At 42.9% G+C, this 110,681-nt stretch overlaps 2 protein-coding genes across 2 annotated transcripts; one reads left to right on the top strand and one right to left on the bottom strand.

Annotated features, from left to right (window-relative positions):
* Positions 1–24,769: 24,769 nt before the first annotated feature.
* LOC146027650 (uncharacterized) lies at positions 24,770–29,860 on the bottom strand. Its single transcript, XM_083158275.1, has 2 exons — positions 29,716–29,860; positions 24,770–26,935 (listed from the first exon to the last, which is right to left on the bottom strand). Exon 2 carries the CDS (start codon positions 26,812–26,814, stop codon positions 25,444–25,446), a length of 1,371 nt encoding a protein of 456 aa, XP_083014401.1. The 5' UTR covers positions 26,815–26,935; positions 29,716–29,860; the 3' UTR covers positions 24,770–25,443.
* A 29,712-nt stretch (positions 29,861–59,572) lies between these two features.
* Positions 59,573–110,322, top strand: SMC2 (structural maintenance of chromosomes 2). The gene is made up of 25 exons (XM_083179603.1): positions 59,573–59,795; positions 63,199–63,383; positions 71,770–71,919; positions 72,009–72,131; positions 72,363–72,401; positions 72,703–72,813; positions 77,189–77,233; positions 77,467–77,700; positions 79,673–79,822; positions 79,927–80,160; positions 81,880–82,039; positions 82,150–82,267; positions 83,727–83,865; positions 83,954–84,073; positions 84,385–84,589; positions 85,454–85,589; positions 88,059–88,183; positions 89,211–89,404; positions 90,155–90,298; positions 90,410–90,604; positions 95,528–95,728; positions 96,414–96,530; positions 96,945–97,105; positions 102,697–102,844; positions 109,821–110,322. The coding sequence occupies exons 2-25, from the start codon at positions 63,216–63,218 to the stop codon at positions 110,010–110,012; spliced, it is 3,609 nt and encodes a 1,202-aa protein (XP_083035729.1). The 5' UTR covers positions 59,573–59,795; positions 63,199–63,215; the 3' UTR covers positions 110,013–110,322.
* The last annotated feature ends 359 nt before the right edge of the window (positions 110,323–110,681 follow it).

Below are 110,681 nucleotides of genomic sequence, written 5' to 3'. Positions count from 1 at the left end.
TGCATATTTTTGGAAATAACCATTCTTTTTAGGTATATATTGTTTTGAAAATAGTGATTATAACTATAAGAAAATACTATTTTTTACAAATAGAGAGATTAGCTATACATTTTTAAGGCATATTGATAATAATAATAAAAGTATAAAAAAAAAAAAATATATTAATGAAATTATAAAAAATTATTATTATAAAAAATGATAAAATTATAAAAAATGATATAAAGAGAGCTGAGAACAGGTGATGATGGAGAAGATTCAAACAAGGTAGGTGTAATCAGAATAAATAGATATTAATATATTGTCATTGTATTATTGAATTCAACTCGACACTTTCGTTTAGGCCATCTGGATGTATCGAGTTGAATTTAAGCATCCAATAAACTTCACGCTTGCATAACTTATTAAACCTATCTCCTCCTCTTTGTGTTTTTTCTATATGTTCGAGGCCGACTATTGTTAGGGATGATGGGTCATGATTATGATTTTTTAAAAAATGTCTGGATACACTGTGTGAAGGGTTTTGGTTTATTATGTTTCTTCTGTGTTCCATGAAGCGAACATGAAGGGGTCTGATTGTTCGTCCAATATATGGAAGATGGCATCCACATTTGAGTAAATATATTATATAGTTAGAGTTACAGTTGATGAATGACTTAATATTATATATTTCGTCAGTAGTGGGTAATGGAATCATATTAGTTCGTCTGGGTATGTGTTGGCACATGGTACATCGGTTTTTACCGCATTTGAAGAAGCCTTTTGGTTTTTGTGTCAGCCAACTTGTACCTTTTGTTTCTATTACGGTTTCATTAGAATTATTCAGATGGCTAGGTGCAAGTAAAGTTTTAAGAGACCTATTCTTTCTATATACAACCGTGGGGCGTTCAGGGAGAATTTCACTAAGAATTTTATCTTGTTTAAGTATTCGATAATTCTGAACTATGATTTTCTTTATTGTAGGGGCCTGATTGTTATATTTACAGATAAAGTTGATATCTTCAATCTGATCCGAATTTTTATTTTTGTTTTGGGTACTTTTTGATGAGTAGATCCTGCCTATTCATTTTGAGTACCTCATCATATGCTGAATCTATTAATGAATTTGGGTAGCCTCTGCTTGTAAATGATTGTTTTAGATCGGTAGCTTGGTCCTTAAAAGTAATATCGCTGGTGCAGTTGCGTTTAAGACGCATAAATTGGCTTTTAGGTATATTCCTTTTCCATGGAGGGTGGTGAGCACTGGTATAATGTAGATAGGAATTAGTGTTAACTGGTTTTAAATAATTTTGAGATATAATGTGATCAACATTAGATTGAAGAGTCAGATCCAGAAAATTAATAGAGTGAGTGTCAAAAGTGTGAGTGAAGGTTAAATTATACGAATTGTGATTAATATGGTTAACAAATTGAGTGGCAGAGTGAAGGTCCCCATCCCAAATAATAAAGAGATCATCTATGTAACGGCCATAGAAGACCAGGCTCTCGCCCCAGCCGCCGCCCCACACATGGGTGTCCTCGACCTCCCCCATGTATAGGTTGGCATAGCTGGGCGCGAACCTGGTCCCCATGGCCGTCCCATTCACCTGAAGAAAAAACTGATCGGAAAATAAAAAATAATTGTGGGTGAGTATGAAATTGATTGAATCAATTATGAAGGACCTATGTTTGCAGCTGAGGTCAACATCTGCTCGTGAGAGTCTTCTTTCAATTGCTTGACATCCTAGGTCGTGCGGGATGTTGGTATACAGAGCACTGACATCTAGGGTCATGAATGCGTATGATGGTTTCCAAACGATGTTTTGGATTTTAGTTAAGAGATCAGTAGTGTCTCTGATGTATGACCTCAGCTGCAAAACATAAGGTTGTAAAAAGTGATCGACATAAAAAGAAAGATTGGAGGTAAGGGAATTAATGCCAGAAATAATAGGACGTCCAGGTGGTGAGGTAAGTGACTTGTGTATTTTGGGAAGGAAATAGAAGGTGGGGGTGGTGGGAAATTTCGAAAATAGAAAAGTGAATTCTTCTCTGGAAATGATATCTTCCTCCAATGCTGTGTTAAGAAGAGATTTGAGGTCAGCTTGGTAGGTGGTAGTGGGGTCATGAGTAATGATGTTATAAAATTCGCTATCTTTGAGCTGTCTTTCAGCTTCTTTGATATAATCTACTTTATTCATGACCACCACTCCACCTCCCTTGTCTGCCTCCTTAATTATTAATTCTTTATTTTGGGAAAGGTGTTGTAAGGCTATTTTTTCTTGTCTAGTTAGATTTGAAGTACAGTGATGTTTATTGGGCTTGGAGCAAAGCTCCTTAAAGTCTTCTAGGGTAATCTTATAGAAAGATTCTATACTGCTGCTTTTGGCGGAAATGGGAAAGAATTCGGATTTATTTTTAAAAATATTTTGGGATGTTTGAAAATCAAAGATTTTTTTATAAGGTTGGGTGTTTTCAGTATTATTTGTCTCCCACAGGTCTTCTAATATGGTTAGCAATGCATTGTCAGTAGAGTCAAGGATGATAGGGATAGATCGTTCATTTGTTTTGTCCAAATGTTTTTTGGCAAAAAATCTTTTACGGCATAATGTGCGGATGTATCTGTTGAGATCAACAAATAGATCAAAAATATTTGGGCCAGTTGTGGGGGAAAATTTTAAACCCTTGGCTAGTACTGACAATTCATTGCTATTGAGTTGTTTATCGGATATATTATAGACATATTTTTTAGCATCCATTAAAATCTTATTTTTGTTGGAATTTATCTGTAGTTTCTTTTGTACGAATTTGCCCCCTCGTCTTCCTCGGGGCTTAGTTCTCTTCTTCTTTTTGGGGTCTCTTTTTGTTGGCATGTTGGTAAGTTCCAACGGGTGTTTTTGGGTCTCGCTCCTAAAAAATGTTGTGATTCATCATTCCTATTGATTAAAGGTTTCTCTTTATATAAATTATCTCGTCTCTCGTCTAATATACTGTTCTCATTTGGCAACGAGTCTAATGGTTGGTATCTATTCGTTAGTGGGATTCTATAGTTCTCATTGGTACTTTTTCGTCTGTATTGATCCCTATTATATGATGGGATCCGGCCTCTCTTTGGGTATTGTTGTGTATTGGGATTGTTTTTCCTGTTTCTTGAATATGATCTATTGTTTGAGTATGACCTATTTTTATTTTTATTATTGTTATTCCTATATGATCTAACTTGATCATTTGCATAATCATATGAGTCTCTCTGAAACTTTTTTTGTTTGGTCATTAAAGTTTCTTTTTCGTATTTAATAACTCTCTCATTGATAATTCTATCTTTTTCACTAAAACCATCCTCATTTTTATGAGTCTCCATTGATTTTTTCAAAGATTCTATTTCTTTCTCTATGGCATAAACTTTATCCATTCTATACCTGACAATTAATTTCATGAGTGACAATGAGCAAGTGTCAAGCAATTGATCCCATTCTTTTTGATATATGGTGTCATCCTGGAAAATGGAGGGTTTGAACAACCTCAAACCCCTTGGGATCATTTGTTTGTCAATATATTGCTGTAGGTTGTTACTATCTAACCAATTACGGGTCTCTGCTTTAAGGAGATCCTCTAATTTGTAGAAATTTTTTTGCCACTCTGATTTGTCAGGCACAGAATTGTTTATATTACCTTCAGAAAATTGTGACATGTATGTCTGTCTTCTGGTTTGGCGGTCTGAAAAATTAGTAAAACAGCTCATAGTTGCTGCACTGATCGTATATGACAAGTTGGAGGAAAAAAGAAGGTGTGGTGATCAGTGCGCTACTATCTGCAGCTGGTACTGAGACTTGTCAGGTCTCGAAACAAATGAGTAGGAAAAAAAGGGGAGGTGTACCAGCGCTGGCTGAAATTAATTTTTATAAACAATATAAAAAATAATGATATAATAGAACGGTATCCTTTACAATATTTATTATCAATAAAACATGCTAAAATAGCTGTACCAATAATAGGTAATATGTAGATAAAACAGGGGGTTACAATAAAATCATAATAGAGGACATTCAATCGGCATCATGATAGATTGTGGGCATTTGAAGTATGAATATATTACCACACAGACGTCACAGATGGTAGTCCCATATAGCAGCAGATATCCAGGTGGCCAAAGGCAGTCCCAAAACACAGAGTCCAGTGGTGGAATTAGGTTCCTCTGGTGGGAGAGATGGTAAACCTGGAGGAAGAATGGAGTATCCAGTCGCTGCCTCGGATGATGACACTTGCTCATTGTCACTCATGAAATTAATTGTCAGGTATAGAATGGATAAAGTTTATGCCATAGAGAAAGAAATAGAATCTTTGAAAAAATCAATGGAGACTCATAAAAATGAGGATGGTTTTAGTGAAAAAGATAGAATTATCAATGAGAGAGTTATTAAATACGAAAAAGAAACTTTAATGACCAAACAAAAAAAGTTTCAGAGAGACTCATATGATTATGCAAATGATCAAGTTAGATCATATAGGAATAACAATAATAAAAATAAAAATAGGTCATACTCAAACAATAGATCATATTCAAGAAACAGGAAAAACAATCCCAATACACAACAATACCCAAAGAGAGGCCGGATCCCATCATATAATAGGGATCAATACAGACGAAAAAGTACCAATGAGAACTATAGAATCCCACTAACGAATAGATACCAACCATTAGACTCGTTGCCAAATGAGAACAGTATATTAGACGAGAGACGAGATAATTTATATAAAGAGAAACCTTTAATCAATAGGAATGATGAATCACAACATTTTTTAGGAGCGAGACCCAAAAACACCCGTTGGAACTTACCAACATGCCAACAAAAAGAGACCCCAAAAAGAAGAAGAGAACTAAGCCCCGAGGAAGACGAGGGGGCAAATTCGTACAAAAGAAACTACAGATAAATTCCAACAAAAATAAGATTTTAATGGATGCTAAAAAATATGTCTATAATATATCCGATAAACAACTCAATAGCAATGAATTGTCAGTACTAGCCAAGGGTTTAAAATTTTCCCCCACAACTGGCCCAAATATTTTTGATCTATTTGTTGATCTCAACAGATACATCCGCACATTATGCCGTAAAAGATTTTTTGCCAAAAAACATTTGGACAAAACAAATGAACGATCTATCCCTATCATCCTTGACTCTACTGACAATGCATTGCTAACCATATTAGAAGACCTGTGGGAGACAAATAATACTGAAAACACCCAACCTTATAAAAAAATCTTTGATTTTCAAACATCCCAAAATATTTTTAAAAATAAATCCGAATTCTTTCCCATTTCCGCCAAAAGCAGCAGTATAGAATCTTTCTATAAGATTACCCTAGAAGACTTTAAGGAGCTTTGCTCCAAGCCCAATAAACATCACTGTACTTCAAATCTAACTAGACAAGAAAAAATAGCCTTACAACACCTTTCCCAAAATAAAGAATTAATAATTAAGGAGGCAGACAAGGGAGGTGGAGTGGTGGTCATGAATAAAGTAGATTATATCAAAGAAGCTGAAAGACAGCTCAAAGATAGCGAATTTTATAACATCATTACTCATGACCCCACTACCACCTACCAAGCTGACCTCAAATCTCTTCTTAACACAGCATTGGAGGAAGATATCATTTCCAGAGAAGAATTCACTTTTCTATTTTCGAAATTTCCCACCACCCCCACCTTCTATTTCCTTCCCAAAATACACAAGTCACTTACCTCACCACCTGGACGTCCTATTATTTCTGGCATTAATTCCCTTACCTCCAATCTTTCTTTTTATGTCGATCACTTTTTACAACCTTATGTTTTGCAGCTGAGGTCATACATCAGAGACACTACTGATCTCTTAACTAAAATCCAAAACATCGTTTGGAAACCATCATACGCATTCATGACCCTAGATGTCAGTGCTCTGTATACCAACATCCCGCACGACCTAGGATGTCAAGCAATTGAAAGAAGACTCTCACGAGCAGATGTTGACCTCAGCTGCAAACATAGGTCCTTCATAATTGATTCAATCAATTTCATACTCACCCACAATTATTTTTTATTTCCCGATCAGTTTTTTCTTCAGGTGAATGGGACGGCCATGGGGACCAGGTTCGCGCCCAGCTATGCCAACCTATACATGGGGGAGGTCGAGGACACCCATGTGTGGGGCGGCGGCTGGGGCGAGAGCCTGGTCTTCTATGGCCGTTACATAGATGATCTCTTTATTATTTGGGATGGGGACCTTCACTCTGCCACTCAATTTGTTAACCATATTAATCACAATTCGTATAATTTAACCTTCACTCACACTTTTGACACTCACTCTATTAATTTTCTGGATCTGACTCTTCAATCTAATGTTGATCACATTATATCTCAAAATTATTTAAAACCAGTTAACACTAATTCCTATCTACATTATACCAGTGCTCACCACCCTCCATGGAAAAGGAATATACCTAAAAGCCAATTTATGCGTCTTAAACGCAACTGCACCAGCGATATTACTTTTAAGGACCAAGCTACCGATCTAAAACAATCATTTACAAGCAGAGGCTACCCAAATTCATTAATAGATTCAGCATATGATGAGGTACTCAAAATGAATAGGCAGGATCTACTCATCAAAAAAGTACCCAAAAACAAAAATAAAAATTCGGATCAGATTGAAGATATCAACTTTATCTGTAAATATAACAATCAGGCCCCTACAATAAAGAAAATCATAGTTCAGAATTATCGAATACTTAAACAAGATAAAATTCTTAGTGAAATTCTCCCTGAACGCCCCACGGTTGTATATAGAAAGAATAGGTCTCTTAAAACTTTACTTGCACCTAGCCATCTGAATAATTCTAATGAAACCGTAATAGAAACAAAAGGTACAAGTTGGCTGACACAAAAACCAAAAGGCTTCTTCAAATGCGGTAAAAACCGATGTACCATGTGCCAACACATACCCAGACGAACTAATATGATTCCATTACCCACTACTGACGAAATATATAATATTAAGTCATTCATCAACTGTAACTCTAACTATATAATATATTTACTCAAATGTGGATGCCATCTTCCATATATTGGACGAACAATCAGACCCCTTCATGTTCGCTTCATGGAACACAGAAGAAACATAATAAACCAAAACCCTTCACACAGTGTATCCAGACATTTTTTAAAAAATCATAATCATGACCCATCATCCCTAACAATAGTCGGCCTCGAACATATAGAAAAAACACAAAGAGGAGGAGATAGGTTTAATAAGTTATGCAAGCGTGAAGTTTATTGGATGCTTAAATTCAACTCGATACATCCAGATGGCCTAAACGAAAGTGTCGAGTTGAATTCAATAATACAATGACAATATATTAATATCTATTTATTCTGATTACACCTACCTTGTTTGAATCTTCTCCATCATCACCTGTTCTCAGCTCTCTTTATATCATTTTTTATAATTTTATCATTTTTTATAATAATAATTTTTTATAATTTCATTAATATATTTTTTTTTTTTTATACTTTTATTATTATTATCAATATGCCTTAAAAATGTATAGCTAATCTCTCTATTTGTAAAAAATAGTATTTTCTTATAGTTATAATCACTATTTTCAAAACAATATATACCTAAAAAGAATGGTTATTTCCAAAAATATGCAATTACCCCCTCCCCTCTCCACCCCCCCTCCCCCCTCCCCCCTTCCCCCCCCCCCACCTTCTTCCTATCCCTCTCTTTTTCTAAAATACGGTATAAATAATGGTCTCGCATAAGTTACAATCACGCTGCTTAGTTGACAGCATAATGTATTGTTATCATAGGATTATCTCTATTCTTGGGTAAAATAACGCTCTGATGGTCATTTGTGACTCTGATATAAGCATTGGTTTCTCACAACTCCACTAACGCTGTTGAGATGATAGCGCAATGTAGTGTCACCATAGCACTGTGCTAAACATACTGGCTCTCAGTCCCATATGACTCTCTTTCTGAATGAAACAAACCCACGTGATCGGCATATAACAACAATACACATTTCCACACTATCCACGTGGCTATAACAAACTAAGAAAATGATTGGCTGCCCAGCTGATACAGCCCCTTCATTCATGAATTACGTGAACACAAGAAGTATACTCACGTGATCGGCTGCGTCACCGATCACGTGACTCACTCTGACTGGTTAAAACTAACATGTGATCAGATACATCACGTCAGTCTCCTGGCGGACATAAACATTAGGAGTCCGCTCACGTGACCAATCACATCATCGGTCACGTGACAAGCCCCTATTGGTCTGCAACAAGCACGTGATCAGTTACATCACGCAGCTTTCTCTATCCTCGTTACGATCCAGCTGATTTAAGCTTGTTTTTCGCTTTCTGTCTATATCTACATACAATTAATAAAACTAGAAAGTATAGATTAGTATGACTGATACATTATTAAATGGCATAATATGTGTATATATACTTTTTTATCCACCTCACTTCCGAATCATGTGACCATTATGGATCACATGACCCGGGAATCCCTGGTATAATGTTTTCTAAAGTATCATTTCTACATGAATTATTATATGTATTTATTTTATGGCAACTAACTAGTTAAATCTGCCTTCTGGTCAAAGGTCAAATTATTTATTTTTATGAACGGTATCCTAAATTCTTATGCATATTGTACAGCTGTTCCCAATTTGGTAATTACCAGCAGGGTATTTAAACAGCCTAGCAGGGTGACACAAATATACCTGCTCCTGAAGAAGCTGGGTGTTTGACCCAGGGAAACGCGTTGAGCCACCCACTGTTGGACATCCCCTTTGATTGCATCACTATTGGGCTCAAATCCTACCACAGCTGACCACGCACCGTGCACCTGCACCACCCCATCCGGACTCATCATCCGAGGCAGCGACTGGATACTCCATTCTTCCTCCAGGTTTACCATCTCTCCCACCAGAGGAACCTAATTCCACCACTGGACTCTGTGTTTTGGGACTGCCTTTGGCCACCTGGATATCTGCTGCTATATGGGACTACCATCTGTGACGTCTGTGTGGTAATATATTCATACTTCAAATGCCCACAATCTATCATGATGCCGATTGAATGTCCTCTATTATGATTTTATTGTAACCCCCTGTTTTATCTACATATTACCTATTATTGGTACAGCTATTTTAGCATGTTTTATTGATAATAAATATTGTAAAGGATACCGTTCTATTATATCATTATTTTTTATATTGTTTATAAAAATTAATTTCAGCCAGCGCTGGTACACCTCCCCTTTTTTTCCTACTCATTTGTTTCGAGACCTGACAAGTCTCAGTACCAGCTGCAGATAGTAGCGCACTGATCACCACACCTTCTTTTTTCCTCCAACTTGTCATATACGATCAGTGCAGCAACTATGAGCTGTTTTACTAATTTTTCAGACCGCCAAACCAGAAGACAGACATACATGTCACAATTTTCTGAAGGTAATATAAACAATTCTGTGCCTGACAAATCAGAGTGGCAAAAAAATTTCTACAAATTAGAGGATCTCCTTAAAGCAGAGACCCGTAATTGGTTAGATAGTAACAACCTACAGCAATATATTGACAAACAAATGATCCCAAGGGGTTTGAGGTTGTTCAAACCCTCCATTTTCCAGGATGACACCATATATCAAAAAGAATGGGATCAATTGCTTGACACTTGCTCATTGTCACTCATGAAATTAATTGTCAGGTATAGAATGGATAAAGTTTATGCCATAGAGAAAGAAATAGAATCTTTGAAAAAATCAATGGAGACTCATAAAAATGAGGATGGTTTTAGTGAAAAAGATAGAATTATCAATGAGAGAGTTATTAAATACGAAAAAGAAACTTTAATGACCAAACAAAAAAAGTTTCAGAGAGACTCATATGATTATGCAAATGATCAAGTTAGATCATATAGGAATAACAATAATAAAAATAAAAATAGGTCATACTCAAACAATAGATCATATTCAAGAAACAGGAAAAACAATCCCAATACACAACAATACCCAAAGAGAGGCCGGATCCCATCATATAATAGGGATCAATACAGACGAAAAAGTACCAATGAGAACTATAGAATCCCACTAACGAATAGATACCAACCATTAGACTCGTTGCCAAATGAGAACAGTATATTAGACGAGAGACGAGATAATTTATATAAAGAGAAACCTTTAATCAATAGGAATGATGAATCACAACATTTTTTAGGAGCGAGACCCAAAAACACCCGTTGGAACTTACCAACATGCCAACAAAAAGAGACCCCAAAAAGAAGAAGAGAACTAAGCCCCGAGGAAGACGAGGGGGCAAATTCGTACAAAAGAAACTACAGATAAATTCCAACAAAAATAAGATTTTAATGGATGCTAAAAAATATGTCTATAATATATCCGATAAACAACTCAATAGCAATGAATTGTCAGTACTAGCCAAGGGTTTAAAATTTTCCCCCACAACTGGCCCAAATATTTTTGATCTATTTGTTGATCTCAACAGATACATCCGCACATTATGCCGTAAAAGATTTTTTGCCAAAAAACATTTGGACAAAACAAATGAACGATCTATCCCTATCATCCTTGACTCTACTGACAATGCATTGCTAACCATATTAGAAGACCTGTGGGAGACAAATAATACTGAAAACACCCAACCTTATAAAAAAATCTTTGATTTTCAAACATCCCAAAATATTTTTAAAAATAAATCCGAATTCTTTCCCATTTCCGCCAAAAGCAGCAGTATAGAATCTTTCTATAAGATTACCCTAGAAGACTTTAAGGAGCTTTGCTCCAAGCCCAATAAACATCACTGTACTTCAAATCTAACTAGACAAGAAAAAATAGCCTTACAACACCTTTCCCAAAATAAAGAATTAATAATTAAGGAGGCAGACAAGGGAGGTGGAGTGGTGGTCATGAATAAAGTAGATTATATCAAAGAAGCTGAAAGACAGCTCAAAGATAGCGAATTTTATAACATCATTACTCATGACCCCACTACCACCTACCAAGCTGACCTCAAATCTCTTCTTAACACAGCATTGGAGGAAGATATCATTTCCAGAGAAGAATTCACTTTTCTATTTTCGAAATTTCCCACCACCCCCACCTTCTATTTCCTTCCCAAAATACACAAGTCACTTACCTCACCACCTGGACGTCCTATTATTTCTGGCATTAATTCCCTTACCTCCAATCTTTCTTTTTATGTCGATCACTTTTTACAACCTTATGTTTTGCAGCTGAGGTCATACATCAGAGACACTACTGATCTCTTAACTAAAATCCAAAACATCGTTTGGAAACCATCATACGCATTCATGACCCTAGATGTCAGTGCTCTGTATACCAACATCCCGCACGACCTAGGATGTCAAGCAATTGAAAGAAGACTCTCACGAGCAGATGTTGACCTCAGCTGCAAACATAGGTCCTTCATAATTGATTCAATCAATTTCATACTCACCCACAATTATTTTTTATTTTCCGATCAGTTTTTTCTTCAGGTGAATGGGACGGCCATGGGGACCAGGTTCGCGCCCAGCTATGCCAACCTATACATGGGGGAGGTCGAGGACACCCATGTGTGGGGCGGCGGCTGGGGCGAGAGCCTGGTCTTCTATGGCCGTTACATAGATGATCTCTTTATTATTTGGGATGGGGACCTTCACTCTGCCACTCAATTTGTTAACCATATTAATCACAATTCGTATAATTTAACCTTCACTCACACTTTTAACACTCACTCTATTAATTTTCTGGATCTGACTCTTCAATCTAATGTTGATCACATTATATCTCAAAATTATTTAAAACCAGTTAACACTAATTCCTATCTACATTATACCAGTGCTCACCACCCTCCATGGAAAAGGAATATACCTAAAAGCCAATTTATGCGTCTTAAACGCAACTGCACCAGCGATATTACTTTTAAGGACCAAGCTACCGATCTAAAACAATCATTTACAAGCAGAGGCTACCCAAATTCATTAATAGATTCAGCATATGATGAGGTACTCAAAATGAATAGGCAGGATCTACTCATCAAAAAAGTACCCAAAAACAAAAATAAAAATTCGGATCAGATTGAAGATATCAACTTTATCTGTAAATATAACAATCAGGCCCCTACAATAAAGAAAATCATAGTTCAGAATTATCGAATACTTAAACAAGATAAAATTCTTAGTGAAATTCTCCCTGAACGCCCCACGGTTGTATATAGAAAGAATAGGTCTCTTAAAACTTTACTTGCACCTAGCCATCTGAATAATTCTAATGAAACCGTAATAGAAACAAAAGGTACAAGTTGGCTGACACAAAAACCAAAAGGCTTCTTCAAATGCGGTAAAAACCGATGTACCATGTGCCAACACATACCCAGACGAACTAATATGATTCCATTACCCACTACTGACGAAATATATAATATTAAGTCATTCATCAACTGTAACTCTAACTATATAATATATTTACTCAAATGTGGATGCCATCTTCCATATATTGGACGAACAATCAGACCCCTTCATGTTCGCTTCATGGAACACAGAAGAAACATAATAAACCAAAACCCTTCACACAGTGTATCCAGACATTTTTTAAAAAATCATAATCATGACCCATCATCCCTAACAATAGTCGGCCTCGAACATATAGAAAAAACACAAAGAGGAGGAGATAGGTTTAATAAGTTATGCAAGCGTGAAGTTTATTGGATGCTTAAATTCAACTCGATACATCCAGATGGCCTAAACGAAAGTGTCGAGTTGAATTCAATAATACAATGACAATATATTAATATCTATTTATTCTGATTACACCTACCTTGTTTGAATCTTCTCCATCATCACCTGTTCTCAGCTCTCTTTATATCATTTTTTATAATTTTATCATTTTTTATAATAATAATTTTTTATAATTTCATTAATATATTTTTTTTTTTTTATACTTTTATTATTATTATCAATATGCCTTAAAAATGTATAGCTAATCTCTCTATTTGTAAAAAATAGTATTTTCTTATAGTTATAATCACTATTTTCAAAACAATATATACCTAAAAAGAATGGTTATTTCCAAAAATATGCAATTACCCCCTCCCCTCTCCACCCCCCCTCCCCCCTCCCCCCTTCCCCCCCCCCCACCTTCTTCCTATCCCTCTCTTTTTCTAAAATACGGTATAAATAATGGTCTCGCATAAGTTACAATCACGCTGCTTAGTTGACAGCATAATGTATTGTTATCATAGGATTATCTCTATTCTTGGGTAAAATAACGCTCTGATGGTCATTTGTGACTCTGATATAAGCATTGGTTTCTCACAACTCCACTAACGCTGTTGAGATGATAGCGCAATGTAGTGTCACCATAGCACTGTGCTAAACATACTGGCTCTCAGTCCCATATGACTCTCTTTCTGAATGAAACAAACCCACGTGATCGGCATATAACAACAATACACATTTCCACACTATCCACGTGGCTATAACAAACTAAGAAAATGATTGGCTGCCCAGCTGATACAGCCCCTTCATTCATGAATTACGTGAACACAAGAAGTATACTCACGTGATCGGCTGCGTCACCGATCACGTGACTCACTCTGACTGGTTAAAACTAACATGTGATCAGATACATCACGTCAGTCTCCTGGCGGACATAAACATTAGGAGTCCGCTCACGTGACCAATCACATCATCGGTCACGTGACAAGCCCCTATTGGTCTGCAACAAGCACGTGATCAGTTACATCACGCAGCTTTCTCTATCCTCGTTACGATCCAGCTGATTTAAGCTTGTTTTTCGCTTTCTGTCTATATCTACATACAATTAATAAAACTAGAAAGTATAGATTAGTATGACTGATACATTATTAAATGGCATAATATGTGTATATATACTTTTTTATCCACCTCACTTCCGAATCATGTGACCATTATGGATCACATGACCCGGGAATCCCTGGTATAATGTTTTCTAAAGTATCATTTCTACATGAATTATTATATGTATTTATTTTATGGCAACTAACTAGTTAAATCTGCCTTCTGGTCAAAGGTCAAATTATTTATTTTTATGAACGGTATCCTAAATTCTTATGCATATTGTACAGCTGTTCCCAATTTGGTAATTACCAGCAGGGTATTTAAACAGCCTAGCAGGGTGACACAAATATACCTGCTCCTGAAGAAGCTGGGTGTTTGACCCAGGGAAACGCGTTGAGCCACCCACTGTTGGACATCCCCTTTGATTGCATCACTATTGGGCTCAAATCCTACCACAGCTGACCACGCACCGTGCACCTGCACCACCCCATCCGGACTCATCATCCGAGGCAGCGACTGGATACTCCATTCTTCCTCCAGGTTTACCATCTCTCCCACCAGAGGAACCTAATTCCACCACTGGACTCTGTGTTTTGGGACTGCCTTTGGCCACCTGGATATCTGCTGCTATATGGGACTACCATCTGTGACGTCTGTGTGGTAATATATTCATACTTCAAATGCCCACAATCTATCATGATGCCGATTGAATGTCCTCTATTATGATTTTATTGTAACCCCCTGTTTTATCTACATATTACCTATTATTGGTACAGCTATTTTAGCATGTTTTATTGATAATAAATATTGTAAAGGATACCGTTCTATTATATCATTATTTTTTATATTGTTTATAAAAATTAATTTCAGCCAGCGCTGGTACACCTCCCCTTTTTTTCCTACTCATTTGTTTCGAGACCTGACAAGTCTCAGTACCAGCTGCAGATAGTAGCGCACTGATCACCACACCTTCTTTTTTCCTCGAATAGTAGCCTGCATGACTACGCTGTAGACCTGTTTAAAAAACTACTACCACTAGTTTCGTCTGCAGATCTCCTTATAGATCGGATACATAGGTTGCCTAAAGCCAGAGCAGCTCCCGATGGTGCCCCCAGGGATGTGCTGATGAAGATGCACTACTACCACATCAAGGAGGCTATATTGAAAGCTGCCAGACCATCAGCAGAATCGTCAGCCATCCTCGGTGATCTACAGCTCTTTGGTGATCTGTCCACAGCTACACTACTCCGACGACGCTCATTCCAACCTGTTACCTCAGCCCTCAGGAGAGCAAATGTCCCTTATCGCTGGGGGTTCCCCACCAAGCTGTTGGTCTCCCATCAAGGTTCCACTGTACCTATTCTCAACGCAGAAGAGGGATTGAAACTCCTGTCTTCTTGGAACATCCCCAATGCTCCGCCGGGCCCTCCGCCCACCCCTCGACTTCAGCAGGACTGGTCTGTGGTTGGGTGAGGCCTGGTAAGGTGTACTTGAAGTGCATATACATTTGTTTGACTTTGTCTGGTCTACTAACTGTCCCACGCCTATTAATGGGCCCGCTAGACTGCTTTAAGTCCATAGCCTACTAACTGCAGACCAGAAGGCGGACTAAGAATGGTCACTAACTAGACCAGACGATAATGTTATATGGTTTACTATATGTTCTGATGTTCTTTTTTTTTTCTCTTTGAATGTCGATTATACTGTTTTTAAGCATACGGAGTAACTCCCTTCTCTCTTTTCAAGTTATCTAAGTTATATGATACCACCATAGAGTGATGTAGATCTCCCCATGCTTACTTTATAGCGACTCCCGCTAACTAAAAACATTCTCTAAGTAGAGTATCACACAAATTGCATTAACAAGAGTCACCTCACCTATTCGGTGAGATCTGCTCCTTAGCTCCCCAACGGGAAGGTAGGAGAATGGCCGCTACCCCCCCTACTACTACTATACCCAACCATCTAGCTACGATGGTTGGTTTTGGTCCCAAGCGGGATCACTCCCCCTTTTATGTTCCTATTTTATTCTCAATTGTGTTCTTTTATAATTTTGGTTTATGCAACTCATACTTCCTTCTCTTGTCAGGTAGAGACTGTAAAGGTTTTTCTATAAGATGTGCTTATCTTTCCTCCGAGGTAGATTATGGTTAAGATAATATCTATTAATGCTAAGGGGTTGAACTCCCCTCAAAAACGGAAATTAGCCCTAAATTATTTTCACAAACATGGGGCACAGATTGTCGCAATCCAAGAGACGCACTTCCAGAATCGTAACCCCCCCCTCTTTACAGACCATAGATACCCCCATTGCTATACAGCCAACGGCCCAAGTAAGAAAGCGGGAGTAGCACTCCTTATTGCCCAACATTGTCCCTTTGTCCTAACCTCGCAACACGCTGACCCTGAAGGAAGGTATTTGATTTTGACAGGCCTACTGGAGAATATTGAGATAACTCTTGCCTCTTGCTATGTCCCCAACACCAAACAAGTGCCCTTCTGTAAAAAGTTTCTTAGAATTCTTCAAGAACGTACCAAAGGGGCCCTCCTACTGTTAGGAGATTTTAATATGGTTTTGGATCCCACTACTGATAGGTCGAGACCTCTTAGAACTCCCTGCCCGAATAGGCAGCAAGATTTCTCTACAAGATTCAGGCAACTATTAGCAGAGTATGAGCTGTTTGATGTGTGGCGGTCCAAACACCCCTCGGTGCGAGACTACACATTTTACTCGCATGTCCACAGCTCATACTCGAGGATTGACATGGCCCTAGCCGATAAGTGGACACTCCCATCCATTTGTAAAATTGATATTTTGCCAATCAGTTGGTCAGATCACTCCCCTCTATCACTAGTATGGAAAATAGAAAAACGTACAGTTACGCCAGGTCAGTGGAGAATGAACACGCACATGCTAACCAAGCCAGAGGCTCAGCAAGCCATACAAAAATCCCTAGACCTATATCTTGACACTAACAGATATGAGGACACATCCGTTTTTGTGCACTGGTGTGCTTTAAAAGCAGTAGTGAGGGGAACCTCTATACAAATAGCATCTAAGATTAAAAGAGAGATCAAGCAGCGTTATGCTGCAGCTGAAATTGAAGCAGCCAAACTAGAAACGGCCCACAAAGCGGACCCTACAAACAAATCTTTATTTAGCAAACTTCTCACGGCTAGGGATAAGGTTAATACCTTCTCGCTTGTAGAGGTTCAGCATAATTTACATCGTCTCAACCAAAAATATTATACCCTCGGTAATAGAGCTGGGCGCCTCCTGGCCCGAAAACTCCGTGGACGTAGAGCTAAGGAGCGTATCCATGCCATCCATACATCTAAAGGTGCTAAAGTCACGGATCCCACCGAAATTGCCAATGCTTTTGCTGAGTATTACTCACAATTATATAACCTGAAGAACGACCCTGACACCCCACAACCGTCCCAGACTGACATTAATAAATTCCTGAATGGGCTTTCCCTCCCATCTCTTGACCCTGCAACATGTGAGGCAATAGGTTCCCCTTGGACAATAAGTGAGGTAGAATCCGCTATCGACTCCCTCCCATTAGATAAAGCACCTGGCCCAGATGGATTCCCATCTAACTTTTATAGGAAATTTAAAACCACATTAGCCCCATCATTAGCCTCAATCTTTAATGAAGCTTCCAACTCCACCAGTTTCCCTAAGGAAATGCTGGAGGCTCGCATTGTCACCATCCCCAAACCAGGTAAAGCTCCCACGGCCGTACAGAATTATCGACCCATTGCCTTATTAAACGTTGATGTCAAACTATTTGCTAAATTGATCGCCAACCGAATATCCCCCCTTTTGCCCGGCCTGGTCAATCCAGATCAGGTTGGATTCGTACTAGGCAGGCAGGCATCTGACAATACACGCAGAGTTATAGATATTATGGAATACTGCCAGATGCAAAAACAGGCGCTACTAGTTCTATCACTAGATGCTGAGAAAGCATTTGATAGACTACACTGGGTCTATCTACAAACTACCCTGCGCCATTTTGGCTTCACGGGTAAGATACTCCAATCCATTCTAGCCCTATACTCCTCGCCATCAGCTAGAGTGCTTACCAACGGATGTTACTCATCACAGTTTGACATAACAAATGGCACCCGTCAGGGATGCCCCCTCTCTCCCTTGATATTTGCTCTGGCAATTGAGCCTCTGGCTGAGAGTATTAGAACTCAGAATTCAATTCATGGACCTACTATAGGAGGCGTCTCCCACAAAATAAGCTTATTTGCAGACGACGTTCTGCTGTGTCTCCATGACCCAGAATCCTCTCTCCCTCACCTCCACAAAATTCTAGACGACTACTCAAAGATATCATACTACAAGCTTAATACATCTAAGGCGGAGGCTTTTCCCCTTAATGTACAAGAAGCAGTAGTCAGCCGTATGAAAGATATATATAAATACACATGGAAAATTAAATCAATTAAATATTTAGGTATTAACCTGGCTAAAGATAATAATATTTTAGAACTTAATTACGGCCCTTTACTACGGGCTTTCGAAACACTCACAAAGGAATGGATGATGCACGAGGTATCCTGGGTTGGACGCATAGCTGCTGCAAAAATGGTACTTTTACCCAAGCTAATGTACCTCTTCCATACCATCCCTCGCCCCTTCCCCACAGTGCTCTGTAATAAATTTAATAGATTAATTTCATCATATGTATGGAGAGGAGCAAAACCTAAAATAGCAAAAACTACACTGTCCTTTCCTAAAAACGAGGGGGGACTAGCATACCCAGATTTGGAGAAATACCATTCTGCATGTATTCTAAGTCAAGTAAGGGACTGGTTCACACGGGACAAAACTAAAACTTGGGTGAAGATTGAACGAGCTATCACTAACCCTATTGATCTTGCTGACTTGCTTAGACTGCCACCATCTGCGGTTCCATCCAATTTTAGTAAGTATAAAGCAATCCACACCACATTACTGACATGGCATAAACTGGCCTCCTCTAGTAGTGATATACTATTGCCCTCCCCACAATTGTCCCTACATACCATAGCATCCCTGATTCCTGATTTAAATATAGATAATTGGTCTGAGCTAGGATTATTGAGTCTACAAGACGTTTTAGCTGAGGGAATTGTAGTCCCCTTCTCTCATCTTCAAACGCGATTCCACGTCCCAAAACAGGACTTCTACAAGTATCTTCAAATTAGACATTGGCTCCATGACCACCTCACCAAACCACCTGCCCAACTAGCCATATCAAAATTAATACTCTCCTTTTGGGAGTCTCTATCTACAAAAGGTGGTGTCTCTCGCTGGTACCAGTATTTGATCATGGAAAAGTTGGGAAATAAATTCTCTTCTCAGGTTAAATGGGAGACAGACTTACCTGATACATTCTCAGATGAAATATGGAAATCCATTTTCCACTCATGTTTTAAAATTTCAAAGTGTGTAAACCATTCAGAGATGTATTATAAATTGGTACATAGAGCCTACCTAACTCCGGCACGACTAAACAAGTTTTGGCCTAGTGTCTCCTCACAATGCTGGAGGAAATGCGGAATGGTAGGTAACATCCTACATGTTTTCTGGTCATGCCCGGCTCTTCGCCCATTATGGAAAGAGGTCTCCCTCCTTATCAACAAAGTTACGGGTCGAGACATCCCGTTAGACCCGCTTCTGGCTCTCTTCCACTACTCCCCAGGCGCACTGTCTACTAGTGAGAAATACCTTATTGGCCATATTCTGATAGCTACTAAAGCATCTATAGCCCAATATTGGAAGTCATCCGATATCCCGAACCTACAAATGATTGAAAATAAGATCCATAAACATTTCCTTTTCGAGACAGCAGATGTGAGCTACTCCTCCTCTGCAACATCTATACATATTAAATGGTTTAGCTGGAGCACTTACAGGGAAAAATCAGGCCGCCTATACACATGTACCAGTACTAATCCCATAGATCTGTCTGTATTGCACTCCCCAGTTCCCCCTTGAGGATTGACAACTGTTGACGACCATACCAGCTACCTACCCGTGTATGTTGTGAGTTGATTTCTGTAATTTCTTATGCCTGACTTGTACATGTACATTACCTGTATCATAACTGTTTGCATAATCCTATACCTTTCTTTCTTTTTCCCTTTTGTTTTTTGTATACCAAAAACTTGAATAAAAATCGAATGTTAAAAAAAAAAAAGAAATTATATTTAAGAAATGAAAAAAAAAAAACGGTTTAACCTCAATATCCCTGGAACCAATTAACCCATATGGTGTATCAGATTGAAGGCCCAGCGATTTGGGTTCGACTGAGATCAACCTCGAGCTTCAGTGATGCCGAAGGGGGAACTGGCAGCCGTTGAACTGGGTGATGGGTCCCATGTTATCCTATAGGGAAAATGTTCCAGCTTTGCCTGGCAGTATCTCTGGTTCCCAGGGGGCTAGAGACACGGGGCTGGGCTCGTTGGGAAGCCCCATTCCTCAGCTACAAAATGGCTAATGGGTGGTCCTGTGCACCCCCGGACCACCCCCTAGATTCGCCTATGTACTGTATGTATTGGTCTGAGTGCTGTTGGCAGAACAGCATGGTTCTATACACAATGTAGACACAAATGCACTGTGTAGCTAGTATATGGCAACACAGAGGGTAACAGCTTCTTTAGATTAATCCCTTACACATGCCTGCCACATGTAGATATATGATCCTAGAATAGGTTTGGCTTTACATTTTCTTATCTGGAGTTATGCCGCAGGTGACAGGTGTGGTAAAGGTGCAGCCTGATGTAACATACAGTAGGAGGATGTAACCAAAGAGCATATGCTTGACCTTTTGTGCTTTTGTACACGGACAAAGGCTACATCGGTTTGTGCTGGCTACATTGTTTATATATTTTTTTCTTTACATAACTTGTCATCAGGAAGTGTATTGTGGGAATCAGTGTAATATAAAAAGATTACCATTATGTTATCACTTGTGTAGCTGAGAGATACTAAGCTGCCAAAATAACATGGGGTACTCTGCTTGAAGCTGCTCACTGAGAAGATACCGGCCAAGGCATTTATATTTACATTATACAAGAGGACCAATAAAAGGTTATATCTCATACTTGCCGACTGTGTAAAACTCCTCTGCCGTCACCAAGCCCCGCCCCCATGACAGGCACCAGCATCAATTTGCGGGTCCGTGGACGGGGGGGAGGGGCTAAAATGACGCAAAATTACGCAATTCACGTCATATTAGCAAATATGCGGGAGACTTGCCCACCTTCCCGGGGGGCCAGGAGGGGAACCCGATTTGCGGGACCCTCCCAGCCATACCGGGAGGGTAGGCAAGTATGTTATATCTACATTTCTCTTACCTGTACAAGGTATTTATTTTATGGGGCTGGGCCATAGCCCCAAACATTTTAAACTGTTCCAGGTTGAAACAAATAATGTTTATACATGAATATTGTTTTTTTTAGCATATCTTTAAAGTATATTGCATGCTTTGCATTTCTCAATCATGTGCTGTACAGTATGCAGCACTTTGGAAAATCAGTGTTTGTGAATCTTACATCAATTGTTTGTGGAGACACAAAGGGAAAAGGTCAAAAATGGTTATAAAGTGCAGATTCCTGCATTGCACAACGTATCTCTGCCTTATGCCTGCTTTCCCACTGCAGACCCGTTTTAAGTACTGGTATTTTTAAACGGTATTTAAAATGGTATTAGCATTCCCACTGCAGCAGATTACCGTTTAAGTGCTATTCCCATCGCAGTGAACCGTTTAAAAAAGAGTGCCTGTCTTGCATAACCCCCCCCCCCCTCCCTCCCCTGGTACCTTTCCTGGACCCACCCTCCCTCCCCTGGTACTTGCCCTGCACCCCCCCCTCCCTCCCCTGGTACCTGCCCTGCACCCCCTCCCTCCCCTGGTACCTACCCTGCACCCACCACCTCCCCTGGCACTTACCTGCGTGGGGGGATCCGGGCAGCGGGGTCCGGCATCATGGCATGGGCACAGCACTTCAGGTCCCTCCCTGTGGCTGGTGATGGATGCAGGGCAGCGGGGTGGGGTCCATTTGGGATCCGGGCAGTCCCTGGGGCTGATGGTAAATTGTAGTTCCCACTATGCGCATGTGTATTGAGCGCTGTGCATATAAATGAGCCGCTCATTACATATGCACATATGAGAACTAAAAATACATTTCTATGTATGTTAAAAAATAAGCATAAAATATCATATTACAGGTTGAGTATCCCTTATCTAAAATGCCCGGGAGTCGGGACCAGAAGCATTTTGAATAACAGATTATTCTGTATTTTGGAATATTTTTATATTTGAATGAGGTATCTTGCATTTATGATGCATAAACACATCAATGACATGAAATACACACAAATATATTGTATTTGTTCATAAAACAAGGTTTTAAAACATGAAACAAAGTTTGTGTCCTATCTCAGGCACTGAATGTGAATGCCAAGCAATCATTTTCTTGCAGATGTTTAGTGCCAGTTACATATCAGGTCCCGAGTAGTGCCAGTTACAGATGTACCCATTAGGTTTTAAGCAAAAAGAAAAGTACATTTTGGAGACTCTGGTTTTCTGAATAATTTGGATAATGAATACTTAGATAAGGGATACTCAACCTGTACTATCAAATCCCAAGTACTAGTTATCTATTCTACACACCAGATCAACAATGCCAGGGCAAAACAATAGTTTGCGGGGGAGGGGGGGGGGACTATGGCATTGGTAATTTGTTTAAATATTCAGAATATCATTATTCGTGCACTCTCACTATTTGCTACTGACACAAATCTTCATCCAGCACTATACACTGAATTGTATATGTGTATATAATTACATAGATCTGGAAAAACATTAATCAGAAATGAGCTATGTATAAACAATGCATATTTGGGAGTGGATGGTGATTATTGCCACAGATTACTACTATATATGCTTGATATTATATATAGATAATATAAGGTACTTCTGTATTAGTTGGGCGCCCAGTACGTACTCTGCGTAGTGGTGTATTGAGAATACAAATAACGTAAGTTACGTAACTGGAGCTGTGCTAATACATAAAGGATCATATCCCCACTATCCACGTCATTCCACCAGTGTCCAAGTGGGCGTGGAGTTAATTGTAGAAAGTGTGGCGAGAGCAGCGAGCCACCGAGCCCAAAGCGTGGCGAGCGCACACTTTCTAAAATTAACTCCACGCCCACGTGGACACTGGGGGTATGACGTGGATAGCGAGGATAGGATTGTGTTACTGGGTGTTGTGTGTGTGTGTGTGTGTGTAGTGTGCACTATACTTACCATCCACGAGGTCCCCGTCGCCTCCGGCACTCAGATCCCCGCATCACGGCCGCCAATACACTCCTCCCCGGCGCTAGCAATGTACGCTATTAGCGTACAGCCACTGGGGGGAGCAGGGAAACCAAGTGATGCTCCCCCAGCGGTGACTATGCTGAATGGCGGCCATTGCTGCCCCGCCGCCTGAATGTAGCACTTCCGCCCGCCCCGCCGACCGTCCTTCATCCCACCTGCTAGTAAGTTAACCCCCCACCTCCACCCGTCCACAGCACAATCTCCCCATGTTTGTCACATATTTGCCGGGCGCCCGGCAATGGCTACGCTGCCAACGTAGCCAAAGCTACGTTGTCAGCGTAGCGTAAACGGACGCCCCGCTAATACATAAGTACCTAATATAATATATATAGTAATAATAATAATAATAATCTATAGTGCATCATTCTAAATACCTAAATACAGAATAAAAAAAAACACAAGTGTACAGAAACATCTCTATTCAAACACAAATGAGGTATCTTTATTTTCTACTATACTTTACATAAGTTCCATTATCTGTATATGAAAAACCACTGACTTATGCCATAGAATAATCTCACATGTTCTAACTTCATACAACTTTATTAGTTTCAAATTACATTACATTACATTGCTCACATGTGTTAAACAACGGGTAAGCAATAGGTGAATAGATACTGAGCGCATGAACAAGGCATCCATTCTCAGTGCAGAGAGAGAGCTTGGGGACCGCCCAGCATCTTGGATAGTGCTCCCCCCCCCCCCCCCCCCCCCCTGTGACTCCAGAGGCTCCACACATTTCTAGAGGCTTCGCTCCCTTACCGGACACTCACAAAGCGCACATAGGGTCCTGAATCAGGAGGTACTAATGTTACCAGGGTGCCAGATGCACAAAGCTTCAAAAAAGTTATAACATGAAGAGAGATAACACACCAGCCAACCAGCTCCTAACTGCCATGTTACAGGATGGGTTTAAAAAAATGGCAGATCAGAGCTTTTTGGATGGTGCATTATCACTCTGCATTTGATCACTTTCTGAACCTTGGTTCATCTGGTCCCTAGAGCCAACATTCTCCTTTTATTTAATAAAACATTTACTATTAAAATATAGCTTTTATATTAACAGTGGCTGCTCAAGTAAACACAAATATAGAGAAGATTAGCCAGAAACCACAGATTTGCGCAAGTACTGTATGCGCAGCAACAAATGGAGCTGAAATGAAAAACTCTGCCATATTAAATGTTGCATTGTTTTGGTTTGATAATTTAGCTTCACTCTTTTGCGCTATGAAATAGTCATATAGGGATTTAGCTACCCCCACCCTCCCCCCAATTGTGCTGCCAACATAAATTAGTGAGTACAGGTGTGAGATCAAGCCATGAGTAGGCAAGTTCTGCTGTTATTTCCAGCATTCATATGGCAATTGCAAGAGCAGCTCAGACCCTTCTCTCCTAATCGAATTGTGTGTGTGTGTGTGTGTGTGTGTGGGGGGGGGGGGGGTGCATAATGTTCACTTGGAGAATTGGATTGGTCTGATGTGGTCAGCAGCTGATGACACGGGAGAAAGTTATTAGTCATAACTGTCTTCTCTACTTGTCTTTTCTATACACTAAGCAGAAAAACAGGTTAAAGGACAACATTAACAAATGAAAACGTCAAATATCTCATACTATGAAAACAGTTAAAGCAGACTTCCTTTGATGTAAGCTAATTACTAACCTCATTACAAGTAAGCATTTTGTTATCTGGCAGTGCTAGAATGTACCCAGTGGTAATAAGGATACTGATATGTTGATTGGTGGCAAAATAAATATTTTATCTAAAACTCTTATGGGCTCCTAAAACATTTACATGTAAATATATTTCTCAGTGTTATGGCGCGCTTTATCACAGAAGACTAAGTTTTAGTGGTCCCAACATAGCAAGTAAGCGCTTGCTACATGACATAGCACACATTCTTTGGAGTAGAATATACATTTACCTGCCAAAAACAAGAAGCACATAATCTTCACAAAAAAACCACACAAAACATTAGTGTGTAATGCTGCTATTCCGTTTATGTTGCATGGCAAAAGTCAAAATACTGTAGCTGCTTCCCAAAGCTACATTGCAATGAAAATGAATGGTCTTTTCTATGACATGTTGAAATGTTTCACCATATCAGTGCAAAGTTATCAGAAAACATTCATTTACTTATCAAATCAGGCCTTTGTAAACCAAAAAATGATATCATTTGCAAAGGACAGGCCTTAGTGGCCCATTTTAGTTCCCAACTTGGCTTGCTTTTTCATGGCTTGATTATCATTTAATGCAGTCATCTGTATGGATGTTGGTGTATTTGCTGAGTGGTGAAACTGACTTTTTGGTAAGAGGTATTGCAGAGCCATTGTTGTTCTGTCATGACTGAGCTTATCGGACGCTTCAGAATATTTGTGTTTTTTGTCACTTTCAGTAGTAGTCGATGGCACGGTGTATAAACCTTTACTGGTAATGGTCTGGGACAACTGCGGAGTACCTCTTGTTGCAGACTGAATGTTAGAGTCACCTTTGGCAGTGAGATCCCTTTGACCATTTGATGTCTGGATATTTCGTTCACCAAAGTGTACACTTCTGTTTTCTAATGCTGGTTCCACCTCCTGGCCACTGTTCCTTAACATTTGAACAGGATTTGTTCCTTGCCTTTCTTCTGGTTGCTTTGACCTGTCGGCTAAGTGATGGTGATGTTTTGATGGTGTCACAGAGGTTGGCACACCTGGCAGGATTTTCCCACCACATAATTGTGCATTTGTGCTGGCATTATTTCCCTTTGCGGTTTTAATTTGTGCATTATTGTAGCTTTTCACCAACTGCTTGTCACCATTTCCATGTGGGAAAAAATACAAACGTGCAGGGGTTATACCCTCTGCTGTGTCCATCACCAAAGGACTACGCTGACGGGGAATATCCAGAATAGGTTTTCCACTGTTGTGATGGTTAGCTGATTCTTCAGCGTGCCTCTGCTCCATGTCTACTTTGTTCCATCCAGTAGATTCCCAACTGATTGGTTCAGGAGATCCTCGGTTTAGTTCTGGTTTTCCCTGTGACTTTATGTAACGGTGCTCCATGGAAGTAAATGAATCTGTGAAGACATCAGACCCCAGAGCATCTCCTGCGACGTCATCTCCATGCCAGTTATAGGACGTGATTTTCTCAGGGACAGGAGATGCGGAAGAAGAAACAGTGGAGACTGAATATAAACGGACTGGATCATTATCATCCACTGGAATGTCAATGGGTCCAACCTCAAGATTTGCAGGCAAGTTTGTATTCACAGCTGGTTTCAAGAGAGAAATGTCCTCATTGTATGTTCCCCCTTGTTTTTCTCCAAAGTCAGTTTTGTCTGAGTAGTATTTGTTTTTCACCCATATACTGCTTATGCACAAAAAAAGGAGCATGGAAAAATATAGGATACATCCTCCTCCCAAAATTCCAAGTCCAAGAGTACCAAAAGGATTCATATAGCCAATTGAAAGTAGCACAATGGACGCAGCAAGCAAAATAGTTGAGACAATTGCAATAATCCCTATGAAGACGTACTGCATTTGAAACCCAGAGCTCTTTATGTCGTCTGCAGATGCCATTAGTACAGTAAGGTGATCGGTCTTCTCACTGTACAGTACGGTTACTTTATACACAAACCCAGCCAGCAACCTGAGTCACAGCCTGTTTCCCTGCTGTCTCCTCCTCCAATATGTAAATAGTCTGAAACAAACAGTGAGATGGTCAGTACATGCAGAACAAGAAAAACAACTCTGTAATATGCACCTTTCGCTGAAAACGACATTCTTTTTCATTTAATTGCACACTGCTTATACAAATATTGCTATATATATATATATATATATATATATATATATATACACTCTGTAAATGAAACCTGCTTTTATAGACAATAGGTTTTCTTAATATGTATTGAATTTATCTAATCAATAAATATCTATATACTGTACTGTATATTATCAACTAGAGTCATCAATATTGGGTTACACTAACTTAGAAATTTACAAATATTTGTGTACTTGGTGTTAAGTATATTTTATAATAGTTATATACTGTAGTTGCCAGCTACTGCCATTTCAACAATAACGAATTCATACTTCATGTCTTTACTCCATCAATACTAGTACCCTATACTATCAATAGCTGCACAACATTACCAGTAACACCAATAGTTGCTTTGTTATTGGTGGCTGATAATGACTATATCATAAAGTAACCACAGTGTTCCCACCCCTTGCTAGATTTGATAGTTTGCTTTTTAATGCATCAACTAGTTAAGTCTGCCAAAACGTCAGACACAGGGCCCGTTACTTACACAAGAGCTGTTGGGTTTCTGGAACTTGGGTACTCGTATACAGGTTTCCGGGGCTCAGCTGACAATACAGCAGATGTGGTGGGGGAGAGAAGCAACCGCTGCTGGTCTCTATCATGCTGAACAGGTATGCCAGCATGTGTTCAGGGGCGGATCCAAAACAAAATTTACAAGGGGGGGGGGGGGATTATGTTTGCGCAAGCCAAAGGCACTCCTGCTTTAGGGATTTGGGCGGGTTGGATAATTTGGTCAACAGCATGTTGGTCGACAAGCATTAGGTCGAAACCACTAGGTCAACAGGGGAAAGGTCGACATGGATTTAGGTTGACATGGGACAAGGAGAACATGGGGATAGGTCGACATGGGTTTAGGTCCACAGATCATTAGGTCAACACAAGCATTAGGTCAACAGTGTCTAGGTCGACAGTCAAAAGGTCGCCATGGGGTTTTTCACTGTTGTTTGACCCGAATGTCGACACAGTCGACATGGACGCAGTCCATGTTGCTTCACTCGCAATGCTTCGGGCACTGTGCCTCGCTGCGCTCAGCATACTATTTCATTCTCCCGCCAAGCTCTAGTGGATGGTAGGGAATGAAATGCCACCTGTCGGAACATGTCGGCTCAAAAAGCAGTGAAAAACCCCATGTCGACCTAGACACTGACGACCTAATGCTTGTATCAACCTAAACCCGTGTCGACCTAGACCCATGTCGACATTGACCCATGTTGACCCAATGCTTGTCGACCATCATGCTGTAGACCAAATGACCGTATCCCATTTGGGCATGGCTTACAAAATAAGAATGGGTGATGCCTTGGAGAGGCAGAGGGTAACAGGAGAGGGTGATAGGGTGATAAAGACTCAAGCGAAAGCCAACGTGTCAAGCAATGTGTGAGGTGGAGAGATATTGGAAGATGGAGAGGCAGAGGGTGACAGTGAGAGACCGTGGATGATTCCAGGAAATGGGTAGCAGGGGGAAGCAGTGGGTGACACCGGGGAATGGGTTACTGGGAGATGAAGTGGGGTGATGCTAGAGGCAGTGGCTGATGTAGAGGAAGACTGAGAGGCACTAGGTGATGAGAGAGGTGACATGGGGATATAGGAAGAGGCAGTGAGTGACAGGAAAGGCTGATGGGGAAAAGCAGTGTGACACAGTGAGAGGGAGTGGGTGATGGTAGATTCAGTAGGTGGCTGGGGAGGCAGGGGTGACACAGAGGCAGTGTATGAAATGGAGATAGTGGGTAACTGAGGAGGGAGTGAGTTACATGGAGGTAGGGGTAACTCGAGAGACAGAGGGCAAAAGAGAGTCATGGGTGACAGGGAGATAGCTGGTGAGGGTCAGGGGTAACTGGAAAGGCAGTGGGTGACAGGTAGATAGTGGGTGACTGGGGAGGCAGTGGATGAGAGAGGAAGCAGTGATAGAGAAAGGCAGAGGGTGACAGGGAGATATGTGTGTGACTGGAGAAGCAGGGGTGACAGGGAGATAGTGGTGACTAAAGTAGGCAGTGGGTAAATGGGTAGGCAGTGGTGGACAAGAGAGGCAGGGGTCACTGGAAGATAGTGAGTGACATTGAGGACGTGTTTGACATGAAGACAATGGTCAATATGGAGATAGTGGGTGAATGGAGGGCAGGGGTGACAGGGTGATATTGGGTAACTGGGGAGGCTGCAAGTGACATGGAGGTTGGGGTAACAGGTAGAGACAGAGGGTTACATGAAGGCAGTGGGCAAAAGATAGAGACAGTGGTTGATAGGTAGGGCAGCGGGATACAAACAGCGTGACTGGGGAGGCAGTGTGTGACAGAGAGGCAGGTTGACAGAAAAAGACAGAGACGGAGATAGGTGGGTGACTGGGGATGCAGATGACAGAGTGGGTGAAAGAGAGAGAGAGACAGGGGTGATATGAAGAGATATTGGGAGACAGGGAGAGACAGTGGGTGACTGGAGAGGCAGTTGGTTAAAGAGGTAGTGGGTGACCCAAAGATAATGGGTGACTTGGAAGCATTGGTAACAGGTACAGAAAGAGGGTGACAGAGAGAGAGAAGGGTGACTGGGTAGGCAGGGGTCACAGGGAGAGAATGGGTGATATGGAGCACACTGATACCCAGGCTGCTGCCTCCCCAATCACCAAGTGCCTTCCTAGTTATCCACTATAAGTGATGGTGTACCTGCTGCAGGTGATTAGGTAGCTGCAGGGGCCAATGGCTGACTGGAGGTGCAGGCAAAAGGTGCAGGTGGAAACTGCGGTCAGTTGCTGTTGGCAGGTGCAGAGGAAGTTGGTCTGGTACTGATGGCCGTCCACCCACTCACTGCCTCTCATTCCCAAACTGGAACTGATTACCTAAAATGGTGGCGACACCCTTTGTATTGCTACAGTATTTGGAGAAAGAGTGCTATATAAAGACAATTCTAAACATTATTTCAGCAGAACTGTAGGTTTCTATTCTTTGTGACTAAAAAAATGTACCCTCTCCCCCCCTGTACATACATCCAGATAGTTATTTATTTGAAGGTGTATTCTGGTGAAATTCCACACATTTTATATTTTTAAGAATATGTAACTAAATGAGACACAGTGGTGGAGAAGTATTAAAGTGGGTACAGTATAATCTTGTTGTGTGGGTCTGCCTCAGTAAAAACAAAACAAAAAAAACATGTCTATACTGTAGCTGGACTCCTCTTCTCCTACGTTTAGTGCCTCTATTCTGCGATTCCCAAAATAGTATGTACAATTAGCTGCAGGGTAATTGAATGTGGCTGGTGTTCCTTCATGCTGGAGTCTTGTCTTGCTGTGTGTCCAGCGGACACAGCTACAATAGGGATTTGTGGGCTAACCTGTTGCTACTCCAGTGTATGCAAGCTCTGTTTTAGGGGTGCCGGACGGGGTCCCGACAGTCGGGAATCCTGACAGTCATTTACCCGACGTCAGGATCCCGACTGTTAAAACACTGACCCCCATAGAGGAAGAATAGAATAGGTGGCGAGCGTAGCCAGGCTGTCTGAGTCTGGCCAGTCGGGATCCCGACATCGTGCTAATGACTTTCGGGATCCCGACTGTCGGAACTCTATACCACACCCCTGTTTTAGAAAGCCCAGGCACAAACTGGAGGCCACAAACTGCATGATAGTGAAGCCCTTTAGGGTTCTCGAATAAAAACGATGATCACATTAGGCTCCAGTAATGCCACTGATAGGAAGGATGGCACACATAAAAAGTTGACAGACAGAATCTGATTGGTTGCTCTGGGCAACATCCCTATGTTTCACTTTTAGAAGCGTTAGTAAATATATCCTAGAGGGAAAAGGGGGAAATGCATATATATATATGGGAGTAGAGATTAGGGGGTACAACATGTGCACATGAATTTAGAATTTATCCACCTACAAAAACAGTGGAACAATAAGCTGCATACCAAAATTTTTAATATATACAGTATGTGAAATAGGAATGATTTTCACAATCTTTACATAAATGTCATGCCATGGTCCTCACAAGCATGCCTCCACCCAGTGCCTGACTAACCAATAGGCTGATCATGTTCCAGCCTAGGGTGCCAGGATGAAGGGGGGGATGTGTCACACCTTACAGAGGACAGTCGAGGAATAAAACGAAGATAAAAGAGGAGAGTAAGAAGCTCTCCAAATAATTTTCACAAGTGAATTTGTAAAACTGGCTATTTAATATGATCTTATTAAAAGTTTGGTTTTACAAATTCTTTTGAGCGCTGCTTACTATCCTTTTTTATCTGGTATTGTTTTTGTGGGAACGGAATATACTCAGCTAAGCAGCGGCTCTATCTGTTTTACCCAGTTTGTTCTTTCAGTGTTGTCAACATTTGTAAAGCGCTATATAGGAAACTAAATAAATAAATAATAAATACGTGGATAGCGCCCAGGAATAACTTTTAGGGAAAATTATTATTTATTTCATGTATCTTCCTTTTGAGGAATAAAATGAAGACCTGATTTATTCCATGCTTGTTAGCTATCACATGTCCAGATGTACTGTGGGAGGTAAAGTTCTTAAGGTGACTGCCAAATTGATGTGCCAATGTAACTTACTAATGGAACCAGTGCTCGAAGTGGAAATTTTAAAGTGGGGGTATAGGGAAATAAAGGAAGTAGTTATGCACGCGGTGAAGGCGCGTTCCTGAAAAGGGGGTGTGGTCACTTGGAAGAGGGTGTGTCTAAGTGCAGTGTACCACACCATTAACCCCTTATACACATTATGTATGATTCCCTATAAACAAGCTGGCTCCCTGGTTGTGGCGTATAACTGATTATAGTAAGTCTAGCAGGCTCCCCACATAAGGCGGTGCCTTCACCTCTCGGCTGTTGTTAATGAGGCAGGTTATGTTGTCCCTGGAGGTAGCTTGTAGTGTTGGGAGGAGGACACAGATTGGATGTCTCGTGGCCACCACTGTATGAGACAGTGGTGTTTGCTGCACTCTGCCTGGGTCTTATGGGGGCACAGTGTGAGGAGCTGTATACCTGCTCGGTGACTGGCTCTTGCTGGGTGTCTCCGATGCCACGGCCGTCCGGCGTGACACTCTGGAGGGCCACCTCCTGCTGCGGATATCGCACTGTCGCTCTCCTGTTCCCGGCTCTGTCCTCGTGGGGCCTGGCCTCCATACCAGTGTCTCCCCCCCCCCCCTCTTTATAGAGCTGGCGACTCTCTGCAGGGACCGGGCGGACCTCCAGCAGTTGCAGTCACTCACCCTTCCCTGTTGCTCATGCTGCCCGCTCTCCTTTGCTCTGCAGGCCGCCCGGGGTATGTGCTGTAGGAAGCCATGCTTCACACTGCTTGTCCTCTACACACCTGCTGCTCATGCCGACGTCCCTCCTTTACGCCATACACTAGCCAGGGCTAGATATTAGTGTATACCGGCCAAATTCGAGCACTGGAAGGAACCATTACTTTATGTACATTGTTCTACAGCGCCAGCTGGGCAGCCTAAAGCCAAAGTCTCCTTCACATGCCACAAGCATTAGATCCTACATATCAGTTGTATAACCTTTGTTACATGTACATGGGCAGTATGAATGGAGAGTCCCTGAGCGCCCATACACCTGTGTTTAGCAGCATTACATGTGTACTAGCCATGGTCACCAGGAGCCTTTAATCAGGCCCTGCCTCCACCATTTCTGCTCTTCCTCTGCTCTGCAGCCTTAGTATTGTCTATGGCCTGCAGATGCAAATAATCCCAACACCTGCGTACCTCCAAAGTGTTCCAATTTTGATCCCATGAATTCCAAAGTGTTTCACAAAACCGGTCATCGTGGCCCATTGACAGTCCAGGCATTTGGCGTTAACCCTACTTCAGCAAAGGTTGGTGAATCCAGGGACAGATTAACTAATCCTTAAATTAATTATAAAATAGAGTGATAAACCACCAATCAAATCTTATTTTTCAAACAGTCTATAACATGGCAGTTAGGGTCTGATTGGCATGTGCTTTATCACTCTCCATTGTATCACTTAGTACATATGGCCCTGATTGAGGTAATAATTAAGGGACCTTTGCTCATGCATGAATATCCCTAGTAACTGGACTGGGGTAAGGGCATAAGCAGGGCTGGATTTAAGTGTCTAACCACCCCCAGGCACCAAATATTTTGCCCTCCCCCGACCTATTATAGAGGAGAAAAAAAGAGAGAGAAAGGAAGGAAGGAAGGAAGGAAGGAAGGGAGAAAGAACGAGAGGGAGGGAGGGAGGAGCAGCTTTGCAGCAGTCATAGCAGCTGGGGAACAGCCGCCAGCATTCCTCCTGCCTCTGCCAGGTCACTGCTCCACGACACTGACCCCATGAGCCGCCATCCACCCCCCCCCCCTGTCTGTAGTTCTCTTTTTAATCCTAACTCTCCCTCCTCCAGTCCTAACTCCTCGCCCTTCCCAGTCCTGATCACTCCCCCTTCACCCTCACCCCCTGTATCCATCCCTACTAACTCTGTATACATGCTATATACTTCCATTTTACTACCTACAGACATTGCAGGCAGAGCACACTGAATTAGAGCCCTGGAACAGAAGCCACAGGAGGTTTCTGTGCTCACTGATTTTGCCTTATGACACCTGTGTCATAAGGCAAACTCCCCACCTGCAACTGTCCTAAGGTGAGCTTAGGTAGGACAGAAACCTCCTGTGTACTAGGAGGGCATACTTGGCACTTTGATGGCTGTGGGCAGATCAGGGATGCTCCAATGGGCGGACCTGCCTGCATTTTTGTGTGGCACTCCCAGAAGCACTGGGGTACTGCCTACAAATCAGCCAACATATGGCCTGCGATCACAGGCAGTCACTGTGGGGCCGCACTTAGGGCTCTTGCATTCACAGTTCTCCAATAATCACCACAGCTGCAAATTCGCAGCCCTGCGATCAGAGCAGTGCTGAGTCCTGAGACAATGGAGTACCACATACATAAACAGATACAATGTCAAGCCCAAGATTAAAGGGGGTGATTTGGTTGGTTTGCAAAAGTAAACTCCATCTTTAATGTACAAAACCATATCGCACAGCAAGTGGAGCTGATGTATCAAAAAGTCAATAGGTTAAAGGTAGACAGCGCTATGTGCAGCAGCAGGTCCGGACAGCGGCAGCTGAAGGTTTGTATTTTGTGAGGGGGTAGAGGGTAATAGACAGCGCTATGTACAGCTGCAGGTCTGGGCAGCAGAGGCTATTTACCAGCGGCAGGAAGCGCTGCTGAATTTGAAAACATTTTGAAAAGACTGGCTGGACAATGATTGGCTAAGAGCGTCCAGCCAGTCTTTTCAATATGTTTTCAAATTTAGCAGAGCCTCCCGCCCCGCTGGTTGGCAAATAGCGGTTCAAGCTTCAAGCCGCTGCTGCCTGGACCCTGCCACCAGCTGTCCGCCACCTGGGTCTGTAACTTTCACACCAGCCAGCAACTCAGGGTTGAAATCTCGGCACATTTTCCTGGGAATTTGGTCCGGGAACCTTTTACACCAGTGCTACTTGCGAGTTGTTCCTGAGGCCAATCCGGGAATTTTGGCTGGTGTGAAAATTCTTGTATCTTGAGGACCATGATTGGGAATGCCTGTTCTAGACATTGTAGAAACCAAGGAAGGTCGTATGGCCAGGAGCAGCTCAGTAATTTTTTATTTTGCAAAAGATACCATAACATTAAACTGTCATTTCTACTGGATATATTAGTTGTGAAGTCCACTTTAAAGATAACAAAGATAAATTACTTCCATTTGATTGCCACAGAATAGACTGGTGGGGAAACCACACATTGCTGTGCAACTCTGCTGAGAAGTGCCACCATCATTACGTCCACAGTCAATAGGACACATGAAACGGGTCAACATGGTCCTCCCCAGGACTAATAAAGCAATTTTAAGTTTCCAATTTTCAGAATTAGTCAGTAATTATTCACCTTCTGAGGAAAATGTTTTCTTCATCGTCTGATGGCGGCAGCAGCAAGGATAACTACATCTCCCAGCAGTCCCCTCCCCAGAAAAGATGGAGAGATGACTGGAAGCTGCAGAGAACCGGTAAGTATATTTTTTTTACCCATCATTGGGAAGTATTCAATGTTTTTTTTCTCCGTGCAGCGAATCCTGTTTAGGAGTCGCTGCACATTCGCAGGGTTCAGGAGGACTGCAGCATTCGCTGCCAGCCCTCCCTGTCACCCTATTTAATGCCACAGGGGCTCGCTTTCGGCGAACAGTGAACATTGAATAGGGTGAATCACATTTTCAGTGAAAAAGATTCACTGCAAGGCGTGAAAACAGCCCAAATCGCCGAAACGAAATGGTGAATCGGGAGCATTGAATACTGGTCATTGTCATGGTATTTTTCTTTTTTTTTTTAAACCCCACATGTATTTACAAAAAAAAAAAAAAACAGACCAAAAAAAACCCCCACAGGATACCAAGGTAATCCAAAATTTAGCGTTTTGTTAATTAGTTACAAAATCTACAATAATAGTGTAAAATGTGCTTAACTCTGGTGCAGTAAGTAGATATACATCACGGTACACCTTCTAAAGTTGCTACACTGCTTGGAGATTGATGGTGGTTACACTGACATAAGTGGAATTAGGTCCGATCAGGGTTTTAAAAAAAAAAAAATTAGATTGTGGCGCAAACAAATAAACCTGTAAAATCTGACGGAAAATATTTGTACAGGTTTCTTCATGTAATTTAGTCTGACTAAGTATTGTTAAATAACAGGAATTTCTATATTACAACAGAGGATGTATAACAGACAACACAACTTGCTGTGATGGTAAAGTATGTGACAGTCCTACTTCCCTATCCAGGTGAACTGCCTAAAGAGGTCACATACAACACATAAAGGAAGACAATTTAGAATTTCCGTCACCTGACAGTAAGCACGTGCATGCTGCATTTGTAATGGGTAAATCATCACTGCACTATGCAAAATAATATTCCTGCTTTCAGGGAAAACATTCTGCTACTGGAAAGCAGGGTTTCATTTTATAAATGTCACATAAGCTGAATTACAGTTTGTTTTGATCTTTATTGCTTCTTTTGAGTAATTTTTATATTTAATATGTTTATTTATTTACAGTTTCTTATATAGCGCAGCAGATTCCGTTGCACTTTACAATGGTAGACAGTGATAAAACAAACTGGGTAACAACAGACAGGCTTGGAGGTAGGAGAGCCCTGCTGCAAGCTTACAATCTATAGGGATATAGGGGGGAAACACAAGTACAGGCACCAGTAATAGCATAGGAATATTTTTTTTCTGCAGAGCCATTATTATTATTATTATATTTAGTGTTAGAAACGGTTATACAATATACAGTAGTATAAAATAAAAGGACACCTCAATAACAAACCTAGAACAATAGGTTACTGTACATTCTGAAATATGAGAACCAATATATCCAAGGCAACACATACAGTATATACAGTACATTGGTGGATAGGAGGCTAGGTATAATGGTACAAATAAACTACTGTAACTTATAAAACAGTAATTTATTTCTAAATGTCGACCTAAAATGATAAATATGGGGTCAAAACTATTGTCCTTGATGATCTTGTGGTACAGGTCATTGCAGACGAGGGCGCACTTTACAGTAGCACAGAAATGCACAAAAGTGCCCCATAGGGATCTAAACACTTGTGCAAAGTCTGTGAAGGGTGCGAGTTTTGGTGCTGATACAAGCGTTAATATGGCGTAGCAACAACACGGCACAGTTTGAATACAGTAGGTGTCTATATGGGTATCCAGTTGCATACCTCCCAACGGTCCAGATTAGAGGGACAGTCCCACTATCCCTCCCATGGGTGGCGATGTTCTGCTGGCGGGGGACGTAAATCAGAGCAGCGGTGCTCCTGCTTACGGTATCTTTTCAGTGCAGGGAGAAAGATGGGGGCTGCCCAGCTGCTAGGGGATATCTGGGCTACGCCCCCAAAAATTAAAAAAAATGGGGGTCATGGTGATAAGCCATGCCCCTCTGCGGAAGCCACGCCCATCCATCCAGTAGCTCTGCACCCTTTTCGGGAGGCTATACCTTCCCCGCAGCAAGTCCAGATTTAAATTCTTCAAATGTTGGGATGTACTGTATGAGTTTATAGGTTGACAGGGTCTCAAGGTAGACAGTCAAACGATTACCAACAAATAGTCAACATAGATAAAAGGTTTACACATGAAAAGGTTGCTATTTTTCTTTTTCTGTAGTTTCTCATTTTTTACCATGCACATGGGGAGCGAAGCAGGACACTAATTTGGGGTCCATCTGATAAAGTGTACAAATTGACACAAAAAAAACACATGACAACCTTTTCATGCGTCAACCATTTACATGTTGACTTTTTGTCTAGGTCAACCCGGTGCATGACGACCATTTAGACTGTAACAGTCCAGATGTTTCTGCATTCAATATTGTACTGTATGAAGAACTGCATTACTTACCATGTGACCTAATCATTCCAGATACCACCATACAATACAGGGTGACCGTTTTAAAATGTAGAAAGCATCCTAGTTGCACAGTCACAGAATGGGGTGTATTCAATGCTCTGACAACGAGCATTCACTCGCTGTTTCCACCTCGCTGGTTCTTTTCAATGAGATGGAAACAGCGAGTACGGCCATCAAAATGGTGAGGCTCACTGAATTTGCAGCAAACCCCGCCTTTTAAGAAGAGAACGTCAAGGATTTGGCCGGAACATTGAATACAGCTATGGGAAAGGGGGGGATTGGATTGCAAGGATGACTTTTCCCCACAGAAAAAAACATTATCACAGTACAAACCCCCCCTCCCCGACCATGTGTCTCTGCATTCAATGTATCTCAATAAAGAGCATTCAAGAAACCAACACACATTACAGAGAACATCCAAGAAGAGAGAGAGAAAGAGAGAGAGAAAGAGAGAGAGAAAGAGAGAGAGAGAGAGAGAGAGAGAGAGAGAGAGAGAGAGAGAGTAATGCATGCATCCTAGTGAACAAAGAACAACCAAGTTATATACCAAATAAACTGTACAATATAGAGAGTTTGGTCCAGCCCCAGAAATGTTTTTACTGGATTCATCACTACAAATGAGCCCATTTGGAGTTCACCGGTCCTACCCCCCCCCCACCCACACACACACACCTTACAGATCTCCCTGTTTCCCTATACCACCACCCCTTGTACTACAAAACACAAGGGTCTATGCACTTCACATACACATCACTTGTTTAATCCCTTGTCTAAAGCCACCTGTAATCTACCTGGTTAATAAACACTTAGACCTGCTTGAGTTGCCTACTGTTTGGACTAACCGCCACGCATGTACCCACTGTACAGCCCAGCAGTCACTCTGGCTCACTACGCTAATAAGAAAAAGAAAAAAAAAAACACTTGTGCAAAATCTGATAAAAAAGTACAAAAATAATTTGGGTGTGGATCGTTAGGTATATAGTGCCTTGCTGCACACACTATTATATTCTCATACTATAACCCACTGGGAAGGCAAATTATGAACAAGTCGGTTAAAACAAAAAAAATAATAAAAAACTCATGTCGACTTTTCAACATTTTTCTCTGTCGATCTTTTGACCATGTTGACCAAATGCCTGTTGACCTTTTCCATGTGTTGCATACCTTTAAATGTATGCATCATTTTGTTCATAAGTGAAGCACACATTGCCCCCAGATTTGGTTTTACCTCCTCGGATCCATATGCAAAGCCTCTTTTACTAGTTTAGAAAGCTTAACAGCAGACTGTTCCATTGGGATATTAAATCGGCTGGTTAGAATTTATTTTGCAAGTAAGAATGTGCCACCAAATCGCATTTCATTACATTTCTTTCATCATCTCTAGCTGGTTCCAGGAACAGGACAATGAGTTTGGTGTACTTAAATGACATCCACAGTCATCAGATCTCAATCCAGTGAACAACCTTTAGGTGTTGGATTTCATAGTCACAAAAAAATACATGCAGATTGTTGACAGTGAATATGTCAGCAAACTATATGCAGACACAACAATGTCGACATCAGTATGCCATCATAGTTATAACGATATGCATTTTAATGATACTGCTGAGACCGTTCATAATTTACCCAACATTAGAACAACTGTATGTCAGCATACCGACGTCAGCATTGTCTTGTCCTCTGTGAACAAAATGACTTCATCCCATCCACAACATGAATGTGTAGCTGACAAATCTGTAGCAACTATATGGTCCAGTAATGTCACATGGATAAGAATATCTAAAGATTATTTTCCTGCACCTGTTAGCCCTTATAAAGTTACTTTCCACTAATAACATTTAAAAATGACCCACCATACAGTACAGCAGATTCTCCCAGAACAGTTTTTTCTCTTAGTTGGACAGCGGGAATATGCGGAATGCCTTAGACCAGTGGTTCCCAAACGGTGTGCCTAGACACCCTGGGGTGTCTCAGGACACTTGCAGGGGTGCCTTGGGTTGGTGGACCAAGATCAATTCATATTATTAATGGTCAATGTACCAGGCAAAAACCAGTGCTTGTGGCTGCCACTCATAACATATGTGGACAAACAGAAGCAAATCCTGTCCCTCATCACATAACTGTGACATATAAACACAATGCACAATTTAATATTTTTTTTCTGAATTTCTCGATAAGAAGCTTTTGGCATAGGGGTGCCTTGAAAATATTTTGATGCTCTAGGGCAGGGGTTCTCAAACTATTTTGCTTGGGGACCCCATCAGACAATAAAAGTTATTATAGGACCCGAGCAAGTTACCACAGAATGGCCGCCACATTCGTGGTCAGTGAAGTGAGGTGGCTGCTATTGTGACAGGGAGGCAGTGGGTAATGGGGGGGGGGGGGTGCAAAAGGGGGAAGGAAGAGTGAAGCAGGGGGGGGGGGTGCAAAAGGGGGAAGGAAGAGTGAAGCAGAGAGTTAGTTATCCCATGACCCCCCCCCCCCCCTCCACAGACACATTAATCCGTTTGTCATCAACATGGAGTTGTGAACCCATGCTGAGGGGGTCGGGACCCACAGTTTGAGAACCGCTGCTCTAGGATGCCGTGATTCAAAAAAGTTTGGGAACCACTGCCTTAGACATATTTTTTATTTATTAACAGTTTGTTATATAGCGCAGCCAAGTTTTTTGCACTTTACAGTTGGACACACAGATAAACCAAAACTGGGACAAACAGTAATATAGGTAGAAATGCCCTGCTCGCAAGCTTACAATCTATAGGAGAGTGGAACATTAAATCATGGGGAAATTCTATTAGCGAGACGGCACATCTGTGATAAGGAGATATCAGATGGATGGATGCCAGGAGTTATGTGGTGAAATCCCATATAAAACAAGAAGGTAATTTTAAAAGGAGTGTGCAGCAGCAGGTGGTATTGTGTCATGCCTAAACAGAGAGGGGTTCCAGCTGGTCAGCAAATGATGGTGTCTCACGATGTCTTCTTCAAGCTCCTAATATCATGCGCCAGTCTGGACACACACTTGTCAGCATGGAATCGCTGTGGAGAGAAATTGGTGATACAATAAAAGGAGACCTAAGACAGTTGAGGGAGACTATGTGGCAGATGTATTAAGCTTTAACAAGAGATAAATCCAACAGTGATAAGGAGAGATAAATGTCCAGCCAATCACCTGCTAACTGTCATGTTACAGGCTGTGTTTGAAAAAAGTCAGTAAGGAGCTGATTGGCTGGACGTTTATCTCTCCTTATCACCCTTGCATTTATCTCTTGTTAAAGCTTAATACATCTGCCCCAATGAGAGTTAAAAACAAGAGAGTGTGAGAGCAGAAGGTAGAAGTGAGACAGGATGTACCAACCACTTGCGGTAAATCCCGCCACCTATTGTGCCGATACTAATCATATATACACTAACATATACGATGTGTATTGCAAAGGGCAGCTTTCCCAATAAGAGCTGCCCTTTGCAATGCACTCTGGTGCCTGGATTTCCAGGTCTGTGATCTTCCGGTGCCTGGACTTCCGGGTCTGTGCGAATGCTCCCATGGCTCATACTGGGAATGATCAGTTCGGTTTTTTAACACCGTACTGTGGAAAGAAGCCAATAGGCTTCTACAAGGTAACGCCATCTATATCTGGTAGTACCCTCCACATCAGATCTCTGGTGGTGGGGCTTTAGTACATTCCGAAATAGAGTAAAATCTCTTTACATTCTTCTGGGACTGTGTCCAGATTAGTATGGCTTGGATGGGCTGGCTCTGAGACAGAAAAGGAGGAGCCATAGAAAGATAAGAGGGGAGACCACATTGCCCCACCTCTAGACCTCAGGCTAGAAAGTGTCCGCACGATAACAGGTCCTCTAGTCACTGCCCAAGGATAGGCGTAGCGGTAAGGTCATGTAGACTATGTACATACTCAATTCCATTTACACTGAAACATTAAACAGTGTGCTGTAATTTCACCAACCCCAGTATAATATATTATATATTAGTGTTCATTCTGTCACCCGCTATCTTTAAAAACCCAGTGTGGTCTGTATATCAAAAGGGGGTTTAAGGGGAAGGCATGTCTCTATGGGGTTTATTCTAGTTCATTCTTTCTGACAAAATCCTTCTTAGATGGACAAACCATGTGCACTGCAGGGGGGCAGATGTAACATGTGCAGATAGAATTAGATTTGGGTGAGTTATTTTGTTTCTGTGCAGGGAAAATACTGACTGCTTTATTTCACACTGCAATATAGATCTCACTTTGAAGAAAAACCCCACCCAAATCTAATTCTCTCTGCACAAGTTACATCTGCCCCACCCGCAGTGCACATGGTTTTGTCCATCTAAGAAGGATATTGTCAGAAAGAATGAACTAGAATAACCCCCTATGTGATGCACAAAAAGAAAGAAGAATAAAATTTAACCTTTATTATTATATCATTATAAGAATGCGAAATATTATTAAAACCAAACAAACAACATGTAACACTTGGATAGACAGTTTAAAAAGGATATAATTATCCTGACGTGGCAGGGGAGAGCGTTCAATGTATCTGATTAGACAGTCAGTATGTGTTACGATAGGGATAGTGCCACTGTAGACGTATTGGATACAGTGAGATGTTGAGTACTTTGTTGCTGTGTGTTTACTTAAGTGGCAGTCAAGTGGGGATAGAGACTTAGACACGGATGGCGTCCCGGCCGCTCTATTCTCACACTCTATACTGTGGGCACGGTTGGAGGTAGACAAACCTCTTCTGTATCTAAGTGCCCGGACAGGCAGGAGACTGCCTTGCTGCACGGGTGAGATAGCCCGCAGCGTTGGAAGTTACCCAGAGCTGAGTCTCCTACGGCGCTGGCTCACAGCCTGTGTATACGCCTGGGACTCAGAGATATGCGCACTGTGCCGGTCAGGCAGAAGTCTGCCTTGCAGTGCAGGTAAATTATCCCATAACTGCTGTGATCACACTGTTGTGATTCACTCGCGGCGCCGGCTTGCAGCCTGTGTATGTGCCTGAGACCGGGAGGTGCGCGTATGATTACCCTATCTAAACAATCAACGAAAATACATTAATAATACATTGTAACGGTGCCCCTGCTCACGTGGAACGCCGACACGCGTTTTGCACAGAGCTTTTTCAAGGCCAACCGGATGGGCGTCAGGGGGTCATTGATATACCCTGCCTCATGAATATTCATGAGTGGCGGGGGTGTGTGTCCCTGGATGTTTGTTTTTTTGACACGCTAAGTGCCACTATGGAGTTTTATACAGGTAAAGTTGCAACGGGACCAGGCTGTAACTCTAGTTGACTTATATTCAATGCCTTTGTGTTAGCTATGATTTTGTCAATTTATTGCGTCTTCCAAGCGATAATCTGTTGGATTCGCTGGTGTGTAGGGTGCATGATTGTGTGCTCCCTCTCAGGCAGACGTAAAAAAATTCCTGTGTTGTGAAAATGGGAGAAGAAGAAGAAGTATGGTGTGAAATTGTGCACACTGCAATACAAACGTAGAAAATACATGTTTGGTGAAACAAGAAGAAAAATATATATTTCTTGGATATATGACAATAAAATTAAATTTTAAAATTTGTGAAAATATCATGAAAGTTACTTATTCTAAGAAGTGATTTTTAAGAGAAGGGGTGACGTGTTAACATTTGAGATGCATTGGTTGCCGTGACAGACGTGTGTACACACGCGTTCGTGATTTGATATCCATAATGGGATTGCTTAGGGTTCACATGTGGCTAAAAATAAATAAAATAAAATAAGATATAAGTGACAGGTGAAGTGTCACCAGAGATAAAGAAGAAGATGTTAGACGGCTAGCTTAAATATAAGTGACAGGTGAAGTGTCACAGGAGATAAAGAAGAAGATATTGGACGGCTGTTTACAGAGAGAACTGGATTGGACGATGCTGACTTCAAACAGAGGAGTACGCCATCTATCATCGGTAAGTATGTATTCCGCATCATCTTTTTTCAGGATCCTCTTTATGTTGCCTATATTTCAAGGTATGAATATAAATAAATTCAATCAGGGATGATTGCCCAGCATCCCGTAGAGTTCTTCCCCCCTTAATCTTTGCCTGATTCTACTGTGTATGTTTTGATATAGTTAATACAGTGATTCCTGCATCTCAGGATCCAAGAGGAAACAATGTATTATTTAATGACTAAGGACTTTCCCTAAAAGGGGATTATGTTTCCATGGATCATGGTCTGATTTCACTGTTTTGTGTATTTGATGACATGGTGATTCCATCATTTTGGGATCCACAGGAAAACAGTCTATAATCGAATAAATAAGGATTTTAGGAGATATTAAGAATTCCTTTCAGGGAGTGATGCTTGTCCTGAATAGGAGTGGCTGGACAATGTCGCTGGTTGATTTGTTGCATATGTATGTTTCCATAGTGGTGAGGTGTTAGTTTGAGATATTGGGCCTTATTCTGATCGGAGCGGCCAAACGTGCGTACGTTCGCCATTACCGCACGCTAGCCGTACGCGGCCGTTGGGGTTAAGTCCACCCACAAATCAGCCGCTTACGTACGGGCAGAAATACCGTAGAAGGGGAGTGGTGTACAAATGAGCGTACGGCAACGTACGCGGCCGGCCCAGCCCTTACACTCCGACAACTGGCGTACAACTGAGCGTACGGCGCCGTCTACGGCCGTCTCTCCTCCGTCTCCCCACCGACTTCTTGCGGAGATCTGAGCGTACGCCAGTTTGCACGGACGGGTCCCTATTGTTTTCAATGGAAAACTCAGCTTATGTCACCGCTCGTGAGAGTGAGCGTACGTCCGTGCACGCTGGCATACCCTTCACATATATGGACCTGCAAATCTTGCCTCTCAACTACTAATCTGACAATTGATTAATTAATCTATTTGTTATTCAATTATTGTTTTCTATTAACTCAATTGTCTACCTTAATAAAGACCTAATAAATCTACATTTGAACCCACATTACATGTATATTTGTGATGTTCTAATGTGGCATTTTAATCACTATCTATGTGTCCCCATATTGCTGTTACTTTTAAATCAAGTTATGTTGGTGTTTCTGTATCAAGTTATGTTGGTGTTTCTGTATATGTACTAAATTATGTACGTAATTACTTTGTCCAAAATGTGTAACATGTATACCTACCCTGATGTTATGTGTGATGTTTTAATCTAACAACATTAAACATGCATGCATTTTCACTATGGGCGGTATTCAATGTGAATACCTGCGAGGTGCAGCGAATCCTTTTTAGGATTCGCTGCACATTTGCCACGTTCCGGAGCCAGCGGGCTCCGGTATTCAACGTGTCAGGGGCTCGCTGCCCCTGACAGGCGAATATGAGCTCCTGCGGCGATTGCCGCAGGGAGCCTCAGGACGGAGCCAGGCAGAGAGATGGTAGTCTCTCTGCCTAGCCCAGACCTTTGTGGGGGCTTAGGTGTGCTCCCCGGGTGCCAGGCAGCACAGGCTGCCCCCCCCGGCGGTGCCAGCAGGCTCACGTATATTCACTACACACGATCAAAATGATCGTGCAGTGAATATATGAATATGTAATGAGCGGCTCCGCTCTGGCGCCACCTGCTGGATGCTGTGTAAAAAAAAAAAAAAAAAAAAAAAATATATTATTTTTAAAATTAAATATATATTCATGTGCTTACAGCACATGAATAAAAATAGCATGCCCCTCCTCAGAATAAAATTCCTGATTTGTTGACACCAAATGTAAAAAACAAAACACTTTATTTTAAAAGTTCACATTCCACTTCACCATAAAAAGATAGCGATTGCTACTCGGTGAATCATGGTGAAAAAAACCTAGAAATGTATTCGCCATGTGGTCATTGAATAGGGTGATTCACCGTTTTTGACAGAAATTCGCCAAACAGCACAAAATCGCCATAAAAACCTGGCGAATCAGGCTCATTGAATACCGCCCTATGTGTTATTTTACTCAAAAACACACACATTCACACATCAATCATTACCCCTCACCTCAAATTACAAGTATAACTTACAGTACACATCTGTATGTACCTACCCTTACACGCCCTCTAACATATTTATTATTAAAAACACAGGCAATTTCGAACAGTAATCCAACTTTTATTTTATAACAAAAAAAAAAGGGGGGGGGATAAATAAAAAATTAAAGGCGGGCCACCAGAAGCCCAAAAAGGAGCTGGAGGTAGATGAGGGTGAGCATTATTTCCCGCATTATTGCGGCCACCTCCTCCTGCTGCTGTTCAGTGTCTGTAATGAAGGGATAAAACAAAAAATTAATATACACAAATGTTTGTTGTATTTGTACATAATAAAAAGTTCAGAGTTATGTGTGAAGGCCACATACATTTAGAAACTACATTGAAGATGGGTCTGCTGTAAACACAGTACTAAAATAAAATATGTTAACACACACATACTGTACATAGTAAATAACATTAATTCAATTACTCCTTCATCAATGAATGTATGCTGTATCCCAATTGGTACTTTGGTTTTGGGGGACTCTCCTCTAACCTCACAATTAGCCTGTGCTATTTAAGGGTTATGACATTGTTGTGGCTTAAGCACTCCTTACTATTTTAAATTTAGTACATTGCTGGGTACTTGTTTCCTAGCACGGCCACACCGATTAAGATCGGGGTGGTCGTGCTGAAAAAAATCGGTCGATCGCATCGCATGCGATTTGGTCGCATGCGATGCGATCGACCGATCCGACCGATTTTTGACCCGATTTTTTCATTAAATCCAATGTAAATTGGGTCCCTGGGACCCAATTTTACATTGGATTGAATGAAAAAAATTCCAAACCCCCCCAAATTGAAGCGCGTACACAGCGCCCCACGATAGACGGCAACCCGAAGCGTGGCGAGCGCAGCGAGCCCGCGAGGGGCGGCGGTACGCGTCCTCCGACCTTTTCATGCCCTACTATCCACTAGGGCGTGGAGTGAGAATAGAATAGTGTGGCGAGCGCAGCGAGCCACCGAGCCCGAAGCGTGGCGAGCGCAGCGAGCCCCGCGAGGGGACGCGGATACCTTCACAGGTAATCGCGTCCCTTCGCGGGCTTCACAGGTGTCGGCGTCGCCACGGACACCTGTGAAGCCCGCGAAGGGACGCGATTACCTGTGAAGGTATCCGCGTCCCCTCGCGGGGCTCGCTGCGCTCGCCACGCTTCGGGCTCGGTGGCTCGCTGCGCTCGCCACACTATTCTATTCTCACTCCACGCCCTAGTGGATAGTAGGGCATGAAAAGGTCGGAGGACGCGTACCGCCGCCCCTCGCGGGCTCGCTGCGCTCGCCACGCTTCGGGTTGCCGTCTATCGTGGGGCGACGACGGGGACATTTTTAATGTGAAATGGGTCATATTGACCCATTTCACATTTTTTAACATTTTTTACACCATTTCAATGTTAAAATTTTTTTTAACATTGAATCCTATGTAAAAATCGGGTGCATCGCGTCGCATCGCGTCGGGACCAATGTTAATGGTCCCGACCGACGCGATGCCCCCGATATTTTACAGTTCCCGACAAGATTTCAATGTTAAAAATTTTTTTAACATTGAAGTCAATGCAAATATCGGGGGCATCGCGTCGGTCGCGTCGGGACCAATGTTAATGGTCCCGACCGACGCGATGCCCCCGATTTTTGTTTCCTAGCCGGCAAAATGGACCTGATTTCAAAAGAAATCGGGTCCATCGGGCTAATCGTGTCCCTTAATTAAGGGACACGATTAGTTACGATTGTGGCCGTGCTAGGAAACAAGTACCCATTGCTGTACAAATTATAGGCCTACAGCTATGTTTGTAAAGCATGCATCCGCATGGCCTCACACACTATTACCAAAACAATCTCTACATTTAAGTTGCACCAGTGGCAGATTAAGCCTTTGGGGGGCCCGGGGTACTTTAGAGCGGGGGGCCCCCTTGCACTTGTCATTACTGGCCGCCCACTGCATGGGCGAATATTATACTGTCAAAACATAGAGTAAAGGCAGAATAAACTTGGTCAATGGTTACCTGCAGGGGATATATATATATATATATATATATATATATATATATATATATATATATATATATATATATATATATATATATATATATATATATATATATATATATATATATATATAGACAGGGGGTTGGCGGCACTCGGAATAATAATAGACCCCATATATATATATATATATATATATATATATATATATATATATATATATATATATATATATATATATATATATATATATATATATATATATATATACACACACACACACACACACACACCACATGAAAAGCCTGTGTTTGTCCCTCTGCCCCTTACTCTGGAGGAGACCTCACAGTCCTAGTGCTGCCTCTGATTAAAAACCCTCCTATGACTAAGCTGCTGCTGCTGTTCTCCATGGACCTGAGAAGCATGTAATGAGCTCCACCAATCAGAGCTCAGCACAAACTTCTCAGCCTCTGTCCTCTGGTGCAAAGTGTCATGGGACTTAGTCAACTCCCAGAAATGCACTGCACACTTGTGCAATCAGTGTGCCTTGGCTCCCGATGCTCAGCACCATAAATCATTGTCACATTGGCAGATAGGTGAAGCTGCAGCACTACCCCACCCATGCACAAAACATTTAGCTAAAAAAAAAAAAAAAAACATAACTTAAACATGTTATTTGTAAAAAATACATGACAACCACAGGGGGCCCCTAGCTAGAGGGGGGCCCAGGGGCACTGACCCCTTGCGCCTCCATTATAATCCGGCCCTGTGTTGCACATCATGCTGGGAACTGGAGTTACCCAACACCTGGAGCCACATAACTACCACACCACTAATGTCGGATATCTCATTGGATGTACTGTTATGTCAATTATTCAAGGGGTGAGGCATGGCCACACTCAAAAAAACCACCAAGGGGAGCCTTGTTCCTGGAGAAGGACAGGACACACCTCATGGTCGGCCTGCAGTGATATGTTGCAACTAATGTTGATGTTGGATACACATATGTGGTTGTTGTGATTGTTTATGTGTAGAAATGTGTAGGTCAACATTAGACACATTATTTACTTACGGCTACTTGAGCCATCCTGGTTGCCGTTGGTTGGCTGTGCAGTGGTTGTGGGGGTCAGGAGCAAGGTGGATGGTCCTGTAGTTTGGCCCGAGGTAGTGGGTGTGAGTGGGGAGTGGAGAGGTTTGGGGGTGGGTGGTGGAGAGGTGTAGGGGGGTTGGAAATGGGGTGGGGAGGGGGGGGGTGGGGGTTGTGGAGGGGGGGGGTTGTGGAGGGGGTGGGGGTTGTGGAGGGGGTGGGGGTTGTGGAGGGGGAAGGGGATGGGGAAATTGTGTGGGTCCAAACTGCACCCTGGGTCTCCTCTTCTTCCTCCTCCTCTTCTTCCTCCTCCTCCTCTTCCTCCTCCTCCTCCTCCTCTTCTTCCTCCTCCTCTTCTTCCTCTTCTTCCTCCTCCTCTTCCTCCTCCTCCTCGGCTGCCTGGTCCCGGGCTGCCTGCTCCCGGGCTTCAATGCGTGCCCTTGCCCGTGCTGAAATGTTCATGTTGATGGCATAGAAATCGAAGATTGGGTTTCATAAAAAAGGGGGAAAGAAAAATTCACATTAGTCATGCTCATAACCTTCAAAATTATCATTGCTGTGAAATTTCAGACATTTATCATGCAAACTATTTGATATCCTACACCCAAAAACTGATAAACTACTTAAACCCCCCCCTATACACCCCCTATACCCCCATATACACCCATATACCCCCATATACCCCCATATACACCCATATACCCCCATATACACCCATATACACCCATATACCCCCCATATACACCCATATACCCCCATATACCCCCATATACACCCATATACACCCATATACACCCCATATACACCCATATACACCCCATATACACCCATATACCCCCATATACCCCCATATACCCCCATATACACCCATATACCCCCCATATACAACCCCATACTCAGGAACATATTTATAAAAAGTACACAAAACATTGCTAAAAAACGCTGACATACTAGTAATCAAAACTTACATCGGGCAATATGGCGGCGAAGGCTGCTGAGTAAAACCGGCTGCCGCCGGCGCAAGTCTGACCAGCGCCGCTCAACCTGCCCCAGGCTTCTGCGGACGCCGGTCGTAGAGAAGATGAGGCGGCGGGCAGCAGTATACGCCCGCCGCTTGTCGGCATTACTGACATAAGGGCCCCTGGGCCCCAGGTGACGGTCCATCACTTCCACCAGGGCCAAAAGCTCTGACGTGGAAAAGGGCCTAGCTCTTGGACAAGTCATATTGGCAATGGCGCAGTTATTAATTGCAGGTACATATATCACTTTTGGTGCTTGCTGATTGGTCGAAAAAATTGTTTGTTTGGTATTAACTTTATTAATCCCTCTTACATTAACAAACTGGATGCGAATAGAAACTTACGCGGACCGTTCCGATACACACACCACAACCAACAGCATGCATTCAATGAACAGAGAAGTACTGTATTTACAGTGTGCGGAAAATAATACACGCAACCCTCTACTTATAACTACGCTGCTTAAAGGGGGCACGATACACCGATATGCATGGAGAGGAGTACTGTATATACAGTAGGCGGAAAATAATACACGCAACCCTCTACTTATAACTACGCTGCCTAAAGGGCCACAATGCAACATGTTGCTGTATGACAATTGCATAGACATTACATATGCAAGGCAAGCATTATTACGTGATGTTTTGAAATGTGACTCACAAAGCATACACGAACTCCAACAGATACCAGCTGACAACACTCATCATTGGAATGACAGGTGCACACATTTCACGATGTAGCCCACATTGCTCCACAACCTGTGTATATACATATACGGGTGATTGATCAGGTGCATTGAGACCTGCGTAATTTAAGCGGCAATTATCGGCGGGAAATATCGGCGTAAATTTGCATCTACATTGCGGGAAAAAATATACGCCCCCTTGTTCATGGCGGGAGATTAACATATAAATATTCAGTCAGATGCAGCCCACAATTGCTGCAAACATGTCTGACTCTGACGATTCAGCAGCAGAGGACGCTCTGCAGAGAGCACAAGCAGAATCCCTGCTTGAAACATTACAGAAGAGGGAACAGGAGCGGAGAAGGAGGGCCCAAGAGAGGAGTCTCCTGCAAGATCAAGCGGGCCCCTCAGTAACAGGCCCTGGTGAACCTCCACCAGCTCCACAAGGGCCAAGCAACCAGCCAGAACAAGAGGTTGCATCTCTCCAAACAGGTGTGACCCAGCAGGTGCATGGTGAGAGAACTGGGGCCACCAGAAAACGTGCTGCAACATCTAGGGTGATGACTGAGCAGGATACCACCACCAGAAGGAGAAACCCTGCATTTGTAGAGGCCGAAATGCGAATTCTAGTGCCCAGGGCACGCGAATGGATTGAATTGGCAACCAGGAAGCCGGGTGCCAGTGCAAGGAGAAACCTTTGGGACAAGATCACAGAGGAAGTGAACCAGGTGGCACCAGTGGTCAGAACTTGGGACGCGGTGAAGAAAAGGTTAGTGTGTTTGTCAGGTCAATTTTTCAGCAGTCTCCAGCAGGAACTGAGGCCCTTATTCTAGTTCACTCTTTCTGCCCAAATATTTCTTAGATGGACAAAACCATGTGCACTGCAGGTGAGGCAGGTGTTACTTGTGCAGAGATAATCAGATTTGGGTGGGGTTTTACACCTGCCTCACCTGCAGTGCACATGGTTTTGTCCATCAAAGAAATATTTGGCCACACATGGCAAAAAAACATAACATCACCCACACTAGGAAATGTCACGTAGCTAGGGGTACCACCTAGTCCCTTTAATTCCGGACACATATTAATTACACAGGTTCTGTGGCTGGCTGACTTCAAGACTCCACTTCACCTAATTTTAAACTGCCACAGAACCTGTGTAAGTAACATGTGTCCGGAATTAAAGGGACTAGGTTGTAACCCTACACGTAGCACAGTGGTGCACATATCTCATGGTGATATTTGTATTTTTAAACTTGTAGGTGGACTGACTTCAAAAGTGCCCTGAAGAGGAAGATGACTGACCGGTACAACCACAGCATGTCCACCGGGAGCGGTCCTATGCCTGACCATTTGGAGTATACCCCCCTGGAGCTGGACTCCTGTGACGTCATCGATGTGGGGGAGATCAGGGGGATCTCCAATATGGACAGTGAGCTCCCGGCGGAGGTCTTTGCTGCTGCTTTTGATGGTAAGTCACAGTAATGCATTGTATTTAGAAAGATATTTTTTATTGCGTATGTGATGGTGACATTGTTTTCAATTCTTATCCTAGCAGAAGCAGAAAGTCAGGATGTACCGGCAGCATCTTAATCTGCAGAGCCACAGGTGGAGCAGGTGGTCCAGCCTCCAGCAAGACGTCGCCCCCAGCCCCAGCCACAGGAGACATTGAGTGAGAGCCTGTTGGTGACGCTGGACAGGATCGAGCAGCAAGGGGTGGATGCTGCGATCCGTCAGCAGCAGGTGGCGGATTTTCTGGCGGAGTGGAAGGCCACAAACCAGCTGCAGGTTGAGGCGTTGAACCGCATTAATGAAACTCTGGCGGCTGGCATGCTAAGCATTGGCCAACACCTCAGCCGCCAGAATGAACTTATTGCGGAGCAGCTGTCCACCGCCAGGTCCCTAAGGGACAATCCCCCATCTGCTGCCCCACCCCAAGCTGCTCCCCAACCTTCCACCTCGGCTGACCCTCCTGTGTCGACTAGGGGAAGACGCCGAAAGCCAGCTGACCCAAAGGCCCCTGTCCCCAAGGCCCCATCTAAAAGGGGCAAAAAAGGGCCCAAATGAGACCTGGTTCACTTCCTCTGTGGTTGGAGGCCAAAGGTTTAAATTGCACTGGACATCCGCTTCCTGAGTTGCCCATCGATCCATTTGCGTGCCATGGGCATGAAAGTTCGTATTTTGACCTCTACAAATGCAGGATATTTTTTTTTGGTGGTGTGTATCTTGCTTAGTATTCACCCTGGTTGTTGCAGTACGTATTCTGGTGACCCCATTTCTTTCACCATTGCATTTGCAGGGTAACACATGTTTGGAGATATGCAACCTCTTGTTCTGGCTGTTTTATTATTTGTGTGTCTATTTTATTTGTTTATTTGATTTCTCACATTAAAGTGTCAAGCTGTGATGCTGAACAGCAAATAAATTTATTTTACAAATTAAAACAAAATTGTGGTATGTGTAATTTCTTGTGTGAAACAAATACTAGATTTATGTGTACTTACTGACCAGGGTATTTTTGAACATTTGTTGAAGTGTGGTGGAAGTTTCCCATGTGTAACCCTCTCCATGGCCATTCCCATGTTCCTATCCAACTTTTCCCTGCTAATTAGTTTGTGTCAGCACATGTGCAGAGCAACTTAATAGGTGAGAAAGCAGTTTGTGTGCAGGTGAGGTAGCTCCTACAGTAGTAGGTAAAAGCAGGTCCAGAACAATGCTTTCCTCATGGAGTGGGTGAGGCAGACAAACAAGGGTGAAAAGGTAAATTTCTGTAGGAATGCATATGTGTCCTCCCTAAAAAAAGATGTGTGAATGGGCCAAACATGATAAATTAGCTTGTGAACAAACATGCATAACTTTTTAAATATATATGATTTGACAGTGTCATAATCAGATGTAGGAATCCTTTGTTAGAGAGATGAGAGTGCAATAATGTGATTGGTGGCATCTTACATCCAGAGTGTAGTCAAATCCAAATCATAGCAGATGAGATAGTGGTACAGGTCATTATTTTGGGTACTATACAAAGATTGTGTGGAAAATAGTGGTCATGGGCTTCAAACATTGCTGAAACATCCTTTGTAAGTGTTAGATGTGGTTTATGTTATTGTATCCTAAATACAAAACCTATGTTAGTATTAGAGTGAACACGTTGACACATGTCGACTTGTGTAGATTGAGTGTGCTACTGCGTAAAGTCTATGAAAGCAGGTAGTGAATGTGTCTGTTTAGCAAATACCTACCTTAGCGTATAAAAAGATTCTTACCTTAAATTAAACAAACCTTTAAATGTGGAGAAGTATAGAAACATAAGCTTCCAATGTGTTTGCGTGCTGCATGTGTGGCTTGCAGGCAGTGAAATCATGGTTTGTAGTTAATAGACTGCAGCATTGCTTATTACATTCAGGTGTATGTGTTTGAGTAGTAATCAGCGTTAATTAGCCAACTCAGGCGCACGCTGGCATGCGGTATCTGTAGGGGTGGTTTTAGCTGGCGGTTGGCGGCCGCCTGTTTGGTGTCCGAAACGAACGGTGCCTTAGTCGATCGTGCGGTAGTAGCACCGCTCATTTCTGGTGCACACCCCCGTGTACGCCCATATTTACGCCCATTTTCCCTCATTATTTCGGCCGCTCCCATCAACACGCCCCTATGCCGCCCCATTACCCGTACGCTCGCGTACAGGTTTTTTCGCACGTTGAGACACCGGCCGTAAGCGTTGTGGAGTGTTCGCGCCGGCGCATTAGCGTATCTGCACATGCGCAGATCGTAAAAAACCCCGGGACGTACGCGTACGGCCCGGACGCTCCAAGCAGAATAAGGCCCATTGTGTGGGACCGTTCCAATTGACTCATTCCCCAGATTTATTCACATTGTAGTGTCATATTGGACATTTTGAGCCTGCTACAGAGAGAGGGTGGCATATACAATATGGTTTCCTGGTATACAGGATTTAAAGAAGGGAAAGAAGGGGTAAAAAGGAGAAAAAATGGGGGAGAATGAAGTGAGGCCGAATGAGAGAAATATCTTGGGTGACATTTCACCCTTTATGCTCTAGAGAAAGACTGTATAATTGTTCTCCTCATTTAGGCCATGTGGGGCCATGGTTCTCATTAGAAAGATCAGTCGGGTCTCCTGTTTGAGTAACTCCCTGTCCCAGTCGCCCCTTCTTATGCCCATCTCGACCTTAAGCATGCCGTATGCCTTAAGGCCTAGTGAGTTCCCTTGATGAAATCTCAAGAAGTGCTTGGCCACTGGGGTGAGGGTTTTCATATTCTCCCGGTCTCTTTGGGCATTTTTTATGCTAGTTAGATGTTCTGACAGCCTCTTCTTAAACGGCCTCCGAGTCTTTCCTATATACTGCTTGCCGCATGGGCATTCCAAGTTGTAGATAATTCCAGCCGTATCGCAGGAAATATAGTGGCCGATTCTCCAGGTTTTATTGAATCTATCAGTGTAGGAATCTTTCCGAGTCGTCAGGGAACAAAACTTGCAGGTACCACATTTATAGAAACCTTTCTTGGAGATTGCAGATCTTATTTTCTTCTCCAAGTGGCTGTGGACCAGTGTATCTCTCAGATTTTGACTCCGCCTCCAACTGATATCTACTTTGGTACCCAGTATTTTATCCAGGTCCTTATCTGTTTTCAGGATATCCAAGTGTCTGTTGAGAGTGTGTTGTATTTCTCTCCACTCTTGGCAGAATGTTCCTATAAAGCATACTTTTTCTTGTACTACCTGGTTCTTAAGTTTGGGAATCTGAAGTGTTTCTCTGTCAATATTTTTGACTGCTTTCCTGGCCGTGCGTATGGATCGATTGCTGTAACCTCTGTTTTTCAGTCTCATACTTAGTTCATCCGCCCTTTGCTCATATGTCCCTTCCTCCGAGCAATTCCTTTTTGTACGGAGGAATTCTCCTTTGGGGAGCCCCTTCTTGACAGGTGGAAAATGCGCACTGTTTTGGTGAAGCAGGGAATTTGTCGCCGTGTTTTTGCGAAATGAGGGCCTTATTCAGATTTCATCGGTACTGCGCGCATTCGCACGCTCCGCCCTCGCTACGCCGCTGCGTGGGGCTGACCGTGTAGGAGAGTGAGGCGGGGGGGGGGGGGGGGGTGGGCGGTGTGTAGCCGTGGGGCTGCCCGTGTATGATCGTGAGGCTGGGGGGCGCGGTGTGTTGCCTTAGGGCTGCCCGTGTATGGGCGGCCATGGTAAGTGCTGGACTTGGAGGGAGTGGGTAGTGTGGGAGGTTGTGTGCCGGACGGATGATGTGGGGGGGGGGGGGGCAGCGTGTAGCCGTGGGGCTGGGTTTGGCCGTGTTTGGGGAGTGGTGGCCGAGGAGGGGGCGGATATGTGCAAGCTGGTGTGTAGGACAGAGGGCAAGGGGGGTGGTGTGTAGAACGGAAGAGGCCAGGTTTCGCAGTGTGGCTAATGGTGGACGGGCCTGTCAATCACCCGTGGAGCCCACCGTTAGCTACACTGCTTTGAGTGACGGATCTGGCTAAATATATAAGAGATGGCAGGCCAGGGCTTATTTGATCCACTTTAAAGTATTATAAAAAGAGGCCAATGTTTAAATCCTATACTCGATCCCAGAAATATATTGTAATACCTGTATGTGTCTCAGATATAAGAATAGAATAATTTGGAATGTTTTACAATCCTTCCCGGAATAATATTAAACGTATGGCTTATATAAGGGGTTTAACTTAAAAATCTAGCTAATTAAAGAAAAGAAAGAAAGAAAAGAGAAGGAGGGGGAAGAGGAGAAAAAAAAGTGAGAAAGGAAAATTTTTAGAAGCCGGAGTTGGTGGGTCACTTGATACAGAACGTTATAGAGGGAGTTTAGACGTGCTATTGGGCTGCTACCAGGGGAAGGTCAGAAAGGCTTTTTGAATTATGTCAATATATCAACATCAGGGGGGGGGGGGGGGCGCGAAAAAATATGATGTATACTATGTTTGCGTAAGTTAAAGGCCGGGATAAGAGATTTATTGGAATTGTCATTTGATGAATGTATGTATGTCTACTAAAAAAAAATAAAAGCTATACTGCAGTTCTAATAAAATAGCCCACAAATATTGCTTTCCTCTGCAAGTGTGCATTCTTTGAAATTTAGAAATGTTTCTTAATAAAAAAAATCAATCATCATCTATTTAGTAATGGATGCATGTATTCCAGGCTTTTGGGCCCAAGAAATCTGCAATGAAAGACACAAAACTTGCCCAAATAGAGACAACTCTCTCTTTTGTAAAAAGGTTATCATTGCTGCTGCTTTTACCCACTGCCAGATGGGGTCTGAGTCAGGTCAGATGTGCAGGCAGGTCTGACCTCCAACTGCGATCTGAACAGGACTGTCCTTCATATAGGACACAACGTCAAACACATGCGATTTGGGATTATTTCACGGACCGATCTATCGAATTGGGTGAAATCGCATAGGTGTATGGGGGTCTTTAGCCCTCTCATGGCAATTTATATTTAGCAAGTAAAAATAAACAATAGACAGCGTTTAGAGTTAGAAGACAAAAATAAATGCAGCAAAACAAACATGGTGTAAAAGTATTTAAAAAGGTGCATACACGTGATGTGATTTGTGCAAACTTTTCTTCCAATTTTGCCCATATAGTCAAAATTGGAATCTCAAATCACATCATGAGATTGGCATTGCAAGAAAAAAAATAGACTCTGTACACAAATATACTCGAATGTATCTTGTCTGCAGTCTAGTATAGTCAAAATCTCAAGTAAATATAAAGATTGTATGGTTCTGGGCTCTGGGGAGATTAAGGGTAATCGAATAGTCAAAAAAATAACAAATACAAAAAAAAATATCACACAGTGTATGCACCTTTAGAGTATTTCCAAAGAAAATTGCATTTACGTGGCAACAAATAATCTGCTGAGGACATATAAATCCATCAATAAAATGGTGCTCATTATAATGGCCAAATATGGCTGCTAGCGAGTTTTGTCTTTATCACAATGGACGATCTTGAGCTGAAAGATGCTCAAACTTAGTGGTTTCAATGGCTTTCAGCTCAAAGCTGCCCAGTGTGTACGGCCCGGCGATGAGCGCTCCTGCATCATCCCAGAGAAAGCCGTTAATCTGCTTGTATTACCAGCAGATGAGTAGCTTTGTGGACTGCCAAACAATGGCGCCAAGTCATTGTTTGGCAGGGGGTATGTCTGTGAGCTTTACAATGGCAGTAATAATAAAACAATTCTGGTTTGGGGTTTAATATTATTGCCCTTTTAAATCCCACAACCAGAACCACAGACAAGCAGCAACTGTGAAAAGCCACCACTTAGTAAATATACGCAAAGGTTTACATTATTTTATAACGTTTATATAAACTGGGTGCACACTATACGATTTGTGGCACAGCCAACATTGTTAACGATATCGGTGGTACTGTCCGAATGAACTACCTAGCGCAAACAGATTAAACAAATCCCCACCCCCCAACTATACTTGCCTATCTGACCCTCTCCATGAGGGAGAAAATGCTCTGTTCCTGCACTTTCCTGGTAATGTATGATTGACATCACCTGTGAAACACCTTTCTTATCAATTACCTAGCTCTCCACAGGTGATGGCAATCATACATTACCAGGGAAGTCCAGGAACAGAGCTTTTTCTCCCTCTTGGAGAGGGTCAGGTAGGCAAGTATGCCCCCCACTGAACATGCCATCATTGACAACATAGGCAGATTTGACTACATGTTCAGATAACAGGTGGGGTCATTAATCAACTGCGAGATTTCGCACCATTAACAATATAGTGGGCATACGCTACATACCTCCCAACATGACCCTCTCCAGGAAGGACACAATGCTCTGCTCCTGGACCCTATTAATTTAGGATTACATTGATGAGTGGTGAAACGTCTTTTTGAGCAATTAACCTGTTTAAAACAGGTGATGGTAATCCTAAATTAAAAGAGAAGTCCAGAAACAAAGCATTGTGTCCCTCCTGGAGAGGGTCATTTGGGGGAAGTACGACACTAGAAGATACCCTCCAACTGTACCGATTTTGCCGGTACAGTACCGTTTTTTAACAGTACTGTACCAGCAAAAGCATTTTGTACCGATTTTTTTTTTTTAAGCTGCCCGGCTCTCCCCTCTCTGGTCCCATTCCCAAAGGTCCCTTGCGGTGCCAGTGGTCATTGCATGACGTCACTGCCGCACCCTGCGCACAGTCTGGCGCTCAGGGGACGGATAGGAGTACTGCAGAGGTGGGCGTCAGTGACTGAGTGCGCGGTCAGGTGTAGCAGCAAGAGCCGGGGCGCGCATGAGGGGGATCTGTCTGGAGTGGACTACTGAGTGGGACCCCTGGTGACCCGGAGCCTAAGTAAGTGCATGATGCTGTGTTTTTTTTTTTTAAGTGTAGGGGTCGTGGCCATGCCCCCTTTACTCGTGGCCACGCCCCTTTTCTGCAGTTGTACCGATTTTTACTCCTCAAATGTTGGAGGGTATGGAAGATATGCATGATAAAAATGTTAATGTGATCACTCATAGGCGATCGCACAAAACAAAACGCAGTGTGCCCAGCTTTACCTATTTAGTGTCTGCATTTGGGTGCATTTTCATGCTTTAACCAGTTACACAAAGGAGCATGGAATAATAATATTATAGCATGAGACTACCTTACAAAAATAAAAGGCAGCATATTGGGACAAAAAATAAATTCCATTCATCTAAATTAAACTCTTCTTCATTCATCAAAACGCATCGATTTGACTGATGTCCCACACACTTCTGGTCAAGCCCAGCAATTTAAATACTCCATTAAATGGAACCAAATAATGTCCTGCACAAATATGAATAAACTAGTAAGCCTACTCGAAGCAAATGCTTCCAAAGCTAAATGTAGTTTCACTCACTTCCAACAGATGGCAGTGTTTCGGAGCCGCATAGACACTAGACATATAGATATCTAACTGATCCCTTGTTGAGATACATTAGCTTCAGGCTTGAGCAATATAAAAATATATTTTCAATCACAAAAACCTAAAGCTTAACCTTCTTCCCAGATTTCGATTGACACAGCTACATGCTGCACGAACGGCTCTGCTTCATCATACTTCTCATCTCTTTGCGCAATTTATAGAAAAGTTTGCCCTTTCCAAAAATGGCCGATTCAGCATCACTGACATCATATGACCGTCACTCAGAGTTTCCGCCACTAGGAATACATGCCTTACGGCCCCCAACATACGTCTGTGATTCAAATTACCCGCCCTCCCCTTTTGGGTCTTATTTGTGGAAGAGTGTGTATGTAGGGCTGCCGTAATAGTGCCTGTCTGAAAAACAATATATGAATGATGTTGGAAACTGGAAGATATAACGATATAATATAGGAAGCTAAATATATGACATAATAATTGTTGTTTGTTTTCCTGTAAGCAATGTTTTTATTAAACCTGGCTCTTTACCGCAAAAAGAGTTCGGGCTCCTGTTAGGACTTCCCAGGTAACTTCATAACGTCTAATACGAAACCACCGGGCGCGAAAACAGCGTTGCTGCTCAGCTGAAAGAGGAGTGCTGGTAAGTGTGTCTGCCGTACGTATACCGGGGTTCGGGGCTGTGCTGTCTGTATGGCTGCGGCCGGGTGTGCGCTGCTGCGACGCTACTCGCCTTATGAGAAGGGGCGGGGCTGTGCCTGCAGATAGAGATGGGAATACTAGGCACCAATTAATGTAGTGTTGTCTTGGAGCAGATGTCATAGCCGGCCTTATCCAATTTAATGCCCAAAGCAAGAATGTTGCTGGCAATCTCATCCCTTCCCGGCACGCTGATTTCCCAGCACACATGCGAATGGCTGTTTAGCATAAACATCCATTCGTAGCCTTGCTTGCAGAGTGCCAACCATTAGATGATTTCTACAGTGCTTGCAGATCTAAGACATCTCTCTGGTGTCTTAGATCTGTGGCTTCCCTGTACGTGAAGCGGCTGGGCAGCTGACGTCAGCTGCCCGCACAGGCATCACGGGCGCATTTCCATGGTAACGCCAATGAAACGCTGGGCGCTCCCATGGGTGTGACCCCTTGCCCCCGTCCACACTGCTAAGTGCGAACAGACCGGCAAATAATTGCCATACCAGCTCACAATGTGCAGTCGCTAAACATCGCTCGCCTGTGCGAACGTGCAGGGGGGTGTGTTGATCAGAATCAGGACCATAATGTTTAGCCACCAGGGTGCCCTTCAGTAAAATATTATGTAAATGTACTGTAGTTAAAATATACATATATGCAGCTGCTGCTGCGTTTACTTACTATTAAAAATCTGCTGTGCCACGGTCTGCCCATGAAGTTGTTGACGGTGAGCCCGGCCACGTGTCTGTAGCACCTGCCTGGAGTCGCAGCACCTAGGACCCACTCTGGCGTTACCGCGGGTGGATGGGTGTTTGCCGGGCAGGCAATATTCAATAACATTCACTGATTGGCGGCCCAGCCCCCACTGATCACCTATGGCATACGAGGCTGCCACCCCTAGGCATAGACCAATGCCAGGCCTAGGCAATTGTCTAGTATGCTGATGCCTAGGGCCAGCTCTGGCTGATGTACTAAGAATTGGAGAGTGCAATTCGCTTAACACCATATTGAATTAACCCCATCATGTGGTTGCATCTTCTCCCCTAATATGCTACACATTATATGGGATTATGCATTGTGGGCAGCACGGATGGTGTAATGGTTAGCATTACTGCCTCACAGCACTGAGGTCATGGGTTCGATCCCCACCATGGCCCTAACTGTGTGGAGTTTGTATATTCTCCCCGTGCTTGCGTGGGTTTACTTTGGGTACTCTGGTTTCCTCCCACAATCCAGAAATATACTGGTAGGCAAAATTAACCCTAGAATGTCTGTGGGTGTGTGTACATGTGGTAGGGAATATAGATTGTAAGCTCCACTGGGGCAGGGATTGATGTGAGTGTTCAAATATTCTCTGTAAAGCGCTGTGGAATCTGTGTGCGCTATACAAGTTACATACTGTTAATAAATAATAAAATAAATAAATGTGGAGTTTGTTACATTCAACAGATGCAGCTGCAAAAATTGCTACGTGTGACTTCTGTGTCGTTTGGCATCATTTCACCATGCACGGACATCTAATATGCTTCTGTTACTTATGGAAATGCATTGAGCAGCGATATCGCGGCATGGAGATTTGGCTCTGCGGCAGCAAATTTGGCATGCCAAGAAAGCACAAGCGGCCGGATTGCTGCAACATTGATAGTTGCTACAGCTGTATTAAGCCTGATAAAGTGGAAGGTGATAACACACCAGCCAATCAACTCCTGTCATTTTTTTCAAACACGGCTGATTGGCTGGTGCTTTATCAACTTCCACTTTATCACTGTTTTATCACGTTACCAGGCTTAATACCACTTCCCCATTAAAATCACATCACACTTCGTCTAGTTCAAATCATACTGTGTTTATTTTGCCATGCAATGCGGGCTCCCATGTAGTCCATATCACAAGGAAAATTGTATGTGCAGGCAGGTATTTTTGTACTACATCGCATCATGTCTATTTCAAATTGCACCCTGCATAGGGAATGGCATGCAATATGTACTCTACATATTGAAATTACATATTGAAGTCTAGTCCAAATCTTATGTAGTTCAAATCTTATATATTTGAAATAGCACCGTGTATAAAGTTCAACTTGTATAGCTCAAATCGCACCTAGCGCACACCTCACTGTGGGCCTTCACTGTTCACTCTTTCTGACAAAATCTTTCTAAAGGTGCCCATACACGTTACAATTATTGTATACAATATTGCATCTCATAGCATATCGGTTTTGCGATGAGATCAGATGAGATGAGATCTAGTACAAAAAGTATGTGCACATACTTTTTGTACTCATCGCTAAACCGATATGCTATGAGATGCGATATTGTATACAATATTGTATACAATAATTGTAACGTGTATGGGCACCTTTAGATGGACATAACCATGTGCACTGCAGATGGGGCAGATTCAACCTGTGCAAAGAGAATTAGATATGGGTGGGGTTTCACTTCAAAGTGAGATCTATATTGCAGTGTAAAAATAAAGCAGGCAGTATTTTCCCTGCACAGAAACAAAATAACTCACCCAAATCTAATTCTCTCTGCACATTTTACAGCTGCCCCCCTGCAGTGCACATGGTTTTGCCCATCGGATTTTGTCAGAAAGAGTGAACTAGAATAAGGCCCTGTGTGTAGGCATGATTACAGCCAGACATTTAGCTGATTACTCGGTTACTTTTACTTTAGTTTGCCTTATTTATAAGTTATAATAAACAACACTGTAAAATGGATACTCAGGTTTATTTGTAGCCACTTAAAGTTCTTATTTTTCTTTTATTTCCCATAATGAAAGAATATAGCATTGATCCATTTTTTATATTGTCAGTACACTGTTTCGTTTAAGCCAGGGGTTTCCCAAACCAGTCCTTGAGATCTTGGACTGGTTTGGAAAAGATTTTCCGGTACTTATATGTTAGTTGGGCGCCCACTAAGCTATTTGCTTAGTTTTCCGCGTCCCCTTGCGGGTATCGCCACGCTTCGGGCTCGCTGCGCTCGCCACACTATATAGAATCAACTCCATGCCGACATGTATAGTGGGGGTATGAGCATGCTAACTATAGGGGGCACCCAACTAACATATAAGTACCGATTTTCCAGACCAAATAGCTGGCGCACAGGTGTTGTCATTACTGTCACACTTCCAGATGTGCTGTATTCATGCTGGATGCTGCCCATACACGTTTATGTGTTTTGGATGTAAAGCAATACAGTGGTATATGTTCTGGTTTTAGCTAAAATAAACTACTTGCTGGCCAGTAGTTTACCCTGTCAAGAGATTTATCTTTAATGCATTTAATAAATTAATTGACTGCTACACTAATTGAAATGCAAACTTCTCATATGGTAAATTGGATTCTCTTTCAGGTACAACAAAAAGAAAAATGCACATAAAATCCGTTATTCTTGAGGGCTTCAAGTCTTATGCTCAGAGAACAGAGATCAATGGTTTTGATCCACTCTTCAATGCTATTACTGGACTTAATGGCAGTGGCAAGTCCAATATTCTGGATTCCATTTGTTTCCTTCTTGGTATTTCCAATCTTACACAGGTAAATTGTGTGTGTGTGTGTGTGTGTGTGTATCGTTTTATCGACCATGGTTGGGTCGACAGGGTTCTAGGTTGCATACCTCCCAACATTACCCTCTCCAGGAGGGACAACATGCTCTGTTCCTGGACTTCCCTCTTAATTATTGATTGCCATCACCTGTAGTGAAATATCTTTCTCATCAGTAACTGTGTTCACCACAGGTGATGGTAATCATAAATTAAGAGGGAAGTCCAGGAACAGAGCATTTTGTCCCTCCTGGAGAGGGTAATGGTGGGAGGTATGGGTCGACATATGTGTTAGGTCGACATGGGGTTTTTCAGGTTTTTTTTTACCCGAATATCGACACAGTCAACATGGACACCGTTGGAAGTCAACCGCAGCCCCTCGCTTCGCTCACAAGGCTTCGGGCACGGTGCCTCGCTGTGCTCGGCACACTATTTTATTCTCCCGCCACGCCTTAGTGCAGGGCTGGGCAACACCGGCCCTCCAGATGTTAACCCCTTCCTGACAGAGCCAGTTTTTGCGTTCCTGACAGAGCCCTTTTTTTCAAATCTGACATGTCTCACTTAAGTGGGGATAACTTTTTTTTGCTTTTACTTATCCCAGTGATTTTGAGATTGTTTTTTCGTGACACATTGTACTTCAAATTAGTGGTAAATTTGGGTCGATACAGTCTGTGTTTTTTTGTGAAAAATACCAAAATATCGTGAAAAAATGGAAAATTTAGCGATTTGCAAAATGTTAAATTTTCTGCTTGTGAGACAAATAATCTTACCACTCAAAATAGTGAATAACTAACATAGACCATATGTCTACTTTATGTTGACATCATTATTTCAACTTCCTTTTAATTTTTTGGGACACTAGGAGGCTTACAATATGAATAGCAAATTCTCAAATTTTCAAGAAAATTTCAAACACTGATTTTTTTAGGGACCAGTTCAGTTCTGATGTGACTTTGAGGGACTTGTATGTGAGACACCCCCATAAATGATGCCATTTCAAAAACTGCACCCCTCACAGTATTCAAAACAGCATTTTGGAAGTTTGTTAACCCTTTAGGTGTTTCACAGGAATTAAAACAAAGTGTAGGTGAAATTTCAAAATTTCTTTTTTTTTGCAGATTTGCAATTTTAATACATTTTTCTAAGGAACACAGTACATTTTACTAGAGAAATGTGACTGAAAATTGATTCCCCCAATTCTTTTGTTTTCATAAATATCCTATATGTGGCCCTAGTGTGCACGGTGACCAAACCACAGGCTTCATAATAGAAGGAGCACCTACTTGATTTTGGAGCCTCCTTTTTATGAGATTATTTTTTAGGTACCATGTAGGTTTCTAGGCACCATAAGATGCTAAAAGTTAGGAACCCCCCCACAAGTGACCCCATTTTGCAAACTACACCCCTCAGGGAATTCATCTAGGGGTATAGTGTACATTTCAAACCCCCAGGGGTTTCACCAATTGTGGTACAACTGGGCAGTGAAAATGAAAAATTATTTTTTTTACACAAAAATACAGTTCTGGCTCCAAATTTGTCATTTTCAGAAGGTATGAAGGAGACAAAGCACCCCAAAATCTGTGCCCCAATTTCTCCCGAGTACGGCAATGCCTCACATGTGACCAAAAAATACCATTTGGGTGCATGGCAGGACTCAGAACGGAAGGAGTGATTTTTGGATTTTGCAGCACAGATTTTGGTGGAATGAATGGTGGGTGCTATGTTGCACCAACACAGTGGAACCCCCCCACAAGTCACCCCATTTTGCAAAGTACACCCCTCAGGGAATTCATCTAGGGGTATAGTGTACATTTCAAACCCCCAGGGGTTTCACCAATTTTGATACAAGTGGGCAGTGAAAATGAAAAATTACATTTTTTTACACAAAAATGCAGTTCTGGCTCAAAATTTTTCATTTTCAGAAGGTATGAAGGAGACAAAGCACCCCAAAATCTGTGCCCCAATTTCTCCCGAGTACGGCAATGCCTCACATGTGACCAAAAAATACCATTTGGGTGCATGGCAGGACTCAGAAGGGAAGGAGTGATTTTTGGATTTTGCAGCTCAGATTCTGGTGGAATTTTGGTGGGTGCTATGTCGCATTAGCAAGACCCCCCAAGCACCAATACAGTGGAACCCCCCCACAAGTGACCCCATTTTGCAAACTACACCCCTCAGGGAATTCATCTAGGGGTATAGTGTACATTTCAAACCCCCAGGGGTTTCACCAATTTTGATACAAGTGGGCAGTGAACATGAAAAATTACATTTTTTACACAAAAATGCAGTTCTGGCTCAAAATTTTTCATTTTCAGAAGGTATGAAGGAGAAAAAGCACCCCAAAATCTGTGCCCCAATTTCTCCCGAGTACGGCAATGCCTCATGTGTGACCAAAAAGTGGCAGGACTCAGAAGGGAAGGAGTGATATTTGGATTTTGCAGCACAAATTCTGGTGGAATGATGGTGGGTGCTATGTCGCATTAGCAAGACCCCCAAAGCACCAATACAGTGGAACCCCCCCACAAGTGACCCCATTTTGCAAACTACACCCCTCAGGGAATTCATCTAGGGGTATAGTGTACATTTCAAACCCCCAGGGGTTTCACCAATTTTGATAAAACTGGGCAGTGAACATGAAAAATTACATTTTTTTACACAAAAATGCAGTTCTGGCTCAAAATTTTTCATTTTCACAAGGAATGAAGGAGACAAAGCACCCCAAAATCTGTGCCCCAATTTCTCCCGAGTACGGCAATGCCTCACATGTGACCAAAAAATACCAGTTGGGTGCATGGCAGGACTCAGAAGGGAAGGAGTGATTTTTGGATTTTGCGGCTCAGATTCTGGTGGAATGAATGGTGGGTGCTATGTGGCATTAGCAAGACCCCCGAAGCACGGTGAAATTATGAACCTAATATTCCATAGATGTGTGGTATATTTTAAAACACTCCTTTATACATAGGCCGGGTTTGTCGGGGCAAGTGTCACACTGGAAAATAGTTTGCTTTCTTATTCCCTTTTTATAGCAAACTTTGCACCTTTTTTGTGTCCTGCCCTTTTTTCCAGTGGAGGGGATTTCATCAGGAAAATGCTGCCCTGGTACAATACGGGGGCCAGTACTAGAAGTACTGGGGCCCTCTGCCTGCTGGTTCCCAAATATTAGGCCCTTTATGACTTCCTCTTGAAAGTGCATAAATGTCCCCCTCTGGCCGGTAGAACGGAATAGCACGTAAGCGTTATACAGTGCCATCTGGATGATATACACGGCCACCTTCTTGTACCAGATTTTTGTTTTCCGCAGGGCACTGTACGGCTTCAGTACCTGATCTGAAAGATCCACTCCGCCCATGTACCTATTGTAATCCAGGATACAATTAGGTTTTGAGGTGTGGGTACTGGTACCTCGTACAGGGACGGAGGTGGTACTGTCTCCGTGAATTGTTGTCAGTATAAGGACATCCCTCTTGTCCTTATATTTGACCAACAACATATTTTCGTTGCATATTCCCCTGCTTTCACCCCTTCTCATTACTTGGGCAATGTGCGTTTTTGGGAGGCCTCTTTGGTTCTTGCGCACAGTACCGCAAGCTGCTGTACCTCTTGAACCAAGGGCCTTAAACAGGGGGATGCTAGTGTAAAAGTTATCCACATAGAGGTGATAACCTTTATCCAGGAAGGGGTGCACTAAATCCCAGACAATTTTCCCACTAACACCTACGAGGGAGGGGGGGCATTCTGGCGGTTGAATTCTTGAATCCTTCCCTTCATAAACCCTAAACCTGTGGGTGTACCCTGAGGTGCTTTCACACAGTTTATACATTTTTATGCCATACCTTGCCCTCTTACTGGGAAGGTACTGGCGGAATTTAACCCTTCCTTTAAAATGTATAAGGGACTCGTCGATACAAATAAATTTTTCAGGGATGTACACCTCTTCAAATTTGGCACTGAAATGATCAATGACCGGCCTGACTTTGAATAGCCGGTCAAAGGTGGGATCATCTCTGGGTGGGCACTGTGCATTATCGGTGTAATGTATAAATTTAAGAATTGTCTCAAATCGAGTCCGGGGCATGGCCATACGGTAAAATGGAGTACTGTACAGAACATCTGTACTCCAATATTGCCTAATTTCTGGCTTTTTTACTATGCCCATATGAAACACCAGACCCCAAAACGTCATCATCTCTACTGCATCTACAGGGGTCCACCTAGCAAATGATGACGTGGGGTTTTGAGCAATAAACTGCTGGGCATATAAATTAGTTTGGTCCACCATTAAATTTATAAAATCATCAGAGAAAAATAATTTGAAAAAGTCAATTTCTCTGAGACCTGTGGAATCAAATTGGATTCCTGGCATGGCCAAAAACTCAGGAACCTGGGGCTCAAAATTGTCTGGTGGTGGGGTCCATACTAGATCAATTATTGGGGGGGGAATCTCAGCTGATCTACGGGGGCGTCTTTGAGGGGGTCCCTCATCACCAGAGGAGGAAGAGGAGCTTAAGACGAATCCTTCAAATTCCCTGCTTGCATCACTGCCTGTGTCAGAGTCAGAGGCAAGCATGGCATATGCCTCCTCCACTGAATACATTCTCCTGGATGACTGGGAGGACATTTGGGAGGACATTTGGGAGGACATTTGGGATGCCATTTTTATTTTTGTGTTACTGGTAGTGAAATGTTTCAACACGTGTATAGTGTAGGGGGGGGTACAAACTTTATTTCAACCCGGGGGGTATGTAGTGTGTAGTGTGTATGTAGTGCAGAAAAAAAAAATACTTTATACCAATAAAAAAAAAAAAAAATGAAGGGGTTAAAAATAAAAAATTGAAGGGGTTAAAAAAAAAAAAAAAAGGTCCTGCGCCAAAAATTGAGCACAGATGTTGGTCAGTAACGTCTGTCACTGAACAGCGCTCAAAGGCAACAGGAATCTGATCAAAAAAAAAAAAAAAATAGATCAACCCTGTGCCGAAAAAGCTGATCAGTGATGTACGTCACTGATCGGCGCACAGTGGCCACAGGACACCCACAAAATCAGTGTGTGTAAAAAAAAAATTAAAAAAAGACCACACAGCACCCACAAAAAAAAAAAAAAGGTGATCAGTGATGCGACACTGATTACCAGTGAGGGGCAGCAGGTGCACAACCTTTGGTGCAACTGGCAGCAACTGACAGGTATATATAAAAAAAAAAAAACCTCTGCGCCCCCAAAAAGTTGCTGATCACCTCAGATATAGTGATCAGCACAAAAGGCGGGGGTAGCAGACACAAAATATACACTCTCTATCACTCTCTGTCACTATCTCTCTCTATCTCTCTATCTCTCACTATCTATCACTATCTATCACTCTATGACACTGCAGCAGCAGCACTGACAGTTATATATATAAAATAAAACCCCTGCACCCCCAAAAAGGGGGGGTAGCAGACACAAATCTCTCTATCTCTCTACCTCTCACTATCTATCACTATCTATCACTATCTATCACTGTATGACACTGCAGCAGCAGCACTGACAGTTATTTATATATAGAAAACCCCTGCACCCCCAAAAAGGGGGGGTAGCAGACACAAAATATAGCTCTCTCTGTCACTATCTCTCTATCTCTCTCTATCTCTCTCTATCTCTCTCTATCTCTCTCTCTATCTCTCTATCACACTGCAGCAGCAGCAGGAAGTCTCAGGAAGTCAGATCCAGGAAGCGTCCAGCACGCTACAAGCAGTGATAAGGTGATCAGGTAAGGTATTTGCAAGGATCAGGTAAGTATTAGCAAGGATCAGGTCGGTATTCACGGCAGGCAGGCACGGTGACCGTTCTGCACGCTATTCCAGACCGGAATGGCGTCTGCAGCGCAGTCACCGTCAGTTTAAATGTCGCGCCTTGGCTGTGATTGGTCCGTGGGTCCCACGGACCAATCACAGCCTTGGGGGCAGGTGGGGTGAGGGTGGGGTGAGGTGTCATCGTCACCGATGACCCCCTCATGCCCCCTGACGCCCGGCGGTGATTGACACCTGTGTTACCGAGCGTCTGATTCGCTGGTAACACAGGAAAACGCTGTGAATGGCTGTTCACACTGAACAGCCAATCACAGCGATCGCCGACGGGGGGGCGGCATCGCAGCCCCCCCTGGGCATGCAGGGACATGTCTGCTGTCAGGGACAGCAGACATCGTCCCTCTGTCACTGCGTCTCGAGACGCAGTGACAGTTTAAACTCATGACGTACATTTATGCCATGTGTCGGGAAGTACCTCCCGGCCATGACGTAAATGTACGTCAAATGTCGGGAAGGGGTTAATGAACTACACATCCCAGGATGCTTTGCATTAGTTTTGCTATGTGGCCATGCTGAAACTGATGCAAGGCATGCTGGGATGTGTAGTTCATCAACATCTGGAGGGCCGGTGTTGCCCAGCTCTGCCTTAGTGGATGGTAGGGCATGAAATACCGCCTGTCGGCTCAAAAAACTGAAAGAAAAACCATGTCGACCTAATGACCTGTCGAACTTCCCACCTGTCGACCCAACACTGTCGACCTAATGACTGTTGACCTAAATGCAGTCGACAATACGACCGTATGCCATCATGGGAAATTACAGAAATGTGTAGGAAAAGTACACCCGTGGAGTTTCATGCCCCAGTGTGTACATTTTATTTTTATTTGGCTGATGCAATAATTAGCTGTGAGGTACAGTAAATATGAACCAATGTCCTGTTCACTAGACACAGAGGTCTTATTTAGAGTTATGTGGAAATTCAGCTAAAGGAAGCAGATTTGCACCAGGAGAAAACTATTGGCGCTGGGGCTATAAAATAATCAGTTTCAAGTTAAAAATAATTATAAACGAAATCCTCTAGGGAATGGTGCAAACACAGGTCAATCATTCACTTGTCCATTGCAGCTTGAAGTACAACCCTTGATGGTTGATATACAAGTGCAATGGAAAAAGGAAAGACAGCTGCGTGGGCAAGTGAATGATGATTGGTCGATATACACTTGATTGTAATATAAGAAAACAACGAGTTAAAAAGATAATTCACAAATTATTAATCTGTTTACTCCAACAATAAATAAATATAATTGATAATAAGCAGTAAAGGAGCCCATACACGCTCCGTTATGTACTTTTAAAGTACACATCATATTGGATCGCATGCCTTGTGCATGCACTGCGATCCGATACGATGTGTAGCTAGTACAAAAAGTATGTGCAGCACATACTTTTTGTACCGTACTATGTGATGCGCGGGAGCGCGCATCGCATAGTACAGAATGGAGTCTGACCACAACGGAGCGTGTATGGGCTCCTTAAGAGATATACACAATTCATATTAAAAAATGCGATTTAGCAATTCATTAAATACATAAATTATATGCAACTCTTCTTAAAAAGTGTGGATTTTAAGGTAACGTCACCATAATAATTAGTTGTAAGGGGACAGTGGATGGCAGGGGATATGTAGGCAACTCAAAGTATGCACATAAGACTGAATCAATGTTCTCCACTCTATTAGCCATAAGTGGTGGAGGCAGCTGAGTGGCTTACTGTAAGAATGCCAGGTAACGGCGGGCTCTAGCTGGTGGTCATATTGGTTGGAAGTCAATCATTCACGTGCCCTCCTTCTTTTTTGGAAATGTATATTTTCTTTTACGTGCATGGAAACCTACTGTCTTATTTTCAGATTGTATTTTAGAGTTGAGCTAGGAGTTGGGTATCCCTTTCACATCAAGCCTATTCTTTCCCACACCTAGTATAGCAGTTTACTTCCTGCTTTCCTTTCAACAGTATTGTAATAAGCACCTTCCCAGTCCCCATTTAATAAATATATATATATATATATATATATATATATATATATATATATATATATATATATATATATATACTCTGTATATCTGCCAGTGCAACCACCATGTTCCCCCTGAGTTGTATGTAGTGCCTCTCCATTCTAAGTACCCAATCCAGTTTTAGGTTGCCTTGGCAATTTAATTATTTTCTATCCTTGTCTCTGCACTAAGTTAATTCCTAGACCATCATTTACAATTACCAATATGTTTCAAGCATAATTGTATTTTTAGTCTGTTTTGCATTTTCAAAATCTTCAGCTTGAAAATCCAAAAGTTTTATCCAATTTCCCTCCTTCTGACCTTTTTATATTATTATTTGTATTTAGTGGTAGTCTATAGTTGTTATGAAAGAAATGGCTGGGGTTCAAAGGGTTAAGAGTTTGTTTGTTTTTTTTCCTGTCACGATTTAGTCTATTTTCAATGTAGTAATCTGACTTGCAAATATTCTAGATAATAGGTCCCATGCACTAATTTTTTTGTGTTGTGCTCTTATTGATGCTACTGTTTATCTCCATACATTCATTTTGCCAGGTAAGAGCTGCCAATTTGCAAGACCTTGTGTACAAAAATGGCCAGGCTGGTATAACGAAGGCCACGGTTTCAGTCACTTTTGAGAACCTTGACAAGAAGCAGAGCCCTCTGGGATTTGAGGCGCACGATGAGATTACTGTGACGAGACAGGTGAGTAATGATTCACAGCAATCCATACTAACACAATAAGATGTCAAATGTATCCAGGTCTCTTACTGTCTTTGCTTATGTTGTAAAAGGTTGTTATTGGAGGCAGAAATAAATATTTAATCAACGGAGTAAATGCAAACAACACTCGTGTGCAGGATCTCTTCTGTTCTGTGGGGCTCAATGTGAACAATCCACACTTCCTCATCATGCAGGTATGTCCTGTTAATTATGTTATAATAATGGCTTTTAAGAGCAATGTGCACTCATCACTTATGGTAGAGTTATGGCAATTTATAGGTTAAACATAAGTTGGCCAGACTTTGGGTCTGTATTGGAGGGAATCTTGACATGATAAAGTGTGCTTAATAAAAATATCTGTTTGAAATAACAATACTTCAGTAAATAATACATCAAATTAATGCAATTTTTTCCCCTTTCTTAAGGGAAGGATAACCAAAGTTTTGAATATGAAGCCCCCAGAGGTAAATTTATAAATCTTATGTTACTAGTTATGACAAGCCTATTAATCCATTATGGTACTAATTCATGGCATGCTGCTTATACTGTAGACTAACCCTCTGTTCCAGGCATGGCAAAACTATGGCCCTCCAGCTGTTGTGAAAATACACATCCTAGCGTGACTTGCCATAGTTTTAACATTCACTAATAGCAAAACTGTGACAAGGCATGATGGGTTGTTTCACAACAGCTGGGAGGGCCATGGTTTGTCCATGCCTGCTCTATTGCATTTCACAAAGTTCTGTGTTTATTAATGTTCTGCAGATTCTAGCTATGATAGAAGAAGCGGCAGGTACCAGGATGTATGAGTGCAAGAAAATTGCTGCTCAAAAGACTATTGAGAAAAAGGAAGCCAAGCTCAAAGAGATTCAGACGGTAAACCTTTGTATTTTGTGTGCACGCCCATCCACTTTTTGTAGCTATACTATGGGCGGTATTCAATGAGGCTGATTCGCCAGGTTTTTATGGCGATTTTGTGCTGTAAGGCGAATTTTTGACTAAAACGGTGAATCACCCTATTCAATGACCAGATGGCGAATACATTTCAAGGTTTTTTTTTCGCCACGATTCACCGAGTAGCAATCGCTATGAAGTGGAATGTGAACTTTTAAAATAAAGTGTTTTGTTTTTTTCATTTGGTGTCAAAAAATCAGGAATTTTATTCTGAGGAGGGGCATGCTATTTTTATTCATGTGCTGTAAGCACATGAATATATATTTAATTTCAAAAGCCCATTAGATACTCATATATTCACTGCACCCGATCATTACATATGCATGATCGGGTGTAGTGAATATACCCGGTCCCCTGCTGGCACCCCCGGGGGGGCAGCCTGTGCTGCCTGGCACCCGGGGAGCCCATCTCCCCCCACAAACGTTCTGGGGCAGACAGGGAGACTTCCATCTCCCTGCCTGCCACCGTCCTCAGGCTCCCTGCGGCGTCCGCCACAGGAGCTCAAATTCGCTGGTCAGGGGCAGCGAGCCCCTGACTCGTTGAATACTGGAGCCGGCGGGCAGTGGCGAATGTGCAGCGAATCCTAAACAGGATTTGCTGCACGTCGTCAGTATTCTCATTGAATACTGCCCTATAAATCATTTTCAGTAGACTGCTCTGTATTGCAGATCTGTCTTTACCTCATTGTCTTGGTTTTTCGATTCCCAGTTACGTGACTTTCTTGGTGATTAATTCTAACAATGATTAATCACACTGTTACATTTATGAAAATATGTGAGGGAAAATATTGTGGGTACCCATTTGCAAGCAATCAGATTTTCTTTTTTCTATTTTGTAACCTGTGCTACTACAAGGACATTATTCTCAGTGTGTAAGAATCAATAGTAATTTCAATAATTTTACCCGTGGGAGGATAAAAGTTGCGGTGACCCAAATACCATTGGGTGGCTAGATGCCATGCATATGCCATCTGTTCATGCTGCAGAGAGGGTTTTGGGTCTCGCCAGCACCTCAGTGTGTGCTGGGCACGCCGCCTAAATTGTTGAAAAGGGAATGAGTCTTATGGACACGCCCCTTTTCCATATGACTGTGTGCTCACAGTAGTGCCCTGATAATAGCCACTGAAACCCTGGCATGAACACTAACCACAATATTAAAGTATGTAGCATTTGCCATCATGACTAAGGTTTTAGTAAGTTTAAAACCTAGTCTTATGGTGCCCACACATGGTGAGATGTGATGGGTGCGATTTAAGCTATGCCATGTCTGCTATACAACTTGAACTTTTTTTTTTTTGTATAGCACTAAAGTTCACATTGTATAGCAAACATTGTATAGTTCAAATCGCACTTAAGGTGCCCATACACAGTACAATTATTGTATACAATATCGTATCTCATCAGGTTATGCAATGCAATGAGATCTAGTACAAAAAGTATGTTTATGGGCACCTTTAGAACACATTACTGTGTGTGTGTGTGTGTGGGCACTATTAGAGCTATATAATTTGAACTGCGATGTGATATTGTTCAAAAATACCTACATGCATATACTTTTTGTTTAGCCATATGAACTACACGGGAGTGGGCATCGACAGGCAAAATAAGCACTGAGATTTTGACTACGCGCATTGCGATTTAAATGAAAAAGTGGTACTTGTTTCCTAGCACGGCCACAATCTTCTTGGTCGTGTGCCTTAACTTTAAGGCACACGATGCCCACGATGGACCTGATTTTCTTTCAAATCAGGTCCATTTTACCGGCAAATGGAAAATCGGGTCCATCGCGTCGGTCGTGTGCCTTTAATAAGGCACACGAAGCGATGGACCCGATTCTCCATAGGCTTCAATGTTAAAAATATTTTAACATTGAAGCCTATGGAGAAATCGCGTCCATCGGGTCCATCGCGTCGTGTGCCTTAACATGGCACACGACGCGACCGACGCGATGGACCCGATTTCTCCATAGGCTTCAATGTTAAAATATTTTTAACATTGAAATCGCGTCGGTCGTGTCGGTCTTGTGCCATTATAATGGCACAAGATAAGATGGACTTGATTAAGTCCATCTTCACATAGTAATCAATGGGAAAGGGGCCAATATGGGCCATTTCTCATTGTATATGGCCCCGTCATGCCCCCACATTTTAAACGCCACCCCACTATTGACGCCAACCCGAAGCGCAGCGAGCCCGCGAGGGGCGGCGGTGCGCGTCCTCCGACCTTTTCGAACCCCTACTATCCACGTCGGCGTGGAGTTGAGAATAGAATAGTGTGGCGAGCCCGAAGCGTGGCGAGCGGACGCGTATAACTTCACAGGTATACGCGTCCCCTCGCGGGGCTCGCTGCGCTCGCCACGCTTCGGGCTCGGTGGCTCGCTGCGCTCGCCACACTATTCTATTCTCAACTCCACGCCGACGTGGATAGTAGGGGAATGAAAAGGTCGGAGGACGCGCACCGCCGCCCCTCGCAGGCTCGCTGCGCTCGCCACGCTTCGGGTTGGCGTCTATCGTGGGGTGGGGTGTACGCCGTGACATTTGGGGGGGTTGGGAATATTTTACATTGAATCCAATGTAAAATCGGGTCCCAGGGACCCGATTTACATTTCATTTTAAAAAAAAAATCGGGTCCAAAATCGGTCGGTCGCGTCGATCGCATCGCATGCGACCAAATCACATGCGATGCGATCGACCCGATTTTTCCGACACGACCACCCCAATGTAAATCGGGGTGGCCGTGCTAGGAAACAAGTACCGAAAAAGTTTATATTGCACGCTATAATTGAGGTGTAGTATGACAGCCTGATGGTTGGGATTCCGACAGTCAGTATACTGACATTGGTATCCGGACTGCCAGTACTCCGACAGGGGGAGGAGCGCAAACATGCCCCTTGCGGGCTCTCTGCGCTTGCCATGATAAAAAGGGGGTTTTGTGTGCTTATTCTCAAAGGCGCCCTTCCCAGCAGCCCAATTCCAAGTCGTCACTGGTTCAATCAGCCAGTATTAAGCATATAAAAGATACAGGTTAGGAGCTTTAGATATAGGGCGCTTAGGTGGAAAGAAAAGTTTTTTACCCTTTTTGTCGGTAAAAAAATATATATATTTATTCACACATATCCAAAGTATTGCGTATGTATGTATCATCCATAAAAAGCACAAAAATTCAATTTCAATGATAAAAAAGTTGAAAAAATATACAAAGTCCACATTTTGAAAACACTGAAAAGTATTTTTACGGGAGAAGCGGGGTATGGATATTAGATGTTAAACAGTACCTCTACTCCCGTCTCCGATATCCGGTGTCCTATTGCGCTTCCAAATATCCGTCTCAGGCGGGGACCTGGGTTTTATATCACACTATGCATCTGCAGCCGTGGAACCGGCTTCCAGTCAGCAGGGTTTTTTTTTTTTTTTTCAGAGTAGTCCACTGTTTACGGAGATAAAGTCGGCATGCAGTGGGTCCTAATAGTGAAATATTAAAAGAGCTGCTCCATGTGAAAAAAGTAAAAAAAACTTTGGTGACCACGTCCACCTGTAAACCAGCCAACGCGTTTCAATCTCCTGAGAGATCTTTGTCAAGGCTCTCTGCGCTTGCCACACTGCGGGTTCGGGCTTGCTGCACACGATACAGGCTCTATTCTCCCTCTATGGGGGTTGTGGACTCCCATGATGGGGGAATAGCCCCTGTCAGTCGGGATCTCGACTGTTGGGCATTTTGTAACCGACGGGATTACGCTGTCTGTATACTGACCGTGGGGCCAGAGCCAGATAATTGCACCGTGTGTGAGCACCTTTATTGTTGTGTTGTTGTTTTTTGTAGGATATAATGTAAATATTATATAATTCTTTAAGGGACATACACACAGAGTGACTTGTGCTCTTTTTCTAAGCGATCTGATTAGATCACTTCGAAAGTAAGCACATATTACTCCGTGTGTATGCCCCCGAACAATGGCGATGCGCTGTTTCACATGTCGCTATTGCCCGCTGGTTAAGTCACTGCATGCAGTCAAAATCTAGTCCTATCGCTTAGCAAGTGACTGAAATCGCTGTTTGTACAGAATGAGTGATCTTGATCTGCATCATCCTGAACCACTACCCTGTCTTTTCTTTTACTTAAGTGAAATCTCTTAGCACACATTGCTGCATGTGTACGGGCTCTCTATGGGCGATCTAGGCACCGGGAAATCGCCTACCCTAAATAGCTTAGCAAAGCCACTTGGCACACATCTCTACGTGTGTATTCCCCTTAACGTGTTTTTATTATTACTATTGACACCTATGTGTTTTATATTTTAGATTCTGGAGGAAGAAATAACCCCGACAATACATAAACTTAAAGAGGTAAGTGTGTGAAACGTTAAGTTCCCTCAAAAAACTGATTTATAAGCTGAATTTTACCTTAATTCAATGGAGTACTGACACTGCATTGCATTTGACATTGCATGGGCATATACTTAAAGTTTCCGTGTGCTTCACGTTAAATAATTGTATTACTTTACAATTTATTTTTTAATCTGGGTCCAGTATTCACCTGAAGGAATAAAATATACTTGGTGTCCACATTGATTTTATAGGAAAGATCCTCCTATTTGGAATACCAGAAAATCACACGTGAAATTGAGCATCTGAGCCGTCTCTATGTAGCCTACCAGTTTGTATGTGCAGAGGAGACAAAGTTGCGTTCTGCTGAGGAGCTGAAGGAAATGCAGGATTCAATCCTTAAACTTCAGGAGACCATGGCGGACAATGAGGGAAAGGTTAAAGAATTAAGCAAAGAGATAGCAGAGCTGGAGAAGAAGAGAGATCAGGTACGACAAAAGGCTAATTGTTTACAAACAACATAAATAAGTTAAGGAAACCTAGTTATTCATTGTAATAACCTGTAATGTTTAACTTATTTAGGAAATATAATCTTTTTTTACAAAACCTTTTTTTTATTTAAATTGATATAATAAATGTGAGCGACGCTGGCATTTTTAACTTATCTCAGAGATGTTGGCTTTGAAAGGGTTAAGCATATTGGTTGATTATTCGGGTCGAGAAATTGGGCCAAATCTGATAGGTTTCTCATCCTATCCGACTTGACCCATCAGCGGCACATTGCGGGTGCTTTTTAACATAGAAACATAGAATTTGACGGCAGATAAGAACCATTTGGCCCATCTAGTCTGCCCCTTTTTTACCCTTCAGGTAATCTCAACCCTTTTTTATCCTTATTTCTTTGTAAGGATATTCGGTACTTGTTTCCTAGCACGGCGTCTGTCGGGTCCCACCGCATACCTTAACTTAAGGTATGCGATGGGACCCGACTGACCCGATTTCGGGCTTTTTAACAGCTTTCCCGACAATGTAAAAATTGGGTCCATCGCATGCCATTATAATAGCATGCGATGGACCTGATTCTACATAGGAACCAATGTTAAATGGCCCCCCATACCCGATTTTTTTTTTTTTTTTTCATTGTATAGCCACCCCAGATGGGTAATTTGTATGTCAAATGCGCCCCCCCCCCCCCCATTGTTAACGCCACCCCACGATGAACGCCAACCCGATGCGTGGCGACCGGCGGCGGTACGCATCCTCCGACCTTTTCATACCTCCACGTCGGCGTGTCCGACCTTTTCATACCCCCACTATCCACGTCGGAGTGGAGTTGATTTTATATAGTGTGGCGAGCCACCGAGCCCGAAGCGTGGCGAGCGGACGCGTAATACGTCTGAAGTTGTGCGTGTCCCCTCGCGGGGCTCTCTACGCTCGCCACGCTTCGGGCTCGGTGGCTCGATGCGCTTGCCACACTATATAAAATCAACGCCGACGTGGATAGTGGGGGTATGAAAAGGTCGGAGGGCGCGTACCACCGCCATTCGCCACGCTTCAGGATCACGTTGATCGTGGCGTTAACAATGGGGGGCATACAATAAAAAATGGGGTCTGGGGGGCATTTAACATTGGTTCCAATGTAAAAAATCGTGTCGGTCGGGTCAATCGCATTGCATGCAATTTGGTTGATTTTTGCAACCCGATTGCATACAATTAAAATCGGTGGCGCCGTGCTAGGAAACAAGTACCGGATATTCATATGCCTAACACCCACAATGTGTTGGGTCTGATCCATAGGTGTGAAGCACCACTGGCACACACCTACGTGCAGGGGCGGAGTCCTATGTGCAGGGGGACATACTATTTTTTTTTAAATTTTTATTTTTTTATTCTGCTGCCGCAACCCTCACGGCACCTTCAGCTCAGTGCTTCCTGGACTCTACCTGCCTAGCCATTGCACGGTCACCCCTGGGCACACAGCGTAGCCCGGACCCGCTGCTGCCACTCGACAGGTTTTTTTTTCTCTAAATCTCATGCCCCTGCAGCTCCACGTGAGTTTACATGGAATAAATTGCATGTCAAGTGCCAAATAGCTAGTGAGCTCTCCCGGGTGCGCAGGGGAAATTGGGGGCTTAAGTGTGATTTTGTTTTTACATCGGCAGATCTTATTAGGATCTGTTTGTTCCCCTTGTTTGACATATTGATAAAGTGGTTTACTTGCCAAAAAATATGGGTACCATTCAGGCGACACAACTGCAAACACAGATGTGCCAACAGGTGTATCTTGAGTTTTGTGACCATAAAATGATTTGATAATTGCCTGTTCTATTATTTGTATATACAACAAAACACCTTAGCAGTTGAGATTTTATTTTTGGTGGATTTGAAATGTAAATGTTCCATTAAAAGTTATTGGTCCTTGTGCACAGTAGTAACCGTTTTCTCTGTTTTCTTTTTCAGGAAATTGGAGGGGCATTAAGGAGCTTGGAAGAAAGCCTTGCTGAAGCTCAAAGAACTGACACTAAAGCACAGAGCTCCTTGGATCTCAAAAAACAAAACTTGAAAGGGGAAGAGAAGAAACGCAAGGAGTTGGTGAAGAGTATGGAAGAGGTAACTTACGAAGTCTTTGTGGATAGTGGGAACAGCGTCTTAATGTAAAAACTGAAATATTTATATAATGTAAAAACTGAAATATTTCTTCTGCTTTAATGAAGGACGCCAAGGCTTTGACTAACAAAGAAAAAGAAATTAAAAAGATAACAGACAGCCTAAGCTCCCTGCAGGAGGCCAGTTGTAAAGATGCAGAGGGCCTTACAGCTGCTCAACAACATTTCAACGCAGTGTCTGCTGGTCTCTCCAGTAATGAGGATGGAGAGGAGGCTACACTTGCAGGGCAGATGATGACTTGCAAGAATGAGATCAGTAAAGCAGAAACAGAGTCCAAACAGGTACTTACAAGAATCTTAATGTGATTGTTACATTTTAATAGTCATGTGAGCTTAGGGAATCTTAATTCATTCAATTGAACTAAGTTTGGGATAGACATATAATGGTTGCCATTGTGGTCATAAATTGTGTTTTGGTGACCAGAGGGCAGTCGCGCCCCCCCCCCCCCCCCCCCCCCCCCCGGGGAGAGGGGGGGGGGGATTGGCACATTGGGATATGGATTTTGAGATTTAACATTTTAGTTCAAAAGTCTGAACTCCTCCAGATTGATACCCTCATAACTTCCAAGGAATTAATATAAATTGAATGTTGGAGTTGGGCATTCTGTTTGTCTACATCAATGTAGTTAAGATTATGCTGCTCACTAAAATCTTCCACTGGGATGAGCGGAATGGGATCATTCGTCAGACTGCATTTAGGTCTACAGTCATTAGGTCGACCCCACTAGGTCGACTGGCAGGAAGGTCGACCTGACTTAAGGTCGACATGGGCCAAGGTCGACACGACTTAAGGTCGAATTTGCATAAAGGTCGACATGAGGAAGGTCGACTGGTCATAAGGTCGACATGGGTTTTTCAATGTTTTTTGATCCGAATGTCGACAGTCGACATGGACACAGTTGGCAATGAGAATCGGACCCTCGCTTCGCTCGCAATGCTTCGGGCACGGTGCCTCGCTGCGCTCGGCACACTATTTTATTCTCCCACCACGCCCTAGTGGATGGTAGGGCATGAAATACCGCATGTCGGCTCAAAAAACAGTGAAAAACCCATGTCGACCTTATGACCAGTCGACCTTCCTCATGTCGACCTTTATGCAAATTCGACCTTAAGTCAGGTCGACCTTCCTGCCAGTCGACTTAGTGGGGTCGACCTAATGACTGTAGACCTAAGTTCATTCTAATAGATGACCGCTTCCCGGGATGAGCAGACATGATCTATGTTAGAGAGCTTCCTTAGCCTAGTAACATGAGGCTTACCGCATTTTCAGTTGACATGTCTTTAGATCTATTTACCTGCAAGATCTTGATATCACCAACTATCCAGAAATATCTCCAAATGCAAAAGTGAAAGAATCAATCTTGTAGGGGTTAGACTAGGTACAATTACAGACTATAAGATCTTAGACATGTACAGATAGAGCCGCTCCTGTCGATTGAATCGCCATCTGCCAGAAGGGAGCGTATGAAATGCTTGTTTCCAACGGGGCCCTCCGCTGCCTGCTACAGCTACCCCCTAACCCTGCCCGTCTCTCTGACCGCACTGGTCAGCAGATAGCAGGGACGGGCTTCTTTCAGAGACACTGTCCATTGGTCTGCAGGGACAAAAAAATATGATCCTGGGTGGTAAATCCCACCCAGATTGCAGTACATATGTGATCCTAAATCTATAGGACATGGGTCCTCAAACTGCGGCCCTCCAGATGTTGTGAAACTACAAATCCCAGAATGCTTTGCCACAGTTTTGCTATAAGGGAGTGTTAAAACTGTGGCAAGGCATGCTGGGATTTGTAGTTTCACAACATCTGGGGGGCCGCAGTTTGAGGACCCATGCTATAGGATCTTTCTGAGCGGTGTAGTAAAATTATGTAAAATCGCTCAGAAAGTGGCTGAATATCGCTCTGTGTTTAGGGCCCTTTAGAGTCAGAAAAATTCTTTGGTGTATTAGGTTGACTGAAAGGTCATTGCAATAGATGCAAGTAACATGGCTGCTCTTTCCCAGGCTCAGATGAAGCTGGCACATGCGCAGCAGGAACTGAAGACTAAGCAGGCTGAGGTGAAGAAGATGGACAGCGGCTACAAGAAAGATAATGAAGCATTTGAAGCTGTTAAGAAAAATAAGGAAAAACTAGAAGCCGAAATGAAAAAACTTAACTATGAAGGTATCTATTTCTCTCCTCTTTTAATAATTAGACTTATTTAAAACACTTTGACCAGTATAATGTTCTTGTTTTTAATAAATTGTATTTTCATTTGTGGTTTTCTTAAATAGATGGAAAAGAGGAGCAGCTTTTGGAAAAGCGCAGGGACCTGTCTCGCAATGTGGGACGCCTTAGGGAAACGTATGAGTCACTCATGGCACGCTACTCCAACCTTCATTTTGAGTATAAGTATGTCATAACTTTGTCAATCCTGTATTTAGTATATAAAGACCATCGTTGTCAGCAGTGTATCACTACCACTGCAACTTTGTGCATATTGTATCCTACGGTTATGGTATGCATCATAGACTGTCTCATGATAGACAGTCATATGGTCGACAGGTAAAAGGTTGACATGGTCAAAAGGTCGACATGAGTTTGACATGAGTTTTTAGGGTATCTATGTCGACATGGACACTGTCTAAGTGTACCGCGTCCTTTTTCATGCCGACCTTTTTACATATCGACCATTTAGTGGTCCACCATATGACTGTCTATCATGAGTCAGTCTATGATCAGTCCAGATACCATATACTACACTAGCATATACAGTGTATCCAGAAAGTATTCATAGCTCTTCACTTTTCCCACATTTTGTGACGTTACACCTTTATTCCAAAATGGTTTTTTTCTCTCAAAATTCTACACACAATAACCCATAATGGCAATGTGCAAAAAGTTTTTGAAAATTTCTAAAAAATTAAGAAATAACATGTACTTAAGTATTCACAACCTATGGTCAATACTACTTAAGCCTCAAGTCTTTTTGAATATGATGCCACAAGCTTGGCACACCTATCTTTGGGCACTATCCCCCATTCCACTTTGTAGCACCTCAAGCTCTATCAGGTTGGATGGGAAGCGTTGGTGGACAGACATTTTGAGATCTCTCCAGCGATGTTCAATCGGATTCAAGTCTTGGCTGTGGCCCAGAGTTGTCCTAAAGCCACTTCTTGGTTGTGTGATTAGGGCTGTTGTCCTGCCGAAAGATGAACCGTCGCCTGAGGTCTCCCAGTTCCTGCTGCTGAAAATCATAAAGTAGGGCCTTTTCTCTCAGAGTCTGAAGCAGGAATCCTTCTTCAGACTCTGAGAGAACAGGTCCTACTTTATGAGGTCAATTTGAAAGGAGTTTTTTCTTTTTCTTTTTTTTTTTTACACTCGTTACCACTATGAGCTTTGTCTGCTCATATGGGAAAAGGAATCTGTTTCCCAAGATGAAGTCCTTTTAAGGATGAAACGCGTTGGGTACCTCTTCTTGACCGTGAAAACCTGTTGGCTTGTGCCAGTTCCTATTTAAGACTTTTTAAATATAAAAACACTGGATAAGACTTCTGCATCGTACTCTGAATATTGGGAAAACTACATTATTCCCATTGGCAACCATTATGGACATTTATTACTAGCGCCAATACACTTCTGTTTTTTTGTGTGTATATAAACTCCCTAAAAAACATAAAGCTCATTATACTTTTAGGGGACATAACAAATGCACTATTTAGCATGTTTTTCTTCAACGTCTAAGTAAATCTCAATATTCTCTCTTTTTTTTTTTTTTTTTTTTTTTTATACCAGTGATATTGCTTGTTACTGCCTTGTTTGACATTTAGCTGATTTTCAGTTTGCATTGTCCTATATTTCCTTTTGCAAGGGACCCGGAAAAGAACTGGGATAGAAACCATGTGAGGGGTCTTGTTGCGTCATTGATCTCGGTGAAAGACATTTCCACCGCAACTGCCTTAGAAGTGGTGGCGGGGGGACGGCTCTACAATGTGGTCGTTGATACAGAGGTAAATATAAAATAAATATATGTATGTAGGAGTATGTTACATTGTTTTATGCAGAATATTGACCTCATATTATTCTTATACACTTCAGGTTACAGGTAAAAAGTTGCTGGAGAAAGGGGAATTGAAGCGCAGACTTACTATCATTCCTCTTAATAAAATTTCAGCTCGCCGTTTGGGACAAGATACAGTTAATGTAGCCAAAAATCTGGTAAGTATAATTTAGTGCACTTCCAGCAATTGTAAAATATACTTGATCCAGCAATATTTGTACTTGCTGCATGACTACGTTTTCAGGTCTACAAAATAATACCAGCCAGTTTAGATATACAAAGTCTGTCATGGTCTTTTGTCTATGCCAGCCCAACTTACTACACAGCGCAGTGTCTCGAGGCTACAGTTTGGTCCAAAAGAGTCTATGGTGTTAAGGAATCTTGGGAGAATAAAATAAACTTTGCTTGGCTGTTTTTTTTTTTTTTTTTTGATAGCCACTTAAGTAGCATGTTCTTTGTCATTGTGTAGGTGGGACCTGACAATGTACACCTTGCTCTGACCTTGGTGGGCTATGAATCAGAGCTTCAAAAAGCTATGGAATATGTATTTGGAACTACATTGGTTTGTGATACAATGGACAATGCTAAAAAGGTGACCTTTGACAAACGGATACTGACCAAAACTGTGACTCTTGGAGGAGATACCTTTGATCCACAGGGAACACTTAGTGGAGGTAAGTGCATGTTTGCATATACTGTATGTACATTCTCTTATTTTGTTTGTGTGTGAGTGTGTATATATACAATGTTTATGTTATGGACACTGTTGTACATACCTGCTCAGAATTGGGGGAATAGAATTATAGTGGAATGATTGTTGCTGTGGTTTCTGTGTCTAAAGGTCATACACACTGGGCAATTATGCTGGGCTGAAAACACTCCATACATACACACTGAGCGGTTTTCCCCCTGCCCAGCCATTTTCCCTGGGGGTGGACGGCTTTCCATAGCAGAACACTATGGAAAGCCATCTACTGTCGCTCATCTGGTATTACCAGCAGATAAGTGGCGGCCGGCAGCAATGATTGGGGAGCGCTCAGAAGCGCTCACTGATCATCACTGCCCCGTACACACTGGGTGGCTTTCATGCTGAAAGCCAATCAGATGAGAGAACTTAGAAATTGCTGATCTCACACACATCCCCGTTTAGAAGTCACATAGACTTTTGTAAGATTGCGTGCTTGTCATTCCATCAGATATGCCAATTTCAATTATAACATTTTCAACTAATTAAGGATGCAGTGAGTAGATTTGCTGCCTCACAGCACTGGGGTTGTGGGTCTGATTACAACAAGGGCCTTATCTGTGTTGTATTTGTATGTTCTGCCCACAATCCAAAGACATAAGAGGTTAATTGGCTTCTGACAAATTTAACCATTGAGTGTTTTATGTTTTAAAAAAATGATTAATTGAATACTAAGTACAATTGACCATCATTTTGATTGTTTGTGGATGCATTTGTATTCATTATGGTGAACAGCTCACTGGTTAGCAACTAAGATGTTCCAGTTTCAGACTGTGCTTGTGTTTCTCCACAGGTGCTCGTTCCCAAGCCCCATCTGTGTTATCGAAAGTACAGGAGATTAAAGATGTTCAGGATGAGTTGAAAGTAAAGGAGGAAGAGCTGCATATGGTGGAGAAGGAGCTTTCTGCCCTGAAGAATACAGTGGAAAGGTACAATGGGCTGATTAGGCAGATTTATATGAGTTATGTTATGTGGGTCCGGGTCTGCCAAAATAGACAGGCCCACCAACCCCCCCATACCCACCCAATTTTTTAAGGTAGTCACTTAATCACACATACACTATCACAAGCCCCGGAAATGTATTACAGGCTCAGAGAGCCAGACAGGCCACCCTCCTCTCCTCCCCCTCCCTGCTGTGAGTTTTACATAATTGATCACAAGCACTCAGACAGCTGGACAAGCAAATGTGTGGGCAGATGGGTGGCCATACACTGCTCTCCCCTGTTTTCCATGATTGCGGCGGTAGCTCCTCGTCTTCTTCCAAGTTCCCACTTGCGTGGCGAAACCTGCCTGAAGTCGTCACGTCTCAGTGCCTGTTGCACAGTGGGAGCTCCTGCTGCCCGCTGCTCTGCCTGTTTGATTGTCGCTGGGCAGCAGGCTGCTGTCACTAATAAATATTGGAGGCGGGACGGGCTGCAGGTGACATGCTGCCTTGGAGGGGAGGGGTGTTGGGCTGGCAGCTGTGTGCACCGCGCAGCTGTTTGTATCAGGGATGAGGGGGTGCTGGCAGGCAGCGGGGTTAGTGGTCTGGGCCCTACCCTCCGTGAGAGCTGTTGGCCCCAGGACAATTGCCCCCCCAAGGCAGCCCCCTGATGGTGGCCCTGATAAATGATCGACATGGACAAGATCGACATAAGGAAATGGTCAACATTTTTTTTTTGTCAGTTTGTAGATTTCAGCACATGGACCCTAAATTGGTGTACCCCGTCCCCTCTCCTGGCTCTCTTCGCTTGCCATGCTTCAGGGCAAGGGCTACCACTGCGCTCTGCACACTTGACCATTCCCAATAAAAGTCCACATGGATGGTTAAGTTCAAACTTCTAAAACTCTTAACTGTTAACCATATGATGTCGACCTATTGACTGAATACCATTTGTTTTGCGTTTAATGTACCCTATGTCATTCTGTATTTAACTGATCTAATTTTACCTATTTGTTTGGTTTACTTTTTATATTACTTTGTATAGTATATTGAACTACAAATCTGACAATAGCTCTTACATTTTCTCATGGTTTTTGAGTTAAACTTTTTTTTTTGTTTTGATTCTTAACACTTTGTTTTAAATATCTTAATCCTGGTCTGAGATAATCCGTTTTCTTGGGGAGGTATTCAATCTCCCACCGCTATTGCCGACAGGGGTAATAGCGGTGCGGCCCTATTCAATGCTGTCTTCCCCGACAGCATTGAACAGGGATCTCGGCAGAACATGCCTGACTTCACAAGCAGTCAGGCACAGCCGGGAATTGACAAGCTCCTGGCCGCAGCTCGACTATTTCCGACTGCAACTCGTGTACAGCAGGCGGAACATCGAATCCTTCTGTCGAGTCGGCCGAGAACAGAACAGGGTTCCACAATCTTAAGTTTATAAACAATTAAACAAAAATGCAAAAAAAACCCCACAATGTGTAGTTAAGATATTCTCTGTACACATTCAATACTATAAAGTAAATGGTAAGAACATTTGGTGCATTATATTGGATACGCATGGTTAGATGTGGAATTTGTTTCAATTTGATATTCCATTTGATTCGATATGCCTTTAGATTTTGATTCAATATGCCATTTGATCTGACATTCGATTCAGTTTCTACTATACTGTCTTGCCTGGCAAGACTATTTTTCTTTTTGAGTTCCACTAAAAATTAACGCGCATTGAATCAGCATTGAATGTGGAAAACCATTCAATGCTCATTCAATTTCAATTCGATCTAACTGTTCCTGATCCTTCAGGCAGTAGATTAAAATCGAATTGAATGCATCGGTGAACACATTAGATTTGTACTATATACTATCAAGGTGTGTACATATGCATCGATTTACAGGAGCGCGCATTGAATCGAATGCAGATTTTATAAGCAAAATCGAATAGAAAACCTGTAAAAATCAAAGCGTATGTACACCCCTTAAATTTCCACTTGCCTGCCAAGACTTTTTTTGCAGGTTTCGATTCCATTTTGCTTATAGAAGCAAAATCGAACGGTTTTTAATACGCTTTTGATCTACATTCCATTCAATTAGATGTGCATTCCTGTTTTCGCTAGATCATAAAGAAAAATACACTGTGCAGGGCAAGGAAATATCGAATACAATCCAGTAAATCAAATGTGTACACTGTGCTTTGAATGCAAATCGATATGAAAAACTATATCGAATGCAAAAGTGCAGTTCGAATGTTAAAGCAAAGGCCAAATCGAAAGGGTGTGGAATTGGGGAAAATAAAAGCAAATCAAATCGAAATTGAATAAAAAAAAAAAATAGAGCATATCTCCCCGTGTGTACCTGAATGATGTTAGAAGTTGTACTGCTAAAAGTGACAATATATAACTACATGTAATGACCATTTTCATATGTACAATCTGTGATCCGCTTTAAGGTTTTACCATTTTTCTTACTATAGGTATCGGCAGCTAAAACAGCAGTGGGAAATGAAGTCTGAAGAAGCTGATCTCCTTCAAACTAAACTGCAGCAAAGCTCATATCACAAACAACAGGAAGAACTGGATACGCTGAAACAAACTATTGGTGAGTGTTTAAGACCATAGGAGAGACAGGGCTTGACACTGGGTATAGGTTGGATGTAGGACTGGACACCAAACAGTTTAAGGTTTTGCCTCTGGCCAGCCCAGGCTCCTCCTCCCCCTATACCCAGCCCAGACAGCAAGTTTCAGTTGCCGGCAGGAGCTGGATGCACCTTTTTTTATAAGGGGCTGCCTTATGCAGCCTTAACTTTTTGTCTTTTATTTTTAAACGCCTGCGCTGCCACTCCAACACCCGACGATGGCGGCTGCAGAACCGCGACTGGGCACGTGACCTCGGCTGGGACACTCCCTGCACACCGGATAACGCAGCCGTAAGACGGGAATCAGGTCAATTACAGCTTGCAGCTTCCGGTGTGGGTACCGCTAGCTGGTGGATGTGTCGCTTGCACTCCTGCTGGACCACCAGGGAGCAGGCAACGGGGACACGGCGCCTGCAGCAGGAACACCTGATGCTGGTGCCGTGGTCAGCCATTTCCCTGGAGGATCTTTAGTCAGCAGGGGGAGGTAGATTTGTTGTTCTATTTAGCCGAAAATGGCAAATGGTTCCGATGTTGTTCAGGTTTGACTCGGCCGGAGAAGTTAAACACTATGAATTTGCAAACCCTTTTTATATATACTTTTATGTCTACTTCATCTTTACAAAATAACTGGGCATTTTCATTAGATTTTCATTATAAAGCTTTACAATTGTTTTCAAAACATGTCTTGCAGTGCAGCCAAAGGGAATACTGCATGGATTTAATGGGTCTTTAGCGGGCAGTATTTAAGTACTTGCATAAAATCCTCAGGTGGCCGCATGTTGCTCTGCATGAGACGCACCATAATTATTTCAGTAGACCACGTGCAAATTGTCACTCCAGAAATAACTGTGCCGTTAAATGCTGGTCACACTGTGGCATGTCAATTATTTGGAGTTTTATAGGCAGTCAGTGTGCATATGCAGCGTTTTAACATACAAAGTGTCCGGTCAACTTGTTAGAGATATAATAGTATAACTTTTTCAATGTCAGAGGAAAGTGAAGAAACGCTAAAGAAAACAAAGGAGGTTCAGAAAAAGGCAGAGGAAAAATTTAAAGTACTTGAGCACAAAATGAAGAATGCAGAAGCCGAGCGGGCGAGAGAACTGAAGGAAGCTCAGCAGAAATTAGATGCAGCAAAGAAGAAAGCCGATGTCTCAAGCAAGAAGATGAAGGAGAAACAACAGGTTGGCCTAAATTTTGTCCCCACATTCATGTAAAAGTATACTCCTACATGTATAATAGTATTGTCTAGCTGTGATCATGCCGGATTGATGGCTTATGTTGTCATAAATTCTTACTTTGCTCATCTATAAGGTAAGAGCAGGAGGAAGTGCTTGTGGGGTGGCCATCACTATATATAAAAGGCTAAGGGGAATATTCATTCCGGGATTCCGACTGTCGGAATCTCTGCTGCTTTCAACACTAACTAAACAGTCAGAATTCAGTGGTCCAACTGTCGAGAGTCGAAGTCTGCAGATTGGCGGAAACGGCTGCGAATTCGACAATCCACGGCCGTTCCGACAAAAAGATTAGAATTTAAAAAAAGTTGAAACTGACATCCTTCGATGCTGTCAGAACTGGCATCATTGAATGTGCTAGTGCCGATATTTCCACCTGTTGGAAATATCGGCACAGATTGAATCCCCCCAATCACCTTTTTGAGGTGAAAGTACCACTAGAGGCCACTCGACCAAATTACTCCACAGAAAGTGAAACCAAAATAATCTGTTTCCCAACTTGCTGGATATGGACAGAGGGAGCTGTGAAGCCAGATTGGAGGTAGGAGCAGGGAGGACTAAGCCATTACTTTGACAGGCTTTTAACTAGACAATAATGAGCTGACGTTCTGCAATGTTGTCTATAAAGAGATTCCCAACAAACAGAATAAGGGCGCAGGTTTTGTAATCCTGTATGTACTGTTGAATTTTCTGTAGGAAGTGGATGCTCTTGTCTTGGAGCTTGAGGAACTGAAGAGAGAGCAAACAACCTACCAACAGCAGATACAAGCTGTAGATGAAGCTATGAAAAGCTACCAAGAGCAAGTAGACAGCATGGCAGCTGAGGTGGCAAAGAACAAGGTAAGACTATATATTGAGACTGATTGTATGTGGATAATATATTGGCAGAGTTACAAAAAAATATATACATTTTTAAAATTCTTTTATTTTTTAATCTATGTTTCTTGATAGGAAGCTGTTAAGAAATCCCAGGAAGAGCTGACCAGGCAGAAGGAAGTTATCATGGGTCATGACAAGGAAATTAAGAGCAAGTCTGCAGATGCTACAAAGATGAGAGAAAGTAACAATGATTTCCAGCTGAAGATAAAGGAGCTAGAACATAACATCAGTAAACACAAGAAGGACAGTGCAGATGCTGCTGCCAGGGTAATGTTCATTACTTACAAACTGCTTCTATCCCTTATATACTGCATAGTAAAGGTTCTTTAACCTTCTTTTTTTTCTGTTTCTATCCTGTACGTATTAATAGTTCTTTAAATTTTCTATTTTCGCTATTGTAAATATTCAGGATATATGTACACATGTTATGGTATTTTAGATCTACAATGTCTAGGTCTACAGTTATATGGTCAACTATATATATATATATATATATATATATATATATATATATATATATATATATATATATATATATATATATATATATATATATATATATATATATATAGTACTTGTTTCCTAGCACGGCCACAAATCTTGGCCATCGGGGGTAATTTGAGTGGCCTGCGACGCGACCGACGCGATGCCCCCGATTTTTCCATTGAAATGCATTGAAAACAGTGAAAAATCGGGTCGGTCGCGTCGTGTGCACCTAAAAATGCTTAAATGGTCCAGACGCGATGCCCACGATTTCCCCATAGGGAACAATGTTAAATGGCTCAATTTACCCGCGATGACCACGATTTCCCATAGGAAACAATGTTAAATGGATCAATTTACCCAAATCAGCATAGGGAAGAATGGTAAATGGGCCAGAAACCCCAAAAAAACCCACAGAGCAGTGGAATGTCCCCCCAAAAGTAGTTGACGCCACCCCGCCATCAACGTGAACCCGAAGCGTGGCGAGCGCAGCGGTACGCGTCCTCCGACCTTTTCATGCCCTACTATCCACGTCGGCGTGGAGTTGAGAATAGAATAGTGTGGCGAGCGCAGCGAGCCACCGAGCCCGAAGCGTGGCGAGCGGACGCGGATACCTTCACAGGTAAACGCGTCCCTTCGCGGGCTTCCCAGGTGTCTGCGTCGCCATGGACACCTGGGAAGCCCGCGAGGGGACGCGTATAACTGTGAAGGTATCCGCGTCCGCTCGCCACGCTTCGGGCTCGATGACTCGCTACGCTCGCCACACTATTTTATTCTCAACTCCATGCCGACGTGGATAGTAGGGCATGAAAAGGTCGGAGGACGCGTACCGCCGCCCCTCGCGGGCTCGCTGCGCTCGCCACGCTTCGGGTTCACGTTGATCGCGGGGTGGCGTATAGTACTTTTGGTGGGACATTTTTATGTTCAGGGGTGTTTTTGGCCCATTTACCATTGTTTCCTATGATAATTTGGGTAAATTGAGCCATTTCACATTGTTCTCTATGGGGAAATCGCGGGCATCACGTCTGGCCCATCGCACCCGATTTTTTTAGCGGCCGCGATGGCCCCGATTTTACCCCCGATGACCGCGATTATGATCGTTGTGGCCGTGCTAGGAAACAAGTACTATATATAGTAAGTCCAGAGGGTGGCCGGCACTCCATGCAGCAGAAAACAAGTAGATCGGGTGCCCTCCCAGGAGAGGGGGATGAGACCCACTCCAATATATGACAACACGCAGACGGGTGGCACTCCAGAAAAAATGACAATAATCAAACGGTCAGGTGATCCAACGTTTCAAATGTTGTTACAACATTTTTCATCAGGGTGTGTATATATACACGCACACGTCTCCTGCACCTTGATAGAAAGACCGTACGGTCTTGAAACGTCGGATCACAAAGGCCTCCTATCTCGTGTTTTTTTGATTTCGAGTGCCGCCGTCCACAGCAGCATATACTATAATATTTGGGGTTTGTAGGCACTCACGGATCTTGAAGGTATCAAAAGAAACAGACAAGGAACGCCAGTGCTGTGATTAACGTTTCAGTTTATTCCACTTTCGGCAGGATACATCAGTTGATAACAGCAGTGGTGTTCCTGGCCTGTTTCTTTTGTTACCTTCAAGACCTGCAAGTGCCTCCAATCCCCCCATGTATCCAGACACTGCATAAGTGTTCGCAGGCAGGCACCAGGGTTACTTCAACCGGGAAGGGTTTGAGTGCCAGTATATCTATCTATCTATCTATTTATCTATCTACCTACTTACAATGTGCGTATGTATGTATGTATATACTGTAATGCTCACCATTCGCTATGCTACTGTGACGGGGCTGTACATCTGGAGAACACTGGTTTTGATAACTCAGGAACAGATCTGTCAGATGTTCTAAAAGCCAATGGATAGTTGAGGCACCTCTGCACATGTGTATTCCCCAAGGGGCTGCTTCAGACCCGTTTGTACTGGTCCAAATTGTTCCCATTTTCGAGGGTGGGTGGGGGGGGGGGTCTGTGCATGCGCGAACACCTTTGGCGAATATCCGATTTGCTGAGGGAGGTCGCCCAGCAAGGGGAGGGGGTGGCAGCAGTTCTATGGGTGTCCACCTAAAAATGCTAGACGTTTCTATGGGAGCGCAGGCACGTCTGTCTAAGTGGGGCAGGTTGCTGACATCACATGTTAGTGCCCAGCCCTGAATATGGACTGCAGTGGCCATCTAAAAAGTAAGTATTGACTGACTTTTCAGACCGAAGGCTTCTGAAGTTATTAGATGGCCTGCGACCATCATATGATTTCTCTCCTGGGCTGCTGCGTGCGAGGGGATGTGTTCACATACACATTTATTTATTTATTAACAGGTTCTTATATAGCGCCCACATATTACACAGCGCTTTACAGAGCATAGTTATGAGCAAAAACACATAACGAATTTATATCACAAGACCGTTTAGGACAAGTTCATGGTAAATACGGACAAGACACTGAAGCAATCATCAGGGTGGCAGAGGTTTATATATTCTAAGAAAGGCACATGAGGAGAGAGGGCCCTGCTCGTGAGAGCTTACATTCTAAAGGAGAGGGTTAGACAGACAGGGGTGACACAGAAGGGGAAGAAGTGAGCATAAACGGGTTAGGATGAGAGATGGTTGGGTTTTATGCACATCCCCTCAGGTGCTAGCGAGGGGATTTGGAGGTGGGTGTTTGGCAGGGCGGCACTTACCTATCCGCTAGGCTGTGAGTATACGTCTGAATCAGGCCCTAAGGGTGCACCAGGCAGACTGGCCAGGCTGACGAGAGATCCTAAAATGTTTTACACTTTATCCTAGAGGACTAGGTTTTCTGTCGCACCATAGGGAAGTCTGCCTACGGATGCAGGATCATTTTCAATGTCCTTTTTAAAACATGTGAAAATCAAATCTGGAAGACCTCGACCACAATACTCCTCCTTTTATCTAGAGCAGTGGTCGCCAACCCGTCGCTCGCGAGCTACCGGTAGCTCGCTGCAGCGATCCTGGTGGCTCGACCATTCTGCCCCCGCCCGCAGGTCCATTATCTGCCACTGCAGCTTCCCTTTTCCCTTAGGGGAGAAGAGCGCATTGCGCGTCTCTCCTATCCCTCACTGTGCCGTCTGCCAATCGAAGCTCGTCGGCCGGCAGCCAATCAGGAGCCGGCCCGCGAGATTTGATTGGCGGATGACGCAGGTACATGGAAGTGAGGAGAAGGAGAGACGCATGGTGTGCTGCTCTCCTCCCCCCTGGGAAGGCAAGCAGTGGCGGCGGTGGCCCCGTACCCCAGTGAGGCACACAACTTCCCTCCTCTTTTCCTCCCTGAGAAGGCAAGCCGCAGCGGAGGCAGCCCCAGACATCGGTAAGGCACAAAACTTCCCTCCTCTCCTCCCTCCTGAGAAGGGAAGCAGCAGCGACGGCGACCCCGGACCCGGACTGTGGGGGCATATTTATTGCTGGCATTGTGGGGCAAACTTGTTGCTGGCACTGTGGAGGCATTGCTGGCACTGTGGGGGCATACTTATTGCTGGCACTGTGGGGGCATTGCTGACACTGTGGGGGCATACTTGTTGCTGGCACTGTGGGGGCATATTTATTGCTGGCACTGTGGGGGCATTGCTGGCACTGTGGAGCATATTTGTTGCTGGCACTGTGGAGCATATTTGTTGCTGGCACTGTGGGGGCATACTTATTGCTGGCACTGTGGGGGGCATTGCTGGCACTGTGGAGGGCATACTTGTTGCTGGCACTGTGGGGGGCATTGCTGGCACTGTGGGGGGCATTGCTGGCACTGTGGGGGCATACTTGTTGCTGGCACTGTGGGGGCATTGCTGGCACTGTGGGCACATACCCAGTACCATGGGGTCATACCTGGCACCGTGGTGGCATTCCTGTTTCTGGCACTGTGGGGGCATACCTGGCACCATGGGGGCATATGTGTATCTGGCACTATTGGGAGCATATGTATATCTGGCACTGCACTATTGGGGGCATATGTGTATCACACCCCCATATTCATTGGACGCACCCCTACGGCGCGCACACGCAGTTCTACATGTGGTTTGGTGTGTCAGGAGCATTACAGTGTGTGGCATAATGTGTAAAGAGTATTATTTAGTTAATAGGTAGATATTTTTTATTTTTTTTATTTTAGTAGCTCTTCGGGTGGTATATTTTGCTGCGAGTAGCTCACACGCCAAAAAAGGTTGGAGACCACTGATCTAGAGAGAATTTTTGAGCCTTTAATAATGAAGGGTAAAATAAGAGAACTTGTACAACTGTTCACATAAGCCCATCTTTACTTGTACAGGGGACCATATTTTGCAATATGCAGACATATGGACACATTTCAACAAATATATGTGGCTTTTATAATAATAAAAATGGCTGGAAAACAGGATTCCTTTTCTTAAAATACTCGGTTGTGAATAAAATAGCCACTAGAAAATGATTTCCGTTAAAAGTTTGTTTAGCTACATATACAGTACATAGGCTTCATATATTGTTCCATAAATGACAGGTCAGTCTTATCAGCAATTCTGTATTTGTATTTCTGGAGATGGCCAGACCAAACCTCCCAACTAGGTCAGGTGGCAGTTTAGATGCATGTGGTGTAGACTTTATCACTGAATACCACATTTTAGGGTATATGTCAATCTTTTTTTCTTTATTTAAAGCCGTGCTGATGTGTTGTGTATACTCTAGGTCTCTAGAATGCTGAATGAGTATGAATGGATTGCTGCGGAGAAGCATCTTTTTGGCCAAGAAAACACAGCTTATGACTTCAAAACAAACAATCCAAAGGCTGCAGGCCAGCGACTGCAGAAACTGCAAGAGATGAAGGAGAAACTTGGCAGAAATGTTAACATGAGAGCAATGAATATGTTGACACAGGCTGAGGAGAGGGTAAGACACCTACACTATGTGCTATACTAGGATGGCCTAGTGCCATTGCCTTTTATATAACCTTTATTGTTCAGTTCTTGTCACCATATTAAGTGGCGTGCACAATGATCCAGTATTATTTTCCATGAGCTGCAGTGTTTATTAACAGAAATACGTTGAAAGGTGGTGACCCATTTGAGGGGCAAACATATATTTCTGGAGAGGGACTTTCCAAATGTTTGATTTTTATTGGCAACCCTCCTTGTTAGCATCGCATGATCCTACCATCACCAAAGGGGGAAAAAAAACTGATGATCCAGAGGGCACTGGCAGGGTATAGGAGAGAGGAGAGGCTAGAGCATGCTGGGTACAAAATTGTAATCCTTTGGGCTCTGTTCTGCTCCCTCATCTCTCTATACACTATAGACTCCAAGAAACGGATTTATCCATAAACCATAAATCCCATTATTTTGTTTTTACTCCATATTTGGAAGCCGTCAGCACAACATAGAAAACTTGCATTTCAAGACCACTGTAATCATCTTGTTATATTATATTAGATTAACCAAAACAAAAATATCATTAATATGTTCACGTTCTACAATGATTGCTTTAAACTGTACGATAAAAATAGAAGTGCGTTTCACTTTTTTTTTTTTTTAATGAAGGGTTTATTTACTTCAATAATGGAAGCTTTTGTCTCTAGTACAATGACTTAATGAAAAAGAAAAGAATAGTGGAGAATGACAAATCAAAGATTTTGGACACTATAGAAGAACTCGATCAGAAGAAAAATGAGGCATTGAATATTGCATGGCAAAAGGTAACTGGAAAGGGGCAACAGTGGTGAATACAGCTCCCTGTCATAGGGCCTTATTCTAGTTCACTCTTTCTGATAAAATCCTTCTTAGATGGACAAAACCATGTGCACTGCAGGTGGGGCAGATGTAACTTGTGCAGAGAGAATTAGATTTGGGTGGGGTTTTACTTCAAAGTGAAATCTATATTGCAGTGTAAAAATAAAGCAGCCAGTATTTACCCTTCACAGAAACAAAATAACTCACCCAAATCTAATTCTCTCTGCACATTTTACATCTGCCCCCCTGCAGTGCACATGGTTTTGTAATCTAAGAAGGATTTTGTCAGAGTGAACTAGAATAAGGCCCATAGTGCAGGCAATTTTTGCACAGAAAGAGATTAACCACCAACATCACACAATGTCTCCTCTCTTGTCTAGGTGAACAAAGACTTTGGCTCTATTTTTTCAACTCTGTTACCAGGGGCAAATGCTATGCTGGCTCCGCCAGAGGGGCGCAATGTTCTGGATGGATTGGAGTTTAAGGTTGCATTGGGCAGTACCTGGAAAGAAAATTTGACAGAATTAAGTGGTGGACAGCGGTAATTATGTTCATAATTAGGAAGTTCTTTAAATACGACAACAAATTATCTGCCCATGTTAACCCTTTAGTATAGATGCATCCTTTGCTTAGATGTGCACCCTATTTAAACCTAATAATTGTTACAAGTGTTAGCGGTGACCACGACACCGTGATTTGGGGGGGACGGGGGACGTGTGCACAGAGTGGCCTTGAAGGTTTTGGCTAAAGCTGATGGTGGCCTTGGTCCCTCAAATTTCAATCTATATTATTTAGCTACCCAACTGGCACACTTGTCGGACTTGATTCTGGGCAGGGGACAGGCATTCTCTGGTCTTTTTACTGCACATTTGGGGCCTCTTTAGTCTCCACTTCACCGTCTTCTCTCTGGTCCTTTTGTTAGAGGTATGCCGCACCTGATACGGCCGTGTTGGTTTGGTGTCAGGCACACTTGTGTTAATATTATCCTTATATACCTACCATACTTCATAGCCCAACATATACTGATTAAGTAGAAATGCACACATGGGTACAGGTGTGATTGCTAGTACACTTACACGGTGTCCACAAAAAAGTGAAAAAACTCATGTTGACCTTATTCATGTCGACCATGTCCATTTACCATATGCTTGTGTTGACGTTTTGTCAATGTTGACAATTTCATGGCGTCGACCTAGTCATTGCATAACATTTTATACCGTAAACCTTGTATATACCGACCCACCGACTCAGGTGCTATTTCACAATTGTACAATTCCATTCTAATACAGGACTCTCCATCCACTGAATCTCATTGGCAGCACTTGAGACAACATGCTTGATAAGCACCGGTCGTTCGCTGCTTAGCGAGACCTGAAACGCCGCCCGGCCGAATGTAACATGTGAGGGGATGTACGAGAACACTTCCCTCGCATGTGGCTGAAAGCAGAAAGAAATCAATCAATGGTCGTGGACCATCGAATTACTTCTTTCCCCGTCGGAAATAAGTCAGTCTGAACTGACTATTATTTCCTTCGGTGTCCACTGAGGAGGGGCGGACGCTGACGTCCTGTGTCGTTAGCCACCTGCCCCCGACAAGCATCGTCCCATCCATGTTCCCAGGGGAACACCCAGCGTTTTCATGGGGATGCCCATAAAACGCTGGACGTCCTGCCCTATCCCACCCCCTCTGGAGTGAGCTGCTCGGCAAGTGTGGAATCTGCCAAAGCCGTTCGCTTCCAGCGTCTGCACATGCGCAAATACAGGTGGGGTCTGAATATGTGCAGACCCCTCCCCCCACATCATCAGAAACGGGCCTGAATTTCAAAGTGCTCTGTCAATGTGGCCATATGAGAAAACTCCTAAAATATTAACTATATGGTGCCTAGTTCCAGACAGTCTTCATCTTCTGTATCCTAATTACTCTAACCTGGGCTGGAGAAATTGTGGAATGCATGGCACATTTTATCACATTTGGTGGACCTGTCCGGTTCTCGCATCTTACTGGGATTTGTTGCATTTTCTATTTTTTCTCCTCATTGTTCTCCTCAACCCCTGCACACCAATCTTCTATGCATTCCTAAGGAATGCGATAAAATACCCTGTAACTGGAAGATCCCCATTGCCCCTCGTCGCCAAGAATTATTTTTTTAAATTCAATAAATTTTTATTGAAAGTTTTTTTCACAAACATTAACAAACACCCCATACACATAAATAGGTAGCTGTAACATTGGTAACATTAGATATCTGGATATCTGGAAAAAAAACAGTTATATCAGGAGCTCACGGTCTTATCCGAATAAAAAGGGGCAATGTAACATTCACATGTATCATGTAGAGCACACCCATACCCGAAGGCGCCATTCGGGGATAGACAGATATAGGCCAAGCAGAATATATTGTAACACAGTGCTCATGTAATAGACTGAACAGCACCCTTACTCATAATAGATAACAGTAATATATATCACTAGACCAAGTGCAGTATTTAAACTACCCATAAGCGGAAAATAAAATTAGCTACCAGGAATAAAAAGTAAAATAAACCCCAAAGCAACCCTACCATAAAACCCCCCACCCTGTATAACCTGACCCCAATTTAGGCATACTTGGATCCCATTAAATTATCTACCCCTAATCCACTAACTAAGACTAACATGACTACCCCCCATCCCTCCCCCCACCCATACCACCAAAAGAAAGGAGGGCAAAAGACTAATGGCCTTAGCTGGGTGGACACCAACTCTTCCGCATCAGACAAATATATATAGCCCACATAGCAACATATTAGATTAATGGGTTATTTTAGAATGGAAACAGAGCAAGCGTTTACAAAAATAAGTATGAGAACGAACATCCCATTCTGCATTTCTCCCCTGATAAAAGGATCACATGTTACTGTATATGACTGATGTAACTGTAAAAATAAGAAGTAAATAGAAATAATACAGTATAAAGATGATATTCATAATAACCTACAAAACAGGAGAAAGGAGGTATTTTAAAGCCATATTAAAATACTAATCATCAATCCGGCCAGAGCTCAACTACCCAAAATGCCAGAACTGAACAAAAAGTTTCCATTTGAAGGTAGCCAGGAGAGCGTCCAGGGTACACTATCCAATGATGCAAGTGTTGCATAATCAGCGCAAGGAGCCAATGAAGGAAATATGGATAGCCCATAGTAGAAGTGAGGTATCCAGGAATGTAGGAGCAAGGAGCCACAACTTTGGACGATGTCCCATTGTAGTAATCAGCCACGATGTGCGCAGATATAGAAGCCGCAGGCGTTAGAGAAACATCAGGTATAGATACAGTCTCCTCCATCACTTTATCATGCTGTATAAATGTAAATGGAAGGATATTCTATTGAGGGTCGATGACTGTGGGAGACAGCCCATCTGGAGAAACATCTGCTGAATGATCATCATGAGGCACAGAATCCACAGGCATAGCCACAAAAATATCAAGAAGCCTTTGTGTAGAGGCATATATAGCTTGAAGTATCTTGTTCGCATCCATGGTATGCAGAGTAATATAAAAAGACAAAACAGTCTCTGTAAGAAGGCGCAGGAGAAAAAAAATGGCGGTGGCTAGCACACCGCCGAACACTCACCACACAGCTATCTTGAAGCTGATACAGAGTGATTGACCAGTCCAAGTTCAGTCCCCTGTAGCGATGCAGTACTGGGGCAACACTAGAATGCCAGGGAAGCCTGGAGAGATGCGTCAACACGGGCCTCTACACTCAAAATGGCGGCGGCGACATTCACTTGGAGGCAGAATCAAGCTGATCAGATGGCAACCCAGGCAACCGGGGCAATCGCTCCACTCCTCAGACCCCCAGCGGCGCCCCTGCAACACGTCGGAGGCCGGACAGTAGCTGAGGTCAGGGATCGGCAGCACAGCGCACCTTGCAAGATGGTGCCGGAGGAACAGCAGGCTTGCAGAGTCAAGTTCTCGGAGTGCAGCGTCGGACACAAAGAGGCTCCTTCAGGTTACTGGAGAGGATACTAGAAGGCACTGGCTACCTCCCTATGTATCCTAGACCGGTACCATATGGCTAAAACAGGATATAATATCAGGATGGGAGTGGGAGAGCCAGCACACACGTCCTACACCGAGCTTGTCAGGCCACGCCCCCGTCGCCAAGAATTATTGAAGGAACGGGAATTGGTTCGTAGCTAGAATGGAATATATACAGAGTCTTCAAAACAACACTGGAAATAAATTTCATTCTGTTTGGCCGCCCTGGTACACATACCATAAAATGGGTTGGGATCATTTGGTCTATTGCATTATGGTCGAAAGTCATTAGGTCGAATCCATTAGGTCGATATGCTAAAAGGTCGACATGACTCTAGGTCGACATGGGAAAAGGTCGACATGATTCTAGGTCGAAAGGTCATTAGTTCGACAGGTCATTAGTTCGACAAGGTCATTAGTTCGACATTGTCTATGTCGACATTCACAAGGTCGACATGGTGGTTTTCACTGTTTTTTTACCTGAATGTCAACACCGTCGACATGGACACAGTTTAAAGTGCACTGCATCCCCTCGCATCGCTCGCTGCGCTCGCAATGCGTCGGGCACGGTGCCTCGCTACGCTCGGCACACTATTTTATTCTCCCACCACGCCCTAGTGGATGGTAGGGCATGAAATACCGCCTGTCGGCACATGTTGGCTCAAAAAACAGTGAAAAACTCCATGTCGACCTTGTGAATGTCGAACTAATGACCTTGTCGAACTAATGACCTTGTCGAACTAATGACCTTGTCGAACTAATGACCTGTCGAACTAGAATCATGCCGACCTTTTCCCATGTCGACCTAGTCATGTCGACCTTTTAGCATGTCGACCTAATGGATTCGACCTAATGACTGTCGACCATAATGCAGTAGACCAAATGACCGCATCCCCATAAAATAACTCTCCTGGCTTTTAAATACTCCCCAAACACCCACAGAAGCTATAGAATAAAATAAAATCGCTGGTTACCCTGACTTGTTGTTTGATTTCTAATCCTCCCTTCCCTCCTCTATTTCTGTTCTGTTCTCTCTATTTACTCTCTACAATTCGCTTTAATTGGTGTTGTCCATTCTCTCCCCACATTTCAATATAATATATGCACAAAATGACTGAAACTTTACCATTTATTTTTATTTTACTCAATTGTCTTTTAGGGGAGGTCCTTGTTTCTGTCAATATTTTTATTTGTACCCAATAAAAACTTTTTATGATTAAAACAAACAAACAAACAGTGAGAAGTAAGTTGTACTAAAATCAAAGAGTGCATACAGCAATTATTGGGAAGGAAGGGAAGGCTGACATTGTTACAATGAAGACGTAGATTGTGTATCTGGGGAGCCAGTGCGTGATAGCATTAGGGCTTTTAGTTAATCAGACAGGGAGCTCAGTGTCCAGGCGGGTGCCAGATGTCTCTCAGACAGTCAGGATTCCGACAGTCATTACTCCGACGTTGGAATCCCGATTGCCATAGAGGGAGAATAAAATAGGTGGCGAGCGCAGAGAGCCCGCAAGGGGATTCATTGCGCTCCCCCCGCTGTGCAGTTGGGATTCTGAGGTCGGGCTAATGACTGTTGGAATCCCGACTGTCTGTGTTTTATACCACACCCGTCCAGGCTGTGCAGTCTGCAGGTGCTGGTGGTAGTGGCTTAGGTAACTAACTCACTGTAGTATGTTGATTTGCAGACCTTTTGGTGACGGTATTTGCTGCTCTCCTCCTGTTTCTCTCCATTATATCTCCGATGTTCAGGTTAATATTATCCTCACACTCTACACCTAGCATACCTCACGGCCCAACATATACTGATTAAGTAGAAATGCACACATGGGTACTGGCCTAATTGTTAGTAACCCCCTCCCTCTGAAGCTCATCCCACAACTAAAGGTTTCCCCTAGGTGTGAACATCAACAGTCCAGTACCCCCCCTAATACACAGTGATTTCCTATTTAGTACAGGCTGCAATATACAGTGGTCTAAGAATGCATCATTCTGAGCTGCTTTTGATTTCATATGAGTGGATTAAACCATACAGAATTGGAGGACAGAATATTAAAACCTAAGGATATATGTGTAGTAATGGGTGTGTGTGTTTTATATTTTACAGCTCACTGGTGGCATTGTCTCTTATTCTTGCCATGTTGCTTTTTAAACCTGCCCCAATTTATATTTTGGATGAAGTTGACGCTGCCTTGGATCTTTCTCATACACAGAACATTGGACAGATGCTTCGTACACACTTCCGACATTCACAGGTAGGAGTTACAATGGACCTATATTCTGTTATACAGGACATAATTGAGTGGCATTTGCGTCCAAACACTGCGCACACATCTGCCCCTTCTCATGAAACTAAAAGCACCGTATAAGGAATATTGCTATTATTTAACATTTAGATTACCACAATGGCAGGAACTAAATTTGATGTAAAAGGATAATATAGTAATTTACATATCATTGTTTGTTTGTTTACAATGATTTGTGTTAAGTACTGGTTTAAAGATTTTTCCACAACCACCCTTGATTATTATTTATTTACAGTTTCTTATATAGCGCAGCAGATTCCGTTGCGCTTTGCAATAGTAGATAGTGTTAAAACAAACTGGGTAACAGACAGACTTGGAGGTAGGAGGGCCCTGCTGCAAGCTTACAATCTATAGTACTAGAGTATATGTCACTCATTCATTATAGATTGGTATATATTGTAAATGTATACATCCTTTATAAAGCCATCCTGTGTATAATACTAGGTTTGGTCAGGAGTCTAAGCTGTTGATCAGAGTGGCCTTCCGTTCATTCACACTGTGTAATTCAGCCTAAAGGGGCATACACAGATTTGTGCAAGAGTTGTGTTCTGAGCAATTTAGTGTGGGAAGTTTCCCACAGTCTAGATCTCCCATACATACTGAAAAATTTGCACAAGAGATTTGTGTTCAGTGATTTAGTATGGGAGATCTGTGTTAAGCAAAAAAAAAAAAAGGGTATTACAAGAGGGTGGCTGTAGATCGCCTCTTAAAGCACTGGCGATTTGCAGTCTCTCGCTAAGCGATCTGACTAGATATACTGCATGCTTGAATGATCTAGACAGGCGATATCGACGCACAGGGATAACCATCGCTATGGGGCATACACACTGAGGGATTTGAGCTTAATTTCTAAGCGATTTAGCCAAGTTTAGTATTGATGTATCTTAAACTGGATACACACACGATCCGATTTTAATGAACAATTTGCACAATGACTATATCGTTAACGATCTCATCAGGCATATGGTTCAGTGTGTGCCCACTATATCGTTAACGATGCACACTCCTGTGATCATTAACAAGAAGTCCAATCGTCTGAACATGCAGTCTAATCTGATGATATCGTCAGTGACTGCATGTTTGGATCCCGGTGACGGCAATGAATGATATTGTTAACTATATCGTTCAGGGTTGGTTCTTTTTTGTGTGGTTCTTTTTTGCGGCACCGTCAGTATTGTACGGTGTGTATGGACCTTTTGTACAAAATCTAGGGAAGTTTCTCCATCTGCACATAATATCGAATAATCTAATAAATAATCAGTCAAAAAAGGGATTACCACCTTTTTTAGATTGTTTTGTTTGAGGAACTAAATAGCACAGCACATTGAATTATATATTATATAATACAAACTATTGGTTAAATGCCAATTAAAACAATGGAGACTTGATTTATAAATCCAAAAAAAGATAATAATGCTGGCCCATTGTAGGTGCACCAAGTCTGGGAGAGCTTGAGGAGACAAATGTAATAGAGATCAGGGATGAAACTGTTCATTAGAATAGTTGGTAAATGTATTGGATCCTGTGATCCAGTCTACAGCTATCCAGTAGGTGGCTGCTATGGCATATCTTCAGAGACCAGGTAAACTAAGTCCTCCCAGTTCCCTTTTTTTGGTCCATTTTGTACAAAGATAACCTTGGGCATTTACCTGACCACAGAAATTTTGTACGGTCTATGTTAAATTTAACAATATCTTTCTTGGGTGGGATAACTGGGAGCATTTGTAGGACATCGAGAAATAAGGAAATCTTTTTATATAGGTATCTACCTACATAGGATGGGGTAAGTGAGCCCATCAACAGTTCCAGACCATAACTGTGCATAGTTCAATGAATATAGATGGGAAGGATATGAGGGAATCTTAATACCCAAATAAGTAATCCCAGTATTGGGAGCCCATTTACAAGGAAAGGTGTCACCCCAACCTAACTTTGCTTCTTGAAAAAAAAAAGCCAATTCCTCTGATTTTGTATAATTTATTTTAAATCAGCAAATGCTGTTACCTGGAGTTCTCTATGTGCCAACTGGCAGGGCCGGTGCAAGGGTTCTTGGCACCCTAGGCAAACACCCCCCCCCCCCCCCCCCCCCTCAAAGACTGCTAATTACCCACTTTCCCGATCAGTCAGGTGAAGGGACAGTGTTAACCTGCTCACTGGGCACTCGGGGTGTTTCAGCATTGCAGCTATGTAGAGCTGCCACTTGGTCGGGTTAACATACCTCTGTCAAATTTTATGTTTGACGCTTTGGCCAAGGATGATACCCAGTTTGGGCAGGCGGTATTGCAACAGGCTCCGCATGTTCCTGCCCTTTCTGGAAGCTTTGGGACCTCCCCAATGTATTGAGACCTCAGTATCCCATATGAATGATAGTGACAATAGGATTTTAATACCTACCGGTAAATCCTTTTCAAGAAGTTCATATGGGATACTGAGCGCCCGCCTCAGTGCGGTGCTCTGATTGCAATTACTTGTGATCTTGTTCCTACTGTTCTTGCAAGTTGCATGGCAGTGAGTTCAGTAATCTGGTTTGTACCTTACAGGTCCGTAGACCTGAGTTGGAGCATCTGAGTTTTGGTGACTTGTTGCTCCTTACAAATCACATTAGTGATTTTTGTTCTGTTATAATGTTACAATAACGGTGTTACTTAAATTTAGTTAAGTATGATGATGTGTTTGCTGTGGTGTGCTGGTGCGAATCTCACCACATAACTGGTTCACGTTAATCCTACCTCACATACGTTCATCCTTCCTTTTTGCACAGTTTCCTTAACTGGCTAGTAAGGGGAAGTAGAGGGGAGGAGCCAGCACACCCTGGTTGAAGAAATTTTATGTGCCTGTCTCCTGTTGGTTGACCTCTATTCCCCAATGTATTGAGACCTCAGTATCCCATATGAACTTCCTGAAAAGGATTTACCAGTAGGTATTAAAATCCTAATTTCTGACCCTCCCAGAAAACGGAGGGTATCCCAAACACTGGCTTTCTGTCCGCCAAATGCAATGGGTTGGGATTAGATATTTTTGTTATTGTTGTTGCTATTTGTGCTTAAGCTGGGTACACATATATACAATCCCTGTTTCTTGCAACCATTCGGCCGACCGTACTCCCGTCAGACCTTCCACAAACAGCCGATCACACGCGTACACACCTGTACAATTTTACTTGCGATGTCCGATGTACTCCCGTCCAAACAGTCGCAATAAAAAGATTGTACCACCGTACACACTGTCTCGATTTGGGCTATTGACACGTCATATGTGAGCAAAATGATCATAATGGGCTGGGTTAGGGCATAATTATAGCAAACCACTATGTACGCGAAAGTAGCAAACCCATCTATATAGAACTTTAGTCAGTCGGCAGGGTGACTAAACTTCTATATAGACGGGTTACTGCGTCTACATTTTAGTCACCCTTTTAACTCATTTTTTTTTTTTAAATGACGTGGGGTCCCCGTCCCCCCCCCCAGGCCATAACCAGCACCAGGCTGAAGAGCCGGGGTTGGTATTAAAAAAATCAGGGAACCAACCAGATAGGGCTTCGCTGATTTTTTAAAACCAGCCCCAGGGTCCGGGGCTGGTTCCCAAAATACGGGGGACAAAATGACTAGGCGTCCCCTGTATTTTAAGAACCAGCCCCAGGCCAAACCAGCCAGCAGGGTAATGCCACAGCCGGGGGGAGACTTTTTATACAAGTCCCCCCGGCCAAAGCATTAACCCTCTGACCAGTCAGCCTGGCCAGGGGCCCTGGGGGAGTGGGGACCCCCCCAATTAAGGGGTCCCCCCCTCCAGGACTTACCTGACCAGGCTCAAGCCTGGTGCTGTCCCCGGTGTCCCTGATACTTGCCTATCTTGATCCCGTAGGTAGGTCCCAGGGTCTTGATCCGGTGCCTTGTCCTGGTCCGGATCCATGTCGGCATTCTTCACCATGTCGATCTTCATGTCGGTGGCGTCGTCCGGTGTCCGAAGAAATCCATGGGGGACCTGTGGAAGGAAACCCAACTCACCCAGGTCCTCCATGGAAGCTCTGGTCTTAATCCGCCGTAGTCCAGGGCTTCTTCCATCTTCAAGTTGCCGGCAATTCCTGGATCTCCCCGCAGCGGACTGAGAGGCGCAGAGATCCTTCATCCTCTGCGCCTCTCATCAGAATGATTCTTATTGGCTGTTCAGCATTCTGATGAGAGGCGCAGAGGATGAAGGATCTCTGCGCCTCTGTCTGCTGCGGGGAGATGCCGGAGTCTCCGGCAGCTTGAAGAAGATGGAAGAAGCCCAGGACTAAGGCGGATCAAGACTGAAGAACCCATGGAGGACCTGGGTGAGTAGGATTTCCTTCCAAAGGTCCACCATGGATTTCTTCGGACTGGACACTGGAGCCAGGGACCCAGGGACCTACCGACGGGATCAAGATAGGTAAGTATCGGTATGTGTGTGTGTTATGTATGTATTAAAGTTTTATTTTTCTGGTGTGTCAGTGTGTATTTATTTAACTATTTTTTTTCTGTGGAACTACAAGTGCCAGCGGGCCCTTTAATGCCCCACATGCTGGGACTTGTGGTTCTCCAAGTCCCAGCATGCAGGGGAGGCTTGCTGGGTCTCATAGTTCCACAGGAAAAGACAATAGTTTTGAATTCTATTTTTTTTACACTCAATCAGCCCGGGGGCCACCGCACAGGCCACCGGGGACAGCACCAGGCTTCAGCCTGGTCAGGTAAGTCCTGGAGGTGGGGGACCCCTTAATTGGGGGGGTCCCCAGGACCCCTGGCCAGGCTGACCAGTCAGAGGGCTGAATGCTTTGGCCACGGGACCTTATATAATGTGTCCCCCGGCTGTGGCATAACCCTGCTGGCTGGTTTGGCCTGGGGCTGGTTCTTAAAATACGGGGGGACCCCTAGTCATTTTATCCCCCGTATTTTGGGAACCAGCTCCGGACCTGGAGCCTGGGGCTGGTTTTAAAAAATCAGAGAAGCCCTATTTGTCGGTTTTCCTGATTATTTTTTTTTTTCATTACAGCCCCGGCTGTAAGTCACCCTGCCAGAGATGATGCAGCCATGTGGGCGTTCCAGCTTTGGCAGTATAGTCGCAAGGACGGCAGCATATTGGTCAAACGTGCGTACACACTGCACTTTTTGTTCCGATATGGGGCCGTCCCGTCGGATGAAAATTAAACAGCAAAGAACCGTCGACCGACCGAGTATGGACGGACAAGGCCGTTTTTTTCCGTTTATCGCTCGTACGGGACAGGGTACACACCTATACAATTGAACGGCCGTCCGACCCAGAACGGAAGAACGGCCCAACAATTGTATATATGTGTACCCAGCTTTACTCATGCTTACGGCGATCAGTATGCATGCACAGTCATTTGATAATCTAATGATTGTGAATTTACACAACAGAGATAACCCCTGGGTCTCAAATGTCCATTTCTACCTGTGTATAGGCTTTCAATGCCAGAAAGGCTTTCTAGGTTTATAAATGTAACTCCTAGTATCGACAGACAAGAAGAAGAAACCCCACCATATTGGATAAAGTGTGACTACATTTTGTGTTTTTTTTACCGGCTCTCAGTTTTTTTTCTGTATGCTCTTAGGCCAGTTTCACACACTCCGGCTCCTGCTGGACGGTGAAATCCCGCACGGCCAGGGAGCCGTGCCGCACACAGTACTTTATCATGGAGGGGATGGCCACAGCCCGGCAGCCGTCCCTTCCAGTGGCGGGATCCGGCTGCAACCGTGCGGCCGGGCCGTGGCCGTCCTGTGTGAATGGACACAATAGTGTCCATTCACAACTAATGTGTGCGGCACGGCTCCCTGGCCGTGCGGGATTTCACCGTCCGGCAGGAGCCGGAGTGTGTGAAACCAGCCTTAGGGTCTGATTCAGACTTGTTAGCAAAGATACAATTTTTGCCGGCCAGTTCTCAGTTTCATGCTCGCTGCAATTCGCTGGTGTATTTCAATGGGGTTCTCACTGGGATTCGCCGAGAGAGTATTCAATGCTAGGATGGTGAACTGCTTTCTCCCTGATTTTTGCCATGATTCACCGTTTTACATTCGACATCTTTTTAAGGTGAACTGGAAAGTGATCTCTTAAAATAAAGGTTTTTGTGGCAAAAAATCTTATTTTTTTCGGTGAAGGGGCATGCTATTTTTATTCATGTGCTTGAAGCACATTAATATATATTTAATTTTTTATTTTATTTTTTACTTTTTTTTTAAACTTTTTTTTTTACACATTCGCCAGCAAGGGGCCGCTCATTAGCTATTCATTTATTCACTTCACTCTAGTCCTGGCTTGTTATGTGCGGGACCAGAGAAGCGGCTCCCTACCCCTGTCCCGTGCCAGCATTCCCAGGGGGCAGCCTCAGCTGCCTGTGCCCGGGAGCCCTCCCCCACAAATTCTGGGGCAGGGAGGGAGGCTTACATCTCCCTACCTGCCTCCGTCCCCCAGCATTCGCCGCAGGGGTTAAAATTCACCAGCAGGGGCAGCAAGCCCCTGCTGCATTGAATAGGGTGACAGGGAGGGCTGGCAGTGAATGCTGCAGCCCTCCTGAACCCTGAGAATGTGCAGCAAACATTGAATACTCCCCAGAGCATGCATAACTAGCGATGTGGTGTTTACATACTAAACAATTTTAAGAATTTTGACCTAACAATTGGATATTATCAAATTTGTTTAAAATGTCATCTAGTGTATTCCCAGTTTAAGTAGGGCCTTTATGTGTAAATTCAATCCCTAAGCCCAAATAAAGGTCACAAAGCATAGCAGAGGGAAGAGGCATTGCAGTGTGCTCTTCCTCTTTGGCTAGTAAGGAGGGCAGTAACTTGTAAAATGGGCATGTCTTGAGGGTAATGTGGGTACATTGTGAATACTATAATAAATGTAAAGTTGTTGGATCAAATTGTAATAGTCTTCCCCCTTTCTCTTACAGTTCATTGTAGTGTCCCTGAAAGATGGAATGTTTAATAATGCCAATGTCCTTTTCAAGACCAAGTTTGTGGATGGTGTGTCTACAGTTGCGCGGTTTACACAGAATCAGAATGGTGGTGGTTCTGCAAACCAGCAGAGGGCAGACAAGAGCAAACCTAAGGAAAAAAGGAGCCGCATACAAGTAGATGCTTGAAGAATAATTAGACTTTAATGTACAGTGTTTGTTTCTTTCATATATTGTGACTTTCTAGGTTATTTCCTCATTGTACATATTTTATTGTGAAAAGTCAAATAATTGACGTCAAAATGTATTCCAACATTAACTGCTTTTTAACCTGCAAAAGCCAAATGAGTTCACGTAACTGAAGAGCTCCTGTTTTTATAATCCATTTTTATATATAATCTGTGTGATCTCCGAAACGGAGTCACAGAAACATTTCCGATTCTCACTATGTAACATTGTATGAATAAAATATTTCTAATAAAGTAAACCTTTTGCCATAGATTGGATATCTGTATGTTCGGTTTCTAAATCCTTCCAGATACATTTATTTACATATATGTACAGATAATGCAGATTTACTGTGACCCAGCTGTATAAGCTTTGCTTCGTGTGGAAGTGCCATGTGGGAACAAAATTTCAGTTTATACAGTAGTTATCTGGTCCAGTAAAAGCAATTCCTTTTGCTTTTTGACCCGGTTGTGTAATTATACCTAAATTATCAGAATGTATTTTAGTCATTTATTTGGGAAAGGTACGTTGTCACATTGGGGAAGCCAGCAACTTTCTGAACTTGTTGCCCCATTAAAAGTTAAATTAGTTTTTAAAAAGTTATATCAAGAAGGGCCATTTCTGTACAAA

The sequence above is a fragment of the Crinia signifera genome, chromosome 1 (assembly GCF_055691185.1).
Source record: "Crinia signifera chromosome 1, ASM5569118v1, whole genome shotgun sequence".
Lineage (NCBI taxonomy): Eukaryota > Metazoa > Chordata > Amphibia > Anura > Myobatrachidae > Crinia > Crinia signifera.
Note: the sequence above shows the minus strand (reverse complement) of the source record. Positions and strands in the feature narration are given on the sequence as shown.

Excerpts from the sequence above, each read along its gene's own strand:
- SMC2 (XM_083179603.1), top strand. The coding sequence starts at position 63,216 with ATGCACATAAAATCCGTTATTCTTGAGGGCTTCAAGTCTTATGCTCAG. Across the intron at positions 77,701-79,672 it reads TGGAGAAGAAGAGAGATCAG|GAAATTGGAGGGGCATTAAG; the intron begins GTACGACAAAAG and ends TTTCTTTTTCAG. Across the intron at positions 85,590-88,058 it reads CTGAAGAATACAGTGGAAAG|GTATCGGCAGCTAAAACAGC; the intron begins GTACAATGGGCT and ends TTCTTACTATAG.
- LOC146027650 (XM_083158275.1), bottom strand. The coding sequence starts at position 26,814 with ATGGCATCTGCAGACGACATAAAGAGCTCTGGGTTTCAAATGCAGTAC.